Source organism: Adiantum capillus-veneris, chromosome 19 (assembly GCF_014529385.1).
Source record: "Adiantum capillus-veneris isolate H3 chromosome 19, ASM1452938v2, whole genome shotgun sequence".
Lineage (NCBI taxonomy): Eukaryota > Viridiplantae > Streptophyta > Polypodiopsida > Polypodiales > Pteridaceae > Adiantum > Adiantum capillus-veneris.
In genome coordinates, this window is record NC_140949.1 from 44,182,841 (window position 1) to 44,327,019 (window position 144,179).

The following is a 144,179-nucleotide window of genomic DNA, read 5'->3' on the forward strand; positions in this document are numbered from 1 at the left end:
ACAGTGGCTTTGAGATATAGGTCCCAAAACTTGTCTACATATTTGTGAATGGATTTTGTAGGGAGAGAGCTTCAAGCTTTGCCATTCGGTGAGTACTTTGTCTTTGGTATTGGTGGCCAAAAATTGCTTCATGATGGAAGCAATTAAAGCTTTCCATGTTCGTGGAGCTTCATCGTTGTCCTGTAGGCTAGACCACCATTGCTTGGCGGACTTTTGAAAGTGCATGGCTACATGGCGTAGCTTAGAGGACTCCATGAAGCCCTCATCTCCAAATGCCGCATCGAATTGTTGGATAAAGGCCAAGACTTTGTCTGTAGCACCAAAGGTGCCATCGTAGGTAAGAAAGAGATGCACATTGCTCTTTTGCAGATGGCCCCCCCTTTGCATCCCTATTTTCCCTCCTTTGGATCCCTACTATGGCCGATCTGCCAGCTTAACCAATATTCTAGCTTTTTCTCCCCTGGCACTGCTCCATATTAAATGATCAGTTTAACATGAGAAAATCATTTAGGAGAATTAGATATTAGTTATTATGACACAATGTGTAAACTGCTTCATATCCAGGCTTTTCATAAGAGCATAAGCTATGTTGTCATCATCAATGTGGACCTTGACAAGTTCTTATCACTTGTCCATCAATGCATCCAAAATGAGATGACATCTCACCTCAATGTGTATTGACTTGGATTGAAACACGAGATTTCTTGCCAAAGCAATAGCACTCTAACTATCATAGTATAAAACTAGAATCTATTGAATCTCTATATCTTGCACTAAATGGGCCAACCATATAGCTTTCTTGTCGGTATCTCATGTTGCAATGTACTCAGCATTTGTAGTCGAAGAAGACATACAATATTGGAGAGATGATCTCCAAGAAATGGCTCTCCTACAAATATGAAATATAGACATCTTGGATTTTCTCTTTCCACATAGAAAAAATTGTACAATCCAACCTTCTAATATTGGAAATATCCTTCTCAGAAGAGGATGCCATACCTGCAAGAGTTGAGAACTATAGCGAGAATGCCAAAAGAGTATGGTGAGATAACCTAGAAAATTTTTGATAGAACCTCCTTTGTAACAGGAGAAAAATCTCAAGCCAAAATGGTGCTCAAAGTGTGAAAAATTACTTAAGTACGTGAGAAAAATCTGGCCCCTTTGTATGGGGAGTGAAAACTCAACACAAAAGACACATAGAAAAGCATAAAATCAACTAAAGAGAGTAAATTTGGGTATAAACTATCAAATATCACTAACAAATAAATGACTACCATACGCAATGCAGTGTCAAGCAAAATATCTCATAATATGCATGACCTATAGTGAGGATACCGTATTGTGGTAAACTCTAGCAACTTATATCACCAAAGGTATCTCAACATTCAAGAACGCCGTAGCTCAAAAACACCTCATGCATAACCCTCCAAAGGATAAGCATACACAAAAGGCACTATCTATAATCTCAAAAAAAACTTTTCTAGTATGAGTCTTAGAAACAATTGAGAAACGGCCAAAAAAGTTTTAAAAAATGGCTCCACACGATAAACAGTAGGCATTGTTTGTAGGTCAACGTACATGAGTGAAAATGCACACAAACATGTGACAAAAGTAATGCAAGCAATGTGTCAAATCTCAATGGGAATATTGCTCTTAAAATAGCTCAATGGCACTCTAGGTGCTATCAATGCATAAACCTCCCATCAAGACCAAAAACTAGTGCAAAATCTATATCCAACAACCTATAATCCATGTGTATATAGAAGCTGACAAATTGTGTACAAGCGATACGCAAATAGTACCCCTACGAGTGTAAAACTCCACCTACAATGTCGATGCAAAAAACTGCACCTCAACCGGAATTACATCCTTGGTCACAACTCCAACAAACCCCACCTATGATATTGATGTCGATACTCCATCTCTGAGTAGTGTACTCAAGAAACTGTTGGGGTAAAGGCGCTACGTCTTTGCCCGGGGCCGGACATCTGGTGTCTGGATGCCCACCCACATGTGTACAAACCCGTATACATGAGAATAAGGAGTTCCTCACTATCCACTTCTAGAGGTTGCTCCACCCACACCTTCTTGTGCTCCTCCCCTTTTCTATACACATGCATGCATCTGGGAACATGTGCACTCACAAGTGGTATCAAAGCTACGGTGGCGAACAACACACGCGATGGCTTCTCAGCGAGATGGAAGTGACGGAGCTTGGCTATGGTGGCTTAAGCTCAGCGGCGGTGGATACGGCTTGATGACGTCAGATCTCAGCTTAAGCATGTATATTCAGCTTGTATAGAGCTTGTGCAACAAGCCATTGCTGAATTTTGCAGAGAAAGAGCAGGAACAACAAGTGTTGCAGCTCGTTTTTGTTGTTTTTGATTCCCAAAACAATGTTTTTTGTATATCTCCGTCACATGAAGTCGGATGGATATAATCCAAGAGTCTATGTTGGGATTTTGGCACATTTTGTGCACGATGGTGATGCCCATTTTTTGAAGTTCTGATCAGAATTACAGCAAGTGCAACAGTAGCAAGTTTATGCTACGTTTTTGGGCCGAAAACATATGTTTTTGGCATATCTCTCACACCTGAACTCAGATATATGTGATCCATGAGTCTACCCTGGGCTTTTGGCACGTTTCAGATACATTGGTTGTATCCAACTTTTGAAATTTTGAGCGTTGAATTTCCTACAGCAGCCTATCAAAAATCTCGATATATCAAACTTTCGCAGTTTGTCTCCAACATTCGAGAGAGTGATGCGGACTGCATCTTTGGCTATGTATGGCACGATGTGGTGCTATTTGAGAGAGAATTCACCTTGTTTTTGCGTATGGAAGTGATGCTTTGAGATATGAATTTCGGATCTTTACACATCCAGATGCAGTTTTATGCGCATTATACAATTGTGTGGAGCACTAGAGAGTAGTTTTTGCACGGTCTTGTGCAGTTTCATGCTATGTATACATTATGCAAATATAGTTTGAGCTAGACATAGCTCGCAGGTAGCAAATTCGCAAGTTTACAAGTGTTTTTGGAGAGGTATACGTCCATAGAGACACTCGGTCAGAAATAAGCCATTTTGCAAGGGTTTTGGTAGTTGCCATGTATGCCATTTGTGGATTTTGCTACTAAGACACTGAGTGTCTATTTTCTTGCGTACTTGGTGAGATTTTTTATTTTTTGCTTAGTTTACAAGGGAAATTCTGTCAAAATTTTCCTAGATTCTCGCCATGGTTTATGCATATTTGTAGTTTGCTCTCTGATGGTTTAGTGGTCGAGCTAGACTCTCACTTTGACAGTGATCGAGTGTTCACTCTCACTTTTGGCAGGTTTTGTCAGTTTGGGCACGGTTTTGTGTTCTTGTATCCACTCTCGCAGGAGTGAGGATTAGCGTATGCTTGTGTGGCTACTACAGACTTTGCTAGTCACAAGTTTTTGCATATTTTTGCAGGCAATTTCTCTTGTGGGATGCGTTTTGAGCTAGTTTGCTCTCTACTTGCGTATATCGTTATGTGCTTTACACTCGGTTGAGCAGTTTGTCCCAGGTTGTGTGCTTACAGAGTTTGTATATTGTGAAGTTGTTCTATGCATATGTGAGCATCAAATCTGATGTGTTTGTTCATGCTTTTGAGCATGGTGTAGTGGTCGAGTTAGCTCCCACTTTTGTTCTCATTTTGGCATTCATTTATGGCAGTAGACATGTGTGACAGTGAGGGACGACGGTCTCATTCTTGCCGATATATACGATATTGGCATTGTGATCACACAAGGTACATTAGGCGCCGTTGTTTCAGACGTATGAGACAAAATTGGAGATGTATGCGTGATGCAGAAACGACTTTGACACAGGTTACAAAGGTAGTTCTAGTGGCAGTCTATGCCAGTGACGATGATGTCATGCTTGCCTCAAGTGTACCTCTTGCAAATATGCCTATGGATAGCACACTTGCTCCACAGTGGTACTAGATAGCGATGTTGCTTTCCACATCACACCATGTCGTGAGTGGTTTAGCACTTTTTCTAGTGGGAGACTTGGTTGTGTGCGACTTCCTGCTGGTTCAACATGTGACATATAGGGTACAGGAGATGTTTGTTTGTCTTTGCCCAGTGGTGCATCTTACATGCTACGACATGTGCATTATGTTCCTCAGCTAAGGTATATTTTGATCTCAGTGAGACAATTAGCAACTTTTGCCTGTGAGATATTGCTTAGCGAGCAATCTTTCCAGATGCATTACGGTTCACTAGTGAATGCCAGAGGAGCCCGCAACGGCCTGGTATATCCTATGCATGTGTCTGAGGTTCGAGACGGCGTAGTCTCAGTTTCGTTGCTAACATGCATTCACCAAGAGGCGAGATGTGTCTCTTTTTCCCGTGATCTCCATCCTGCTCAGGAGATAGAGCATATAGCTGTGCTGGACATGCAGGTAGACTCTGTAGAGATAGAGGTAGAGCGGCAATGCTCTAGCATGACATAACATGTGTTTTCAGAGTTTATGCAGGCAGAGGTAGAGCAAGTTTGCTCCTTAGAGACACAGACAGAGATGACAGATATGGAGTTTTTTTATATGCTCATGTTAGAGGCTGATGAGTTGGTGCCAGGACGCACAATTTTGCCTATGGGTGAGAGGGATGTAGCTTCTCTAGTGTCGGTTTATACACATCCATACGTGATGGTTAGTCCTCATGCAGTAGTGATTGCAGATAGCGCAAGGGAGGCGAGTACAACTAGGTTTGCACAGATTTTGGCAGCGTTCAGGCGTCTCATGTTCGACTTGTTAGTGTTGAGGCCCGATCTAGCAGTTGCAAAGGGAGCATTTGCAGCAGGGATAGTCAATCGTATAGTGACTGACACTAGCATGACGCTTCCTGGAGCTTTTCAGACCATATAGAGTTGTCTGCAAGATTTACATGTAGCTCTACCGTGGGTACGCACGCTCGCCTACCACCAGAGCCGATACGACTGCGTGTCGATCGACAGAGTGAGCCAGTGGGCATAGGTTGAGAGAGTCTCTCACCTAGTTTCTTGTACGATACTAGTAGTTTAGCTAGTAGGTCTCACTTATCGATGCATCGTCTTTAAGTGGGAGATTGTTGGGATAAAGGCGTTACGCCTTTGCCCGGGGCCGGGCGTCCAATGTCCGACTGCCCACCCACATGTGTACAAACCCTTATTCTTTATATACATGAGAATAAGGAGGTCCTCACTATCTACTCCCAGAGGTTGCTCCACCCACACCGGCTCGTGCTCCTCCCCTTCCCCGCATACACGCATGCATCCGCACACACACGTGCATCCGCACACACGCGCACTCCTTTACCCGAGATTGGACGTCCGACGTCCGACTGCCCGCCCACATGTGTACAAACCCTTATTCTTCGGATACATGAGAATAAGGAGCTCCTCACTATCCACTTTCAGAGGTTGCTTCACCCACACCGTCTCGTGCTCCTCCCCTTCCCCGCATGCACGCACACATCTGCGTACACATGCACTCACAGGAATTGTTCTCTCGAGAGACCCCGAAGAGAGCAAAAAAGTATGATTTCGCTCCAAAACTAACTCACTATGAGTGTAAGTGATCTATAAATGTGTGTCAATGGTAAGCCAAGAAAAGTCATCGATGTAGAGGATCTCATCGAGTCAATGTGATGCCGAAGACAATGTGAGTTGATGCTGACTTCCACCACCGAATGGAAGTGTCGAGCCTCAATTCCTCCGTTTACAGGTAGAAGGGACTACAATATTGCCTTTAATAGGGTACGAGTAATTGTTAATACATTGTACTCTTTTGTTTCTCAAAGGGAAGATACAATGTTTGGAAGAGAAAAATTTCTAGAATGTACTCGGAAGCTCAACTATCAACATATTATACATGGGGTGATGATATGGCGATGATACATCAACACTTAAAGAGTCTTAGGGTAGTTCATGGTGTGGGATCATAACAACAAATAAGGATGAGAAATAAATGGGTACATTTTTTGATGTTTCACTTAGTGGAGGTGAAGAGCAGGTAGACAATCAGTGTCAACGTTCCTTGAGACGATGTCCTTATGTGTGTATTGAATTTGTGCAAAAGAAGTCTCTCTTGTCCCCAATTGGTTGTCGTGGTCATGGAGTCTCCTAATGCCAAAATGAGCTGGTGGTGTCTGTCGAACTTGGTCAAGAGAGTGAGCCCAATGGAGATTATGGCTTTTGATGTTGCCAAGATTTCCCTCTGGCCTTGTAGCAACTCACAATAGCTTAGAGATGAGTTGGTTAATATTTTTGTAGGTTCGATCTTCATAAAGAATCAAACCAACAAGCTCTTGGAACGAGAGGGTAGGAACGAGAGGCTAGCACCATTACTTGAAATTAGGTTAAGAGATGTGCAAAAATTGTGATAAGATTTAGGGATTGAAATTGAATGTTTAGGTAATCAGTTCTTTATCAATGATTTTCTCATCTATATTTTAAGCAATTATTCCCTAAAATCTTTCAGTTTAGTGACATAACCTATCATACTTTTCCCTTCATGCATTTTTTAAAAATGTTTTATGCAAAACTCACAATGGTGAGTACATTATATTGATCAACCCAAAAATTTAAAAATTCTTATCGTGCTCACATCGAGCCATGACATCACAAGGAGACCATAGATACATCGACTGACATGGGAGTCGCCCCGAAAGGACCACGTCTTAAACCTTGCTAGTCGGTTACCACGATGTTCTTCAACTTGATCCACTCGTTCGAGTTCTTCCATTTCCCTAGGGTTAGAAACATCCTCCTACTTTCTTGAATTATTTCCATAAACTTGGTTGTTTCCATGGTGTTATTGAACACGCAATAGTTCCCGATCTTCCAGGTCTGTATAAAGTAGTTGTATCTGACAATTTGCATTGCAATTAGCATCTCCTGATTCTTAAAAGTCTTTCCTCCTAGAAAGAGATCAATTCCTTTGGACCCACATGCAGATCCCTCCTGCCAGACCCGAGATCGTCGAGCATTTCTTGAAGAGATGGGAGAGGTCTTCACTGTATGTTTTGCATTGCGAGCATGTGTCTGGGCCGATCCCCTTAGCAAGAACCTTCACTGCAGTCGGTAAGGCACCCCACAGTACCTTCCTGAGGAACATCTTCATATCATGAGGCAACTGTGGGCACCATATGTTCTTGGTAATTGTCGCCCATCTTCTTTCTAGTAGTTCATTCCCCATTGTTTGTTCAGAAGAAGGAACCAATCTGTTAATGACATAAGTGTGAGGTAGATTTCTTTAGTTTGAGATTTATAGAAGTGTCTGTCCTTAGGCTAGCGCCAGGCTTTCCACTCAAACTCAGACTCGCAGCTAGGGAGGTCCCAATTCTGTAGCCTTTCAAGGACTCTACTAATTAGCAGTCTCTTGGAGAACCATTTGATCACTTTCTTTCCACTGGTTACAGCTATAATCGCAAAGGTGGCCAACACATTTAACACCTTTATTGTTGATCTTTCTGGCAACTTACCTCCAGAATGGGTTTAAGAGGATGCTTCCCGCCTTACACAACCATCGGGACCAATGAGTAATAGAGTTGTGACAGTACTTCACAATCTCTCCCCACTCCATTGTCTCTATTTCTCTGTTACATTTCCAAACCAGCTCGCCCATTGATCCCCCTAGCTTCAGGCTAGTCCACAGGGGGCAAATGGTTTGTCGTGCACTTCGAGCCCTTTCCATTGATCGCCTGTTCATTAGAGCTTCGAATTGTCCGTCAAGGCCTTGGCCATAATAGCCCAAGACTGGTTTTGCTTTGTAAGTGAAGCCATGAACTTAGCACATTGGGCCTCCGCATGTGTGCAAAAGTTCAGAATCCCAAGACCGTCTTGCTCCATGGGTCTCACAACTGTTTCCCAGCTAGCGCACTGCCATGGTGTTGAGTCTTTGGTGTTGTTCTTCCACAAGAATATTTTGACCGGTTTGAGGAAATTCATCCAATTGCATTTGACCAACTTAAGTAGAGGACCATGGAAAGCTTATATGAACGGGATTATATAAGAGTTAATTACTTTCACTCTGCTTCCAAAGGGTAGAAGCACGTAATCCCATTTGTGCAGCTTACTTCTAATTTTCTCCATGACCCAAGTGAATTTCTCCTTGTGGGTTGAGTCGACCCCTATCAGGGCTCCAAGCTCGGGGGGTTCATCGTTCGGTACACCCTTATATAACGTGTGTTCGTGGGGTATTAAAAAAACCCCTCTTTTAACATGTCTGAATGAATAAAATAACCCCTTATTTTGGGAAATTTTCCCAAAATTGAATATTAAACCCCCTTATTTTAATGTATCTCTCTTAAATTGCCTAAAAATTTTGCATTTTAAAACCCCTCCTTTCGAACTCACGTTATACATTAACATGATGACATAGTGCACCCCCCGAGGCTCCAAGGTGCCGAAATATCTTTCCTTTGGACATAATTTCCTCGGACCACAATGTGGGATCAAATGATTGCTCTCTGAGAGAGAGATCAATCTTTATTTTTTGATATTGCATTTTGAACATGAGGCAATGGAAAATATTTGCACAATTTCCAAACCTTTTCTAATGACGTGGGGACAAGCTTTAAGAAATAGCAACAAGTCATCTGCAAAAAGTTTAGCAAGTAGTTGATTGTTGTTAGATAGAGATAGCCCTTGAATCTCTCCTCTTGCAGCACTATCCTCCAACAATGTTACTAGAGGGTGAGATCCTATGGCGAACATAAGAGGGGCAAGAGAGCATCCTTGTTTGATGGATCTCCCTACGTGAAACCCTCCCACTACTCTCTCATTCAAAAGGAGGCTCCCTTCACCTAGAGTGCTCACCAGCCGCATTCAAGGCCCAAAGCCCAGTGATTTCATAACATCTTCCAAAAAGACCATGTGATCCTATCATAGGATTTATCTAAGTCTAATTGGAGCAAGATACATTACTGCTTAGTGAAGGCGGCATACTCGATGCTGACCATTGCTGCCAAGATATTATCATATATTGACCTTCCTTTGATAAATCCATGATGCTGATGGGGAGTTATCACTTTGTCCAGAAGGGGAGATAGCCTAAGGGCAACTTCTTTAGCAATAATTGTGTAGGCTACTGACGTCATGGTGGGCTACCAATTGGGAGCAGCACACTTGCTTCAAAATTGGCGTGATGAGTCCCCTTTTAATGCTAGGATCTAAGACCCCATCAACCAAGGCTTGGTTAGCCACTGTCGTAATAAGGGACTTCAGCTCGTCGTCCCAGTATTCCTTGAAGAACTCAACAATCAGTCCATCCCATCCGGGGGGTTTTTGTTTGCCTAAGGCTTGTAGCGCAAGCAAGCACTCTTCCTCAGTGATCTCCCTCCCCAAGAGGTTAGCCTCAAAAATGGATACCGTTTTTTTAATAGTTCCCAAAAGGGTAGCTCTCGCTTTGACCACTTCAGGGGACCAAATCTTTGGTTGACCAATGATTTGCCAAAGGTGATCCAACATCATATGGGCCATTTCGTATGGGTCCTTTACATATTTTCCTGCCTCATTGGTGAGCGAATGGACAATGCCATGATTTCTCTTGACTTTTAGGGCTCTGTAAAAATGGGTTTGATTAGCCTCCTCCGGTTGGAGGAACGTTTCTCTGGATATAACTTTGGCTTTTCTCACCTCCTCCATTTTGAAGCCAATCAGGTTAACCTTGGCTTCAAGCCATCTTTTATGCTCCGCTTCAGATGTAGAAACTTCTAGTTTCTTAGAGTTTAACAACTCAAACTCGTCAGTGAGTTGCTTTTGACATGCTTCCTGGTGCTTCTTCCTTCTAGGGCCTGCACTTTTAATTGCTTTCTGAATATTCTTGGTGAAGATATCCCAAGCCCTAGGGTTAGCTTCCCCCACATCTTTCCGAAGCTTGCTTGCAGCTTTCGTTGTCAGGCTTTTGAAAAGGGGGTCTTGGAGTAGATGCATCCCTGTTGTGAGCAGCTTCTTACACCCTTGTGGACAATGATCCTCTCCTTTGGTTTTTTTATATTGATATTAAAGGCAAGTGATCTGAAAAGCATTGTGAGGATATTACCTTCATCTCAAATGATGATGGTAACCAATCGGCTTGATGTGAGCAGTAGCAACGATCCAGCCGAGAAGTTGTACCGATGTACTGCAAACTGGCATACGTGAACCCTAGCATGCTATTCCAAGGCACAACCTCCCACATATCCTTGAGAGCCCACTTGTCACACATGCTTAGAGCTCTCCCAGATGGATGGTTGAGAACCACCTCTCGTTCAAGGTCTCTGTCGACAATTGACAGTACACCACTGTACCCGTCAGCCCCTTCTCTATAGAAGACAAGTTTCTTCCGCGGAGCTTGCTTTCTTTTGCTGGAAGCATCACGTTGATGCTCTTGGACATCCCAAAAATTGATATTTTTTCCTTTTCTTACTTCCTCCCAAAAGATAGGGCACTTCTTTTGAGTCTTTATCCCTTATGATTGGATGCCAAATTCTTCCATTACTGAGATAGGGGTATGAATTCCTCAACGTCCATTTTCCACTGCTCTAGGCCCAAGAGAATCCGGTGGCCCTTGAGTGTCGGGGGGCTTTTCTCCAAGCAGCACTTCAAAGGGATTGCAAAGAGGAATGTAGGGAGTCCCTCCTTTTCGTGGGGTGGAGGGAGGAAACGTGCCTTTTGAGGTACTCGGACCTTCCAGAATCATGGATTCTCTTGCTACCACCTTCACTCTTTTCACCCTCTTCAACCCTGGGACTTGCACGACTGACATAGTCGAGAAAGTTAGGGGTTTAAGTGTACATCCCGAAAAGATAAGAGTATTTTTATTTCTTGGGCGATCAAGAGATTGTAGTGTGACACTCTGCTTCTCCACCTGCATATGTACATTTACTTTGACGCACTTAATGGCCTCTTTTACCTCAACTGCTCTTGACTCTTCTTTTTTATTTACCTCACTCTCGTCCACCATTGAATCCCTATCCCGGTCTTGGTTACCATCCCTTACAATAGAATCTTGAGCTTTAGGAAAAGAATTTTCTTTAGCCTTCATGGGGCAATCCTTGGCAAAGTGACCAAATTTATTGCACTCAAAGCATGCCCCAAAATAGGTCCCAAAATTGAGCGGGATAGTTATGAGCCAAGCACCAACATTGATTACCATGCTCTTTGGTGGTGTCTTAGCCACATTCCAGCCTATACATACCCGGTTGGAATCTCTACCGAATCCCCCTTTGATAGGAATAAATAGAGGGGTTCCCAATTGGCTTCGTGCAGGCATTTTATGTTATCCCAAAGCCAGCTAGATAGGCCCACAAACTCTACCCAAACTGGATGGATCCCTTGGAGAGATTCCGCATGTTCTCTAACTCTAAATATCTCCTTAAAAATGTAATTTTTGCTTGATTTTCAACTTGGTACATAGATTTTTGAGCCACTCTAGAGTCATGGGTTCATGAGGTTAGTGGGGGAGGGTGCTAGGCTCAGTGGCAGCAGTAACAATGCTCCATAGATGTTTCATATAATAAAACATTTTTAGCACATAAAACTTGACGTGGAGTAATTTGAACCATGTAGAACCCACAATGGTCACTAGCCATGAAGATCCTTTTGTGGAAGGTATTATGGGGGGCTATGCTGACAGGATTAAAGATTCTAGCCAGAGGTATTGGCTTTGATAGATGTTCAAGATGCAAAATGGCTAGTGAGGACCTCCCTCACTTGTTCAAAGAGTGCTTGTCAATAGGTGGCCTGGCAAGGAAGGTCTACAAATGGGTTCAAAAGACCAAGAAAAAAGGGTTCCTCAAGAACGACCTGTTCTTAGGAGGCTGATGAAAAACCAAGTGTTTCTCATATGCACACAAATTGTTAGATTTTGTTAATTCAAGAAAATCTAGAAGGCCATGAATTGTCGAGTGTTTGCGAATGTGCTTGCAACAACTAGCTTCACGGAGATCTTACAAGAAAGCAGAAAATTGATTGCTTCCATTGGTAAAAGGAAAGACTCGGACGAGTGGTATAGAGCCATCAACATAATAGTGACCTAACTACCTAACTGAATCATGGGTAGATGATTACCTCTTGTTGAAGCCATGTAGCTTATCGAGGTGTTATGAGATCCCTCAACTTGCAAGGCTCTACACGAGCTTGAGGTTGGTTTGTACATTTATTTTGAAGAATTCAATACATCCACTCACTATCGTGAGTTTGGAAAAAGAATTTGAACCATCACTTTTATCTTCCTTGGTTAAACAACCTGAAAGATAAACGCAAAGTGAAAAGTAATTGCCTTTATTTTACTCATGTGAGAATAACAATCAAAATGGTATAAATGATGCCTTGAATCTCCCACCATTGAGGGTCACAAGATTGGACCAAGCTACTCCCTTTGACATGGATCCTGCAATGAAGTGATGTGAGCCCCGTAATAAAAGGGGGAGGGATCCCCCCCCATCGACATGTGGCAAAAGCACCTTTGAGCTTGTAGTGTTCCCTGCGCCTCCGAGCACACACCGAATAGAGAGAGAGAGAGAGAGAGAGAGAGAGAGAGAGAGAGAGGCGCAGACGAAGCCCGTCGGTCATACTAGTTCGTTTGACAAGGGTTCAAAAATTGAGAGGAATAACAAAAACAAAAGAGGGTCTTTGTTAATAAAATAACATGTAGCCTTATCAAGATGATGTGCATCCATTATGAGACATTAAATATGTGTGATGATCGAATGCTAGAAATCCATTGCTACCATTCAATTATTCATATGTAGAAAACATATTACAATTTACAATTACCAAAACATGCTTCTTTTAGCAAAGCAATTGCCCTCTGCTGCTATGTGTCAAGTAAATAACCTCCAACACATGATTAATTAAAAAAAATGAAAACTTCAATGTTCCTATCTTATGTCTCCAGTCACCCACTCACTATGTATCCTAGTATTCCATGTCACTAAAACTAGAATTATAGCTTATGTCATTGGTAACAAACATCATCCAATCATAAATGCACAGTAGCATATTCCAAATCCAAACATACATTGGTCAATACTTATCTCCACTATAGCTCTCTCTCTCTCTCTCTCTCTCTCTCTCTCTCTCTCTCTCTCACACAGTACAGGTCAAAGATCACTTTGTCTCTCAATAAGAGGCATGGACACACGCACGCGCGTACTCATGCACACACACAAGTAGGCTAAATCCAATCCACATTTCAAAACAGGACTTGAAGCTAAACCCATAAGTTGGAAGAAAGTTGTTATTTGTTGGGGTCTAGGATCGCAAATTGGTACACATAGCAGCAAAACAAGAAGCTTAAGAGCACACATCATAAATTGTATATTAATTAAGCATTTAAGGAGAAGCAAAAGCACACACACATGTGTGTGTGTGTGTGTGTGCACGCATGCGCACACACACACACACACAAAGAAGAAGAAGAAGAAGAGAGTTATAACGTCATAGGAAACTATCCCAAGAGATAGGAGTTGAACTCAAGACCTGTTATTCAAGAGGGAAATGGCATAACCAATCTACGAGAGAGAGAGAGAGAGAGAGAGAGAGAGAGAGAGGGAGGGAGGGAGGGAGGTAAGCAAGCTACATCATCCAAACTTCAAAGTAGAGTTTGAAGCTCAATACAAAAGAGTGACTGAGTGTGTAATACACAAAGCTAATGTAGCCCTAAAATGAAGGGTTATTAAAAAATGTACTGGGAAAAAACAAAAGTCATAAGAACAAAGTTTTCATGTGGTCCTTAGTGTGGTAACTACTGATGCCAATGCTCAAGAAGAATCATTTTCACAGTTTTCCTCAAAATCTAGGCGGGATTTTTCCTTTCCGTCTTCCTCTCGACATGCATGTTTGAATTTCAAAGCGAGAAGATTGAAAGCTGAGATGCACTTTTTTTTTGAGAAAATGTTGAGAACTTAACACTTCCATGTGTCACACATTGGCTCACTTTAAAAAATTAAAAAAGCTTTCAAAATATTTAAAATGAAAAAGTGAAGGGTAAGATTGTAAGAAATGAAACAAAAAGTCAAAAGAATTTTATTTTATTTTTTTGCCATACTCATAAGTACATACTATAGACTAACTACATTTCAATTTTATCAGCCATAATCTTTTAAGATTTCGTAGGTTTCCTTGCTCACTATCTATATGGAGCAAAAATATCATGCTAGAGAGCTCAGCATCGAGCTCACGCCCATGTCTTGCACTCCCCGAACCCCTTCATCTAGCCGTGTGCTCGATGTCGTAGTATTGACGCACTTGCTTTGCTTAGGCACAACCCCCCCCCCCCCCCCCCCCCCCCCAAAAAAAACAGTGTGCATCCTTGCGTGCTAGCTACCCCAGGTGTCGTCGATTGTCTGTCCACATGGCGCTCCACCTATATTTAGCATCCTCAAAGATTCTTTCATATTTAAGATCTACAATGATTGTAGGCACATACTCATATTTTATTTTTATTTTTTTAGCAAATTGCACTTTCTTTTGTAGAAAATTTGACCTAAACTTCATAGGGAAAATGTAGCAGTCTAAGTGCACCCAACAAAAACAAGTAATGCTGGGAGGATTTTTGCTATTCAATGCAAATCTTACTTTTGAAGATATATTTCTATTTGTTTTTTCAAGGGGCTTTTTTCAAGATCAATATTGATATTTTTTTGGAATTTTATGCAAGTTGGTATTTCCAAATTTTGAAAAGGAATCCTAAAGAGGTACTTCTATACTCTTGCCTTGAGAAATTTTGAACATCGAGCACCTCCACGCATCACATGCTCTCTCTCTCTCTCTCCACAAAGTTGTTGTCTATTGTGGTGAGAGTGTGTGTACATGCTATCACATCAAAGGGAGTGGGAACAGCTAAGGTGGATCACTAGTAAGGTGGAAAGTGCAGAAGGGGGAGATAGGCTTAAACCTCTATGGGTGAGCTCAATAGATCACCTCTTAGAGATTAACATGATTTTGTAATTGATGGCAATGTGGTAATTTGGATTGTAATGTTGTCATAACTCCACTATGAAAGCTTACTATTTGAACTCTTCAATCATCATCATAGCATGATTAAGGTTATCATGATTCAATGTCACTCAAATCATTCATCAATAAAGCATTAGAAAGGATATGGAGTTGACAAAGCATTAGAAAAGATATGGAGTTGACGATCAAAGTAAGTAGGGTATCATTTTTAAGGACAAATTTCTTTCTTGGTATGAAAATTCATGCTCCAAAGACATGGAGCTCTTACTTCATTTTAATGTGTTGGAGCGATGGGATGATGACGGGACCCTCCCAATTTCCTTCTTACGAGCACATTTAGCCTTAAATTCTGTGGAATTCGATTAGGTTTGGTCCCACCAAGTTACAACTCTATCTCCCATTCTACAAGGTCTACAAGGTTGCATTCTCTTACCTTTCTCGCTCTCCCTCGCTTTTAGTCTCATGTTTACCTAGCTATGTCAATAGACCAAGCTTCATATAATTTATTTTTCCATACTCACAATTGTGAGTGGAGATGTTATTTAACTCAACAAAAAAGGTACAATGAATCTCAAGCGCTACATGTGCCTTGAAAGGACACCTTTTCCAAAAAGGGATTGTATACATCATACATAGGAGATACTGTTTTTTCTTTATCCTCTAGAGGACACCACCCAAGCATCCAATCCAACTTAGTGCATGTTTGCATTCCTTGGCTTGTGCAGTTGACCTTGATCTTGACCCTAATGAATACATAAGGTTACTGCTTTCACGTACGATATCATCAAATTGAGCAACCACCAATTTTCCCTCAAAGACCCAACGGTTTTGGCTTTCCAAATCTACTTTAGATAGTAGAATCCGGTTATTTTTGAGCTCCATATATATCTTTTTACATGTGCTTACCCCTGTGGTCTCTTGGATCCTCAAACGTAGAATTTTGTAAGGGTGAAAATGACCTTATAATGGATCTTGAGAAGAGTAAGTGGGCTAGGGTAGCAATGGGAAGACCTGTAAGCATTATTCTATGCGATGTTGATATGAGTAGACAAAGTTTGAGTAAAGTAATGACTTGGGGTTGCATTGTTTCTAGTTCAAGCTACAATTACATTATAATTAAGAAAACAATCTCTTTTATCATTGTTAAAGTTAGGTGATTAAGAGAAAGAATGACTTTGATTTTTTTTTCCAACAAAGCAGGTAGAGAAGTAAGTCCAGAGAGCCTATCTATCGCATTACAAAGCCCCCTACAATGCAGCCACATGAAGTATAAAATATGTCCACCACTTAGCCCAACACATAGGTGAACAAAAAGCTAGATTAGCAGGCATCTTCATGGTCAACTAATTCAAAGGTTGTCAGAGAAAATTCTCAATGGCGCTTTATACAGCTACGTGTCTTGTAAGGAAATATGTAGTATATGAACATCCCCTTTTGTTGTGAGTGATGAGAGAGAGAGAGAGAGAGAAAGAGAGAGAGAGAGATGAACCCATGCATCACCCTTTTGATAATAGCAAAGGCCTTTTAATAAAAAAACAACGCTCTTAGAAATTATGAGTGAATATTATGTGGTATGCAAGTCTATAAATTCTTATAAAGTATACACCGTGTATACCATGGTTATACACCCTATTTATAGATCCTAAAAAAAGCCATGGTAGGAGCAAAAGCATATATCATCTCTAAGTTGCTTGCTAACCAAATGAACATCAAACAATAGCCAATCAATGGAACAATATAGTAGCCTAAAGCAACCAGCAATTACTTTATGTTTCAGGAAGGGTATAGAAATGAGTTAAACACATTGATGTAAATGGATCTTGATTGATTGTCTTTTGAAAGGTTTTAGATCTCATCTCCTCCATTGTTGTACAAGAGATGTCACTATTGATAATTAGCTAGAGTTGCCTTATCATAGATTTGAAGGATGAGTTTATTTAAGAATAAAGCATCCAAGAATATAATTGGAAAAACCTTATCAATGCATAGAGAATGTTTGCACATGTTGCCCCCTTGGGGGGGAGGTGAGGGAGGAGAGTCCCAGAGAGTTAGGTCTTACTTCTTTATTACCATGGCAACACACGGGTGACATACTAGTACATCTAAAATACGGTATCATCACTAGGAAAGTAAAGACACTCTTTGTTTTGCTCCACTTTAAAAAGCAGAAGATAATTTTTTTCATTTATAAATATGTGTCCATACTAATGTGTGTATTCGAGTGTGAGGAATACTATATTCCTTCTCCCCTCTTCCTTTCTAACTTAAGTTTATGTCTATCTGGGATGAAAGATGTCTCCCCCCCCTTCACTCTCTCTCTCTTTCTCTCTCTCACACACACACACACACACACACACACACACACACACACACCTTGCACACTTTTAAGTCCGTTTTAGTAGCATGGCAGGGATTGGGATAGTAAAAGTTTGTAAAAAGATCCACACAACCCTTGCTCTCTTTTATTAAATCTCTTGCAATTACTCTTGCCAAATCCATAGATCATATGCCAAAATCTTGTTTCTTGTTGGATTTATACACTAAGATTGTCCAATATTTCAACCCTTGAGGAAGACTCTTGAACAAAAAGTACGCTTGGATTCATCTCTCTCTCCCCCCCCCCCCTCCCCCCCCCCCCCCCAAAGTTGTCGTCTATTATGGTGAGAGTGTGTGTACATGCTATCACATCAAAGGGAGTGGAAACAGCTAAGGTGGATCACTACTAAGGTGGAAAGTGCAAAAGGGGGAGATAAGCTTAAGCCTCTATGGGTGAGCTCAATAGATCACTTCTTAGAGATTAACATGATTTTGTAATTGATGGCAACGTGGTAATTTGGATTGTAATGTTGTCATAACTCCACTATGAAAGGTTACTATTTGAACTTTTCAATCATCATCATAGCATGATTAAGGTTATCATGATTCAATGTCACTCTCATCATTCATCAATAAAGCATTAGAAAGGATATGGAGTTGACAAAGCATTAGAAAAGATATGGAGTTGACGATCAAAGTAAGTAGGGTATCATTTTTAAGGACAAATTTCTTTCTTGGTATGAAAATTCATGCTCCAAAGACATGGAGCTCCTACTTCATTTTAATGTGTTGGAGCGATGGGATGATGACGGGACCCTCCCAATTTCCTTCTTACGAGCACATTTAGCCTTAAATTCTGTGGAATTCGATTAGGTTTGGTCCCACCAAGTTACAACTCTATCTCCCATTCTACAAGGTCTACAAGGTTGCATTCTCTTACCTTTCTCGCTCTCCCTCACTTTTAGTCTCATGTTTACCTAGCTATGTCAATAGACCAAGCTTCATATAATTTATTTTTCCATACTGACAATTGTGAGCGGAGATGTTATTTTAACTCAAAAAAAAATGTACAATGAATCTCAAGCACTACATGTGCCTTGAAGGGACCTTTTCCAAAAAGGGACTGTATACATCATACATAGGAGATACTGTTTTTTCTTTATCCTGTATAGGACACCACCCAAGCATCCAATCCAACTTAGTGCATGTTTGCATTCTTTGGCTTGTGCAGTTGACTTTGCTCTTGACCCTAATGAATATATAAGGTTAGTGCTTTCACGTACGATATCATCAAATTGAGCAACCACCAATTTTCCCTCAAAAAGCCAACTTTTTTGGCTTTCCAAATCTACTTTAGATAGTAGAATTCGATTATTTTTAGAGCTCCATATATATCTTTTTACATGTGCTTACCCCTATGGTCTCTTGGATCCTCAAACGTAGAATTTTGTAAGGGTTAAAATGACCTTATAATGGATCTTGACAAGAGTAAGTGGGCTAGGGTAGCAAGGGAAGACCTGTGAGCATTATGCTATGCTATGTTGATATGAGTAGGCAAAGTTTGAGTGTAGTAATGACTTGGGGTTGCATTGTTTCTAGTTCACGCTACAATTACATTATAATTAAGAAAACAATCTCTTTTATCATTGTTAAAGTTAGGTGATTAAGAGAAAGAATGACTTTGAATTTTTTTTCAAACAAAGACAGGTAGAGAAGTAAGTCCAGAGAGCCTATCTATCGCATTACAAAGCCCCCTACAATGCAGCCACATGAAGTATAAAAGATGTCCACTACTTAGCCCAACACATAGGTGAACAAAAAGCTAGATTAGCAGGCATCTTCATGGTCAACTAATTCAAAGGTTGTCAGAGAAAATTCTCAATGGCACTTTATACAGCTACGTGTCTTGTAAGGAACAATGTAGCATATGAACATCCCCTTTTGCTTTGAGTCATGTGTGTGTGTGTGTGTGTGTGTGTGTGTGTGTGTGTGTGTGTGTGTGTCTGTGTGTGTGTGTGTGTGTGAGAGAGAGAGAGAGAGAGAGAGAGAGAGAGATGAACTCATGCATCACCCTTTTGATAATAGCAAAGGCCTTTTTATAAAAAAACAACTCTCTTAGAAATTATGAGTGAATATTATGTGGTAGCAAGTCTATAAATTCTTATAAAGTATAAACCGTGTATACCAAGGTTATACACCCTATTTATAGATCCTAAAACAAGCCATGGTAGGAGCAAAAGCATATATCATCTCTAAGTTGCTTACTAACCAATGAACATCAAACAATAGCCGATCAATGGAACAATATAGGAGCCTAAAGCAACCAGCAATTACTTTATGTTTCAAGAAGGTTATAGAAATGAGTTAAACACATTGATGTAAATGGATCTTGATTGATTGTCTTTTGAGAGGTTTTAGATCTCATCTCCTCCATTGTTGTACACGAGATGTCACTATTGATAATTAGCTGGAGTTGCCGTATCATAGATTTGGAGGATGAGTTTATTTAAGAATAAAGTATCCAAGAATATAATTGGAAAAACCTTATCAATGCATAGAGAATGTTTGCACATGTTGCCACCTTGGGGGGGAGGTGAGGGAGGAGAGTCCCAGAGAGTTAGGTCTTACTTCTTTGTAGCCATAGCAACACACGGGTCACATACTAGTACATCTAAAATACGGTATCATCACTAGGAAAGTAAAGACACTCTTTGTTTTGCTCCACTTTAAAAAGCAAAAGATAAATTTTTTCATTTATAAATATGTGTCCATACTAATGTGTGTATTCTAGTGCGAGGAATACTATATTCCTTCTCCCCTCTTCCTCTCTAACTTAAGTTTATGTCTATATGGGATGAAAGATGTCTCCCCCCCTTCACTCTCTCTCTCTATCTCTCTCTCTCTCTCTCACTCACACACACACACACACACACACACACACAGCTTGCACACTTTTAAGTCCGTTTAGTAGCATGGGTGGGATTGGGATAGTATACTCTTGCCAAATCCATAGATAATATGCCAAAATCTTGTTTCTTGTTGGATTTATACACTAAGATTGTCCAATATTTCAACCCTCGAGGAAGACTCTTGAACAAAAAGTACGCTTGGATTCATAGATGTTTCTCAAACCCGAAGAAATTGGTAGCCATTTGCACCCAAAGAAAGGGTCAACAGAATTGCACAATCAAGGATAAAATCCACACATATACCACAATCTCTTGTGACATACCCACACACACCCAACAACCTCATCTAGAGCACAAACTAAACATTAAAAGATTACATGTATAGAGAGCCTCCAACATGGAAGACAAAAGAAGGTTCTTTTGCACCAACAATGAAGGATGGAATGTCATGATTTGTAGTAGCGAGGCCAACCAACACACCTGGCAACCCCGGCTTAGGAGAAAAAAAAATCGACATGGAAAGAAAATGTGTAGAGAGAGCCTCTATGTTCGAATTGCATGCTTTGTAGCTAGACCAACCAACATTGCCACAAGAATAGTGATTAAATTCACACTTTCTTTTTTGTAGTTTGTTTGAACGAGAACGATTCTAGACAATGTTAGCTGTGATGATTAGAGTCAAAACACTTAAAAAAGACTTTAGTATGTGAACTATGTGGGCTATGAAAAGGTGAGAGAGACATGCTAATTTCTAAAGGAAAAGAAGAAAATGATTAGAACTTTCAAAGGAAGATTCATAGGTTCACATGTTTATCTTTTTAGAGTATTCTTTGCAAATCACTAAGCACCCAAACCGGCTTTTCACATAAAGTAAAGAATATACTCTTGCTTTCTCTACATTCTAGAACAACAGAAGATTGAAAATAGCACCATCCTCTTCAATGATGATTTTTCTAGTGCAATGCGCATGTAGTAGCTGGACTCTAGGCCTTTCTTCTCTATGTTTTATGCTCCAAGGGTTCTAAGGTACCTACCATGTAGAACCTACAAAGAAGTACCCATCCATCCAAAAGTTAGTAAATTTGCTTCTTTTGATAAAAGGTTAAGGTCCCACATACCCTATAATTAGGTTGTTCAAATGATGCATTTACCCTTCTCATAGAACATGACAAAAAGAACGTGCCTACAGGCTACACACACTTGAAAGGTCCAATTATATTCGAATTTGCAACCTTAAAAATTCGAGGGGGCGAAGCATCATTTAGGATAGAGGAGCCAGTATATTAGTATGTTGGTACAATCTTTTTTGTTGGTACGATCTTTTTTGAGTAGATATTTTACACCTAAAGAGTTTCACATAACTATCTTTTGACATAATTTCATTCAAAATCATAGAATATCATAGGAAGTTGCACCGAGGAGATTTGAATTTGACTTATTTCAAATTCTTAAGACTAGTTTTTCTTTTTTGGGTGGCAGTGCTCATAATTATATAGATTAATCATAGCAAAAAATACAAGAGTAACCATGCTTAAAACGAGCCTTGGCATCATAAGATCCAGACAACAATAACAAAGTCCGGCTTTATAGGGAGCCACACGTACAAAAGCTTGGCAAATAACCATGCAACATACCAGCCAAAACAAGGGAGGCGAACCCTAACCGCATTAAGATTGAACAAAACCATAATGCCAAAAAGAGGCGGGGCCCAATGTCCCCATTACCAACGAGATCTCCCAGGTTGCTACCATGGATGTGCCGCTGCCACTAATACACACCATGCCCTGAAAGAGCCTCCTCAAGAAACTGAAGCATGTAAAAGAGACCATCGCAGAAGCACCACCAGAAGCTTAAAGATCCAGAAGCATTCTTAAAGCTAAACCATCCAGAAGCATTCTTAAAGCTATAGTCTTATCAGAGAGTGAAGCAATCTATTAATCTTCCAACAAGGTGATCTTGAAAGATGACTTAGACATGTTAAAACATATAACCTTCCAAAAAATGTTTTTTAAACTACGTATAATTCCTTTAAATTTCAAAAACTTTAGATCCGAAAGAAAAAGTTTGAAAGCATAAAAAAGTAGAATCTTCTCTCTCTCTCTCTCTCTCTCTCTCTCTCTCTCTCTCTCTCTCTAAGTGGGTGCCAACTTGGAGAGAGAGAGAGAGAGAGAGAGAGAGAGAGAAAATGAAAAAAAAGCTCGCTTTAAAAGCTCTTGGAGTGAGCTTTTTTTGTTAATATGAAACTTAAGCAAAAAGAAGGAAAAAAGCTGGCTTCAAGAGGGAGAAAAACTCACATCAAAAGCTCGCTCTGTTCCAATCCCCTGAGCAAATAACTAACAATCTCTTTGTTGGATAAATTATTGCATCTTCGTGGGATCAAGCGTCACTAAGCCATATTTGGCACTGAAAAGTGCTTGCACATTGCATGTTTTTTGAGGGTGGGAGAGTGTCCCTCTCTATGGTGAGTTTGAAATTTGAATATTTCTTTCTAAGCCAATAGCTTTATGCCATAACTTGGTCTAAAATGGTTAGAACTCGTTAATTTGTTGAAGAGATTCAGAGATTCCATCGAGAAACTAAGCTTTCTATTAGTGAGGGCAGCACGCCATCGCATGCGGAGAGGAAAGCTGGTCGTGGCATGCACAAAGGCTCACCATGGGCAAGGATATCAACAACGAGGAGCAGTTGATGCATGCGACCACATGCACAAAGGGGAGCTGGCTATGGGAAACAATGTTTTCAACAACCAACAAGAGAAGCAGAACACATAGAGGTTCACCATGGGCACCCTTGTGGGGTGGGGGGAGAGAGAGAGAGAGAGAGAGAGAGAGAGAGATGCTACTACATCGAGAGACGAAGGAAGAGAGAGAGAGAGATTGCCCTATCGCCTACCTACCTAGCAAAAAGCAAGAGCACGATTGTTAGAGAGGGAGTGTGTGTGAAAGTGAGTTTTTTTTTTAAAATGTGAACGAAAGAGAGAAAAAAAAATATTGACATCGTACGCATGGAAGCAAAAGCAGACAGAGAGGGAGACAGAAATATATTTGCCTTTTTGCTTTGGTTTCCAAAGGGTATCTCATGAGATACCTTCTAATGCGATGAGCTTCAAAAATTTTGACACACCTATTTGGCACAACCCCACATAAGTTTATATTTTGGGTAGATTGATTGGTGCTTTAGTCGTTGTTACTATGGTCACTACAATATTAATACCACATGTATTCCATATTTAAGATTATAATAGATTTAAGTCAACCCATGCATTAGGGTAAAGGGGCCAATAACGGGACCGGGTCCAATAATGGGACACCTTCAAATTAAACATCAAATATCTTTAAGATTCTTGAGACTCATGTTGCAAATAGCATTGGGAATGAGGAGCTCTTTAAATGAGATTTCTTTTCATGCCACTTCTGATCAAAACTATTCATCATAACAAAAGATTGAATCATATCAATTAAAAATGTCATGCTATTGGATCATACTTATTACATGTCCCGTCACATTGGCCCCTTTACCCTAGATAGCAAGAGCTATGTGAAACCAATGGAAACAAAACAAAGGGGCATCTTGATAGCTTGTAGATGGAAAGATACAAACAAACTATTAAACTTTCGCATCAATTTAGCGCAAGGGAGAATTCATCCTTGTTGAATGCCTTCAATATTGTCTTCTAGGAAAGATTCCCCAGGTGGGATGGGTTGACTACTGAATTCTTCATGGAATTTTGGGATGATCGTAAGCCTCCCATCACAAGAATGGCGAATCAAGCCCTCGGGGATGGGTTAATGGACTTAAGCATTAAAAGAGGCCTCATTAAGCCTAGCCCCAAACAAGTATGTGGCTCCCAACGTAAGCACTACGCCCCATAACGATGATGTCTATATAGCCTATAAAATTATCGCCAGAACTATAGCACTCAGGCTCTCCCACCTTCTCAACAAATTTCTAACCCCCCACCACCATGGATTCATCAAGGGAAGGTCAATCTATGATAATATTTTGGCTGCAATGGTCGACATTGAATATGTCACTTTCACTAAACAGGAGTGTATCCTACTTCAACTGGATCTTGACAAAGCCTATGACATGATAACATGGTCATTCATTGAAGATGTCATGAAGTCATTAGGCTTTGGGCCACGGATGTGCCGCCTAGTCAGCACCTTTGATGCTAGTAGCCATTCGGAGCTCCTTTTCAATGAGAGAATTGTGGATGATTTTGAGGTCAAAAGATCCATAAAACAAGTATGCCCACTTGCCCCTCTAATGTTCGCCATTGGATCCCACCCTCTAGTTGCATTACTGGAAGACAGTGCTGTTAAAGGAGAGATTCAAGGATTGGTGCTGCCGAATAATGACCAACTACTGGCATAGCTTTTCGCGGATGACTCTTTTCTTTTTCTTAAAGCTTGCCCTGAGGTTATCAGAAAAGATCTTGAGATTGTGCAAACGTTCGCTTAGCCTCAGGGTCAAGCTGCAATATTGAAAAAATCGAGATTGATCTCTCTCTCCGAGAATGACTCGTTTGATATGTCTATGTGGACCGGGGAGATAGTGTAAAAAGAGAAGATTTTTCGTCATCTCGGAGCCCTCTAGGAGTGGATGTTACTCACAAGAAGAGATTCCTGTGGGTTATGGAGAAAGTTAAGATTAAGATGCGAAGATGGGAGTTTGTGCTTCTCCCCTCACTTGTTCAGCCCTAACAGCTTGACGAAATGCAGCAATATGATCATATGGATCACCTGAAGATTCTGTCATACTTTTTGACCAATTTTTGAAGACTGGAAGGCCGCACTCGACATGAGTACTCATCATCGTGTCTACAACCCCTCAATCATGGTGGTTCTTCTCTCGGATCTACAGGTCTATAAGCATCGTCAAAAGGTGTCACTCTTGTAGGACCTATATCCCCTATCTCTTCCCTAGGTCTTAACACTAGGTTGGTAATGGGACACTTTTATGTCCTGGGACACTTTTATGTCCTGTGAAGTGACCATTTTCCTTGAATTATGTCAAGAGTTTCAAAATGGATTTTGAGGTGCTATCTATCTAGAAAGTTGTCTCATGAGCTGAAAAAAACTCGACATTTTTTTGGAATATCAATTCCATCTTTAACATTGTCCTTGCACAACATTTTACAACCTAAACTGTGTGAAAAAACGGGTCCTGTTTTTGGCTTTTTTCAACTTTTTGCAACTATACCACTCTAGAATTCATGTTTGTGAGGTCTATAATGCTAGAGAACTATCTTTAGTAGTCCTCAACATGTCCTGATGCTTCTAGGGAGAAATAAATATTAAAGTTGTAAGTTATGACCAAATTACAAAAATTGTCAAATCCTGTTTTTTAGCCAATTTTAGCTCTTCTATGATTTTTTTGGTGGATTTCATGATACCCAAATTCGTTTTTGATTTTCTATGTCACATATTGTAACATAAAGCTAACATTCCTTGAGTTTTGGGGCACCTAATACCCTATTTTGCATAGTACGCAACGATGGTTGATTTTTTCAATTATGGAAGAAAACGAAACATTTTAGTATATCAAGTATAGCTTTTTCAATATTGTTAGTTTCTTGTGACAACTACATGCATTTTGTAGGTAGTAACCATATCTAGTGATAAGGATCAAATTTGGCTAGATGAATAGTTTCTATGGGATTCTACAACTCATAATGTTCAACCCAGTTTTTTCATGTTTGCTGTATTTAACACTTCATCTTTGTCCCCAAGGTTCCCCTTGGTAAGAGATGTATTATTCTTTTGATATGCTCCATGACTCCTTATGAACATAAAGGACAATAGGAAACTAAGAAAACATGCATATATTATTTGTATTGAGTGTGGCTATAGAAACTTTGATGATAGGTTTGCAGAATGGTAAAAATTCAACTCTTTTGTACATATTTATTTTGGCAAAACAAAAAATAGTGAGTGAGAAGCAATCATATGTTTTGATCACCAACCCATTGAAGTTAACTAGGGAATTTATCTCAAGTCCTACAAAAATCCCTAGTCTTATTTTTATGCAACAAAACATAAGAAATGACTGTTTTGATGAAAATTCACTGGTCCATCAACTTTGGAGGCTTGGTGTGACCAAAAGATGAGAAATTTTACAAGTTTCTTATTTTTTCCATGTTTAGTAGGCCTTGAACTATAACCTCATGAAAGGATTTTACAAAATGAGTGGATCTACTATGGTTTTGGAGGTTTTTTTCAAAACCCTGAAAGGACACTTTTATGTCCTGTTAGGTTACCAACCTAGTGTTAAGGCTTGAGTAGCTTGAGCGGAATAAGGGGTGACCTCAATGGCTTAGTAATAGCTGCATGGCTGGATATCCTCTATTCTACATAGCCAGGATATCCCGGTTGTGGGGTAATCCGTGATCTCCATGTTGTAGCTGGAGACATTCTTGGTTCTATGTTTGGGCCCCTTCCAGTGGTTCTTTCAGAGATGGTGGGTCCATCTCTAGTGATCTCCCTCTGTGGTGGAGCTATTGTTGCTCCCTAATATGCGGGTTCCATTGGCCTAGTTGTAGCCCCTAAGGACACCTTGGTTGCCCTTGCCACATGAGGTCTCTAATCTCCTTCCACTCCATGGTTCAGTACTTCCCAAGCAGAGTGAAGGCTATAAACTCTTTCATGATACCCTATATAGCCTTCAATGGTCCACTAATTAAGCTAGCTAAATGCAACTAGAAAGAGTTCTTGAAACCATTTAAGAGATTTCTATGGAAGAACAATACTAAAGACACAGTATCCTGGCAGTGGGCAAAATGGGAGACGGTTGCAAGACCTGTGGAGCAAGGTGGGCTTGGGATTCTTAACCCCAGCACTCATGCGGTGTCTCAATGTGCAAATTTTGTGATAGTCCTTGCTAAGGAACACCAATCTTGGGCCATTATGGCTAAGGGTACGATGGAAAACTCTAGAATATGCTCGTAAGGTGGGAAGTGGAAAGGGATCGAGGTGTACAACAAGTTATTGACCCCGCAATGGGCCATACTGAAACTTGGGGGTACGGCAGGTGAGCTCACTCAGAAATGCAACAGAGCAACGAGATCTTTGGAATGGGGAGAGTTGGCTAGGTACTTCCACAACTCTATATCTCATTGGTCCTCTTGGCTATCCAAGGTTGGAGGTGCCCTTCTGACCCCTTTTTGGAGGGAAGTTGCCAGAAAGGTTAATAACAAAGGTATTAGGTGTATGGGCCAATTATGGGACTACAACAAAGGCTATTATAAAGGAATTGAGCAACTGGATTTTGAGTTTAGCCTAGGTGGGATAGAAAAATTATTGGTCAGTAGAGTCCTTGACCAGTTCACTATGTGGTATATGCCGAACTATGAATCCAAGCTACAATGGAAAGCTTGGCATTGGCTTGTGAACACCTGCTGGATCACAGGACCGGTTCTTCCCGCTCAATAAACAGTGGGGAAAAAATGGTGCAAAGTAAAATGGCTTGTGAAGACCTTTCTCATCTATTCAAAGAGTGTCCGACAATCTGTGGTCTTGCAGGCAAGATTTGCAAATGGGTCCAAAAGACCTGGAAAATAGGTTTTTTCAAGAACGATCTCTTCTTGGGAGGGAAGACATTCAAGAGCCATGCACTGCTCATTGTTACACAAATCGTGAGGTATTGCTACTTTAAACACATTTGAAAGACAAGGAATGGTTGGATCTTCGAGAACTCCCTGGAGGTAGCTAAGTTCGCGGAGATAGTTCAAGAAAGCAAGGTAATGATTATCGCCATTGGAAAGCAAAGGAACTCAAAGGAGTGGAACGGGGCCCTGGGGACCGCATTAATGGACGTGCAAAGGTGAATGTATGGGCTCATCTATGGTCAAGGGGTGGCTCCCCCATCAACCAATTTATCTAAAAATGACGGCTCATCACGAGCATGGCAAGAATGTAATTGCTTTGGTTCTGCCAATATAATCACCATTGTGAGTTTTGCAAAAAAAAAAAAAAACACTTTGGCATCAATTTGTAACAAATTAAGTTTGCATGTGTAGGTAATATCTATCTTTGAGTCCAATAGAACATTGACGTCCAAAAATGCAAGAGCTAGTTCATTATCTTTGGCTCTCAACCTCTAATGATGGTGCACATGATGTAAACATTGTGGATCAAATACTAGTCATAAAGATCACATGTACCAACTCTCTTGATAGTGACCATGGCCCTTGTTTTTTTGGTTTGGACCTCACTTATAGTTGCTACATGCACAAAATCTATTCTCCTTTAAATAATGATTTTTGTATCTCGATGTATCCAATCATCTTGGAACCTCTTTGAGTGCATCACCTCAACACTAACTTCATCTAGCCTAATTATAATGAATTCCTAGTAACTTTGCAATAGTAGAGAGTTTAGAATTGAGATGGGATGAAGTCAACATATGCTTCTCTGGAGTGGCTATTGCAATTGGTCAATGTTAATATAGGATGCAAGTTACAACTTTTAACTCACATTAGGCTTCACTTATACTCTCTTAGAATGGCTATTGTAATTGGTCAATGTTAATACAGGATGCAAGTTATAGCTTTTAACTGACATTAGGCTTCACTTGTACTTCATTATAGGCACATTTTTTATGATGTGTATAAAGGGACGTCCTTTTTCTACTCTCACACACATGATAGTCATCCACAAGACAAAGAATCACTATTTATTTATAATTAACATAGTTGACGAATAGATCCTTGAAGGGTATACCTTTCCTTATGTAGGGTTACCTTTCAAACACCCTTTTGTGAGGAAGGGCTTGTTGTGCAACTTGCCCATCATTGGGAAGAGCAATAAATTTTTTTCCATGAGTGTGAAGAGTAAATCTTAAAGGAGGGGTTGCAATTTTGAGCCTTGCTCTCAATTTTCCAAACTTTGTCTCTATGAAAGTGGAAGGTAACTCCGCATATCATCATCACTATTTGGCACGGAGGATCTTGGGATCTATGGTTTTTCTAAAGGAAAGAGTAGAATAATTGAACTAAGAGGAAAAAGAAACATGCAAGGATCCCACAAGAGGGGGTGGATAGCGCCAAGCCATATACAAGACACATTATGGGGTCTCTCATCTTGAGTCTAATGGAAGTGTAGATTTTAGGAATCATGATTCTCCTTCGCTGCCATTTAATATCTTGCTGTAAATTTGTTTGGGAGGCACATGTTACAAAGGCTTCCACCATTTCCTTACATAGGTTGGTAGCTGCTTTAGTTAAATCATGTTGAAGCATTAAAATGTTGAGCTTTGAGAGCTCGGGAAAACATTATAACATTCCTATGCACCCACATAAACAATAAAATCAACCCTCTCGAGATGTTCCACAATGGGATGGACATACGCTTGCACTTGCCAAGCGGCAAATTTTGTACATCTATTTTTGGCAGCACAAGCTTTTTGTATGAGGGATATGGTCTTTGCATTATCACTGCAAGTGAAGAAAAGGTGAGGGATATCTTCCAGACATGTTTTAAATTTACGATACTTGTCAACTATAGCAATTGCAGCACCACCTCTACCATGAGCATGATCTCTTACAAGCCAATTGTATCTTGAACCAATTCTTTGGAGATTGGATAAGCATAGCCTTCAGTTCCTACATACACATAATATCAAGCTTGCTGTTAGAAACAATGAGCCAAATTTTCATGACATAGGCTCTTGAAAGATCTCTAAGCCCTTTGCAATTTAAGGTAATGCCTTCGATAAGGAGGATACTTCATTTTTTACTATTTTTAGAGAGTTTTGCCAATGATACTTACAGCCTTTTCAGATCTTTAGAGGGTTCTTTTTTCCTTTTTGAAGTCATTGCAGGGGGTAGAGGTAACCTCTCTTCTTCTGCTTGTGTCATCAAGATGTTTGTTAACTCGTATGAAGCTGAGAAAATCTTTTTTTTAAGGGATTCATCCTATTGTGCCAGTTGCAGAGCAAAAGTTTGATCTTCTCTAGCCTCTTGAGCAAGGGATTGAGAATTGAGGATGGACTTTCCTTCAGAGTCAGAGGAGGAAGTTGAGGACATTCCTTTGGTTTTATCTATGGGGGTAGCATGGGGGGAGGGTCCTCTTTTTCTAGAGGATACTTCATTTTTTACTATTTCTAGAGAGTTTGGCCATTGATATCGACAGCCTTGTGGGATCTTAGAGGGTTCTTTTTTCCTTTTTTAAGTCATTGCAGGGGATCGAGGTAACCTCTCTTCTTCTACTTGTGTCATCAAGATGCTCGCTAACTCGTCTAAAGCTAAGAAAATTCTTTTTTTTTTAGGGATTCATCCTATTCTGCCAGTTGCATAGCAAAAGTTTGATCTTCTCCAGCCTGTTGAGCAAGGGATTGAGAATTGGGGGTGGACTCTCCTTCAGAGTCAGAGGAGGAAGCTGAGGACATTCCTTTGGTTTTGTCTATGGGTCTAGCAAGGGGGTCCTCCTTTTTTTTCAATGGAGTTGGGGTCCTGTGTTGTTTGTGTAGAATCCCAATGTTAGGCTTTGGGATTGGGCGCGGATACAACTGCTCCATTGTTGGTTTCTTGATCCTTCGGAACCTCTAGATCATAGTTAATCAAAGGGATCAATAACATCTTACAAAAGGGTGTTGAGAGTGTTTTGATTTCTTGAGGTAGAGGACATAGAGCTCCTTGAATTTTGAGCAGAATAATTTTTTTGAACTGGTTGTTGAAAATCCTTTTCCTTGGCCTAAGAGACATCCTCCAAAGTATTCTGAGGTTTAAGGTTAAGACAATGTTTGATATAATACCCCTGCTTCATACAGTGGAAGCAAGCATTTGGAAGATTTTTGTAAGATACTCTTTGCATATGCAGAGATTTCCTTGTAGAATTTCTTATAAGAACATGACCTATTCGCACATAGGTCAATTTCAATCATAGTTGAGGGTCCCTATTCGCACATGTCAATTTCAATCAACAGTTGAGGGTTCCCTAAATCTTTGACCTGTACTCTTCCTACACAAGATCTTATGGATTTCAATCAAGGATAAAATTCAACAGGTAGATCAGGATAGTCCACCCAAAATGAAGTCTAAGTGGGTTTGGGACCTCTGGGTTAAACCCAATATACCAATTAAAGACAAATAGGGTAATGTTCCTAATTAGTCATTGGCCTTGACTCACTATCTGTAAAGCAGCATTAGGGTCATTACAAAAATAGTAGAAAGTGGTTATTAGGCAAATATTGGAGTATGAGACACTTTAATGTTTTTGTTCTCCCATGCATGCGACATTCAGGACTTTAAGGCTTCCACTGAGGGCCTCACACTATGACACAAACCAATCACAACCCTATCTTGGAGTTGATGATGTGATAGTTCCAATTTCTTTATAGGAATAGTAACACCTTCATCCTCCAAGATTTCTTCAAAGTCTTGTAGTATAGCATTAGGGTCATCTGCTTGAATATCTTTATCTTGATTTGCATCTAGAGGGGTTTTTGCTCATTTCCTAGAGAGGGGCTCTATCTAGCTGAAGGTCCCCATTGGGAAAGCTAGATTTGGGGCTTTTCATAATAGCTTGGAAATATTTATTATTCTTAAAATTATCATCATCATTGAATAGTTGATAATGAGATTGAAGCAGATTACCTAGGTCATTCGGATTCATCGAAGGCGCTGTACTCGGGCGTGCAATTTCTTGAGCAGTAAAGTATCCAGTTTGTAGTCTTGAGGGAGGCCATTGTTGCATATGTCATTTGTTGAGGAAGAGCCTAAAATCCTCTTGGGAAGAGATTGCCATGCGTTGCTGTTAGCGGGTCGCCGCGACGGACTTCTGCAACATAGCTTTTTGGTACTAACATAATGTCAATACTCAGGGAAGTGACTCGGATGGGGCACGGAGAATCTTTGAGATCATCAATCTCAAGAAGTGAACCTTGACAAGCAATCACACTAGCTCAACAAGCAAACCAACATTCAATGATCATGCAAATCTGCCTATGTCCTTTCTCACAGCTTTAGGTCATCACGCCATTTCGGCACTCGAACGGACTCGAAATGCAATGAAACTTTAGGAGGAGGTGTAGGACACCTAGTGGCACTATCCTACTGGTCGCAATCCGACAAGGTACCAAAATCACAATCCATCATGAAAAAGGTCCTGAAAATTGCAACAAATCAATCTAGAAAGGTCGCCCTATGGTCTAGGAACACTCTCCTATAGTCAAAACGACTAAAAAACAGTGATTTAAGCACTCATATATGAAGATTAAGCTCACTAATGCGTAGTCGCGAACCTCAACAAAACTGACAATGCTTACACTTAAATGAAAGAGCAAAGAGAGAGGAACACAATGCACATTTCGGAATTGAAAATAGATTACCTAATCATTGATTGCAATGATTACAAGTTGGAGTTGCTTCGTAGCTTGAGAGTACGTTTTCAGAGCTCTCTCCTCTCTAAAGATAAGTCCTTCCTTTCACATAAGGTTATTGACTTTTATACCTACGGCAATGTAAATAGCTAGTGGTCGACTCACATGGACCTTTACAAATATCATTACAGCATTACAACGCAGGGAATTGATCCACGAATCAGGATCACACAGAGTATTACTACACTAGCTCGAAAAACTAATTGATTACGAATGTAGTATCCGGCTACGTGTCTGGTAAAGTGGACGTCCGTTTGATCTGTCTCTTAACAATTGCAATAGATATTGACGAGGTGGGAACAAGAGCAAAGGAAGAGGGCGCAACTTGATACAGGGGTTAGGTTTAAACATGACTGAGGCAGAGAAGCTTTAAGTGGGTGACATCAAGTTAGGGTTCCTATGTGTTCCTATTCCATCTCTCATAGCTTCATGGAGCTCCATCCTCCTCTCGGGGCAAACACGAAGGAGAGAAGGGTTTGCCTAGTTGGGTGAAGCTTTCTAGGTTCGCAAGACGAGGCTAACGAGGTTTACAAGGAGTAGAGCCTTTTGTACTTGGCATTCACTCCACCTCTATCACCCTTGATCTCCCCATATTCCCTTCGTTGCTCTGCACAATGCACTTCGAGAGTTTTTTAGACCACTGCAAAAGGCCCGAGCCAGGACCTTGGCTTTGCAAAGGCCTTCGAGTTTGGGGCTAAATGGGAAAAAAAGACATATAAGAGCGCATCCACACGTCGCAATGCTACCCCAGGCAAGCTGATGTCATGAACGGTGCCCTTGCAGCTCCACTCTGGCATTTCTAGTAGAGTTGAGACTCAATCCAATCTTCGGCTCCTTTGAACGAGAAGGCGACAAAAGGGCAGCTCTTTTTCAAAAAGAAGCGTCCAAATTTGCTTAGGGGCACTTTACCCCTGCCAGGCCAGCGTGCGAAACTGCCCTAAATAGGAAGGCAAAAACAAACAATTGGCTGTTTGAATTTTTGAACGTTAATATAAAGCAGGCCAACTTCCAAGTTTAGCTAAAAGTTTGAGAAGAGAAAAAAATACATTTTGTGAGAGGGGAGAGAGACAATTTTTGCGTGCGCGCAGGCGCAGCGCGCTTCGCGCATCTGAGAATTCTGATGAATCCTGCAGCCTGCTCTTTCACTACCTAGGGAGCGCTATGGGGCCCCCGCGCAGAAAGGGGTGAACGCAGAATTGAGTGGTGATGATCAGCACTTATGAACGACAGCATGCCAAAAAGCAACCTACAAACTGCTTGGATTGTAGCATTCAATGCTACTTCCATTTTCTGTCTCACATACACATAGAGAGAGAGAGCGAGAGCTGCGAGACTCTGCGTGAGACTTGAGCTTACGAAGTTGAGAGTCTTGAGAGAGCGACAGCGAGTCAGAGAGAGAGAGAGAGAGAGAGAGAGACAGAGAGACTGTGCCGTTGTCTCTTTGTGTTTAAGCTATTGACCTTCTACACACACAACCTCAACTGCAAACTCAATGTTCCCCTCGCATGCTCCTCTCTCTCTCTCTCTCTCTCTCTCTCTAGATTCTGCAATCTTCCACTGCCATTTCACCATCCTTCGATCAATTTGAAGTAGCCTTTACCTCACCTTCAATTCTATGGTGACCTTCAAGAGTGCTTTCCATATTCCGTGTTCTCTCGTCTCCTAAAGCCAATGCAATGGTGTCGGAAAGAAGGCAGCTAGCGAAGAGACCTTCCTTCCAAAAGCAGACCTTAGCTGAGCTTGAGCTCAGCAGCTCCATTCCCTCCTTCAGAGAGAAAAAATTCAAGAAGAAAGCAGTTAGCTCGAAGCACACCCGCAGCCGCGACAATCCTGCCTTGGCCAAGAAAAAAACTGCTCCACTCAATTCAACGTCGGAGTACCGGAAGAGGGTTCCTGGCTCCAAAGAGAGCTTGTCATCCAGCTTGAAGCCTGCGCGATCTGTCGATGTGCACTCCTACTCCAATCCTGCCAACAAGCATTCATGCCATTCCAACAAGCAGCCCAATAATCCGCACTCTCCCAGAGCATTTTCTCTCTTCACATTACAGGAGTATCTGCACGAGCGCTCCCATATCGATGGCGCCACTTCGCCGACCGCACACACAGACTTGAAACACTACAAGGAATGTATGTCCATGGAGTCTTCCCATGGCTTGCATGTTTCTGCTGATAAAGAGATGGATGCAGTGCCACTTCTTCATGCGCATTTGCAACACAATTATACAAGGAAATCGAGGAAAAAGATGACATCAAGTTATTATGCAAAGAGCTTCGGCTCAATATGTGAATGTAATGGAGCTGGTTGTAAACTAGAAGGCCTCCATTGTACTGAGTATTCAACAGGGGAGGAGCATGTGGATGACATCAATGATGAGAAGAATGAGGCTCTTAGCATTAAAGGATATCATGGCTGTGTCCCTTGGCATAACTTATCATCTGTTACTCCCAATTGCAACAAGAAGAAGATGATTATGGACATTGCAGGCAAAAGCTTTGCATGTGGAGGATTTCAAGTCTCGAAAAGGCACAACAGATTGCGTATGTCGGGGCGAACTCGAGAAGCATGTATGAGACGGTCCAGGAGAAAGCCTCAATGTGACTCCCTTTCAAGTAATTTTGGGTCTGACAGTGCTCCTCTACTCTCAGATTCAGAAGCTCATGACAGTTTTTTGCGAAGTCAATGCTATCCTGGATGCACTTCACTTCCGCGCCTCATGCGGCGAAAATTGCAGCTCGCGGATCATGCCGACATGGTGGACAGCTTGCACTCTTTGAACTTTGGTGAGAACGGGCTGGCAAAGGAGCGAATGCGGCGCAGCAAGAAGCATACAAACCATAGGAAGGGCCCTAAAAGCAGGGCTGGGAAAGATGGTATTGAGTGTAGTAGTGAGTTAAGTTCTTCTCATGGTGGCAGAAAGAACTCGCATGGGCATTCTAACAGCATTGCAATAGAAAACAGAGAGCAGCATCAAAGCCTTAGTGAGAAGTACAGGCCATGCACATTTGAAGAGATGGTTGGCCAAAGTATGATTAGCCAAGCGCTTTCAAATGCAATACACAGAGGAAAGATAGCACCAGCATATCTGTTTCAAGGACCGAGAGGCACTGGCAAGACGTGCGCTGCGAAAATCTTTGCCATGTCGATAAATTGCTTGTTTAAAGATAGGAGTACCAAAACGACTATGCCATGCCGATCTTGCAGACATTGCGAGAGTATGTTTTCGGGGAAATCTTCCAATGTGAGAATAGTTGATGCTAACACTGGCATTGGTGATATAAAATCCCTGTCTAGATTTATCAGAATGGGGCCTCACACTAGCAAGTATAAAGTGCTCATTATAGATGAATGTCACATGCTCTCCAAGGAAGCTTGGAGCCTCTTCTTGAATATCATAGACCAGTCTCCCATACATGTGGTATTCATCTTAATTACAACGGACACAGAGCAATTGCCCCGGATGGTCATTTCGAAATGCCAAAAGTTTTCATTCATCAAAATTAAAGATGCTGACATTATCTCAAGGTTGTGGAGACTGTGTGAGATGGAGGGCATCAATGTCGAATCTAACGCATTGCAGCTTATCGCCTGTCGAGCGGATGGCTCTTTGTTTGAAGCAGAAACCACTCTGGATCAGCTCTCTAATCTGGGTCAAAGGATAACATCCGGACTTGTCCGGGAAATGGTAAGTGGTTTTCTGTTTATGTTGTCAAAGAAGTCATCCATTTTCTGCCAATAAGGTGGTAATTATTGTTAAGCTCAGCACATGCATTACTGATTGCTTAAAATTCTGCACAAGGCATAAAAGGCAAAAATAAATATAAGGATGCCATACATCAAGAAAAGAGTGAGCAAATGCCAAAATGAGTATTGAATGGCTTCGCAAGTATGTTTTTATTTGGGTTGCCTACCTATAGGATTCTTTTACAGCTGTGTTTCCTGTTTTTGATCATGACATGGTGGGGTGATTAGGATGTGGTCATGCCTTGGGGGGATGCACCTCAAAAAATGTTAGTGTTACCGCACGCCTTCAAAAGGGAGGGGTATTTTAACTCATAATCTTTATTTCATTTTAAATTATTTTATCTGCAGAAGGTGTTTAATGAAAGCTAGATAAAACCCATAAGTTCAACATGAGAAAGGGGTACTTTTATTTGAACACATGTGATATACATGGTTTCTTATAAGTGCACCCCCACCACCACCACCCCCCCCCCCCCCCCCCCCCCCCCCCCACCACACACACACCCCCGAGGGTCGCGCGCACACCAATTTTCTTAAGTGTAAGGATATTGTCATGTGGCTGCCATATGTCAGATAGATATATATAGCTTGTGCAACTATGTCAAAATCGGCATAGTTGCAAATGTCTTGCATAGTTATATATGACAAATAATTGGTGCACGTGTGACCATGCACAAGGTACTGTTATCCAGTAAAGTGACTGAAGTATGCTTCGTATGACCGCTGCCTAACTAATGCAACTATGCCAAAATTGGCTTGGTTGCCAAAAGACTTGAATAGTTGCATATAACAAATAATTGGTGCGCATGTGACCATGCTTGGGACATAGTTTTCCTATAAAGTAACCGATAGCTGTGACCATGCTTGAGACATAGTTTTTCTATGTCTCAAGCATGGTAAAGTAACCGATAGCTGTGACCATGCTTGAGACATGGTTTTCCTATAATGTAACCGATAGTTGTGCTTACGGTGTGACCATTGCCTCAATTGTGGTGATCTATCAATTCAAGTTAATGGGTCTTTGTTTCCCTTATGAGTTCAAAACAGCTTGTGTTAATTATTTGGGGATGGACATTTATGTGTTTACAACCTTCCAATGTGTCATTGTCGATAGGGCCCTTACTCTTCGACACTTGTAAAGTGAATTTTCCTTCGAGGCATGGGTCACTCAACATAGGAATGGACACATATGTGTTCGTGGTGAGATGGATATGCTAATTTGAGGGGAGACTATGGTTTGCAATGTTCCTCTTAAAGTTCAAGATCATACAATGAAGCTGGATTTCTAGGTTAAAGAAGATCCACCTTTTCGCATTTCTCCGTTTTTGTTTTTGTTCTTCTTTCAGTTTCCAATCCCATCCCCCTCATTTCCCTTCCGTTTCCATTCCCATGTCCCTTTTCTTCTGTTCTCGTTTCCAAGAAACCATGCTGAATATGTCCCTCACATTTGTCGTTACATTAAAATGTAAGGGATGATCACATATTGGCACCACATGGATATAGTGGCTCAATTCAAGGTTTGTTCAATATCTATGGCCAAACTGACAGTGTGTATTAACACTAGTTTGGTACCAAAAAGGATACTTTAGTGTCCTTTTTTCATGAATTTAAATAAAATGGTACATGAAATCTAGAACACATCTCAAGAAATGCTTTTGTAAACTTATAAAATGTTATTCAAAGTACTCATAGAAATTGTAATCGGCCACTTTTAATCATAACCTCAATAGTAACTACACTCGTGAAAAGAACCTACGAAAACAACATTCAATGTTTCATTAAAACTCGTACTCTAGCGTAAGAAAAAAATGAGCAGGGTGCATGCAATAATCCGTGGTAACTATTTATATATGTGTTTTGTATTTTTACAATTGTCATGTGAGAAAAAAATCTTTTGTGATGAAAATTAAATATAGAAAATCTTGTGGGTCAAATATGCAACGTTCACAAATTCAATTAACGATCACAAAAAACATTTAGTGCGTCTAGATTTACAATGTCTTATGATGCATATATATTAGATCTATGACTCCATTACATAAGGTTTTGTAAGTCACATTAGGTGATTTATTGCAAATCCAAAAAACTGTGCATGTTATAATTATGATATTTTATTTATCAAAGATAAACCTTAAAATAGAGTCCACTTTTGGATTTTTTCGTTCATCTCACTTATTTGTATACAAATAGCTCATATGGACACAATTGAGAGATTTATATAGACACTTTCATTAGTTTTTCATAGCAATGTTTTTTTTGCAAGAAATTATGCACTACAACTTTTTTAAATGAGCTTAAATTACAAGATTTCTATGAGTTTAAACCCTTGAAAAATGTTTAGTTGATGGGTATTGACCTATAGATACATTATACACCTTAGGTTTTGTCCCATAACCTTATCATGTTAATGAAAGAGGCCTTGAAACACCAAAATTTTTCTCTTTGTTAGCATTTTCAAGATTTTGGTCTTTTGATTATAACAAAAATCTAGTCCCATAACTAGGTTATGAAGCTCAATTTCTTGCTATAATAAGTTTTTTCCTATCCATACACCTTGACATCTATGCAAAATCTTATTTTGATGAGAAGTTATATTCGATTTATGAAAATTTTGTTTAAACTGCACTAAATTTCTATGGTTTTTTCATCTTAAGACTTATCATTATAATCTTAATTTGGTATTAATTTTGGCAAAAGTAGAATTTGGATATGTTCTTCATGTCATAACTGACCTAAGATATGAACGTGACCTATGCTAGATTCACCAAATAATTATGACAAGTTGCTAGAAAAACATGACACTTTAGTATCTCAGGACATTTGAGTGTCCGATTATAGAACTAGTGTTAAATTCTTAATGTGAAATGAATAGAACCAAACAATATTGAAACATATTCCCCACTTGCACACAAGCATGCAAAATTTGACCTGTGCACACTTATGATGCCATCAGAATGTAATTACATCTCTAGGTCCTTTCATATTTTGATGAGGAAACATATAACAATAGTGCTTGCAATCGAGATCATTGATTGGGCTTGTATAGCATATGACTATCAAGTGTCTTATCTAAGTACAATGCTTTCAAAGCCATTTGAATTATCATGACGGGGGTTCCAAAAGTAGAATAGAAAATCAAATCTAAACTAAGCTAGCCATAATTTGGGGTCATACCAAGGATAGCCTTTGCAATGGGAGAGTTTGACACACAAACTCTTTCCTCATTATTTTTGTTCCAAGTAATCACGCTTAGCGAGATTGAGAGATTGCAATTTCGTGTTCCCTCTAATTGGCTCCCACAATTTTAGCCCTTAAGAACTCGCTCTTCCACAATAGCCAGTTGGCTACTAATATTCTCCTGGGTCATTGCTCTAATGCTATGTGAAAGTTGTTATTATCCTATTTTTCTCCTCAAAGTCGATGATTACAAGCGGGGGATAGGAAGGGAGTAGTTTTTGGGAGGTACATCCATCCTAGTATTGTTCTTGCATTGCACATGGCACGCTCAATGGCAAGGTTTCACAAAGCGTTCTAGCCATCCAGACAACCCCAATTAAAACCTAAAGGTGTTGGAAACCTCCAATCTAGCCAATTTATGCAAGTCTTAGAGCTAAGCACCACATATAGTTAACAAGGTTGGCTTATCCCAATGTGGATAGATACTTTGCTAGCTTTTTCGATTTTCCATGGATGTCCCTAGGATAGATACAGCTATGATTCAAGTATCATTTTCTGTAAGTCAATGCGGGAGGCTCTTATACCTATATTGGAATTTGGCCCTATGTTGAACCTGAAAATCAATGAGATCAAAATTGGAATGTGCTCGACCAATTGGGATGTGGGACATGTCAAAGCGGAATGCGTATTGTGGTTTTTTTTTTTTTTTTTTAAACCAAAAGAAGGCAGTGATTATATTAGAAAAGGACACACTTTACATCAACATGTTCAAGGAAGGAGCATGAGGATTACCTAGTCAGTAATTACAAGAGGAGATTCAGTTTCTAAGAGCATCAAGCTCAGTCTAATCTTAACAAGAAGGGCTCTAGCTTCATTCCAGTTAATTGTGGTTGTTTTTTATCACTGTATGGCCACAGGGACATCAATAGCATAAATTCAGAAGTTGGGATCAACAACAGATGAGTACATGTTCAATAAAGGCAAGGGAATGCTTTTATGGGCCTATAGCAGCTAGCTTGATGTCAGCTATTGTCCGATTAGGCATCTACGGGGTGTGTGTGTGTGTGTGTGTGTGTGAGTGAGAGAGAGAGAGAGAGAGTGTGTGAGAGAGAGAGAGAGAGAGAGAAGGAAGGGGGCAAGAGCTGCTGGTCGCTTTGAAGTTAGCATGTATCGTATGTGAATTATCCGGTTCAAGCTGTGTGTCAAGACTCAAGGAGATCTACTCAGGAGCTTCAAGCACGCCCGAATTTCGAAATGCAGGTGTGGGCGCAATCCCGTAAAACTGGCTGCATCAGATTGAAAGAATTTTTTATTTATTTTTAAAATGTAGAGGAGGATACAAGTGTGTATTTTCCGGTTTAAAATTTGAATGTGTGTACGTGAATTCCTGTATTCTAGTAATGTACATTTATAGAGAAAATAGAAGTTTTGAGAGTACGTGGGCACTGGGGCACTGGGCAGGCAGCAGGCACGTGCAGGAGTAAAACGTACGATCGTACGGACAGTTACTATACGTTGCTTCCCTGCAGTTTTCTATTAGAATCTGATAGATACTGTACACAGTGTATACACACAGATTTCAGTTGAGAAAATGCACTGGCCCTTTTCACACTCTTCTGTCCGACCTTATTCATTTCAAAGCTGACAAAGCGGTTCAAAAGTCCCCCCCTTTCTCTCTCACTATATTTATATACAACACACACTCAAACTTTTTAATGATAATAATAATATAAGAGCGCTCTCCGGAGGACTCTTCAATAGAGAAAATAGTGTGGCAACTGCATGCTTTGCGTCCCCTGTTCGTTCCCGCCAGAAACAGCCACGTCCTTGGGTCCCCTGTTTCTATGCTTTAAGGGCCCTCTGAAGGTGCGTCCAGGGAGCCTATGGGGAAATTGTCTTTCCTTTTTACAGTTTTCTTACCTCTTACTTTGTATTTTGGAGGTCAATCTACACTTAATCTTAGCATTAGTGTTAGTGTAGGAACACCAATCTCTACTTGTGGTGTTTAATGGTTTTTCATATTTGATGATAAAAGAAAGCTGTGTCGCTACTGATAGTATAGAGCTCTCTTGGCACCGAACATTATCCACGTCCGCTATCAGACCTACATAAAAAGAACTCGATTTGATTAGATTTAATCCCAATTTTGGACCATGTCCTGCTAATGGCACTAACTTCTAGTCTTCAAATCACTCCTATGCACTTTTTTGTTCCGACACACCAGAAGGCCCATAGGTGGAGGTGCTTATCCCTTCTAAATATTAGCCATCTTACATGGTCGGGCAAGGACCGCGTACCATCGGGCAAGAGCCACGCGTTTGTTGACATCATCGTCGTCGACACCTTGTGGTCGACATAGACCCCATCAGTACCACCTCGTCGTCATCGTGGTCGACATAGAACTTATCAGTACCTCGGTCCTTCGTACCCACAGTATCCGTATCTCAGTAGTGCCTAGCATCAGTACCCACTAGCATCACCATCTCGGGTACTAGCATCACCATCTCAGCATTTAGACATTGTATCTGCATTGTGCAAGAATAAATAAGGTAGTTGCTCTAGCAACAAAGCAAGGGGCCCTTGGAGGGTTTGAAGCCGACATTTGGTGTCGTCTATTTTCTCTCTCTCTCTCTCTTGTGTCTCTCTCTTTCATTCAGTTCAGTTCAATACGTTCAAGTGAAGTAAAATGTCCTTTGTGTTTGTGCGAAGTACTAGATCCGAACTAAATCCATAAACACTTTCCGTTGCACTTGACTGTAGAGTAGCTCGTATAGAGACGACACACTTCCATCTTTTTCGTAAGAATACTATTCTTAACAATGGAGAATTAATTTGATTTACCTCCATTCTAACGGTATTGGTAATGATTTTTATGAAGGTTGCAAAAGAATTTATCGTGTTCAGCAAAAATAACCACAAGCCAAATGTGAGGTGTTGCAACTTGCAGCCGTGGGTACTTGAACTTGTTTCGCCATCAATAGAAACATTATATTTCGAAATCGTTAACCGTTTGGCCTTGTTGTTCTTGCTAGGGGTACATATTGAGAAAGTATCCCTATACTCAGGTTAGGACATGGTGCGACTTGGGTCGGGGCTTCTACCCTAATTGAGACAACATGCGAGTAGTTTATGGCAGGGCTTGTCAAAAACATTTTTTCTCACTAGAGAAAAAAAGGGGCGCACTTGAACTTAACTTTTTGCATTTTTAGGTTAAAATTTTGAAGCATTTGTCGATATTTAGAGCCGAGTCCCACTATGTACTAGTGGTATTAGTGGGGTTACATAAGTTCAATGAAATAATGCTCACCGGACTTTAGATGGAATTTAGTGGTTTTAAGGAGACAATCCCCTAAATCGTAGTAGAATTACAAATACAAAGTTTTTCTCGTGTATTAGATGGGTCTTTGAGGGTCTAACCAATGGAAATTCGTTCTCAAAGCAAGGTGAGCTTATCTTTTTTTTCTCTCTCTTCCAAACTCAGAATGGTGAGTGTATTTTTATACTACTAAAACAAAAATGTGACACTGGCATCCATGCTCTAACTGAGCCATGGCATCTACCACCCGCCCAATCATACAAACTAAAAGACATCCTATACATCAACTAACAAAGGGAGCCACCCTGAGACTGTAAACAACCAAATGGAGCTTGCTCTATCTTAGGGTTCCCATAGCCCTTTCACGGCTCCCCTCGACCACCAAGCCAAAGCATCGGGAACTATCCATTGTCAGAAGGAACTTGAAGAGTCATCTTTTTTTCCTCTGTTTTAGTGCTGTTCATTACCCTTCACCTTGCCAATATGATTGATTAGGTCTAATTTGTCACCCTGAGCATCGCTAGCAATCGGCTCAGGCTGGCAAAATTGGCTAGACATATGCGACACTAAGTCAGTGTTACCAATCAACTCAAGTTTATCATGCACCTCCTCAAACGGGCCCTCAGTCTCTTTGCTTTTCTCACTCGAAGGTCCAACCAACGTAGCTGCTTCCTCTTGCGTCTCCATTGCATTTCTCTCCTTCTCTTTGGCCACCACCGTGCAAGTCCCATCTGTTCAGTGGTCTTTGCTTCCATTTTAGTATCATCTATTGAACTTGAACTCTCTTGTGACTCGCCTCCAATTGTCCTGAGGGGCAGTTGCCACCTCGAGGCAATCCCTAGCATAGTGCCCAATTCTGCAACACTTATAGCAGGCATTTGGAAACGAAGCAAACGCTAATTCCTATCGGTATGCTCCAATACTCCCCATGTTCAAATCCTTATACTTGGGGATAGGCTTGCTCATATTCCACAATATGCACACCTTAATGTCCACTCTTGATCTTATCCGCGCATGCGACAGTGGTGACTAGCAACAGAAATGCGATCCGTCAATTCACGGCAATCGAAAAGGAATTCTATGTGGCAAGATGTGTTGCTAAGCAAACTGTCCATGATTTGGTCATGAGAGGAGGCATATGGGGAGGTTCTCATTTTGCTAATTCTATGCCCTGGACGCCCAAGTTGTGAACTTATATAAACAAGGCAATAAATTTTTCCAAAATCGTGCATCCACTTACATTCCAAACTTTTAGAAATTAGTGTGACTTGTGTGTAGTAACATTAACCTTTAAACATATTAATACTACAAATCTCTTGTGAGACCCGCCTCTTATACTAAAGCTTGTCAAATTTTACTTACTTTCTTCAAGCATGGAATTTACAATTTTAGCTGGTCAAAATTATACCAAACCTTAGGCTTTAATTTGTCCGATATATACATACACGAGTCCAAACACCACATTTGAGTTTGAGTGAGAGAGAGAGAGAAAGAGAGAAAGAGAATCAGGAACCCTTTCATGCCAAAAATTGAAATCTATTTTTTTACTTTTGACAAAAAATTTCTGTTTTTTGTTTGTCGAAAGGTCCCTCCGTTTCATAGCTTTACATTATGTGTTTTCTTTTGATTTTATAGGTGGGGTTGGTTGCCGACGAGAAGCTGGTGGAGCTGCTGGACGCGGCCATGAGAGGAGACAGTGTGAACACGGTCCGCTGCATCCGGCAATTGATGGAGGCGGGGATCGAACCGCTTGCGTTAATGTCCCAGCTCGCCACCCTCATCACTGACCTCCTCGCCGGCCACCCCCCTCCCCTGATCTCTTCCTCCTCGACGTCCTCTGCCTTCACTTCTCAGCCTTGTAAGTTGCACCCACATCTCTCTCCCCTCAAGGGCGCTCACGTGCACACACCGACACAGGCGCGCGCACACACATGGACACTCGATCGCAGTCGATGCGCACATTTTTCCACTAGCAGCCCAACTCTCGCTTCTGCACACTCACATTATCATCCACAGTAGGGCCGGCATTGATCGTTTTCTCTCATGCACTCATAACTCACAAAAGCACTCTCATACACTCACACTCACAGAAACACCTACATAAATTCATGCATCAGGTTAATGAATGCCCATGTTGATGGTTAGTCAGAAAACATTCATGATTTTGATTGTAATGCAATGTGTGTTTGGGCGCGTGTGTGTGTGCACACGTCATATGCTATAGCGACATGTGCTGCTGTTCTTGTTGTTTTGGCTCTGAGATTTCTGTTTTTGAGGCAGTGAGTAAAATGGAGCTGGAGAAGCTAAGGCAAGCCCTCAAGATCCTGTCGGAAGCGGAAAAGCAACTGCGCTCTTGCAACAACAAGACTACTTGGTTAACAGCGGCACTCTTGCAGTTTTGTCCACCCGACTCAGCCTTCCACCTTAATGATTCTCACAATCACGAGGCGGCACAATCTTCATCCATGGGCACCAGCCTGACGCAAAGCCCCAATGCTCTCCTCGATACAAGTGAAAAAGAGACTGCCGATAACCCATGCTATAGCATTACCAATGTCAAGCCCCCATGGGATATAAGTCACAAATGGCAGGACGAGCCTCGAGAAGACTCAGAAAGGTGTGAGGACATTGAGAAAACAGAAAACCTCGATAATGTTGATTTTACACGTATCGATCCGCATAGCAAGATAAGCGATTATACTCCACCAGTTGATGTGGCTATACCCTGCTATGGCATGTATCACCGTAGCCCATCGGTGCATAGCAATCATCATGTAAGAGTTGAATCTGAGAGCTGTTTACAGAAGAATTCAATAGCCGCAGAAATAGCATGTGTCAACTATGGATGTGGCAACAAGAACAGCACTCAAGTCACTCCGTCCTCCATGGATGGCCTATGGAAACAGATACTGGAAAGCAGCATCCTCACGGATATATTGAGCGGGCAAGGCAAGCTTGTCTCGCTCTCGGTTTCAGAAGGTATGCTATGAATTCTTAAAGCTACATCAGTGCTGTTTTTTTTTGGTGGAGTGATAGAGGACTGATTCACCTAGAGCTTCTTGTGCTTGAGGGGTGGATGGTTAATGTTTCTCTTTCTGCTTTCTCTGCTTCCAAAGTTGGCTCTCCGACGCCATTACAGGCTTGTGCAGCCGTTGAAACCAGAGTAAATTTAGCTCTTCTTAACATTTTTATGTGTTGCCTTTGAAGCTTATGCGATCGCGCATTTGGAATTCGGACTCTTGGAGGACAAGAAGAGAGCCGAAAACGCGAAAGCAAGCATTTCAGAGGCGTTTCAAATGGCTCTAGGGTGCCCTGTTGAAGTCCAACTCAGTCTCATGTCCACTCCTGGAACACCCAATGGTGACATCAACAGCTGCAACAATGGATTTTATGGTGGTACATTAGAAAATACACAACTCAACCAGCGGAAGGGCAGGCGTCGAAAGCTGAGGAAAAGGCCAAGTCGAGCTGGATGTTGCAACAAAGGGTCCATGTCAGCCAATTACTACTCGAAACATCAATCGTGGTGCAATTCATCGAATGGTCATCAGTTTTTTAAAAACTCTGCTTTTTCCAATGCTCATCACATCACCCGAGGGTCTTCATCAGATGAGAGCTTCACAAAGTGGACTCAGATGTATAATAATAAGCTGGGCCTACCGACTGCTCGAGCCCTTCAGAAAATAAGCACTAGCTCTATAAGGGACGAGTCAAAGGGTCATGTTGATCTCTATGAGAAATATACTCAGTGTGCTTTGAGTGGGTCTCAAAATGGGAAAATTTATGTCAGTGAGAATGTGGATGACACCAGCCAAGATTTGCTCTACGATGCATCGCTACGAGTGGAAAGGGACTCAACCAACTACAGTCATCAATCATTGGAGTATGATGAGTTGGAGTATGAACGGAGAAACATGTGAGTATGCATATATAATTTACTGGAAAGCAGCATCCTCACAGACATATTGACACCTTCCCACTATAAATCCTGCATTGTGGACTACCACATCATATGAGTTTTTGTGAGGGAGTGACCCTATATCCCTAGATAAGTGCAGTTTGGGCTAACCCATGTTTAGGGCCGACAATTGCGTGGCCTAAACTGCACCTAGCTAGGTATGCAGTCTCTCCCGAGCAGTACAGCTCATGAATTTGGAACTTACAAGTAGAAACAATGGGAAAAGAGGTCCTTTTTCCACATGTGAATACACCAGAAACTCCATCGGTAAGGACAACCAAGCTGTATTCAACTTCGTGTACATTTTGTTAGTAAACATCATTTCTATGCTACTATAGACATTCAAGCGATCGTCGATGCTTATAATCTGCATATGTTTCTATGATGTTGATGTGGGTGCCAGTACTAACACACGTCTTGATTGCTTTTGTCACTCGCCAGGACTCCTGCATTTAGAACCGGATTCCTATGTTGGAAAGCAACTACAAAGAAGGGCAGGCATGAATCCAAGGTTTGTATGGCATTTATGGATGAATAGATGTGTGTCTAAGCTTCTCAACATTGAATTGTTTGTTGTGGGTGCAGATATGCCTTAGAGAAGCAAGGGAAAAACAAGTGACAGGATGTTGTGCAAGCTAGTTAGAATTCACCGGTGTGCTGAGAAGCTTTCCAGTGTCCCTTCCCATCATTGCACTCCTTGGCTCAAGAGCACAATAGTGAAATTGTAGCATATCAGCTAATGTTAATATACAGCCATTATTTCTAACCTCTGAATAAATCTGTAACAATTCGTGCCTTCCTTGCATTGAAATCAATCGAGGAAAGTAGAAACAGAAAAGAAGTAAAATCTCTCTTCTAAAAAGTACAGGTCAATTTTCTGTATGCTTCGCTATAATCTGTCGTATTCATGTGCAATTCACATTGAAACTCATGATTGGCATGGCTGAAGAACACATACAGAGAATATCTAGTGTCTTATTGTTAACAATAAATTGTGCAGAAATACACCTCCAACATTCCTCTGTCAGTTCCTTTTGAAGGCATGAATTGATATGTTGAAACACATTCATTCATGATGTTTCTTTTTAAATTTTGGTTCCTTAAGCATTGTAAGACAATTCTACCATAGGCATAAGTTCTGTGTGGTACACACCATCCAGCAGTATTGAGGAAGTTTGAAGTTTGTACCAGAACATTGCCAGAATATACTCTATATTGGTGGAAAATAACTCCCTTCAAAAATTCCAAAGGTACCCCCGGCATTACCACCATTTTGCAACTTCATTGGTAAAAATTTGGTTAGAGACGTGTCTCATGTTGAAATTATACACCATGTGAAATTGAAACAAACTATCAATCACGTGTTAAAATTTCTGGACTTTTCGAGGGCGTTACACAAAATAGGTCACAACACTCAAAAGCTCTGTGTGTACAACTCTAAACACACTAGAGTGTACACTTTAGAAATTACAACTCTAATGAAGATCGTGGCCACACCCTTGGCTTTAAAAGGGGGGTTAAAAAACCTATGAGTTGATGTGTTTTTATGCAGTAGACCAAAGTTTTGCCCCTAGAAATCAATTACAGGCAAAAAACATTGGGTTGACTCATGTAGGCTTCGCAGTATACTTTCTACAGCTTGTTGCCTTGAGAAAACTTTATTTCTTTTTTTAAAAAAGTTTCAGAGTCCAACAATTATGTTCTTGCAGAGAAAATGCCAATCATTTTATATTTCTTAATGTTTTCTCTTATTTTGACTTAATCCAATTCAAAGACTTCACTACAAATTTTGAGAAACAATTTCGTTCTTCCTCTTCTCTCAACCAGTGACTTTAATTTCTTAACCAGCTCCAGCTCATGGCTAAGCTGAGACACTCTTTCCGCCACACTGCTTGGCTATACAACCACATTGTTGCCTTGTACTTATACAATGTTGACTTCTATCTTAACATTAAGCAAGGTTTATGTAGTGCAAACATGAACCAGCGTAACATACCTTTCGCGGTCTTACATTAGGCCCTCAAGAACTGAGGGGAACACATGATTACTATTCACATGAGGAAAAGCTCTAAACACCTTGATGGCCTTTCTCTTCTGTTTTCTTAGTATTACAAGCTGCAGAAGCGAACCCTGAACATGCTCCCGTTGATGTCTTCTTTACAGAAAAATTAAACAAAAGTCTAGGAAGTAAAAGCCAAGTAATAAGCATTTGTCCTGTGCACCATCTAGTAACATAGAGATCCCCTACAGCTTTTTGGTTGAGCTACAAAAGCAGGGAAAGGGGTTTTATACAAAGCCTTGAGAAAACCTTCACCCCCTAAAATCTGCTCTGTCAATTCATACACAACAGCGCTCTCTCAACCACCTTGCCTCCTCTCCTCCGTTAAACAGAGTAGGTCAAGAAACTAAAGAATAATATGTAACCATCATACATATTGACGACCAACATGTGCGTACATGAATCTGTTATCAAGAGGTTTCTGCTTCTGGAACAGTTGCTTTGACAAGAAGAGCTCCACCCAGATAAAGGCCAATCAAAGGACCAGCAAGCAATACCTGTGTCAAGGGATCAGTAGATGGTGTTAGTATAGCCGCTGCTGTTACCGCTCCCACCACCACATACCGCCACACGGACAGCATTTGATCCCCCGAAACCAGTCTAGTTTGGCCTAAAAGCAGCTGAATAACCGGCACCTGCAGCATTGCCAGCAAATAATTAGAACTCAGACTTCACTAGAATCACCGAACTTGGCATGAGATCGTACACTTTCAAAGCTTCTGTTTGAGCCAATTGTAGTAACATAGGCTGAGCTCTCAAACACTCACAAACAAACAAAGAACGCCACACCCACATACATTCATATGATAGGTCAATGCTCATGTTGATAACTCAAGATTTGACTGTAAAAACATACTCCATGAAGACAAGTGTGTGTATGTGTGTGCTTCCTTCTTGTTTTAGATGTTATTGACATTTATTTGTAAGTTATCTAGTCCTCTCGTTTTGGCTCTCTTACTTTCTGTCTCTTGTATTATACAAGGTAAGATAGGAGTAAAAAGCGGAGGAAAAGACTTGATAGAGCTCGTTGTTGCAACAAAAGGTCCATGTCAGCCAATTACTACTCGAAACATCAATCATTGTGCAATTCATCTAATGGTCAACAATTTCTTCAAAACTCTGCTCTTACCGATGCTCATCATATCACCAGAGGCTCATCACCAGATGAGAGCTTCACTCAGATGTAGCTGGGCCCACCCACTCAAGCCCTTTAAGATTGAGCACTGGGGCCAAAGCAAGCCTTCACTCCTACAATCGTTGCAGCTAGGCTTTGTTGTGTGCTCCTTATCCGCTTGTGTGGAGATAATAAGTTAATGAGGTTAGAAATAAGTGTAGTGAGGTTAGTAGTGGGTGGCCAACCATGTCCAACTGGGGTAGAGTGAGCCTTTACCCAACCACCTCCCTCTAAGGCCAATGTGCCTTTAAGCAAGCTATGGACATATATACAAGGTACGTAGCGACTTAATGCCCGAAAGCACTCGACAATGTGTAAACTTTTCGGAGGGTAGACCTTTGGTTAGTAGAGTGAGCCTTTACCCAACCACCTCCCTCTAAGGCCAATGTGCCTTTAAGCAAGCTATGGACATACATACAAGGTACATAGAGACCTAATGCCCGAAAACACTCGACAATGTGTAAACTTTTTCAAGGGTAGACCTTTGGTTAGTAGATCCACAAGGTTATCATCTGTGTGAATCTTCACAAGTTCTATTCGCTGGAGTACTAAGCGAACAGATGGATAAACGTGCTGACGTGGCAAATCAATGCCCCGCTGATGTAGCAATTTCACTGTACTGCTGACCTGGTATTATCCTGCTAATTGTGGCAGCAATTATGCTGGGGACGTCGCAATTCTGTACGGCAGATTTGGAGCAGCTTTTCAACCAAGCTTTTGAGAGCTTTTGGGCGCGCCCTGTTTTCAGGGGCCCTAGCCTTTGTACAGTACCTGTATAAGTGTGCCTTGAGGTGCTCTCTGGCAGTCTACAGATTCATGTATGGTTACACAGTTGCATAGTAGCTCCTCCGACAGTTGTACTATGTGATTATCGATACAAAAAGTGTCAGAGTGATGACATGGCATGGCCACTGAAACCGGCCCGTAGGGCGGTAGACTTTGGCTTTCACCCGAAACTTTACTTTAGATTTTAGGACATAGAGAAACTTTGCAAATAAAAACCTGTAACTGGAATTAACACTTCGAGAGCACACTACCAAGCAGACGCCGACAACCTGTTGGCCCCAAAGATTGGCGCTCCTTTCAGTATTTCTTTATTGTTATCAAAAAGGGAACAAAACCTGCAATTTCCTACAAGCTGCCCCGCATAATCCAGGCTGAAAATGACGTGTTATGGCCCAATTTCGATAGCATAACCATACTAGGAAGCTTCACAGATGAAATCCCCACGCACTGAGTGACTTTCCCGGCGCATACGACACTTAACAAACCTGGCGAGAATCTGCAGCACGCTGGATTCTCTGTTTTCTCCCCCGAAAATGCACCAGATCACCTGTTTAACGATCCCTCGCTTCCTCAGACCTCTACGGAAACGAAAGGGTAAGGAGAGGCTTTTATCAAAGCTAAATGCGATACTATGGCCCTTTCCAGATTCAAGAGAAGATCAATGATGTATCCTTCAGATTGAAGTTACCAAATACTTGAAAGATTCACAATGCATTTCATGTGAGTCTATTGAAACCTTTCAAAGGTGAGGTGCCAGTCGACAAGGAGCCTGAGGAGCAACCTGAAGTGGAAGAGACCAAGGAGATTCTTGTTCCAGAACAGATACTCGCTCACAAGGAAAGGAAAGTGAAAGGTAAAGTGATACAGGGGTGGTTCTTAGTCAAGTTTAAGAACTATCAAGGATTGGATGCGAAGTGATTGGAGCCTGGAGGAGGACCTAGCAAATACTCCTGAGATTTTGGAACTTCACCTTGAGGTTTTTGGTCTAGCTTCGACTATTCCAAGAGTTCCTAATGATCAGCGGGTTGAATCTGGTGCAGCCGGGACTGCACAAGAGGGCAATCACTTTGCTCCTTTGTCACAGATTACCCAGATAGAATAAAGTCACTGACTTCCTTCGTGATATCAACGATACTGACGGGCTGACAATATTCTGCTAAATGACTTTATGAAAGAAATACTTTGACATGGGAATTCCTAAAATGAATATGTTATATGTGCTCTCCCATGTGTGCATTGCTCGAGTACATGTTTAAAGACGAAATGACTGCAACATTTCGGTCTTGTTCACCTGAGAGGTGATGTGGATATGAAAGTAACAAGATTTAGTTAATCACGACATCCGTGGGAGATCGCTAAGATCTAGATGTGATTGCTAAATACGTTACAATAGATCATGATTCTCACCTAAGATCTCAACGGGGATAGTGATGTGAATGTGATTTGATTTGAATGTTCAGTGATTGTCGTCTTTGTGCAAGTGTTGGATATGTGTTGTCTAGTGCGTCGGTACTTAGAGTCGGTGTCTGTTGAACTAGTTTATGGTTTTGCCAGCATAATCGAGGGCGATTACAATTCTTTCAAGAGGGGGTATGTCACAACGTGATGATGTGGCATGGTCGCTTGGACGTACTCCGGACAATTCACTATTTGGGACATATTGTCTCTTATAATCAAGTACGCATGAACCCATAAAGGTTCAAGCTATTTCACATTGGCCACAACCTGCTTCAATTCATGATGTCCGAAGTTTCCTTCACCTTTGTTCCTACTATAGACACTTTATTCGCCATTTCGCTCATGTAGTTGCACTTCTCCATGATCTCACAAAGAAAAAGATATCCTTTGTATGAGGGGCTAAGCAGAAGGAAGCTTTTGAAAAGCTTGATTTCAGAAAACCATTTGAAGTACATTGTGATACTTTAGGCGATTGCATTGCTTCAGTTCTTAATCAAGAAGGCCACGCAATAGCTTATGAAAGTAGACGACTTCATGATGCAGAGCTTCATGCTTCCATCTATGAGAAGGAGCTCATGGTAGTTATTCATGCTCTCACATTTGGAAACGTTGCCTTCTGTAAGGGGAGCCGATTTTACAATCAAGACTAATCATCAAAGTCTTCAGTATCTTCTCTCTTAACATAAAAACAAATGCGGTGAGTCAATTTTCTCTCCATGTTTCACTTTCAAATACTACACATTTGAAAGCAAGAATGTGGTGGCAGATGCTCTCTCTCAACAGCCCCAAGTAAATGTTATAACGAGCATACATCATCAAGAGTTGGAATCTCTACCCATGATGTATCCTGACGACTCCGACTTCCATGAAATCCGGCAACAGTTACAAGTTGGTACAAAAATCTATTATGGATGGTTATCTTTATTTTCATAAGGCTCTTTGTGTGGCCCATCGACTTATTAGAACAAAGGCGATGGATGAAGCACATGTTTCTCACTTAAAACACAGAGCCATAATGTCCACAACACAAGCCTTGAAGATATATTTATTGGCCAACACTACGAGGTGACATAGACAAATGCATCAAGAATGTGTACCATGCCAAAAAGCTAAGTATCATCGTCATAAAACTCCTGGCTTACTTCAGCCCCATCCAGTACCTCATGTGCCCTAGGAAAGTATTGCCATGGATTTTATAATGGATTTGCCACGAACTCTAAATAGGAATGGTGCAATTTGGACTATCATAGACAGATTTAGTAAGCGAGCTCATTTCGTTCTAGTAAGAAAGACCATCAAAGCTAATCACATGGCCGATATCTTTTTGGCCTAGATTTTTAAGCATCATGGTATGCCCAAAACGATAATCAGTGATCACAACCCACGAATGACTAGTAATTTCTGACGAGCACTTTTTACGAACTTAGGAACTAAGCTGAATTTTTCTTCAACTTATCATCCTCAAACAAAGAAGTATCTCCCTCTTGCAGAATTTTCCTGTAAAAACACTGTACATTTTTCTACAGGAAAAGCTTCTTTTGAAGTTTTTTGTGGCAAACCACATCTTCCCCAAATCCTTTTCACCAAGGATAAGATATTCGCAGCTGATGAATTTGTTTGAGACCTCGATACCGCTTACACGCAAATGAAACACGCTATCTTTAGATCTCAAGGAAAACATAAGAAAGCAGTAGATAGACATCGTTGTGATCTCAAGCTAACTCAAGGACAATTTATTCTTCTCAAGTTTGATAATGCACAACTTAAGAATCAGGCCAATCGAAAAGGTAAAGTTCTTAAACTTTCCAAAAGATATTATGGCCTATTTAAGATTACAAAACAGATAAATGACGTTACATTTGGATTAGATCTTCCAGAGACTTAGAAAATCCATAATGCTTTTCACATGAGCCTTCTACGACATTTTGTTGGCAAACCTCTTGCAGAACCAGTTACAGAAGACCCCCCCTGAAGTAGATGAAACTCAAGAAATACTTCTTCCAAAACAGATGATTCACCATCCGGAGGGGAGCCAACTAAAGTCTAGAACGACTCATCGTAAGTACTTAGTCAAGATTAAGAATTACTCCCCTCCAGATGCTCAGTGGATGAAAAATCAGAATTGCAAGATTTCCCAAACATCGTACATCAGTATCATGAAGCCCTACAGTTGACGACAACTGTTTAGAGGGATGTAATATTTTTAGCTACGGCTACAGATGAATGAAAATGATTATTGTGCACACAAAATGAATTTATCAATTTATTGGTATTAATTAATAATTAAATGAACGGGTAAATTTTACGATGCAATGTGTCATATGGAAGTTTATGATGAGCGCGCGGCGGTGTGTGCAAGTGATAGAGCACGCGAGGGAGTGCAGTGTGTGTGCAGAGAGGGGTGGCGAAGGCCAGCAAGAGAGGAGGCGCTAGCAGAACGATAGGGAGAGAGAGAGAGAAAGAGGGCACGCTATGTTGCTCGGGAATGAGTGAGTGAGTTTTTTGAAACTCACTTTTCCCTTTATTATTTGTATAGGACCAATTTATAAATTAGTGGCCAAGTTCAATGTGAACTTGACCAAAGGTTAGTAACCTTTAAAATATACATGTAAGGGGGCCATTTGGGCCTTTAACCCAACAAGCTCCCACTTAATGGCATAAATGGCGCCTTTAAGCTTCATGACTCCCACCATCACTATGCATAGATGATGTTGTGCTTTGGGTAAGCACTTAGCGAGAGCATCGGCTGGATTTTGTGATGTATGGACCTTAACCAATGTAATAATGCCAGTCTCAAGCACTTCTCCTATGAAGTGATACCGCACATCAATATGCTTTGTGCGTGCATGAAACATGGCGTTCTTTGCCAGACATATGGCACTCTGGCTATCACAACCAAGTATAGGTGCCTTGGCAGGCAAACCAAACTCTCTGCATAGGCGTGCTAACCAAATAGCTTCTTTGGAAGCTTCAGTGGCTGAAATATATTCAACCTCTGTCGTAGACAATGCAACAATCTTTTGCAATCTAGAACACCATGAAACAGCACCTCCCGCAAGAGTAAATACATAGCCACTTGTGGATTTCCGTGTATCCACATCACCAACCATGTCAGAGTCACAAAATCCCTTCAACTCCATTGGTCCTTTACCATAGCAGAGGCATTTGTTTTTAGTCCCTTTCAAGTACCTCATAATGGACTTCACTGCATCCCAATGCAACCTGCCTGGACTAGCCATAAACCGGCTCACAACTCCCACTGCATGGGCTATGTCAGGCCTAGTAGCAACCATAGCATACATAAGTGAACCACAAGCTGAAGCATAAGGCACACTTTGCATGTCATTGGCTTCTTCCTTTGACTTGGGACAATCATCCTTGGAGATTTTGACATATGGATGTAATGGCACACCAAGAGACTTTGCTTCAGCAACCATGTTAAATCTGTCCAGCACCTTTTCAATGTACTTTTCTTGCGACAAATACAATAGGCGCTTGTCTCTTTGCCGTGTAACACGCACTCCAAGTATATGTTCAGCTGTCCCAAGATCTTTCATTGAAAACGCAGATTTCAGCTGCCCTCTAAGAGCATCAACAGTGCTTCTTTTCTCTGCAGCTATCAACATATCGTCTACATAGAGCACAAGGATGATAAGGCTGCCATCCTCATCACGTTTGGTATACAAACAATGGTTTGCATGGCTTCTTTTGTAACCATGTTTAAGCATGAAGCGGTCAAACTTCTTGTACCACTGTCTACACAATTGTTTCAGCCCATACAAGCTTCTATTGAGCATACATACCAAATGTTCCTTGCCAGGGATAACAAAACCCTCGGGTTGCTTCATGTAAAGCTCTTCTTCCACATCACCATGCAAGAAAGCAGTATGTACATCCATTTGGTCCATTTCCAAATCAAGAGCAGCCACAATGGCAAACAATACACGCAAAGTGGTCATCTTCACAACAGGAGAGAACACTTCCTGAAAGTCTATGCCCTTGGTTTGAACATATCCCTTTGCAACAAGCCTTGCCTTATACTTGGGTTTTGCATCAACAGTCTTGATTTTATACACCCATTTGTTAGGAATAGCCTTCCTTCCTTTGGGCAATTCAACCAAATCCCAAGTATGATTAGCATGCAAAGCTTTAATCTCTTCCTGCATAGCAAGCTCCCACTTGTCGCTGTGCTCACATGTCTTTGCCTCTTTATACGTAAGAGGCTCTCCCTCATCTGTCAACATAATGTAATGCAAAGAGGGGTCATATCGACTCACAAGCCGTCTTTGACGAGTAGACCGCCTCACCCAATGATCCACATTATCCGGCAATGGGTTTACATCAGGTGGCACTACAAAATCATCAATAGTGGGCTGCTGTACATAATTTTCAGCACCATTTTCAGCATTGTTGCTTGGCTACAAATGCCCTTCAGGAGCCTCAATTTTCTGTCCAACATCATCTGGCTCAAACACCACTGGATATCTACATTTTCAACCATTTGTGGTGCATCTTGAGGGTCAAAAATAGGCATAACAGGTGGCTGGTCATGCTGAAATTTCACCCTTTTACGGTCATGCTTTGAGGCACAATTGTTTTGAAGCAGCCTTGCCTCATTAAAAACAACATCCTGGCTACGTACAACCCTTTTGAGCTAAGGTAACAAAATCCTGTGACCCATTTCGCCTTCTTCACCATATCCCATGAAGAGGCCTTTAATGGACTTCGCATCTAGTTTACTCCTCAACTCAGGTCTAACATGCACAAAAGCTTCGCAACAAAAAATGCGTAAGTGATCATACGAAGCAGGCTTGCCAAACCAAACCTCTTCAGGGATGTCACCTTTTAAAGACGTGAGAGGGGATCGATTGCATATATGCACTACAGTTTTCAAAGCTTCTCCCCAAAATCCATGAGAGAGATTAGCTGTGGACAACATGCATCTCACCCTCTCACAAAGTGTCCTATTGAATCTTTCAGCCATAGCATTAGAAGAGGGGCTGTATGGCACAGTAAGCTCCCTCTTAATGCCCAAATTTTCACAAAACTTGTTAAATTCAGCACTTGTGTACTCCCCCCCATTGTCTGTACGCAAGCATTTTAGCTTTCTACCAGTTTGGGTGGTTACAAATGCATGAAATCTCTTAAACACAGCAAAGGCTTCATCCTTAGACTTGAGCAAATAAACCCAAATTTTCCTAGAATGATCATCAACAAAGGAGACGAAATAACATGCACCACCCATAGACTTAGTAGGCATGCTACATACATCAGAATGTACAAGATCAAGCACGCAAGATTTACGAGAGACATCAGAGTAATAAGAACGCTTTACTTGCTTGCCATATTGACATTCATTACAAAAATCAAGCTTTGTGCCTTTAGCATCAAGCTTATTCAAAGTACAAAGCTTAGAAAGGCCCTTTTGGATCATATGGTCAAGCCTCTCGTGCCACAACTCCATGTGGGAGTTAATTTCAGCCAATGCAATAAACTTGCCCAACACGGCCTTTCCATGCATGCAGTAAAGTGTCCCTTTCTTTGTGCCCTTTACAATCAGCCTTGAGGCTTTGGTCATTTTCCATGATCCTCTCTCAAACAAGATGATGTAACCATGCATATCCATCTGACCAACAGAAAGCAGACTCTTCTTGATTCCCGGCACATATCTAACATCATGCAAGACAAGCTCATTCATGCCATCTATGGAGAGATGCACAGTGCCAATACCCTCAATGGAACATGCATGATTGTTTCCAAGGTATACATGGCCACGCTTGCCTGCATCAAAAGTAGAGAAACACTCCTTGATAGGAGTCACATGAAATGAAGCACCGGAATCAACAATCCAAGTCTGGGACAATGCATCATTGACAATCAACAAAGCATCAATAAGGTCACTCTTGGTGATCTGCATGTCCTGTGAATGAACATTGAGAGAGGCATCATAGTCATCAGCATCATCATCTGACAAAGAGGCACACAAGATGTCCTCTACATCTGACAGCTCCTCAATCACGACACTAGAAGCCACATTGGCCTTCTTTTTGTCCTTTGAGCTATCCTGTGCATCTACCTTGACTTCCTTCTTCTCTTTCTTTTAGTCTCCGCCACTCTTTTTCCTTTCTAACTCAGCTTTATAGTACCTGCAATCGGGTTTCTTGTGACCTTTCCTGCCACATTGATAGCAAGTCACATCACCCTTGCCTTTGCTTGCATTTCCCCTTTCTTTACTCTTACTCTTACTCCTTTGTGCATAAGCATTCTTCTTTTCTGTCCTGCCTCTAACCATGTTGGCAGAACTGCCTCCCTCTCCACTTGCTTTCCTCCTGATTTCTTCATTCAAGATAGAACCCCTAACACCATCAAAGGTCAAATTGGGGTTATTGGACAACGAAACCACCAAAGTTTCCCATGACTCGGGTAAGGTCATAAGCAAGAAGACAGCTTTCAGCTTATCATCAAAAGGAGGCAAGCCAGAATCCTGTAACTGCGACAAAGTACCTGCAACAATGACAAGTGCTCTGCCACGCTCTTGGACTCATCTAGTTGCATGCCAACAAGTTTTCGCATCAAGTGCACCTAGTTGACAGGCGTTGTATTTTCATACATTCCCTTTAATTTCTCCCACACATCAAAAGCAGTCGTGAGACCTTTCACATCAATGACGGTCTCATCTTTCATGGCCATTTTAATGTATGTAACGGCCTTCCTGTTCATGCTAACCCATGCTTCATTTGTCATATTTTGTGGCTTCACCTGTTCAAGTGCCCCTTCGCAATCCTTAAAAAATAGGATTCCTTGAATCCTGTCTTTCCAAAGATCAAAACCTGTACCATCAAACCTCCTAATCTCGAAGAGGTTCTTCACATCCGAAGAAGATGAGGCCATAGTTGCACGAAATAAGAGGGATGATACGCTGAATTTTTGGGCAAAATGCGCAAAAATCGGAGTATAGCCTCACAGAGATGCGCACTACAGCTCCAAACGGTCACAGGAGCAATTTGGGGCAAAACAGGTTGATTTGGGCACAAAATTCAATTTCTGAAATTTATGCGCAGGAAATTTCAGCGAGCGAATTTGTGTTCGGAAACAACAAATTTAGTTGTTTTTAGCCTCAGAACACATACATAACACTAATACACAGCCTTTAGAAGCATGTAAGCGCAAAAGCCCCAATTTGTAGCATCAAAATTGCATGAAATTGAGCCACAAATAGTCATACATCGACAAAATTTATCAAATGTGCGTAGATTGCATCAATTTGTACTTTCCCGAATGTAATCGCACCATAAAAACACTTGCTAAAACCTGCGCAAATCTGAAATTTGCTTAAAACACCTGTTTAGGGCTTGTTTTTCGGCAATTTCAGTGTTTTCAAGTAGCGGAGACTTAGCTAAAGTATTCCCACACCTTAATACATCATTTGCCAAACCTGTATTTTGCTGTCATAACCTGTAATTTCCTGTTTTTGACCTAATTTCAGCCTGTTTTGAGTCAATTTGGGTTGCCGGGAGCTCTCTAGTGTCCGGGGATGAGTCCTTTGGCGACGAAATTACAAAATCTCGCATGAAAGTTGACCTTCTTGGCTGAAATTCAGCGTTTGCAGGTTTGGGGGCAAACCCTGATCGGGCTCTGATACCAGTTGATGAGCGCGCGGCGGTGTGTGCAAGTGATAGAGCACGCGAGGAAGTGCAATGTGTGTGCAGAGAGGGGTGGCGAAGGCCAGCAAGAGAGGAGGTGCTAGCAGAACGATAGGGAGAGAGAGAGGGCATGCTATGTTGCTTGGGAATAAGTGAGTGAGTTTTTTGAAACTCACTTTTCCCTTTATTATTTGTCTAGGACCAATTTATAAGTTAGTGGTCAAGTTCAATGTGAACCCAAAGGTTAGTAACCTTTAAAATATAAATTAAAGGGGGCCATTTGGGCCTTTAACCCAACAGTTTATCCGTGTCCCGACGGTATAATAACTAGAACAGTACCCAGACGCAGTGCACAATAGTTCAGAACAAGCACATGAATAAGACGGTGTCCCCAGTTCGCTCAGAAAAGCTATAATTTAATACTTTTGTGGTAGAGACATAAAATCGGCCGAGTTATTAATGCTCCACATTGGCTAGAAAACAGAGTTTTAACGCTCGTTCTCAAGTATAAAGTTTAAAACCTTTTCAACCAAGTGGCCGAGCTTATCTGAAAGGGGCCTAATTTAATAAACATTAAAAAAACTTAACTCCCAGCGTAAGAAAATTGGAACAGCCAGTGTTTTGCTATTTGCGATCTCTCTCTCTCTCTCTCTCTCTCTCTCTCTCTCTCTCTCTCTCTCTCTCTCTCTCTCTCTCTCTCTCTCGCATGCAGCGCCAGATGGCCAAAGAAATCATACACTAGGCTAATAAGGAGAAAGCGCTACTAGTTTTGGACTCTCTGCAACAGTCTACACACACACACACAAAAGAAACCTCCTCTCTTAGCTCTCTCAACTCTCAATTCAGCCCTCTTTCTCTCTCCTCTACGATTTCCTCCTCTACGGTCCGTGAAGGGCACGCAAAGGCCACGAAGCATGCAGCGAAGGTGTAGGGCAGTCCATACAACTTGTGTGCGTCCCTGTGGAGAGTAGACGCACTCAGACAAGCCTAGTATTGACTACCCACACAAATTTCAGCATTCCAACAAAGTCCAGAAGCAGTTTTCATCCAAGAAGTGCTTGTGGGTACCCCCTATACGAGCAGATAACAGTAGAAGCTTCTCCCGCACAAGAAACTTCAATACGAAGCAGACATAGCCGTTCTCGGCTACAAGTACGATGAAATTTCAGCCAATAGGCTTATGAATCCATGCCTTTTTGTGAGAGTGAGCAGCGGAGAGGGTGTGAGCCACGCGCGCCAAAAACGTTGGAGAGAGAGAGAGAGAGAGAGAGAGAGAGAGAGAGAGAGAGAGAGAGAGAGAACACAAGTGCTCTGCAGATGATGCTCTCAATACACAATCTGAATGACTACAAGACCCTAAGCATTCTATTTCTAGAATCTTAGGTTGAGGTAGGACAAAATGTGTAACTGGTGAAAAAACTGAAAAGCCCAAAAATGGCTAAAAATGTGTGCACCAAGCCAGGCTCAGAAAATGACCGGCGGGACACGTGCTAAAGTGTCCGCCCATGCAATCTACATGATGTGCGATAGGTGGCCAACCCGGGACAATCACTAGCCATACAAAATGGCGAAGCAACGATGGTGTCCCCTCTCAGCACCGGATGCTGAGACAACACAGATGAGTTGAAGGTGAGAAGCCAACGTCCGCTGAGATACAGCCTTCGTGAAGATGTCTGTTGCATTGTCCGCTGTAGGGACATACTCCAAATGAAGATCTCCAGCCAAAACCCGCTCCCAAACATAGTGGTACTGCACCTCAATGTGCTTTGTCCGAGTGTGAAAGATAGGGTTCTTGGCAATAGCAGTGCAACTCTGATTGTCGCACAAAAGAGGAGTCGTAGCAGTATGGGGAAAACATAACTCTCCCAGTAATCCCCGTAGCTAGCAAGCTGCTCTGTACTCCGCCTCTGTGGAAGATAGCGCGACGGTGGGTTGCCGCTTCTTGCTCCATGAAATGGGTCCCGAGCCGAGTGTGAAAACTAGTCCTGTAGTAGAGCGTTGGTGTCACGTGCACATCTAACCCTATGTGCATGTGGACAAGCTATCCCATTTCTAGGGTTCAGGTTAGCCTAGGAAGTGTTCTGGCACCCTTGAGCCTATGCGCAAGCCGTGCATGTCCAAGAACTTAGAATAGTTGCATACCCTCTGATTGCACACAACATGATCATTAGCACGACATTCAGTACTCATCATGAGCATTTTCTAGAAACTAGAACCCTTTTTGCCAAAGTACACATTTTTCACTTATTTATTAATAAGTGATTTTTGTTGGACAAGTAGGTAGGGCAAATTGTTTAAAGAGCTACAAAAGAAACCGTTGGGCACTCAGTAGAAGGAGAAGAGGCAGGACGCACAAGGGCAGACACGCGCAGCAGAGCAGGCAAGCACCCACAAGTCCCAGCGTTTTCTCAAAGATCAACCCAGTGTTTTCAGCCTCAAGCAATCAGCGTTTTCAGTTCTCAACCTTAGCCTCGCTAGAACCCGCATCCTCTAGTTCCAGATTCTTGCCAAATTCCCCATCTAGTACCAAATCAGCCTAGCGTTTTCATAATTCAGCCGGATCAACCAACGTTTTTGCATTTCGGCCCTAGTCCGGCGGAGCAGTTGTAGATTCAGGCCGCAGTACCGCCACAGCAGCAGATCCCCAGCAAAGCATCTAGTGTTTTCAGTTTTCAGTCTTGACGCCGCCGTCGTCGAGATCGTCATCGTCATCACAGTCCTTATCTTGACGACAACACCTTCGTCATCGTCATCGCAGATCCCTATCTTGACGATGACACCTTCATCGCCATCGTCGCAGATCCCTATCTTGACGACGACACTTTCGTCGCCATCGGCGCAGATCCCTATCTTGACAACGACACCTTCGTCGCCATCATCGCAAATCCCTCCCTATCTTGACGACGACGCCATCATCGTCATCATCATAGTCTCCATCATCGTCGTCGACATTGTCATCATCAAGTCCACAACATTTAGACCATTGTACCACATTTGTGTAATCTATAGCATAGACCTCTCTCGCCATAGAGAGGGGAGCTCTTGGAGGAGGATTTAAGAACCGTCTGGTGTCGTATTCTTCTCTCTCTCTCTCTCTCTCTCTCTGGTGTCGTATTCTTCTCTCTCTCTGTGTCACAAGACGGGCACCACGTGCCAATAGAAAAGAACAGATTGAACAGACTTTTAGCACTTAAATAAAAACAGAGTTGACAGAGAGACGACACACGACACGAAGTGGCGGAATTCCACCCCAAAGAATATTGGCCCCAAAACTTGGCGCCCCTTTCAGTATTTCTTTATATTGCATCAACACAGTACAAGCCGATACTCCAGACTCTGAACCTTCTCCAAAAAGCATGGCAGAGAATGAGCCCTAACCTCATATTTAAAGGCCCTAGGCCCCAAAAGCAGGTTACAATGAAAAGCCTTCAAACTCAAAAGCATATGGTCCAAAAGCAATGCTCAAAAGTTGCCAACATAAAATCCGGAATTCCGTGCAGCTACCACGTCAGCAATCAACGCAAAACGCGGAAATCCGTACAACATGCCACGTCATCAGCTAGCTTTGCAATTTCTTGTGAGTGTGTGTGAGTCTTGCTTTATTTTACTTCTTTATGTCACTTGGGGCCCCATCGGACGGGGCCCCCATAAGTTGATAGGACTTCTTCTTCTGCTACTTGTTCTTCTTAGGGTTTAGGCCCCTCGGCCCACATCTGCAAGTTGGCTCCCTTCCTCAGGGCTTTGACACGTAAGCAATTTGTGACATCTGCCCTTCTTGAAAGAGAGTAATCGTCCGCGATTACAGCATATCTGCAAAACAACTCAAGTTAGCTCAAAAAAAAATTCCAAGGGACAATCAGTTTGCTCTTTTTGTTAAGGAGTTAGCTTCTCCTTTCGGCTCTTTTGATCAAGGAGTTAGCTTCTCCTTCCGACCAGATTGGAACTCTTGATATTGCGGCATAGTAAAATTAACCATCACACCCAGACCGTACTGATCTTCCACGGGTGTCTTGATGCACTAAAATTACATACCCAATCAATCTCATCCAATTAGGAATATTCAGTAGTTCGCACATCACAATGCAACACAAATGCTTACATATGCATGTTACAAGACATAGAAACATAAAGTCGCCGATGAACACTCCTCCCGCATAACCTAACAAGGTCCGGGCCGGGAGATATTCAACGACCTTCCGCATAACCTAAAAAGGTCCGGGCCGGGAGACATAGAGACCTTTTACAACCAAACGCCCCCCAGACCGCAGCCTGCGTCGTTTGGAGGTGCTGAGAGTAACCACTGCTCAGACTCCTTAATACTCCTCCCGCATAACCATCCAGGTCCGGGCCGAGAGTCACAACAACGATTATTTTACAAGCATACAACCAAACGCTCCCCAGACATCGGCCTGCATCGTTCGGAGGTTTTCTAGCATACAACGGAACACTCCCCGGGCATCGGCCTACGTCGTTCCGAGGTTCAAGCAATACCAAAACGGTATTTTTCACTTCTCCACGCGAGAGTAAAATCACCAATCAATAAAACGAGTATTAAAACCAGAGTCAAATATCTCAAATCGGCACCAAAACAGGTTAAAAACAGATACCATCCATTTCAAACAAGATCACCAAACAAGTTCTCAAACAGATTTCAAACTTAAAAAGTAATCTTGACATTAGCCGAGCTCGAAAGGTCGACTGACTTGACTAACTTTCCATCTTGGAACCTGCACTAAAAATAAGGGTTAGGTTCATTCCATAAGGTCGTAGCCGAGCATCGCATGGTCCATTAGCTCTTGGACAAACAGTGTTTCTTTAGCAGCGATGGTAGTCCCAAGATAGCAATCGCACCGAACCTCCAAGGTTATCAACTCGACAAGAGACATCTACTGAGAGATGTCAAAAAATTTCAAGATATAATCTGCTAGGGTTTCCATGGCAAGCATTTCAGGATACCCCACTCTGCCAGAAGTTGCACTTCGAAGGAAGATGTCAGAAACCATATAACTTCGGGCAAAAATTTTCTTGAAAGCTTGCCAAGTACTTGGAGTACGCTGCTTGGTAGCTATCAACATCTGCATGGCACTGCCCCTGAGAAAAACAGCAGCTTGAAACAAATCTTGGATCCTTCTCTTGCAAGTGATCTTAATGGCTTATGGCCTGTAAATAACAGATGAGCGGTGAAGATGGGAGCGCACCCAATGCGCGATGAAGTAAGGGTGGGAGTGGCTAATAAGTCCGGGATCGGAGCACGAAGCTAAAATTTCCAATGAACTTTGTAAAAGTGCGATCTTGCTTTGTCTGCTCTTTGGTGAGGCCGGTATTCTTTGAAAAAAGCACACGCTTGATGCTCTGATACCACTGTCACAAGACTGGCACCACGTGCCAACAGAAAAGAACAGACTGAACAGACTTTTAGCACTTCAATGAAAACATGACTGAGAGAGAGAGACGACACGCGACACGAAGTGGCTGAATTCCACCCCAGAGAGTATTGGCCCCAAACCTTGGCGCCCCTTTCAATATTTCTTTATATTGCATCAACACAGTACAAGCCGGTACTCCAGACTCTGCACCTTCTCCAGGAAGCATGCCAAAGAATGAGCCCTAACCTCATATTTAAAGGCCCTAGGCCTAAAAAGCAGTTTACAGTGAAAAGCCTTCAAACTCAAAAGCATCTCGTCCAAAAGCAATGCTCAAAAGCTGCCAGCGTAAAATCCGGAATTCCGTAAAGTTGCCACGTCAACAGTCAACGCAAAACGCGGAAATCCATACAGCATGCCACGTCATCAACCAGCGCGATTTTTCGGAAATCTGCCACATCATCAGTCAGCTTCGCAATTTCTTTTGTGTGTGTGTGAGTCCTGCTTTATTTTAATTCTTTACGTCACTTGGGGCCCCATCGCACAAGGCCCCCATAAGTTGGTAGGACTTCTTCTTCTGCTACTTGTTCTTCTTAGGGTTTAGGCCCTTCGGCCCACATCTGCAAGTTGGCTCCCTTCTTCAGGGGTTTGACACGTCAACAGTTTGTGACTCTCTCTCTCTCTCTCTCTCTCTCTCTCTCTCTCTCTCTCTCTCTCTCTCAGCACTTTCATTCACAGTAGCAATCACTTTGATTGTGATCATTGCACTTGCATTCTCTCTAAGAACAACGGAAGGCTCTCCCTTCCGTAAGTAAAAAGGAACCCTTGAGCACAGTATTGCAGCACTCATCCTGAGCACTACCAACATTCACTTCCGCTGCATCTTACATTGGTATCAGAGCTCTTTGGCAGTGTTCTGTATCACTCGAGAAAAGAACCACAGAAAAAAATTTGCTTGTTGCGGTCGCACGTAACCCAAGTCCACTCGGGCGTGTCGATTCCTAATCGTATTTTTGAAGAGTGACAGGTAGCCCAAGAAAGAAGGGCTTGTCCAACCTCCCCTTGTTCCTCTTTTCACTCATTGAGAGCGGACCGTGCATTTAGTGGCCGGCCAATCGACGTGAGGTGGGAAAAAGCAACTTTGGTGTGAGCGCAAGGCCGTCAAAGGGTGTGCCCGCAAGAAAGAGTCGAGCTCAGGTAAAAGAAAAGCCTTCTCAAACATCGATTGCAAGCTAAGAACCCAAGAACCTCAAGAACCCAAGTTTCTTAAAAAACCAAAGTACCCAAGATCTTAGCGTATGGTCATCACCCCGAAGCGGAATGGATACTTTGCCTGAAGGTGATGAGAGTGGAGTTGGAGAAGAAAAAGTTTCTACACTAGGAGGATTGCTCCCTGAGTCTCCCCCATCCCCATCTACTCCACAGATTGCACCAAATCCTATGGAGGCTTTGGTCAAGTCGATGATGGAAATGATGCTACAACAAGAGGTGCAACATGCCGCCTTAGAAGAAAGAAGGGCAGCCATGGAGCGTGAGCAAGCGCGTTTGGCGGCCGAAGAACGAAAGGCGACTATGTAGTATGGAGCTTGAGCGCAAGCAACCATGCGAATCTCAACGCATAGCAGCCGAAGAAAGGCGAGCGGCTTTGGAATTAGGGAGTGAGGTGCAGAGAGACCAACGCATGCACGAGGTGGTTCTACAGATACTCACCTTGAAATCCGAGCCACTCAAGGACACGGGCGATTCATCAAGTAGCATAGGTAGAGATGCAGGTTCCAACAACACTTGATATACTCGTCCAACCCAAAAAGGAATGCCTTTTTGCACTCTTCATCCGATTTGCATAATTGGGTGCCGAGCTGCAAAACACGGTTAGAAAAAGACAAAACTAGCATACCATTTTGCTTGAGATTCCGTCAATTTTCTTTCAACCACGCCAAGTACTGAGGTGGCATAAACCGCGCCTTGAGCTTGTCTTGGAAGTTGGCCCAATTGAGAGAAAGGGACACGCCATCCTCTACTTCCTCTAGGTGCGCTGCCAACTATGCCTCTTGCCACACTTGATATCAATTAATGGCATCACCGGCAAGATACATGGTTGCCATCAAAACTTTGCTATTCGTTGTTTTCTTAGTTGTCGCAAAGTAAGCATTAAATTGGTGCAACCAAGAATGAATAACATTAGCATCCATCTTACCGTCATACTTACTGAATGTGCCTAAGGAGAACAAGTCTTCTCACAATACCTCTCAGAATCTGCAGAATGGTAAGAACGGTAAGAACAACGGTAATTCTCCTAATCAATCTTCCTCTATTTCTCAAGCACAAAATTCTCATAATGAATCTAAGGGAAAAGCAAAAGCTAAAAGTCAAGAAAACCCTAAGTTGATGCCTGATGAAAAATCTGCTCAAGGAATTTTAGGAGGTTGCCTAACTCTTGAAGAACGAGCTGAATATGCACGAGACAAAAGATGTTTTGAATGTCACACTTGTTAGAGTTACACCACCGTTGCTTCGCCATTTTGTACGGCTAGTGATTGTCCCGGGTTGGCCACCCAAAGCACATCATGTAGATTGCATGGGAAAACACTTTTAGCACACGTCCAACCGGTCATTTTTTGAGTCTGGCTGGGTGCACACAATTTTAGCCATTTTTGGGCTTTTATGTTTTTTGCACCAATTACACATTTTTGCCCTACCTCAACCTAAGACTCTATAAATAGAATGCTTAGGGTCTTGTAGTCATTCAGATTGAGATTGTGTATTGAGAGCATCATTTGCAGAGCACTTGTGTTCTCTCTCTCTCTCTCTCTCTCTCTCTCTCTCTCTCTCTCTCTCTCTCTCTCTCTCTCTCTCTCTCTCTCTCTCCAACGTTTTCGACACGCGCTCACATTCTTTCCGTTGCTCACTCTCACATGGTATCAGTCGCCAAACCAGAAGAATTTGCATCAATTTCTCCTCCTTTGGCTAGTGCTAGCACTTCTGCCGGTTTCCCTCGCGGCAAATCTCAAAAACGTTGATCAACATTTTTCAACCCTAGCGTTTTCTGTAAGCACAGCAGCGTTTTTGCATTTGTAGCCTTGATCTGCATCCTTCTCCCCAGCGCTTCCCTCCTACAACAGAATCGCACCAAAACCGGCACTTTTTTGCAAACCTCTACTGGCGTTTTTGCAAACCCTAGCGTTTTTGGACAAACCTGCGTTTTGCAGACCTTGCTGCGTTTTTCCGTGCTTTGCTGGTGTTTTTTGGTGATTTGCGGCGTTTTTCACAAAACGCTGATCTTGTGCACCTACGGGAGCGGCCAAGGAACACCCATGAGTCTTCTACACTGCCTGGAACTTGCAGATCTACACCTTGGACAAGTATCTACACCCAATCAGCACCATTTTCGATACTTATTACTTGCTGTTTTTTCTCTGTTTTCAGCCTCTCGACGGCCGAAAAGTGTGAGAACCCTCTCGTCAGACACTCTGCGACGCTCCCACACCGATCGGTGGCATACAGGCACGCTGAAAATCTCTATTACGGCAGCGTTTTCAGCACTCTTTGCAGCGATTTTTGGGCGGACAGCACGCCGAATTTTTACCTCTTGTGCGGTTGAACCATCCCTTGCTCGTCAGGACACCATCCGGTGGTTGTCCGTGCGGTTATCTTGGACTGCTACAGCCTTGGGAACGGTACCTTCATCGACGACTTGCAATCTTATCGATCTACCTTTGGGCCTTCTCTCTGAGCACACGACATGTCGACTCCGAAGCAGAAGGGACAACAACAACAGTCCCAAAAGGGGGCCACCACATCTTCTACGGCTACGGCCACTTCCACTTCTACGACTACGTCGGCATCTGCCAACGCTACATCCAACAATTATGCCCTCATCCAGTTTGTTGAGGAGAAGAAGTTGGATTTACACAACTATTCTGTGTGGAGGACACAAGTCCGCACAATTATTGCCTACCATCGACTCTGGGAATGGTTGAATGATTTCACCCATTTGGCTACTCTGCCTTCCCTTCCCACCGCCACTCAGGCCCAGATCGACGAGTGGGTGGATCGGGACATACGAGTCTACACCTTTCTTTGATGAACCTCTCTAACCGCATCACGAAGGAAGTTTCCAAAGAGGAGCATGCACATCCATTGTGGAGACGGATTCTTCACCAGTTTGAGGAGACCTCGTTTGCCAAACAGATCACACTTGAACGAGAGTTGTACAACCAAACCCGAAGTTCAGTTTAGTAGAGGCGCTTTACGTTCCAGACATGGCCTTCAACCTCCTCTCTGTGTCGAGTTTGGACTCTTAGGGAGCTAACATACACTTTGGGAGTGGCACAGTCACCATTTCTGATTCTACGACAGGTACTATTCTTGCACCCGGTGAGCGCGATGGTTCCCTATACCGCCTCATTGCTCTTTTGTCTAGGACCACGGAGTCTTCTTCTCTATGGCATGCACGATTTGGACATCTATGTTATCAACAGCTTCAGCAGGCTGCTAGGACCTCTATGATGGAGGGTTTACTAGCGATACGCTCCTCGTCAGGAGTATGCGAGGCTTGCCAGATGGGCAAGCAACACAGGGTTGCCTTTCCGAAGCAGGCAACCAACAGAGCTTCGACACCACTTGCACTGGTTCACATTGATCTATATGGCCTGATGAGCACTCCTTCATTTTCTGGCTCACAGTTTTTGCTTGTGCTTGTGGATGATTTCAGCAGGTACACTTGGGCTTGGTTCCTAAAGCTCAAGTCGGAGGCTTTCAATTTCGTTCGAAATTGGAAGACAATGGTTGAAAAGGAGAAAAACATGCACGTCAAATGTATTCGCTCAGACAGAAGGGGTGAGTTCACCTCAAAGGACTTTGCACAGTGGTGCAAGTCAGAGGGCATCCAGCGCCAGTTGACTACTCCTTACACTCCTTCCCAGAACAGAGTTGTTGAGCGGAAGAATCGGACTATCATGGAGATGGCTCGTGCGATGCTTGCGCATGCTTCTTTGCCCCGGGTTTACTGGGCAGAGGCGTGCAACACGACGGTTTACATCTGGAACCGTTTGCCTACCCATGCTTTGCAGGACATGACTCCTTATCAGGCTTACTACGGGCGCAAGCCCTCGGTCTCACACTTTCGAGTTTTTCGGTGTCCGGCCTTTGTCCATGTGCCAAAGGAGAAGCGACATAAGTTAAGACTTCAAGGCGAAGAAGCTCATCTTCCTAGGCTATTCACGAGAGTCTGACGGATACCGGCTTTATGATCCTGACGCCAAGACCACCACAGGTAGCCGCGATGTGACTTTCATGGAGCTCTTCAGCACACCTGCAGAGGGGGTTAGCATCCAAGCCTATCCCTTCCCTACCTCCTCCTCGTCCACCTCCCACACTTGATCCTATCCCTATTCCTGTTCTTGTTCCCTCTACACCGCAGCCTGTTACTTCACCTGATCACGCCATGTCAGATTCCGATTCTCATGTGGATGATGGTTCTCCTTCGGTGGAGGCGGTCCCACCTCGCAAGAAGAAGTTAGTTCTTGGTTGACTCTACTCTACGGTTTCTTCCTCTGGAGTCACGAAGTTACCAAACCCGCCAAACCCCGGACAGCCTCGACGTTCTGCACGCCTCAAGGACAAGCAAGTTTATGATGGCGCAGAGTTCGTGAACTTCGCACTCATATTTCACATTCACGCTTCACCAGTTTAGCCTTCCTCGGTGGAGGAAGCACTCCAACGTGATTGTTGGAAGCGTGCCATGCAGACAAAGATGGACGCTATCAAGCGGAATAAAACCTGGACTTTGGTTCCCAGGCCCAACAAGCGGAAGGTGGTTTCTACGAAATGGATTTTCAAGACAAAGTACAAGGCCAATGGTTCCCTCGACAAACACAAGGCGAGACTTGTTGCTCGGGGTTTCACACAGCGACCAGGCGTGGACTTTCATGAGACCTTTGCTCCCACCGCTCGCATGACTACCATGCGCACAGTGTTTGCTCTTGCAGCCAACTTTGGTGGGTCTATCTTCGAGATGGATGTCAAAAGTGCGTTTCTGAATGGAGGTTTGGATAAAGAAGTTTATGTGGAGCAACCTCCTTGGTTTCGTATACCAGGCAAGGACGATTGGGCCTATTGGTTGTGAAAAGCATTATATGGACTGAAGCAGGCTGGACGACAGTGGTACCTCACACTTGACCAGTTTCTCGTGAAGCTGGGGTTACGACGTACCTCATCAGATTCCAACTGTTATGTTGTCTCTGATGGCTCTTTGGTTGAGATCGTGATTGTCTATGTGGACGATCTCATTTTCACACGCTCTAGGACCAGCAGGATCAAGTTGATCATCCAAGCTATGGAGACGCGTTTCGAGATGACTGATCTTGGGCTTCTTCACTATTTTCTTGGATTCTAGATTTTTCAAACACCAGACGGCGTCTTCTTTTCGCAGCGAAAGTATGCGGATGCTATCCTGAAGAGATTCCAGATGACATGCTGCACACCGATTGGCACTCCTCTTGAGCCTGAAGAGAACGTATCGCTTCACGATCCTTCCCCACGGATTGACTTGGAGCAGTACAAGAATGTTGTTGGCTGCCTCGTATGGCCGACTTATTTCCAACCAAACATCTGTTACACAATTTTTGTCCTCAGTTCCTTCAACACCCAACCTCGTCAGCGACATTGGCAGTGTGCCCAGCGTACTTTGCGGTACATCAGCGGCACCTTGGACCATGGTGTGTTCCATGGTCGATCCAAGGGTTGCACCTTACTTGGTTGGTGCGATTCAGATTGGGCGCGAAATCCAGATACTTGGCGCTCTACTACAGGAGTAGTTATCACACTCGGCTCGGGACCCATTTCATGGAACAGTAAGCGGCAACCCACCGTCGTGCTATCTTCTACAGAGCAGCTTGCTATGCTGCTTGTGAGGCCATATGGCTACGGAGATTACTAGGAGACTTGTGATTTCCCTAGACTGCTACAACTTGTCTTTTATGCGACAATCAGAGTTGCATTGCTATTGCCAAGAACCCTATCTTTCACGCTCGGACAAAGAACATTGAGGTGCAGTACCACTATGTTCGGGAGCAGGTTTTGGCTGGAGATCTTCATTTGGAGTATGTTCCTACACCAGACCATGCAGCAGACATCTTCACGAAGGCTGTACCTTAGCGGACTTTGGCTTCTCACCTTCGACTCCTCTGTGTTGTCTTAGCATCCGGTGTTGAGAGGGGGTGTTAGAGTTACACCACCGTTGCTTCGCCATTTTGTACAGCTAATGATTGTCCCGGGTATGCCACCCATCGCACATTATGTAGATTGCATGGGCGGACATTTTTAGCACGTGTTCGACCGGTCATTTTCTGAGCCTAGCTGGGTGCACACATTTTTAGCCATTTTTGGGCTTTTATGTTTTTTGCACCAGTTACAAATTTTTGCCCTACCGCAACCTAAGATTCTATAAATAGAATGCTTAGGGTCTTGTAGTCATTCAGATTGAGATTGTGTATTGAGAGCATCATTTGCAGAGTACTTGTGTTTTCTCTCTCTCTCCCTCCAGCGTTTTCGGCCCGTGGCTCACACTCTTTCCGTTGCTCACTCTCACAACACTAAAGGTCATATGAAAAGAGATCGTCCTAAGAAAGTATCCAACGAACCTAAAGAACCCACAGAACCCACGTCCTTTGTTAATGCCACAAATGAGAACGCTAGTGTGTCCCAAGTTTCTAGTGATCATCCAGCTAATGAGTCTCTCATGAAGTGTTATGGTCATGTAAATGGTCAACGCATGATGATTTTGTTTGATTCAAGTAGTATGCATGATGTGATTGGTGACTCTCTTGTAGAAAGAGCCCGCTTGGAGGTTAGCCAGACAATTCCTCTCGAGGTGTCAGGCTTCGCTCCCCGTGTGGACTCTCTCATTACACAAGAGTGCTGTGATGTGTTATTCACTGTTCAACAAGCTTCCTTCCATAGAAGATTTGTTGTGTCTCCTCTCTCAGAATGTGATATGACTTTGGGCATTCGATGGTTTCATGAACATAACCCTCTCATTGATTGGGCAGACAATACGTTCACTCTAAATACCAAAAGTGACTCTCCCATTATCATTCGTGGTGAGGAGGGTCTTCATTCTTTATGTAACAAACTTGGACACCCCAAGTTAGGATTCTACCGCAACACGTCAGAGATTCACTTCAAAATAGTTCACAAAGACGAGCCCGACGTAGTTCCGTGCCCAGACTAGCGCCCCTTTCGATATTTCTTTTTATATTAATCTGTGTGCAAAGTACAAAGAGAGTCTCTAGGATCTCACTCTCATACTCTGCGTCCATATGCTCTGTTACAAGGGTTGCCCCAAAAGCAGAGCCCCAAAAATATAACTCAAAAGCAATTATCCCCAAAAGCTTTTCAGCGTAATTACTGAAAATCCGTACGGCTGTCAGCGCAAAAAGCAAAACGTCCGTACTGCTGTCCGTACGGCCTGTCACGTCAATATGTCATCGTGTTTTCCGACGGGATTTCTGCTGGCCTGCTGCCACGTCAGCCTGTCGGCGCATTTCATGGGAGACCGCCACGTCATCAGACTGTGAAATGCCCCCCTCTTGAAAGAATTGTAATCGCCCTCGATTACACCTGCAAAACAGACAGAAACCATAAACCGTCTTAGTAGACACTGACTGTTAGTACCAACGCACTAGACACAACACATCTAGCACTTGTACAAATCAATAGTCACATCATCGGACATCACTTGACATCACATGACAAATCACATACAAATTCATTCCAAATCTTAGACCATGATTAATCGGCATCGTCTTTAGTAATCGCATCTGGATCCAGTCGGGACCTCACAGATGCGCGATTAACTAATCCTTATTGCAATCATGTCTATAGAGATTTATGAGACCGAAATGTTGCAGTCATTTCGTTTTTCAGTTCGTGCACTCAAACAAGTCAAGTACAAATCAATCATTTTCATTTTCGAGAATTCCTGTTCATTAAGTCATACAACAAAATACTGTCAGCTCATCAGTATCCCTGAAACCCAAAGGGAGACATCAGTGACTCTATTCAAAATCGGGATAATCCGTTGACAAAGGAGCGGAGTGACTCCCCTCTTTTGCAAACCCGCTGCACTAGATTCACCCTCGCTGAAGTCGAGGTTCTATCGGAGTAGACTATGCTAAACCGAATGCTTCAAGGTAAAGTTCCAAAAGCTGAGGAGTATCTACTAGGTCCTCCTCTCCATCCACTTCGCATCCAATGTAGGATAGTTCTTGAATTTAACCAAGAACTGCCTAATATCTTTACCTTTAATCTTTTTATCCTTGTGTGCCAATCTCTATTATGGAACGAGTATCTCCTCGCTTTCCTCCACTTCCGGTTGCTCATTTGGCTCCCCATCATCGGGCACATCGCCTTTAAAAGGCTTCAATAGACTCACATAGAATGCACTGTGAATCTTCGAAGTATCGCGCAGCTTCAGTCTAAAGCAGACATCATTTATCTTTTCTTTTATCTAGAAAGGGCCATAGTATCTCATGCTAAGCTTTGGAAAAATCCGCTCATTTCTCTTTTTCTTTCTTAGGCGTGCCTTCTCAAAACGTAAGAGTACCCAATCGTCTTCCTTTAATTTCAAATTGCGACAGTGTCAATCAGTTGCCTTCTTGTGTGTTCCCTGAGATTTCGATAAAGCCTGCCAGACCTTGGCAAAAGGAGTGTCTAAGTCCCTCATGTACTGGTCCGTTGCAAAAATCTTATCATTCGTGCTAAGGGTGGAACCTTCGGAGCACCTTCAATGATCTCAAATGGCGCCTTCCTCGTCAAAGAGTGGATCGTGTTACTGTAGGCAGATTCCACCAAGGGCAAAAATATTTCCCATTGAGTCTTCTAATCAGAAATGTAAGACTTCAATAAATCAAGTACAACTGAATTTGCAATCTCAGATTGCCCATCTCTCTCGGGGTGGAAAGACGACAAGAACTGCAACCGTGTGCCAATGTTCTCCCAAATAGCCTTCCAAAATAAACTCGTGGATCAGGGATCTCCAAGCATGCCATGTAATCTGAAAATCTGAGCAATGAACAGTCTCGCTAAATGATGATGAGTGCGCAGCAGTGTGTGCAAGTGATAGAGCACGAGGAGATGTGCAAGGCTTGTGCCTTGGAGAGGTGGCGATGACCTGCAGAGAAGGGGGCGCTAGGAATCGAAGGAGGGGAGAGAGAGAGCGCTACACGATGCAGTAGGGGAATATTGAGAGTAAGTTAGTTTGGGCTCTCATTCCCTTTATTAAAAGTATAGGACCAATTTTAAGTTAGTGGCCAAGTTCACAAAGGTTAGTAACCTTTAAAAATGTAGATAAAAGGAGTCATTTGGGCCTTTAACCCAACAACCTCCCACTAAAAGGCATAAATGGCGCCTTTAAGCTACGTGACTCCCACCATTTGTATGCATAGCTGATGTTGTGCTTTGGGTAAGCACTTAGTGAGAGCATCTGCTGGATTTTGTGATGTATGGACCTTAACCAATGTAATAAGGCCATCCTCAAGCACTTCTTGAATGAAGTGATACCGCACATCAATATGCTTTGTGCATGCATGAAACATGGCATTCTTTGCCAGACATAAGTTACTCTGGCTATCACAACCAAGCATAGGTGCCTTGTCAGGCAAACCAAACTCGTTGCATAGATGTGCTAACCAAATGGCTTCGTTGGAAGCCTCAGTGGTTAAAATATATTCAGCCTCTGTAGTAGACAATGCAACGAACTTTTGTAATCTAGAACACCGTGAAACAGCACCTCCTGCAAGAGTAAACACATAGCCACTTGTGGATTTCCGTGTATCCACATCACCGGCCATGTCAGAATCACAAAACCCCTTCAACTCCAATGGTCCTTTACCATAGCAGAGGCATTTGTTTTTTGTCCCTTTCAAGTACCTCATAATGGACTTCACTGCATCCCAATGCAACCTGCCTGGATTAGCCGTAAACCGGCTCACAACTCCCACTGCATGGGCTATGTCAGGCCTAGTAGCAACCATAGCATACATAAGCGAACAACAAGTTGAAGCGTAAGGCACACTTTGCATGTCATTGGATTCCTTCTTTTCTTTCTTTTTGTCTCCGCCATTCTTTTTCCGTTCTAACTCAGCTTTGTAGTACCTACAATCGGGTTTCTTGTGACCTTTCCTGCCACACTGATAGCAAGTCACATCACCCTTGCCTTTGCTGGCATTTCCCCTTTCCTTACTCTTACTCTTACTCCTTTGTGCATAGACATTCTTCTTCTTTGTCCTGCCTCTAACCATGTTGGCAGAGCTGCCTCCCTCTCCACGTGCTTTCCTCCTGATTTCCTCATTCAAGATAGAACCCCTAACACCATCAATGGTCAAATTCGGGTTATTCGACAATGAAACCACCAATGTTTCCCATGAATCAGGTAAGGTCATAAGCAAGAAGATAGCTTTCAGCTTATCATCAAAAAGAGGCAAACCTGAATCCTGTAACTGCGACAAAGTACCTGTAAACAACGACAAGTACTCTGCAGCGCTCTTGGATTCATCTAGCTGCATGCCAACAAGTTTTCGCATCAAGTGCACTTGGTTGACAGGCGTTGTATTCTCATAAATCGCCCTTAACTTCTCCCACACATCAAAGCCATTTGTGATACCTTTCAAATCAATGACTGTCTCATCGGTCATGGCCATTTTGATATATGTAACTGCCTTCCTGTTCAGGCTAACCCATGCTTCATCCGACATATTCTGTGGCTTTACCTGTTCAAGTGCCCCTTCACAATCCTTAAGAAATCCTTCACAATCCTTAAGAAATAGGATTCCTTGGATCCTGTCTTTCCAAAGGTCGAAACTTGTTCCATCGAACCTCCTAATCTCGAAGAGATTCTTCACATCCAAAGAAGATGAGGCCATAGTTGCACGAACAAGAGGGCTTATACGCTGAATTTTTGGGCAAAATGCACCAAAACTGGAGTATAACCTCACAGAAGTGTGCACTATAGCTCCAAATGGTCACAAGAGCAATTTGGGGCAAAATTGGTCGATTTAGGCACAAAAAACAATTTCTGAAATTTATGCGCAAGAAATTTCAACGAGTGAATTTTGTGCTCAAAAACAACAATTTTAGTTGTTTTTAGCCTCACAGAACATACATAAGGCTAATGCACAGCCTTTAGGAGCATGTATGAGCAAAAGCCCCAATTTGTAGCATCAAATTGCACAAAATTGAGCCACAAATGGTCATACATGGCCAAAACTTGTCAAATGTGCGTAGATTCCATCAATTTGCACTTTCGTCAATGAAGATGCATCAAAATTACACTTGCAAAAACCTGCGTAAATCTGAAATTTGCTGAAAACACCTGTTTTAGGACCTCTTTTTCGGCAATTTCTTTGTTTTCGAGTAGCGAGGACCTAGTAAAGATGTTCCCACACCTTACTACATGATTTGCAAAACCTGTATTTTGCTGTTATAACCTGTAATTTGCTGATTTTGACCTAATTTCAGCCTGTTTTAGGTCAATTTGACTTGCCGAGCCCTCTGGTGTTCGGGGACGAGTCCTTTGGCGATAAAATTGCAAAATCTCACGTGAAAGTTGACCTCCTTGGCTGAAAATCAGTATTTGCAGGTTTGGAAGCAAATCCTAATTTAGCTATGAAACCAGTTGATGAGTGCGTAGCAATGTGTGCAAGTGATAGAGCACGAGGAGATGTGCAGGGCTTGTGCCTTGGAGAGGTGGCGATGACCTGCAGAGAAGAGGGCGCTACGAATCGAAGGAGGAGAGAGAGAGAGAGCGCTACACGATACAGTAGGGGAATATTGAGAGTAAGTTAGTTTGGGCTCTCATTCCCTTTATTAAAAGTATAGGACCAATTTTAAGTTAGTGGCCAAGTTCAATGTGAACTTGGCCAAAGGTTAATAACCTTTAAAAATGTACATAAAAGCAGTCATTTAGGCCTTTAACCCAACAAATGATCCAGCTTGACTGTTTTCTTCACTGAAATGAAGTGAGCCTGCTTGCTAAATCTGTCGATGACAGTCCAAATGCCATCATACCCACTCTGTGTCTTCGGGAGATCAAAAATGGAAATCCATTGCAATACTTTCCCGGGCGGGTGGGAATGAGTAAAGGCTGTAACAATCCCTGTGCCTTATGTCTGTCAAACTTGACCTTCTGGCATACTAAACAACTGCGTACAAAGTCGTCCACATTGACTCTCAGCCAAAAGAAGTAACGCTCCACACCTTTCAAGGTGGTGTCGATGCCGCTGTGACTCGTAAAAGATGGACAATGGCATTCAGTCAGAACCTTTTCCCTCAACGGCTGTGTAACGCACAATATCGTTTTCTTCGTCAGGTAGCCATAGCCAAGACTACCGGCTTCCGAGACAAAGCATCTGCCACCAAATCCTTATGTCCCTGAACATGGAATATTTGGAAGTGAAAAGGTGACAAGATGTTAGCCCACCGCATCTGCTCTTCCGAAAGCTGCTTCTGTGACAAAAAGTAGAGTAAACTCTGATGATCAGTGAAGACCGTAAAACCGGCTCCGAGTAAGTAATGTCACCACTAAGTAAGAGCATGGATCACCTCCAAAAGCGCTCTCTCATAGATCTATGTTGTCAATTCCGGCCTTGAAAACAATCGGCTTTCATAGGCAATCACATGGCCTTCTTGCATTAAGACCGCTCCCAGACTACGACCACAAGCATCACAATATACTTCAAATGAATTCTACAAATCCGATAAAGTCAATACTTGTCCAATAGTCAATTTCTCTTTCGGTATCTGAAAGGCAGTCACCTCTGTGGGTCCTCCCGAGAAAGGAACTCCTTTCTATGTCAGAATGTGCGAAGGGGAAGCTACCTCTGCAAACTTTCAAATGAACCGCCGATAGTAAGAACACAAGCCCAAGAAGCTTCTAACTTCATGAACATTCTTCAATTCGGGCCAATCACGTATAGTCCCAATCTTGGTCGGGTCCATCTTTACTCCTGTTGCTGAGACGATGTGTCCCAAAACGTGTATCTCCGGCAATCTTTTTCCAATTTATAAGCAACTGATGCTTCCTCAGTGTCTAGAAAACCCACAAATGAGCTTTGAAAATTCAAAAAGTAATCCTGAAAGCTATCTTGTACGTCTCCAGGAGCAATACATATCTGATGATAATCACTCTTCATATCAATTCAGCAAGTAGAATTCTGAAGTCTGTCGAGTATATCATCGATCCTCGTAATGTGGAAATTTCTTCTGGTTTGTTGTTTCTTTATCTTGGCCTCGGCTTAGTCTGTAAGGTGGCCGATTCGGTGGTGTACTACCACGAATCAATCATATGATCTTCACGGCGTAAAGGAGGTAACTCGCTTTGTACGCCTTCAAAGAAACAGTCAGCCCCTAAAGCAAAAAATCTTATCATTCTTTTTCAAGGTCAAAACATATTCGACTTCAATCATCATTCAATTCTCTCAAGAAAATCGAGTAAAGAAACTGAATTTCATCAAGTACAATCTCTTTGCCCTTCATTTGTCAAAGTCGCTTTCTCAGCCCGATAGTCAACCAAGGCGTTGTTCTTGTGGTACCAAGGGATTTCGAGGAGGACGTCACAACCTTCTTAAGGGCATTACGTAGAAGTCCTCGTGCCCTAAATACCTCTGACATTGCAAACGAAGTTTGCCAATTATCGGTGTAATGGCAACATCCCGTCCGCGTGCCGCTAGAACTGCCTCCGCCTGTGGCCTCGGCCTGTTAGGCGTAATTCCAAGTCGAACCGCCAATTCAAGTGAAAAGCAGTTGGCCTTGACTCCTCCATCAAAGAAAATGAGGGCTTCCTGATCTTCCACTTTGCCCCAAGTAAGGCAAAGTTTGGTACTTTTGTTCATTTGATTCGGTTCGGGCCCCACGCAATGTGGTACCAATTCTGCTTTCATCTTTCCTTTTCTTCCGCACTCGGCTGCTGCTCTGTAACGCTCTGCATGTCTTCAGTCTTTCCTTGTGCCTTTATTGGGCACTTTGCAGAGATGTTCAGTAGTTCCCCGCAACCAAAACACTTCCCCTCTTTGAGATAGTTAGCGCTTTCTCTAAGAGTCAGTCAGGGTCGTGTATCCTTCTTTTCTTGGAACTCTTTTTCTTTCTACTTTCATTATTGGAGGTCTGTCTGGTCCTTTGAGCCAAGATCTCATCAGTGGGGTAAGTCAAATTCCCGGAATGTATCGAGAAACCCCGTTTCGCATGCCCATCAATTCTTGAATAGAATTTGACTTTTGTTCAAGGTAGTAATCTCGGATCTCTGTAGGGAGTCTGCAGCAAAACCGCTCAATCTGTTCCTTAAAGGTGACCTTCTTTAATGAAGAGGTTGGTAGAAAAGAGTCCCAAAATCTCTCGCAATAAGCGTCCAAAGAATCTCCCTTGGTCATCCAAAGATGATTCCAAGCGGTACGTATATCTCGTTCGTACTCCCGAATCAGCCAAGAAGAAATAAAGAGCCTTCTGAATTTCAACCACTTGTTTGGAGCTTCCTTCCTCAGAAGAAGAGTGGACCACCATGTTCGAGCATTGCCTTTAAGAAAAGAAGCAGCCCTCCCAATCTTGGAGTGCTCTAAGTAAGGCCCTCCAGAGAGGGCTTTGTCAAACTGCTGGATCAAGGCCAAAGCCCTTGGAGCATTTTGGAATTCAAAAAAGGATTCAAATTTTATCGATTATTCACCTTTAAATTCTTTAGTTTTCTTGCTCTTGTCTTCGAGGAAGTTATATTGGTTGGCTCTGTAGAAGTGCTTCTTTTCAAGAGTTTTTGTCCATCTCTTTCTGCGAGTACAGGTTCCGATTTTCTGCACTCGTCTGTTCTTTCGGCTTTACTCCCTACCTGAGAGGAGAAGCAATGGCCACACGCCATCTCGAGTAAATCTTATCAATCGGGTAATTCTTCAAGTGTTCGCCAATCTCGGGTCGTCGGAGTACTTAATCAATCTGTTCACACATATGCCAATCTGCACTTGACGTTTGTACTCCGTTCTGGCAAACTTGTCCGTCGAAAAAAATTTGCCCAAATCTTCATTCTTTTATTCAATTCCCACGCCGGATTTTACACTTTTCTTTGCCTTCCCACTGAGAGGTGTCATCTCTACAGATTCTCCACGAGAACCCATGTGTAATCTGGGATTCTTTATGGCTTTATGACCTGTAAGACCAAGCGATGAAGACGGGAGCGCGCCCGATGCACCATATGTAAAGGGTGGAGTGGCTAATACGTCCGAGGTCGGGACACGAAGATTCTTTCACAAGAATCTGCGTGTGTTGCAAAAAGGATCGGATCATCCGTAGAAGAAGAATCTTTCTGTGCTCTAATACCACTGTAACAAACTTGGACACCCCCAATCAAGATTCTACCGCGACACGACAGAGATTCACTTCAAAACAGTTCACAAAGACGACACGGCCCGGCGTAGTTCCGTGCCCAGAGGTATTGGCCCCAAAGACTAGCACCCCTTTCGGTATTTCTTTTTATATTAATATGTGCGCAAAGTACAAAGAGAGTCTCTAGGATCTCATTCTCAAACTCTGCGTCCAGATGCTCTGAGTTAAGAGACCCAAGAGAGCTATTTATTGTCACAAGGGTTTCCCCAAAAGCACAGCCCCAAAAATATAACTCAAAAGCTTATCCACAAAAGGCAGGTACGGGTGGGATGTTAAACTCGTGGTGGAGAGTTGTCGTCCCTACAGAGGTCGACCTTGCTCCCTTCCCGAGTAACATTCCCATCCCGGTGGCGACGAGGCGTTGCAGAGAGTGAAGGACACGTTGATCGTGGGCCCCCATAATTTCCGCGCCATAACAAATCACTCGATACACGCACGTCTAAAAAACAGTCAGACAAGCACATTTTTTGCATGATAGAGATGTGATTGTTCGCAAGGATGATGGTTTGAATGATGATGTTTCTAGTGAAGCTAACCTCATTGCAGATACGATCAATCACGCAAGACCGATCTTGACACTTGAGTCGAAGTCCAAAGAACCCATTCAGGAAGTATTTTGTGTTCGCATGATTTAATCAACACGCATTGTTCGAGTTTCTCATTTGTGACGGTTTCTTGTATTTCATCACCGTCTTTATGTGTTCCCTTTTCACAGGCATGCCGTATTGTACGTTGCACATGATTCACTCACGGATGAGCACGGATGTATGCGAATCACTCACAAAAAGAAAAAAAGTTTGCATTCAAGGAATTCACATTGTTTCCTCATTGTTTGTTTTGTCAATCGCTTTTACATGTTTCTTCCTTGGCATGACACAATCTCAGAAAGAGCACCATCAAGATTGTTCATCAAGCATCTCCATTTCCGTTGTGATTTGCCACAGTTGATAGATTTAGGTCAAAAAGTCAAGTTTCGATCCTACTTTTTGTGTGTGTTTGGTGAACTGTTTGGCACTCCGTCACTTTGTTCATCCGCATTGCATGCACAATCATTTAGAGAGAATAGTATTTTTCCAGTTACTCTACATGGAATGGATATGTTTATGGTTTTATGTTGGAAATGGTTTTAGGAATTTTTCTCCTCGGAGATTCTTGAAGAAGGTGGACCCACGACCATAGACGAAGTTGAAGCATTGAAGCCGCAACAGATCACTTTGTGTCACTTTCGGCACGGCCCAAAGAATCAAGCATTGCAGATATTCATGAAGTTCAAGTATCGCACAACCCACGCATCATCGTGGGCCAGCGAAGAGTTCTCCGCAGGAGTCCAGGAATTGTTGGCGCACTCCCTCGAAGCCATACAGCTCGGTACCAGTACCTCACTTTAAAAAGGAGGGGATGTCACGTGCACGTCTAACCCCATGTGCATGTGGACGTGCATGTGGACAAGCTATCCCAGTTCTGGGGTTCAGGTTAGCCTAGGAAGTGTTCTGGCACCCTTGTGAGCCTGTGTGCAGGCTGTGCATATCCAAGCACTTAGAATAGTTGCATACCCTCTGATTGCACACAGCATGATCATTAGCACGACATTCAGTACCCATCATGAGCATTTTCCAGAGACTAGAACCCTTCTTGCCAAAGTACACATTTTTCACTTATTTATTAATAAGTGACTTTTGTTGGAAAAGTAGGTAGGGCAAATTGTTTAAAGAGCTACAAAAGAAACCATCGGGCACTCAGTAGAAGTAGAAGAAGCACGACACAGAAGGGCAGGCACCCGCAGCAGAGCAGGCAAGCACCCACAGGTCCCAACGTTTTCTCAAAGATCAATCCAGTGTTTTCAGCCTCAAGCAATCAGTGTTTTCAACCACCACCACCAACGTTTTCAGTTGCCTCACACGAACCCGCATCCTCTAATTGCAGATTCTTGCCAGATTACCCATCTAGTATTAGATCAGCCTAGCGTTTTCAAAATTCACTAAGATCAGCCTAGCGTTTACGTTTTCAGCAAGAGCAGCCAACCATTTTGCATTTCAGCCCTAGTCCGGCGAAGCAGTTGTAGATTCAAGCCGCAGTACCGCCACAGCAGCAGATCCCCAGCAAAGCATCTAGCGCTTTCAATTTTCAGCCTTGACGCCGTTGTCGTCCAACACGTCGTCGTCGACATCGTCATCGTCAGCGTAGTCCCTATCTTGACGACAACACCTTCGTTATCGTCATCGCATATCCCTATCTTGACGACGACACCTTCGTCGCCATCGTCGCAGATCCCTATCTTGACGATGACACCATCGTCGTCGTCGGCGACAATATCATCGCCGACATTGTCATCACCAAGTCCACAACATCTAGAACATTGTACCAGATTTGTGCAATCTATAGCATAAACCTCTCTCGCCCTAGAGAGGGGGGCCCTTGGAGGAGGGTTTAAGAACCGTCTGGTGTCGTATTCTTCTCTCTCTCTCTCTCTCTCTCTCTCTCTCTCTCTCTCTCTCTCTCTCTCTCTCTCTCTCTCTCTCTCTCTCTCTCTCTCTCTCTCAGCACTTTCATTCACACTAGCATTCAATTTGATTGTGATCATTGCACTTGCACTCTCTCTCTAAGAAGAATGCAAGGCTCTCCCTTCCATAAGTAAAAAGGAACCCTTGAGCACAATTCGAAGCACTCATCCTGAGCCCTGAGCACTACCAGCATTCACTTCCACTGCATCTAACAACCGAGTATCTGGATTTCATGCCCAATCTGAATCGCACCAACCAAGTAAGGTGCAACCCTTGGAGAGACCATAGAACACACCATGGTCCAAGGTGCCGTGACATACCACAAAGTACGTTGGGCACACTGGCAATGTCGCTGACCAAGTTGGGTGTTGAAGGAACTGAGGACAGAAACTATGTAACAAATGTCTCGTCGAGAATAAGTCAGCCATACAAGGCAACCAACAGCATTCCTATACTGCTTTAAGTCAATCCGTGGGAAAGGATCGTAAATCGATATATTCTCTCCGAGCTCAGGAGGAGTGTTAATCGGTCTGTAGCCTGTCATCTAGAATCTCTCCAAGATAGCCTTCGCATACTTCCGCTGAGAAAAGAAGATGTCGTCTAGTGTCTGAAAGATCTCGAATCCAAGAAAATAGTGAAGAAGCCCAAGATCAGTCATCTCGAAACGCATCTCCATAGCTTTCATGATCAACTTGATCCTACTGGTCCATGAGCCTGTGAAAATGAGGTCGTCCACATAGACAATCACTATTGCAACCAAAGAGCCATCAGAGACAACATAACAGTTGGAATCTGATGAGGTACGTCGTAATCCCAGCTTCACGAGAAACTCGTCAAGTGTGAGGTACCAACGTCCTCCAACCTGCTTCAGTCCATACAATGCTTTCCACAATTGATAGACTGAATCCTCCTTGCCTAGTATACGAAACCCAGGAGGTTGCTCCACATAAACTTTCTTTATCCAAATCTTCATTCAAAAACGCACTTTTGACATCCACCTGGAAGATAGGCCAACCAAAGTTGGCTGCAAGAGCAAACACTGTGCATATGGTAATCATGCGAGCGGTGGGAGCAAAGATCTCGTCAAAGTCCACGCCTGGTCGCTAAGTGGAACCTCGAGCAACAAGTCTCGCCTTGTGTTTGTCAAGGGAACCATTGGCCTTGTGGTTTGAATTGAAAATCCATTTCGTAGAAACCACCTTCAGGCTTTCGCTTGTTGGGCCTGGGAACCAAAGTCCAGGTTTTATTCCGCTCGATAGCGTCCAACTCTGTCTCCATGGCACGCTTCCAGCAATCATGTTGGAGTGCTTCCTCCATCGAGGAAGGCTCAATTGGTGAAGCGTGAATCTCGGACATAAGTGCAAAGTTCACGAACTCTGCGCCGTCATAAACTTGCCTCTGCTTGAGGCGTGCAGAATGTCGAGGTTGTCCAGGGTTTGGCGAGTCTGGTAACTTCGTGACTCCAGAGGAAGAAGCCGTAGAGTAGAGCCAACCAAGTACCACCTCCTCCTTGCGAGGTGGGACCGTCTCCACCGGAGGAGAACTATCATCCATATCACAATTGGAATCTGACATGGCATGATCGGGTGAAGCTATTGGTTGCGGTCTAAAGGGTACAGGAACAGGGATAGGGGTAGGATCAAGTGTAGGAGGTGGACGAGGAGGAGGTAGGGAAGGTATAGGCTTGGATGTTGCCCCCTCTCCAGGTGTGATGAAAAGCTCCATGAAAGTCACATCACGGCTAACTGTGGTGGTCTTCGCGTCAGAATCATAAAGCCGATATCCCTTAGACTCTTGTGAATAGCCCAGGAAGATGAGCTTCTTCGCCTTGAAGTCTAACTTATGTCGCTTCTCCTTTGGCACATGGAGAAAGGTCAGCACCCAAAAAACTCGAAAGTGTGAGACCAAGGGCTTGCGCCCGTAGTAAGCCTGATAAGGAGTCATGTCCTGCAAAGCATGGGTAGGAGAACGCTTCTGGATGTAAGTCGCCGTGTTGCACGCCTCTGCCCAGTAAACCCGAGGCAAAGAAGCATGCGCAAGCATCGCACGAGCCATCTCCATGATAGTCCAATTCTTCCGCTGTTTTGGGAAGGAGTGTAAGGAGTAGCCAACTGGCGATGGATGCCCTCTGACTTGCACAATTGTGCAAAGTCCTTCGAGGTGAACTCACCCCCTTTGTCTGAGAGAATACATTTGACATGCAAGTCCTTCTCCTTTTCAACCATCATCTTCCAATTTCGAATGAAACTAAAAACATCCGACTTGAGCTTTAAGAACAAAGCCCAAGTGTACCTGCTGAAATCATCCACAAGCACAAGCAAAACTGTGAGCCAAAAAATGAAGAAGTGCTCATCGGGCCACATAGATCAATGTGAACAAGTGCGAGTGGTGCCGAAGCTCTGCTGGATGCCTGCTTCGGAAAGGCAACCCTGTGTTGCTTGCCCATCTGGCAAGCCTTGCATATGCCTGATGAGAAGTGTATCGTTGGTAAACCCTCCACCATAGAGGTCCTAGCGGCCTGCTAAAGCTGTTGATAGCATAGATGTCCAAATCGTGCATGCCATAGAGAAGTAGACACCGTGGTCCGAGGCAGAAGAGCAGTGAGGCGGTATAGGGAACCATCGCGCTCACTGCGTGCAAGGATAGTACCTATCGTAGAATTAGAAATGGTCATTGTCCCACTTCCAAAGTGTATGTCAGCTCTTTGAGAGTCCAAACTCGACACAAAGAGGAGGTTGAAGGCCATGTGCGGAACGTAAAGCGCCTCCACTGAACTGATCCCTCCTTCTGCATCAACAGCACCCCTCGCTCGGAATGCGGAGTGCCCCTCGATCTGCCTGAGGGAAGGGAGAATCTCATCTCAGGTGGGAAAAGAGGTACGTCTAGATGTGAGCAAACTCTGAAAGTAGGGATCAAAGCGTGGGGGAAGCTTGAATAGTAAGAGGCCAGCCATGCGTGCCGAGGTGATGTCGCATCTGGCAGAGACAAGGTCGTCCCAGAGTTCCTGCATACAGCGGGTCAACCCATCGAGTGAGTTGAAAACCTTGAACTAGAGGTTGTACAACTCCTGTTCAAGTGTGATCTGTCTAGCAAACGAGGCCTCCTCAAACTAGTCAAGAATCCATCTCCACAATGGATATGGATGCTCCTCTTTGGAAACTTCCTTCGTGATCCGGTCTGAGAGGTTCATCATAAGAAAGGTGAAGACTCGTATGTCTCGATCCACCCACTCGTCGATCTGATTCTGAGTAGCGGTGGGAAGGGAAGGCTTCGTAGCCGAATGGATGAAATCATTCAACCATTCCCAGAGTCAATGGTGGGCAATGATTGTGCGGACTCGTGTCCTCCACACAAAATAGTTGTGTAAATCCAACTTCTTCTCCTCAGCAAACTGGGTGAGGGCATAATTGTTGGATGTAGCGTTGGCAGATGCCGACGCAGTCACAGAAGTGGAAGTGGCCGTAGACACAGAAGACGTAGTAGCCCCCTTCTGGGACTGTTGTTGTTGTCCCTTCTGCTTCGGAGTCGACATGTCGGGTGCTCAAAGAGTAGTCCCAGAGGTAGATCGATAAGATCGCAAGTCGCCGACGAAGGTACCGTCTCCAATGCTGTAGCAGTCCAAAATAACCACTCAAATAACAACCGGATGGTGTCCTGACGAGCAAGGGAGTGATCAACCGCACAAAAGATAAAAATTCAGCTTGCTGTCAGCCTTAAAATACGCTGCAAAGGGTGCTGAAACCGCTGCTATAATAGAGATTTCAGCGTGCCTGTACGCCACCGATCGGTACAGGAGCGTCGTAGAGTGTCAGAGGAGGGGGTTCTCGTACTTCTTAGTCGTCTAAGGGCTGAAAACAAAGAAAAAACAGCAAGTAATAAGTACCAAAATGGTGCCGATTGGGTGTAGATACCTGGCCAAGGTGTAGATCTGCAAGTTCCTAGCAGTAGAGAACTCTCCAAGCAAGTGAAAACCGCTTCCTCGTGTGCACAAGCTTTGCATATAAGGGAAAACGCAGCAAGTTGTCAAATAACACAGGACCACCAAAAACACTAGCAGCTTGCAAAAATGCAAGGCTGAGCTTTTGCGATTTGGCTGCAGAGAGGAAGCACTGGGGAAGAAGGTTGCAGATCAAGGCTTGGAATGCAAAAACGCTGGCAGTTGCTGCAAAAACGCAAGGGCTTCAGAAAACGCTAGGCTGATTTTTGCAGATAACCCGCGATGGAGGGTGGTGCCAGAGATGCAAGCGCTAGCCTCTGGAAGGGAGATCAATGCAGATTTCCAATGCTTGGCGACTGATACCATGTGAGAGTGAGCAACGGAGAGGGTGTGAGCCAGGCGCGCCGAAAACGCTGGAGAGAGAGAGAGAGAGAGAGAGAGAGAGAGAGAACACAAGTGCTCTGCAAATGATGCTCTCAATACACAATCTGAATGACTACAAGACCCTAAGCATTCTATTGATAGAATCTTAGGTTGAGGTAGGGCAAAATGTTTAACTGGTGCAAAAAACATAAAAGCCCAAAAATGGCTAAAAATGTGTGCACCCAGCCACGCTCAAAAAATGACCGGCCGTACACATGCTAAAGTGTCCGCCCATGCAATCTACATGATGTGCGATGGGTGGCCAACCCGGGACAATCACTAGCCGTACAAAATGGCGAAACAACGGTGGTGTAATTTTTATGCATCAGAAAGAGTTTGGGACATGTACAGTGAATACTATTTCAAGTTTTCGTGCTTGTAACAGTTCAAAAAATAATACAAACCTCCTTCAAGAAGGGGGGGGCGCGGGGGGGGGGGGGGGGGGGGGGGGGGACTAGCTCATCGTCAAGTCCCTAGTGTCTGTAATATTTTTGCATTGCTTTCTCATTTTATGTCGTGCAGAATCCTACGTGAAAAAGTAATTTAACTTTAAAGTACTAAGAGCACGCTTCCATTTCTGTGACAGTTTTGGACTTGATTGCATAGTCACAAGGGACGCGTCAGGGGACGGGGAACGAGGGACGAGGGATGGGGCTCAAATGGATTTTTAGTATAAAAAGAGGGCGGGATGGCAAGTGGGGACGAGAAGCCCAAAAATGGGCGTCCCTTGTGAGTATGCGTGATTGAGAGAGAAGAAGCTTGCTATTTTTCTTGGTTTTCTCCAAGTTTGGCGCAAATTTCGGTATGTGGAGGCTATGGACCCTCGTCTACGACTTCCTCGTCTTTACCGTTGTTTACCCCGACCTCTCTTCACCGAGGGGAACCTGATGGAGGTTTCACGATGTGTAGCGGTGCTGGATTGCTTTGGTTTTCCCAGATGGAGTCATGTTGATGCGCCTTCAACGGGAGCAAGCATGCAGTTGTTGGATCCAGAGGGGGAGCTATTCATTTCCAGCTTCTTCTTCCAAGAGTAGTGTTTGGACAGAAGTAGGATCTTAGCAGATTTCTATGGCTGTGTTTGCTTTGAGAGATGGATTGGCAGATTTGTTGTGGCTTTTGCAAATGCACGTCTTTCTTGGAATTGTCGACAGAGTTACCTATCCAATGGGTGGCAGGTTGATGATTCAGTTGCACTTTTGTACCAGATTGTGGATTATGGATGACAGAGGGAGATCTCTTTCCTTCTTGAATCAAAGGATGTTCTTTGATTTTCTCTTGTCCATCCGAGGATGGAAGTTCCAGTTCCGGCTTCAGTTGACTCTTGTTCATCCCGTATACAACAGTTCAAGTGCATGTTCCACTGCATGTGTTGGAGTTGGCTTTGACAGGCAAAGGAATATATTTTTATCTTCAGAACCACTTGTTTGATCATCCGACTTTCCTGGATGAGGTTTAGAGGTGAAGCATGTGGTGCCAGGCCCTTAGCCGACAATGACAACAGTTTGAGGAGGTTTTGTTGGAGTGTGGACTTCTCCTTTCTCCATGTTCTCTCCTTCCCCGATGGTAGTGTGGCCCTATAGATTTGGTCATTCCTTTGCCCTTTTGTGAGCTTGTCAGCACCAATCTTGAGACATGTTTGCAACCTTCAATGTGCGGTTTTCTTGATGATCCACAACAGATTTGTCAAGATCCTTTGGATGACAGGTTTGCACTTGATGTCGACACTTGGTGGGGACATCTGGTTCCTACTCCCGCAGTCAGCAACATTTGGAGGCTTCTTCCATACATCCCTTTGGAGAGCTCCAAGCACATCCTTCCCTTGCAGTTTTTTGCCCAGCTTTTTGGCATGTTACAGATCAGCCCCAACGCACTTCACGGGCTTCTTCACCAAGCCACTTCCTTTACTCTTCCTTAGAGTATTGCTATCATGTTGTGTATTGGGTATTGATTGCATAGTTCAGTAGTGGGTATGTTCATTTCAGCACACGTACAAAGGATAGTTTTGGTGAAGATTTTAAGGAAGCAAGTTACAACAGTGGGAGTATATGTGCTCTTCCAAGTCTATATGCAGTTTGGCATATTGTATTGGATTGTACCTACAGGTTCGATCTTGGCAGATGCAGAGGAGTGGCGGACAGTTGGTTTGATCTATCATCTCAGGGAGTTTGCTTGAGTAGCTAGGTTCTTGTTGGACCCCAACCGCTTCTTTGGCAAACATGATCCTTAGGTGACCACCTTTCAGAGTTTCCTATCCTTAGCAATCCGAGTTTACCGATGGTGTGATTCTCTTTGAGTCTCGAGTTCCATGAGATTCAAGTTTTGTTGCAGTTATAGAGAAAGCAGTTTTACTCCAGGTTGTCTCAGATTTCTTTCTGGTGGTACTCAATTCTCTTTTCCGAGGATTGAGCGGGAGGGGGGCTTCCTATCTTGGGAGGAGTTCTCAGCTTCAAACATGATCTCACAACTGTTAGAACGTTCAACTTCCACAATGACCGTTGAGAGCTCATCATTGTCCACATCACACAAGACCTCTAACGGCCAATGACTAAGATGTCTACACACACTAGATGGCTCTCAACGTAGTGTTGAATCCATTCTGAATCACCATATCCAAGCATAACATCCAGTTCTATCTTAAACTGTTATTGATGTTCTACATGCACCAAGGTATGTCTACTCATCTTACCCTGTTCTAACTTGAACTGTAACAGGTACTCATGATGCACTAGAATAGATTCCAAACATGAATATCAGTGAGTATACTGCAGATATACTATCAATCACAAACACATTCTTGCAATAGATTTCGCATATACTCACAATGACAAATGACACAAACTGGTGACATGGCAGGCTCCCACGCACACGCACACGCACACACACCCTGTTGACGTGGCAACAGCTCGGAAAACGAGTCGACACGCTGACATGGCAGTGCCGTACGAACCTCCGCAATTTTTACTGATTGCTGACGTGGAAGTCCCGCAAAACGTGCTGAGTTGCTGACGTGGCAGTATGTACAGATTTTCGAAAATTACGTTGGCTGATTTAGCAGCTTTTAGAGATTAAAGCTTTTGAGTTGAGAAGCTTTTGGAGAAGTTTGCTTTTGAGTTAATAACTTTTGGGGCTCTGCTTTTGGGCATCCCTTGTAAGAATAAATAAGTCCTTTTGGAACTTATTCCTTAGAGCATCTGAACGCAGAGTCTGAGAGTGAGTACCCGCAGACTCTCTTGTACTTTGCATAGAGATTAATATAAAAATATATACCAAAAGGGGCGCCAGTCTTTGGGGCCAATACCTCTTGGCACGGAACTATGCCAGGCAATGTCGTCTTTTGTGAACTGTTTTATAGTCAATCTCTGCTGTGTCGCAGTAGAATCTAGACTTGGGGGTGTCCAAGTTTGTTACAGTGGTATCAGAGCACCGCCGATTTCTCTTCTACCGGGAAATCCGATCCTTTTCTTGCAACACTTATGGATTCCAAAAAGAATAGGTCGACTTCTTCTGCATCTGCTGATGCGGGAGGAGATCACGAAGAAGATTCAACCGAATTACCAGAGGAAGAGTACGGGCCACCTCTGCCTACTCATTACGAACTTGAAGAGATGGAACGTCGACAACAAGACGACAAATGCACAAAGCAGGCGATTAATTTTGCGAAGGACCCTCAATTTGCAAAATTTTTGTCTCAGCAATCCATTGCTAAAGTGCACACTCAATGGCAGAAAGCCACCGAACCACCCATCAAACCGGCAATCAAGAAACCTCCTTCTCTGAGGATGTTTACAGAACAAGAACTGAAAGAGGTGGTTCAGACGTAGATCAGTCAGCTTTTGTGTCACGTGACACATCCAACCCTATGTGTCCGTGGACAAGCTACACCATAACAGGGTTTCCGTCAAGTCCAGTCAATCTAGATTAGAAGTGATCTGGCACTTTTGTGAGTCTATTCGTAGACCGTGCATGCCCAGTCACTTAGCATAGATGCATATCCTCTGGTTGCACACAGCATGATCATCAGTATTTCCATCAGAATCCATTAGAATCAGTTACGGGATTTTTCCAGTGAATTTAGCCTATTTTACCTTTTTTTGGCATTTTTCACTTATTAATTTAAGTGACTTTCCAACAAAAGTAGGTAGAGCAATTTTGCTAAGTTTGTATATAAGCAAACTAGAGCTAGCACTATTTGGCAGAAGAGGCAGCACGAGCACTTGCTCAACAGGCACCTTCTCAGCAGAACCCCCCCAAGAGACCTAGCGTTTTTGCATCTGCAGCCAACCCTAGCGTTTTGCAGATTCTCCGCGACGGAAAGTCAAGGAACATCAGCGTTTTCAGTTTTCAGCAGTCAGTGCTCGCAGATCAAGTCCCGAACCTCGCAGAACTCACCTTCTCGCAGCAGTTCCTCGCCATACGGTTAGTTTCTGCCAGGTTTACAGTTCAGCCTGGAAAACGCAGATTTCAGCATCTGCGTTTTCAGCACGTCGTCGTCACCATCGACATCGTCATCGACATAGAGTCAGAATTCAGCAGATACAAGATTTGCAGATTTCAACCCATAGCGTTTTTGGATAGCAGTAGAAAGATTGCAGATTTCAGCCCTTAGGTCTACTTCATCATCACCGTCATCATCGCCGACATAGCCTAGACTTGCATCAGTCCCATGCATACAGTTTGTACCAGATTGTGCAATCATAAGTAGACCACTCTCGCCGACGAGAGTGGGGCCTTCGCAGGAGGGTTTTACAACATCTCTAGTGTCGTATCTCTCTTCTCTCTCTATCTCTCAGTCTCATACACTTGCACGCACAGTGTCCATTCACTTTGTTTGTGATCATAGCATTCTCTCATTAAGAACGGAAGGCTCTACCTTCCATAAGAACAAAAGGAACCTCGAGCACGTTCGGAGCACTCATCTTGAGCAAAGTTCAAACATTCATTCCGCTACACCTACCATTGGTATCAGAGCTTTGGCAGTGTTCTGTATCACTCAAGGAAAGAACCACAAGAATCACAAGAATTTCTTTTGCTTGTTGAGGTCACACGAACCCAAGTTCGCTTGGGCGTGTTGATTCCTAATCGTGTTTTGAAGAGTGACAAGAATCCCAAAATAGAAGGGCTTGTCCAGCCTCCCCTTGTGTCTCTTTTCACTCATTGAGAGCGGACCGTGCACTTAACGGCCGGCCAATCGACGTGAGGTGGGAAAAAGCAACCTTGGTGTGAGCGCAAGGCCGCCAAGGGTTGCGCCCCCGGAAAGGAGAAGAACTCGGGTAAAGAGAAGATCCTTCTCAAACGCCGTTTGCAAGCGAAAGAAAACCTCAAGAACTCAAGACCCGCAAGAACCCAAGTTCCTCGTGAACTTAAGAACCCAAGACCCCCAAGAACCCAAGTTCCTCGTGAACTTAAGAACCCAAGACCCCAAGAACCCACAAGAATCCATGACTTCAGAATGGTCGTCACCCGAAGCAAAATGAATACTTCGCTTTGAGGTGATGAGCATGAGAGAGGCGAAGAAGAATTTTCCCCACCAGGAGGTTTTTCCGACCCTTCCCCTTCCCCATCTACGTCAACGATTGCACCAAATCCTATGGAAGCTTGGTGCAAGACAATGATGGACATGATGGTACGACAAGGTAGACAACGAGAAGTGTGGCACGAAGAAAGAATGGCAGCCATAGAGCATGAGTGCGAGCAAGCACGCTTGGCGGCCACCGAAAGAAACGCAGAATTGGATCGCGAGTCCACAGAAAGACTAGCCGAATTGGCTCGCGAGCGCAAAGAAAGACGGTCAGAGCGTGAAGCGCAGATAGATCAATGCATGCAAGAGTTTGTCATATTATTCTCTCATGTGCAGACGCCGATTGAAGAGATTCAGGAGACGGAGACTCTCTCAGTCTCTTCTTCTCCAAAGCAAGACACACAGGATTTGCATTATAATGATGAGCATGATGATTTGGATGACACTGACAAGCATGATGATTTGCATGGTCAAGATGTGATTTCTCACAAGCATGATGATTTGCATGATCAAGATGTGATTTCTCACAAGCATGATGAGTTGCATGAAGATGATGTGATTGTTCACAAGGATGATGTGTTAGTGGATGCTTTTTCTAGCAAAGCTAACCTCGTTGTAGATTCGATCAATCACGAAGAACCGATCTTGGCTTTCAAGTCGAGGTCCAAAGAACCCCCACACGACGATTCGATCATTCAAGAAGAAGCGATCTTGGCTCTCGAGCCTAGGTCCAAAGAACCCTCACAGAAAGTATTATGTGTTCGCATGATTGATACGCACGCATTGTTCGAGTGTTTCATTCGTGATCGTTTCCTGTATTTTAGTCAGCGTCTTTATGTGATCCCTTTTCTTAGGCATGATATATTGTACGTTGCGCACGTTTCACTCATGGATGAGCACGAATGTATGCGGATTTTTCATGAAAAGCTGAAAAGTATGCATTCAAGGAAGCCACATTCCCTATCTCTTCCTTGGCATGACACATTTGTAGAAACAACACATGAAAATATGAGCACGAAGCATGGGCATTTCCGTTGTGAATTGCCACAGTTGATTGCTTTAGATCAGAAGAGAAAGATTCGATATCATTGTTTGCGTGTGTGTGGTGAACGGTTTGGCATCCTCGCACTCCGTCTATTGGTTCATCTACATTGCATGCACAGTCTTTGAGGAAGACACGATTTTTTCCACTCACTTTACATGAAATAGATATGTTCATGGTTTTGTGTTGGAAATGGTTTCAGGAATTTTCAGCCATGGAGATTCTTGAAGAAGAAAGAAGCACGACTCTAGACGAAGTTGTAGCATCGAAGGAGTCACAGAAGACTTTGTGTCGCTTTCGGCGCAACCCAAAGAAGCAAACGTTGTAGACCTTTATGAAGTTCAAGTACCGCACGACCCACACATCAGAGTGGGCCGGCAAAGAGTCCCTTCCAAGATTCCGGATGCTATTGGCGATCTCCCTCGATGCCATACAGTTCGGTACCAGTACCTCACTTTAAAAAGGAGGGGATGTCACGTGACACATCCAACCCTATGTGTCCGTGGACAAGCTACACCATAACAGGGTTTCCGTCAAGTCCAGTCAGTCTAGATTAGAAGTGATCTGGCACTTTTGTGAGTCTATTCGTAGACCGTGCATGCCCAGTCACTTAGCATAGATGCATATCCTTTGGTTGCACACAGCATGATCATCAGTATTTCCATCAGAATCCATTAGAATCAGTTACGGGATTTTTCCAGTGAATTTAGCCTATTTTACCTTTTTTTGGCATTTTTCACTTATTAATTCAAGTGACTTTCCAACAAAAGTAGGTAGCGCAATTTTGCTAAGTTTGTATATAAGCAAACTAGAGCTAGCACTATTTGGCAGAAGAGGCAGCAAGAGCACATGCTCAACAAGCACCTTCTCAGCAGAACCCCCCCAAGAGACCTAGCGTTTTTGCTCCACAGCAACAACCTAGCATTTTTGCATCTGCAGCCAACCCTAGCATTTTGCAGATTCTCCGCGACGGAGAGTCAAGGAACATCAGCGTTCTCAGTTTTCAGAGTACTCGCAGATCAAGTCCCAAACCTCGCAGAACTCACCTTCTCGCAGCAGTTCCTCGCCGTACGGTCAGTTTCCGCCAGGTTTACAGTTTCAGCCTGGAAAACGCAGATTTCAGCATCTGCGTTTTCAGCGCGTCGTCGTCGCATCGTCACCATCGACATCGTCATCGACATACAGTCAAAATTCAGCAGATACAAGATTTGCAGATTTCAGCCCATAGCGTTTTTGGATAACAGTAGAAAGATTGCAGATTTCAGCCCTTAGGTCGACTTCGTCATCACCGTCATCATCGCCGACATAGCCTAGACTTGCATCAGTCCCATGCATACAGTTTGTACCAGATTGTGCAATCATAAGTAGACCACTCTCTCCGACGAGAGTGGGGCCTTTGGAGGAGGGTTTTACAACATCTCTGGTGTCATATCTCTCTTCTCTCTCTATCTCTCACTCTCATACACTTGCACGCACAATGTCCATTCACTTTGTTTGTGATCATAGCATTCTCTCATTAAGAACGGAAGGCTCTACCTTCCATAAGAACAAAAGGAACCTTGAGCACAGTTCGGAGCACTCATCTTGAGCAAAGTTCAAACATTCATTCCGCTGCACCTAACATTTTGGACGCGAACAATCAATTCAAAAAGCAAATGAAAAAGCGCAAGAAGAGGACTGACTACCCTGGTTATTTGGGCCGTCAATCTTCTTTTACATCTGCAAGAAAGCAGAAGAAGCGTGTACGCTTTCAAGGACTATCCAGTTCTTCTTCCTCTTCTGACACATCTTCTAGCTCTTCTGACTGGAGCGAGGAGGACAGAAAAGGCAAAAAGCGATGCAAAAGCAAAGCTTCGGAAAGGGCAAGAAAAAGGCAAGGAAACCCAGATTTCGCTCAATTTCTAACAGTTCTACAGAGGAGTCATCCTTTGGCAGTTCGGACTCCGATGACTATATGTTTTATGCAAAGAAGAAGCATTTTTACAGAGCCAACCAATATGACTTCCTCAAAGACAAGCAAGAAAGCAAAAGAATTCAAAGAAGGTGGACAGTCGATTAAATTTGGATCCTTTTCTGGGTTCCGAGATGCTCTGAGAACTTTGGCCTTAATCCAACAGTTTGACATAGCCTTCTCTGGAGGACACTACTCAGCGCACTCCAAGATTAGGAGGGCTGCATCTTTTCTAAAGGCAATGCTTGAACATCGAACATGGTGGTCCACTCTTCTTTTGAGGAAGGAAGCTCCAATCAAGTGGTTGAAATTCAAAAGGCTCTTTATATCTTCTTGGTTGACTCGGGAGTACGAACGAGATATACGAACCACTTGGAACCATCTTCGGATGACCAAGGGAGATTCTTTGGACGCTTATTGCGAGAGATTTTGGGACTCTTTTCCACCAACCTCTTCATTTAAGAAGGTCTCTTTTAAGGAACAGATTGAACGGTTCTGTTGCGGACTCCCTACAGAGATCCGAGACTACTGCCTTGAACAAAAGTCAAATTCTATTCAAGAATTAATGGGTCATGCGAAACGGGGTTTCTCGATATATTCGGGAAATTTGACTTACCCTACTGGTGAGATTTTAACTCAGAGAACTCAACAGACCTCCATCAATGAAAGTAGAAAGAAATAGAGCTCCCAAGAAAAGAAGGACATAAGAGCACCCAATCGTCTTCCTTTAATTTCAAATCGCGACGGTGTCTATCTACTGCCTTCTTATTCGTTCCTGAGATTTCACTAAAGCCTCCCGGATCTTGGCAAAAGCAATGTCCAAGTCCCTCGTGTACTGGTCGGCTTCAAAAATCTTATCTTTCGCGCTAAGGGTGGAACCTTCGGAGCACCTTCAATGATCTCAAATGGCGCCTTCCCAGTTGAAGAGTGTATCTTGTTATTGTAAGCAAATTCCACCAAGGGCAAAAAAAAATCCCATTGAGTCTTCTGATCTAAAATGTAAGACTTCCATAAATCCAGAATAACTGAATTTGCAATCTCAGATTGCCCATCTGTCTGCGGGTGAAATGATGACGAGAATTGCAACCGTGTGCCAATGTTCTCCCAAATAGCCCTCCAAACAAACTCGTGAATCAAGGATCTCTGTCGGAGACTATTGTCTCAGACATGCCATGTAGTCTGAATATCTGTGCAATGAACAGTCGTGCTAAATGATCCAGCTTGACTGTTTTCTTCACTGGAATGAAGTGAGCTTGCTTGCTAAATCTATCGATGACAGCACAAATGCCATTATGCCGACTCTGTGTCTTTGGGAGATCAAAAATGAAATCCATCGCAATACTTTTCTAGGGGAAGGTGGGAATAGATAACAATCCATGTGCCTTATGCCTGTCAAACTTCACCTTCTTGCATACTAAACACCTGCGTACAAAGTCATCCACATCTTTCTTGAGTCTCGGCCAAAAGAAGTAACGCTCCACACCTTTCAAGGTGGTGTCGATGTTGCGGTGACCCGTAAAAAATGGACAAAGGCACTCAATCAGAACCTTTTCCCTGAACGGCTGTGTAACGCACAACATCGTTTTCTTCATCAAGTAGCCATCCTGTGTGGAATATCCCGCTACTACCTCCCCATTCTGTATTCGAGTGAATACATCGGAAAAATCCGGATCTTTGACGTACTGATCAACCATGTCCTCGAAGCTTCTATGATGAATTGTGGAAATAGCCAAGACGAGGGGCTTCCGAGACAAAGCATCTGCCACCAAGTTTTTATGTCCCTGAACATGAACAATCTCGAAGTGAAACTGTCACAAGATGTTAGCCCATCGCATCTGCTTTTCCGAAAGCTGCCTCTGTGACAAGAAATAGCGTAAACTCTAATGATCAGTGAAGACCGTAAAATCGGCTCCCAGTAGGTAATGTCGCCACTAAGTAAGAGCATGGATAACCGCCAAAAGCTCTTTCTCATAAATCTGTGCTGTCAATTCCAGCCTTGAAAACAATCGGCTCTCATAGGCAATGACATGGCCCCTGTTTGTTTTGTAGGCGTAATCGAGGGCGATTACAATTCTTTCAAGAGGGGGTATGTCACAAACTAGTGACATGGCAGGCTCCCGGCTTTTGGAGATTAAAGCTTTTGAGTTGAGAAGCTTTTGGAGAATATTGCTTTTGACTTAATAATTTTTGGGGCTCTGCTCTTGGGCATCCCTTGTAAGAATAAATAAGTCCCTTTGGGACTCATTCCTCAAAGCATATGGACGCAGAGTCTGAGAGTGAGTACCCGCCGACTCTCTTGTACTTTGCACATAGATTAATATAAAAAGAAATACCGATAGGGGCGCCAGTCTTTGGGGCCAATACCTCTTGGCACGGAAGTACGCCGGGCATTGTCGTTTTTTGTTAAAGTGAATCTCTGTTGTGTCGCGGTAGAATCTAGACTTGGGATGTCCAAGTTTGTTACAACAAACACTTCACAACATAAATTTTAAACCTGCTGGCTGTTGTAACAACCATCTTTTAGATCCACATAGCAGCCTAATGTGACAAAGAGCAGTAAAACAACAATCTGCTGCAAGTTGCAACACCGTCTTTCAAATGTGTGCAGAGAGCTGATGCAATGGCCATCTTTCAAACCCGCAGAGCAACGTATGACCACCTTCTTTCAGGGTCGCACATCAATTATTCAAAACATAACTTCAAATCCTCTCTCAAAATAAAAACTGATACAACACCGTCTTTCAGGTGTGCACGTTGCAGTGCTGATGCAACAACTTTTGCAAGTCCATAGATGCTTAAAACAAAATATTTAAAGCTACATAATAGTTCAGGAATCTTCAAGTTTCTCCTTCGGTTTCACATCCAATTGAAACATCCTGCGAGTTAGTGCATCTGGGATTGAATGACCTACATGGCTAACACATTGGGAATCTTGCCTGGGCTTTGCCTTAACACCTGTGTCAAAGTGACAATCTTCTTGCCGGAAGTCCAAAATTGCCGAATTCTTGTAAAACCAAGGTATTCTCGAGAGAACATCTAAATGAGGTAGCTTCATGATGTAAATCCACTGGTCCAAAATAAACCTGTATTAATCACAAAAAAACTGCAAACACAACTGTAAGTTGAAAAGGAACTTCAATAAACCAAAGTAAAGGCAATGGAGAGACGGAATTCCCCTCCCAAGAGTAATGGCCTTCAAGACAAGCGCCCCCAAAGGGTATTTGTTCCTTTATTAATCAAAAGTTAGTGCTCCTCCTCTTAGAGCTCTACAGGCTCCAAAGGACATCTGTGTGATAACTTGCACACAGTTCAGGTTCTTATAAAGGCAGTAAACTGACAAAAATGCTACAAACACAATTGAACTTGAAAAGGAGCTGCAGGGCTGCAACAAGGCAATGGAGGGACAGAGTTTCCCTCCCAGAAGCATTGGCCCTCAAAACGAGCGTCCCCAAAGGGTATTTGTTTCTTTACTAAGGTAGGTTACAACTCCCAAGTGCTCTTCCTTTGAGAACTTCACGGGCTCCAAGGTACATCTGTGTGATAATAACTAGCACATAGAATTGGTTCTTATAAAGTCCCTTGTGCTTTAAAAGCACATCCCAAAAGCAATACAAGGTCAACTCTCATCCAAAAGCAATAGCAATGTGCGTTTTTTATGTAAAAAGCCAAAAAACAAGCTTTTTGATTGTCTTCCCTGTTTCAAAGAACTCTAAAAATCTCTTCAACCATTGAGAATTTGGCAATGCTGCAAAAATCAAAGTAGAACCTCTCGACGAGCCCTTTGCATTGACGCGAACGGAATTCAATTTCGAAAATCTTGAAAGTTTAGGGTTTGCAGCCACGCTATCAGTATTGGCTTTCCTTGCATTAACAATGGAGGTACAAGAGCTTTTCCATCCTGTATGCCATGGTACCTTCAATGGAGACCTAGCCGTCAACTCACCTAGTCCTCAGCTGAAAGGCTCATATTTAAGGGTTGAAAGGTAGAAGATGGGCGGAAATTACAATGCATCCGCACTACTGCCAAAAAGCAGGTACTTGGGGCTGATTTACAGCCGTACAAGGTAGCTCAATGCCAAAGCAGACTGCTAGCCTTGATGATGGACAGCCCCTCACCTAAAATTGGTGCTAATTAGGGGTCCCCTAAATGAGCTCTACAGGCTGCACAGGACTTGGGAGGCTGCAATTGCATTGCTACAGGTATCAACTTTCAAGAGGGTGCACATGGGCGATAGAGGGCTACTGCACTGCCAGCAACGCGCGCTTTTTTTTGGTAATCAATTTCAAATAGCTAGTGGGAAGCCTTCGGTTCAGTGTGCAATTCACAAAAATAAGCAATTTAAATGACCCCCTACGTGCTTAGAACAGGCTTTTCAAAGCATAAATTAAAAAGACCCCTTATGCACTTGGTACAAGAAATTCAGCTTTCCTGAGATGACTAGTGACCAGAAGGTGACTGGCCCAAACTGCCACATCGAAGCAGCCTATCAAAATGCCATCTGCACCAATGTAGCTTATTGTGCAAAAAGAACCTTACAGATTCTAACAGTCCAACTTGGCAGATGGATATTTCAGGAGACTTATAATGTTCTAAAATATCTATTTTCCATAACCAACCACTCACACCCCCCCCCCCCTCCCTTACTCCATCCATCACTAGACACAACTTGCAAGACCAACCAACTTCAGGGCACCTCGAAATCCATCTGCAGCAGCACAGCACTTTATACTCACGATTCCTGCGCCACTTTCACCATAATTGCCCAAACCAATTGTACTCAAATCACCAAGGAATCGTACAAAAAGACAAAGAGCTGCTACCAAAAAAAGCACAAAAATCCTAGCCATATCAGTCACTTATCCTTTTCAAGGAAAACATAGGACTGACCAGCAACTTTGTACTATGCTTGCCAATGCCACTTAATAGAAGCAGGAACACGGAAAAGGATAAAGAGACAAAATGCCAACCTAACTTGTGAGACACGCACCTGAAATGCTAAACCAGTGCTGAACAGTAGGACAAGAACAAATTCAAAATACTGATCAATAGACCACAACGACTCCACAGCTCCTTCTGCATATGATACAAAGAAATTGAGGGCCGCAGGAGCCAGTACTGCATAAGCAAACGCAAGTCCAGTATAGAACAGAAGAGATGAGCCCAATACGATGGGCCCAAGAAACTTCCTTTCACTTCGGGTAAGTCCTGGGAGAACAAAAGCAATAATTTCATAAAGGATCACAGGACTTCCAAGGAGAAGACCAGAGTAACCTGAAACCTGCAAGAAAATAAACATTCAAAAACTATCACGATTGATTATCTGACTTTCCAACCATAGCGAGCTGCCGCAAAAAGCCTTACCTTGATGGTTGTGAAAAAATATTCTCCAGGAGAAAGCTGTAGAAAGCGAACACCTTGCAAATATACAGGTGCCTCCAGAAATACAATTAGATCCTTTGCAAAAGCAAAACAACCCAAAATGGCCACACCCACAACTGCCACTGATATAAGTATGCGATCTCTAAGCTCATCCAAATGATCAAAAAGGCTCATCTCCACATCATCTGGAAGATCATCTTTTGACGGATAAAGCCAAGATGATAAGCTCCCAGGGCCCTGATTTGCTGAATCTTCTTCCTCCTCCTGCAAATCTGCTGGAAACAAAACCATGATTGTTCATACCATGGGCAAAATATAATGAAGCTCTAAAGTCAAGTACAAAGCTAATTCAAACAAGATTTTATTCATTCTGCAACAAATAAAGAATTGAGGCACAATGTGGAACTTGAACCATCAGCTGAAACTTCAGAGCCGTTTTGTGCAAGTATGATGCCCATAGAATCATCATATGTTTCTGGACAACTACAAAGGAAAGTTGGAAGGACTTAGTTCAAAGGTTCTTCTTACAGAGAGTCCACCGTCAGACTGTTTCCTTAAAGGGAGCCCTAGATTGTAACTGCGCAACACACAAAAGAACAAGAAATGGGAAGTGCCCAATAGTACTTCAACATATAAAAACGCTCCCACATAAAAAATCAATTGGAGACAGCCATAACATGAAAAGAACACGATAACAGTGGTCTTCAGTACCGCAAATCTAGAACAACTCTAATCTCATCCGATTGTTTCTAGCCCCCAAAAACTGGTGTGAGGGCATTAGTGAAGCCTCTGACTTCAAAAAATAGCATAAATGAGATAAAAGACTGCCCCATTCGATTTGCACCCTACCTCAAGGTAAAACACTAACTTTCTCCCCTCACCTTTGCCCATGTGAATGTGAACATGCAGAATACCTCGGGCATGAACAGCAGATACAAAAGGTTTCACTCAAAAATGCATGACGTTGAAAGACTACCAGTTGGTCTTTCTTCAACTGCTGATCCAACACTGGAACTTGAGCTTTCATCTTGGCTTTCAGCTCGACAAAGAGGAGCCATTCTGTGCCGCTGGAGAACGGCTTGCATTTTGTCACCTGTTCTTAGAACGGAATTCCTGGATATGGCAGGAAAAGCCCACAAACATCTTCTTGAAGAGATATGAGAATGAAAAGGGTCCTCAAAGAGCTTAGCTGCTGAAGCAATTTGTGTTTTAGGAAAGTAGCCAACTGCAGCCATTTCCTTTTCTCGCCTCCAAGCCAAGAGAACTTAATGAAGCGATACGATTGGGGTTTAAACGAGAGCGAACAGAACAATGATCAAGTAATTGACACCTTGGAGAAGAAGAGATGGCGTCTATCCTTGTAACGATTACGTGTTTCCACGGCTCAGACTTCTGAGCTCTCAACTCATTTCTTCTTAAGATTGTTGTATATACATGGTTTTCTAGCCTCCTTAGTAAAGCATGGCACTATTGGAAGCAATTGTGGACGTTAGATGAAGCTTGTCGATTAATGCCACATGGCAAGATAATGATGGGAAAAAAAATTGTATCTCTTGTAAGAAGGCATTTGAGTGGGGGCTTTTTGGGCATGCCATTGTGAAATATCAGAGCTAGTGTTGTCACAGTAGATCATCATACCATCTGGAATCTCAATACCAAAGTCTACCCGACCATGACTCTTTGCATATTGCCATAGCTGCTCCATGACGTTTAATCTTTGTACTTGATAATGCCATAGTGGGTGCTTCTTGCTATTCTAAGTAATCATACTATTTTCAAGAGAGAATGCAAAACCACTCGTAGATCTTTTATCCATAATATCTCCTACTGAATCTACATATGTGCAACCACAGAGACAAATTTGTGCATTCTTCTCATAGAACATCCCAAAATTGGTAGTAGTTATCTCTTAATCCTTCATCCTTCGTCAAGATGACTCTTATATGGCTTTCACATAAATTGATTCACAACACCCACTATGTATATCAAATCTAGTCTTGTAATTATCAAATATATGAGACTTCCAACCACCATCTTGCGATACATAGTGACATTCTCAATGTAGTGTCCATCATCCCAACAACTTCATGCTTTGATCAAGTGGTGTGTTAACTAGTTTACATGTTGACATGCCATACATTTCAAGTATATCCAAATCATATTGCCTTTGTGTCATCCAAATGCCCAATACTATATCAATGATTTCAATGCCCAAGAAATATCTCAACTCTCCCATATCCTTCATCTCAAACTCCTTCAACTTCTTTTTGAGACAACAAAAAAATCCCTATTCTGGCTTCTGATAAGAATCAAGTCATCAACATAAATGACAATAACAACAATCTCTCCGTCAATATGCTTCACAAACAATGACTGGGCCACAATAGACTACTTGAAATCAATCTTCATCGTAACAATCTCTCCGTCAATATGCTTCACAAACAATGACTCGGCCACATTAGACTACTTGAAATCAATCTTCATCATAGGACCGTGCTTATCTTCTCACACCATGCACTAGGTGCCTACTTCAAACCAAAAAGTGATTTCTTCAATCTACACAAATAACGTGAAAAATTAGGATGCTTATAACGTTTAGGTTGTGTCATGTAAACTTCTTCTTGCAAGTTAACCATTCAAAAAAGCATTCTTAACATCCATGTGCCACAACTTTTAACCATCCAAACTCGCCATGTCCATCACCATTCTCACTAATGTGAGTCTTTGCAAATGGACTAAATTTCTCATTGTAATCAAGACCTTGTGTTAGTGCTTAGCGTTTAGCAACCAATCTTGCCTTGTATCCATACTTTTGAACGTTTTTAGTCAAATGAAACACTACATAAAGCTTTTCATGACCTAGTAATCTAGTTTGCTGCATTTGGAGAAATCTTATATGGTTGCTTCTTTGCCGCCTCTTGAAGCACCTATCAAACATGTTTGTGAAGGCTGTATTTGGGGTAAGATGTAGCGTTCTAAGTTTCCAAAGGATGGTTCAGTTAGGGCCACATGCAGGTTGCAGCTTGTGCATAGTGATGTTTGTGGGCCCATGCAAACTCCATCCTTGGGAAATTACCTTTACTTTGTGACTTTTATTGATGATTACTCCAGGCATGCATGGGTGTATCCACTTAAAGCGAAGTCCGAAGTGTTTATGGCTTGCCCTTTTCCTGTGATCGACCACGAACAATGAGAGCATTCCTAGTACCACGAGAAGCATCAATTTTCTTCCTGCTAACCTCTTTAGTGAGCAAACTGTCCTCAACATCAAGCTATGTTAAACCATCAGGAGGTGATGAGTTACTTATGGCTATGTAAAAAGTATCCCAACTTTCAGGCAATGTAACTAGCAAAAACATTGCTTTGACTGAATCGTTGAAATTGACTCCGTGCGCAAAAAGCTGACTGAAAATTGTGTTGAACTTATTGAGATGGTTGCACATGGGTGTGCCCTCATCCATCTTCAAATCTACCAACTTTTTTAGCCAATAAACTGCACTTTGCTTCTCATACAAGTCACATAGCTTCTTCCACAGCTCATAGCTAGTCTTTTTCACATTGAAGTACACATTCTTAGACAAAGCCAGCATGATGGTGGACCTGGCAAGCTCATCCAACTCCTACCAATCATACTCATCCATATCCTCATGCTTTATCCCCTTCATCCTTATCGGCCAGATCTGCTTCTTTTGTACTAAGACATTGTAAATTTGTTCCTTCCAAAATGGGAAGTTAGTGCCATCTAACTTCTCAATGTTGAACAAGAATTTCTTTGACGATGAATCCATCACTTGACAAGGAACAAAAGTGGTAGATCCGCTACACTAAACAAGATGATAGAAAACCTGATTTTCTTTTTGAGAGTCTCCCTTGCAAAATTGAATGTGTACAATGACTGAAACACTGATCCAAGTGGCTAAACTAGAAAGATAGAAGCTCAAAAAAGTATTATTGTTAGTGTCTCCAACTCTAGAATGGTGTCTCTGACCAACTAAACATTGTCAAACATATACGCATAAAGATGACAGCAATGCCAACAATGGCGGGTCAGCAGATGCACACTAATGCTGCACCAACCACATAAACATACATCCTATGTCGATGCCAAAACTCTGGGGATGTTGGGGGCTCACTCCAAAATCTGTATCATCGAAAGAATCTCCACATTTCAGAATCCCTTAGGTCAATAAAACCTTACCACGACCCTCAACAATAGGCTTTGCATATTTCCATCACAGTAAATAAACCGCATAAGATCTGACATCAACCAAATAAACCCTTTTTTGTAATCATTGCGGCAGTTTGTCTAATTTAACAGACCCTCAAGATCTTACACCAAATATGCATGTGACAGAGATTGCAAAAAGAGACTACAATGAAAACCTGTACGCAGAAGAATCGACAAGAGTACACCACCATGCTATCTGAACTGTATATCTCTATAATCATGCCAAATTTTCAGAAATTTCCTTTTGTAAAGTTGTAGATCACGCAAATATGGTTAGAATTGGCGGAAATCATTCTTGAAATATTGATTCTAACCAAAAGAAGATTGATCTGCAAAATCTGCAGCCTGTCCTACATGACCTACAGGCAGTCTGACTGACGTTTCTCTAAATTGGTGAAGATTTTGAGAAAACTTTCTTCTTCAAAGATGAAGAGGAAAAAAAATCATACAAGAATTGTGGGAATCGGCGTGAACTCAAACCTTTTGGTAGGCCAAAACAGATCTGCAAAAATGTGCTGCAATTTTTTACTTCTTCATCGCCTACTTCCCTGCTGAGCTCCAATGGTGCCTTTGATCCTCTAGCTCTAATACCAGTTGAAGTGCACGAGCGAGAGTGTGCGTGTGTGTGTGTGTAGCAATGGAGATGAGAGAAGAAGATAGGGGTCACATGTTTTGGGTAGACTCAAAACACAATACTGTTTTATCGTTACGAGTCCTTATTGTTTTATGTAGAATGCATGGTCAGTGTTAGTTCCCGGTTAATGTCCGGCCGTCCAACACTTAGGCGTGGCACATTGGGCTTTACCACCCCAACATTTACTGGCATGCAAAGTATGCACCATCCATTTTGGCATGTCTCTAACCTGCTTATTCTCAGCCCTTTCCACATCTGTACATTTGCATCAGTAATAGTATGATCTGTAACGTTTTTAGAAACCCCGTAGGTTGTACATTTGCCTCATTTGAATTTACATTCAAATTTCCACCACTGAAAACTATCATAAATGTCTTGTGAGCTTACATTATTGTCTTTAGTACATGACAACAAGGTCTAAATAATTTTTTGTGCTGCATTTGTGGCAGCGAAGCATAAGTCAAACAACCAAAAACACGCATGTGATCAATAGATGGCTTTCTATCATGCCATACTTCATATGGAGTCGTAGACTGCAAAGCTTTTGTAGGACACCTGTTAAGTACATAAGTGGCACACATGATAGCCTCAAGCCAAAACGAATAAGGCAAAGTTTGACCTTTGACCATAAATTGTGCCATTTTCATAAGTGACTTGTTTTTTTCTCTCAACAACACCATTTTGCTGAGGTGTATATTGCACTGTACATTGGTGTTTTATCCCACAACTAGCCAAAAATGCAATAGTTTATAAGACATATACTCCCCCTCTTGATCAAAACGGAGGGTGCCCATAGTAGTACATTTAGAGAAATTTTCAGCCATAACCAAAATTTCTTGAAGTACATAAACACTTTGGACTTCGCTTTAAGTGGATATAGCCATGCATGCCTAGAGTAATCATCAATGAAAGTCACAAAGTAAAGGTAATTGCCCAAGGACGGAGTTTGCATGGGCCCATAAACATCACTATGCACGATTTGTAACCTGCATATAACCCTAATCGAACCATCCTTTGGAAACTTCAAATGATGTATCTTACCCAAAATACAATTGTAATGGAATTGGCCTATTAACTTGAGAGTAGAGGAAATTAGAGAGAGTACTTTTGATAAACTACTTTGTAAGCATAGCGGGTGAACATAACTGAAGATAACAACATAAACATAGCATTTAGTTAACTTGGCATGAACAATACTTTTGCAAGAGAGAGAATTTAGAGAACATGATAACAGTTGAGGACTGGATTTATGTGGAGTCCGTCCCCCCTCCAATAGGCATTTGTATTATGATTTCTCCCATCAAGAGAGACTTGTTACAATACAATCTTTGTGTTCCTTGTGACCTAGGTGATGCAATGAAGATGGAAAGCTTCAAGCATCACGAGCATAACATAAAGTTTGTGGAAAGCATTAACTATCCCAAGCATCGGTCCCAAGACCTCAAACACCTTCGAAGGTGGAGAGAGCTAGTAGGGAATGAGGGTAGGGAAGAGGAAGGAGAAACATTTCATAGGAGAAAGAACTAGTTCCTCACTTATCAATACTCTTCTTGCTAACATACATAATAGCATAGTAATGAAGATGGAGAAGATGGCAAGCTTAAGCATTGAAGCATGGCTCTTGGTTGGATTTGCATTCCATAGCCAAGAGTGTTGGTGTAGGCTCTCAACCTCTACTTGCTTGGAGAAGAAGAGGGAGCTCTTGTACTTTGTACTTCACACAATGAGAGTGTGTATGGGAGAGTATACCCCCTAAGCATGCCCCCTACTTGCTTTGGTCGACCCCCCCTTGTAGCTCATGCTTGAAGTTCATTGGACCCCTCCATGCCTAGCCAATCACAAGCAGGAGGTAAATCAAGTAACAAGGGTAGCCCTGGGACAAGTGTCCCCCTTTCCCCGTTGAGAGAGAGAACTTGATAAATGTAGAAACAATTATATTAAATCTTCTAAATTATCATTGGACCCCTTGGGTGGCCAACCAATAGGCTTTAGGTACACTATGAGTGCAACATGAGGAGGAACTTGACAAGTGTCCCTTTTGCTTTCTTTGTACCAAGCTTGCCTTGAGTGAGTGTGTGAGTGTTCTCTCTCATCCCCCCTCTAGTAGAGCTTGCCCCCTCGTTGTAGGGATTAGCGTTGACTTTTGCACACCTCAAGACACTCAACTTTCGAAGTCGGTTCCCACCACAAGCTTGGCCCTTAAGCCCCTTAAGCTTGGGCTGGGTTCCTACCTCAAGTACAACCCTAGAATCTCAAGCATGACAAGCACCTCAAGAATCTCAGTCATCAAGCACCTTAAGCACCTCATTCAAAAATCACCTCAAGCACCTTAGTCATCAAGCATGTCAAGCACCTTAAGCTTAGGTCGGGTTCCCACCTCAAGCTCAACCCTAGCTTACCTAAGGTCAAAGGGCTTTTACACTAAATATTGAAGGTCTTCAATGAAGTTAACCCTAAGGTCTTTATGCTCCATTAGTTAACCTTGCTCTTTGATAGACCATCTCTCATTTGGGCCCCATTACCATTGGCCCCGTGTTGAGATAGATTTAAAAGCACATGTCTATATCCTAACCCTTATTCCTGTTTATTCTTCCACATTAAATGATCAATTTAATATGAGAAAATCATTTGGGTTGGTTAGTTATTAGATTTTATGACATTACCTCTCTCTTGAAATCATAGTCGTCCTCGACGGATGAGGTAGAAGAGATAAAGCCTTAGTCATTAGTCAATCTTACTTAGTGGGTAGAAGATCCCTTTTTACCCTACGATATCTTTCCAAGATGGATGACTAATCCATTTGGTGCTTGGGAGACATAGCTGCTGCAAGCATGTCTGCTCTTTAGTCCATTTCATTCTCCCAAAGTAGAGTGACAAATTCTACTTGGTGTTTGAGAGACGTCGTCATCACAAACATGATTCTAAGCATGTATACTGTTGAAATTTGTGCACAATGAAAAAGAGAACTAGTCTTATAAGACAAAAACATTGGTCATTTAAAAGAAATTTGTACATGTGCTTACTCTAATGTAGCATTGTAAGGATTGACAAGGTTCATACTATCCTTAAGCTGTATTCCTTGCATCCATCTAGCATCTTCAAAAGGATAATTTTTGAACTTAATAAGATACCATCGGAGAATCTTACCATGTCGTAGTACCTTGTCTTCATGCCGAAGAATAGCTTTGGGTTGTAGCACCTCTTCTTGGTATTCAACTTTGGGAGGGTCTTCAATAATTGGTTCACTTGGTGGATCTCCTTTGTAGGGCTTTAGTAGGCTCACATGAAAAGCATTGTGTATGAGCCAATGGTTGGGCAACTTGAGTTGATAAGCCATCTCATTGATAGGCTTCAAAGAGTTGGAAAGGACCATAGTATCTTTTTGCTAGCTTATCATAATACTTTTGATGGCCCGTAGGAATTTTGCCCGTCGTTCGCCTTAATTGAGCCTTAGGAAACTTAAGTAAGACCCGATCATTTTCTTTAAATGTTAAGGCCCTTCTGTGCTTGTCAGCAGTAACCTCCTTAATCTTTTGAAAAGATTCTTGTAGGTTACAGCTATACTCATCGACAATGAAGATCTTCCCATGTACTTTAAGTAGCAAGGGACTTTTAGGTCTTCCCTCTATGATCTTAGAAGGTGCTTTTCCTGTAGAAGTATGTACAGTATTATTGTAGGCATACTCTACAAGAGGTAAGTACTTTTCCCATTGTGAGCGTTGATTTACTTCTATAACATAAGTCTTTAGTAGATCAAGTATCGTAAGATTGGCTGTCTCACTTTGGCTATTCGTTTGTGGGTGATAGGCTGAAGAGAAATTCAATCTTGTTCCCAGATTTTCAAAGAGATCTTTCTAGAAATTGTTGGTCATTCTAGGATCTCTATATGACACGATGGATGTTGGTAATCCATGGTGTTTGAAAATCTATGATATGAAGAGAGTTGCCATTTGGTGTGCCTTAATAGTCTTTTTGACAGGAATAAAGTGTGCTTGCTTGCTAAACCTGTCAACTATTGTCCATATTCTTGTATTCCATGGATAGACTTGGGTAATCCAAAGATGAAATCCATGGATATACTCTTCCATGGTGAATTTGGGATAGGCAATGGCTGGAGTAATCCAGGTTGCTTCCCTCTATCATACTTGGTCTTTTGGCATACTACACATTTTGAAACATACTCTTGTATGCCCACTTTCATGGTAGGCCAATAGAAATGTGTCTCTACTCCTCGGAGAGTAGGTTGAATGCCTCTATGCCCCGCATAGGGAGGAGCATGGGATTCATACATAACTTTCTCACGAAGGGAATGAGTAACGCATAGACTATTTCCGTGGAGAAGATAACCATCATGCAAGGTGAATGGTTCCTCTTTCTTCCCCAAAGTAAGGGCTAACATTATGTCTTTAAAGTTAGGGTCGGTAGCATACTCATCTATCATAGAAGATAGATAATTGTGAGTAGCTATAGACATCTCATTAACTTTTGGTTGTCATGAAATTGCATCAGCCACTTGATTGTGCTTACCATCAATGTGAGCAATATGGAAATTGAATTACAAAAGAATATTTGCCCACCTCATTTGTTTGTCTGAAAACTTGGTTTGTGTCAATGAAATACTTGAGACTTTGGTGGTCGGTTCGCAGAATGAATGGAGTCCCCAGTACGTAGTGCTTCCATGTGTTTAGGGCATGTAGAACAACTAAAAGCTCTTTCTCTTAAATGCCCAAGACTCGTTCATCTGTATTGAGCCTTCGGCTCTCATATTATATGGCATGCCCTTCTTGAATCAAAACTGCTCCAAGGCAATCATCACAAGCATCACATTGGACCTCAAATGGTTTTGAGCGATCCGGAAGCATGAGGACTAGTTGGCAAGTAAGTTTTTCTTTGAGTGTATCAAAAGCATTTTTCTCCTTAGCAGTCCATATATACTTAACGTTCTTCTTAGTTAAGTCATGTAGTGGTCCTACTACTTGAGAGAATTTTGCTATGAAGTGTCTATAGTATGTGCACATACCAATAAAGCTTCTTAGCTCATGTAGATTCCTTGGATTAGGCCATGCTTTTATTACCTCTAACTTCGATGGATCCATACGGATACCATCTTGAGAGATAATATTATCTAGGTATTGAATCTCTTGAAGGAAAAATTCGCTTTTCTTTTGGTTGAGAAAAAGCTTGTTCTCCCTCATTGCTTGAAAAATCACCTGGAGATGTTGCTTTTGTTCCTCCAGAGATTTGGAGTAGATGATGATATCATCAAAGAACACTCCAGTGAATTTGCGGTAGGGTCTAAATTTTTTTCCATTAGACAATTTAACGTGATCGGTGCATTAGTCAAGCCAAAAGGCATGACTGGATATTCATAAAGACCAAACGTTGTGCGAAACGCAGTCTTTATGATATCTTCATCCACTATCCGTACTTGATGATAGCCACTTTTAAAGTCAATCCTACTGAAGTAGGTAGAGCCTTGTAGCTTATGAAACAGATCTTCTACCCGAGGCACGCGAAATTTGTTTTTGATAGTGATGGTTTAGTGCTCGATAGTCCACACACATACGGTATGTTCCATCTTTCTTTTGCACTAAAATTATTGGAGAACAAAAGGGAGAGGAGCTAGGTCTCACCATCCCTTTGTCAACCAATTCTTGTACTTGCCTCATGATCTCCTCTTGTTGAGCTTGAGAAACTTGATAGGGAGGCTTGTTAGGCAGTGAGCTTCTTAGAAGGAGCTCAATGTGATGGTCATCATCCCCTCGTTTTGGAGGTAAGTCCATAGGGATATCATCGATGAACACATCTTGGAATCCTTTTAGAAAATTAGACAAGTCTAACTCTTCTTGATTCCTACCATTTACATTTGATGAAACATTAGGATCTTTTATAGACTATTTGACAAAAATCATGTACGCAGAAACTAAGCTCTTCATTGATTTATCAAAAGCAGGAGGATTTACAAGTGGTATAGTACGACCGCACTCACTAGCATCTATATACATGTTCTTTCCCCTGTAGGTGAAGTAGATTCTCCTTTCAAGGAATTTCAAGTTGGCAGCCATGCGATCAAACCATGGTGCCCCTATGATAGGGGTCTTATCGTGTGGCGAGCGAGATTTTCCGAGCGAAGAAAAATCCAAGCAAATGAATAAAGAAACCAAATGGGCTTTGTTAAGAAAGATGAATGAAGATCCTACTTAAATTCTAGTAGGATCTTGAATCCCTAAGTAATCGTAGCATTAGCATTGCTCAAAATTAGACTCTAGATTCTTTTGGACAGTTGATGCTTGATGTCGAGCAATGAGAAACCCAAGCTAGTAGCAAAGCTATTACAAACCATGCAATGATCCACAACTACATTCAACACCATAATTTTTATTTTAACTTTAAATTTTAAGGAGCAATCTAATGCAAGTCAACAATGCTCATACATCTACAAAGTTTCTAAACTATACTAAGAGAGAATTGCCATATCTTATACCAAAAAAAGAGAGATTTCTTTAGAGTTGTAAGATAGCGTGGAATATTTAGTAGAATATAGAGAATAGCATGTCGTGCCTCTGCACTCTAATAACGACAAGAAATGCTATGGTTCTATCTTGTGACTATGAAGAGTCACACTCGTCATCAATAAAGCATTGCGTCTCTGACACTTCTTGTGGGTGTCAAAATCGTATCGTATATCACTAGCCATGGTTTTTGCAATCCCCTCAGTATAAACTGGCAACACACTTCCATACAAAAAGAAAAAGATAAGTCTCACAATCCACATGTAAGCAATACAAAATCTACATCATAAAAACACAAGAAATCTCAAATTGTTGTGTGAATCATTATCCATAATTTCCAAATATTGAACAATGATACCAAAAGGTGACAAAATAGCATAAAAGTATGATGGAAACATAAAATAGGGGGGAAATGAAGTGTAAGGTGGACTCTCACCAGTCATCAAAGGGGTTGACACGCGAAGGCATGTCACCCACATCATCAACATCAAGAAAGGTGGAAGCTCCCTCTTTGCTTCACTTTTTAGGGCGAAATAATGGTTACACATAATCTGAAATCAAAGTGTCATCAATGTTGACTGCTGCACGCACCTGCCCTGTGCCTAAGCATGTTGCCAATACAGGTGTTGTACCACATCCCAACTCCAAACAAAGACCTCCATGCTTACAAAGAAGCTCCACAAAACATGCAATAGAAGAGTGAATTTGTTGCAAGCCACCACGACATGGCTCCCTTGATGATGATCTCGCTAGAGAAGATTCTGGAAGATGGTGCATCATGTAAGAATCCAAAGGTTGCATGCCAAGTCGATTGAATAGTGGGGTGCTCTCAACCACAAAGCAAGGTGGTTGCATGCCAACCCTATGCACCATAAGTAAGAGAGAACAATGACACTACACCACCACATAGACAATTAGAGGGCAATCACAATAATAATAACAGACACACCAAAATGAAAAACAACAAGTTAATATGTAGAAGAGCATTACCTCAATCCGACCACCAAAGCTATTACCATAACCATAAGCTCCATGATGGAGGATTGCAATGTGACGATGAATAGCCATCTCTGATGCACGACAAAATATCTCAACCCAGCCAATGGTATCTCCTGCAAGAGGTTTCAAAAGTCACATTAGAAAACACACAACAAAAATAGACAAGTACTATATAAAATTATGATTGAAGCAAAAACCTGCCATAGAGATCATGATCAACAACCACCCTGAGTCTGACAAAGTTGAATATGCAAGTTGCATGCCTGCAGGAACATGATCCTCGCTACAAATATCCCAAAGGGGCACAATAGGGGAGGCTAAGTGGGAACCACCAAAGGGAAGATCCAAGAAAATAAAATCAGCATCCCATGTGACTGTTCTCCCACCACGCACGCACAAGGTCCCATCGAGGCGTGCACATTCCATGTGCTCATGAACACGAATCCATGTTGGATGTCGAACACCGACCCTAAAATCATTAGCAATGGCTATGTAGTCCCCAAAAATGGCCATGCATCGTGGGTCAGACAATGAGGACAGAGAAGACAATGGAATTTCAATGATGTAGACAAAAGAAATGGTTTTCTTTGCAACAATCTCCCGAAGAGGTACTGTGATACAAGAGGCTAAACAAAGTGACTTAACTCCAATAAATGAACAAAACAAACAACTGCATCGCAAGTGAAAGCTCACCATGCTCTTGCTCCATGTTTTCATCTACCCTAGTCTCAACAATCACCTCCTTTCCCTTGTGAGAACTATTTGTAGCTTAACACAATATTACCAGTATGTAAAACAAATAATCCAAGGAAAAGGAGAGTTTAAAGCTCTTCGACAAATTATGTTTGAGACTATTTTGAGTAACCATTTACCCGATGTCACCTCATCCACTCTAAGAGGGAGAGGCAGATCGACGGATGTGCCACCAACTCTCATAGTATTGTGAGGCTCTCTCTCTCTCTCTCGACAATACATGCCCAGAAGCCATGTCTATCCACCATGGACATGTCTCCATCTCCCAAGTAGTGAGCTTATGCATGGAAGGGGAGTACATGCATCCTTCCCCAGTAGATAGTTGTGCTCACTGCTTAGCTAAGAATGGAATCCCTGGAAGAAAGCCTTTTCCAACCAAGAATATTAGAAATCTAAAACAAAATAACAAAATAACATCACTACAAACTTCGTAATTATGAAAAGCTTGAACTAAAAGTATAATGAGCTTGACCTATAGGCTAGTCGTTGAGATGCCATGCGTATTGTGTCCACTTTCTTCATAGCTTGCTTGTCAACATCTTTTGTCTTAGCTTCAAGAGAGGTCTCCAAAGGATAAAGATAGGGTCGTGCTTCAAGCTTGAGCTCCTCAAAGTGAGAGGCAAGAGAGCAATCATGAGGCAACAAAATACCACCAGCAATGTTGCTTAAGTCCTCCACAAACTTTGTGGCCCTATCATCCTTTGTAGAAGGCCCTCTCTACGAATCCAACTACATAACAAGGTAGATGAGAAAAAACTAAAATAATCACAAAAAACTAGCAGCTCTACATAGAAGATTCTTGAAATTCAAAAGAAACTTTACCTACATGCGATACACATGATCTCCTTTCTTTAAACCATAAGATGCTCTAGTAATCTTGTATGCCTCAAGCAAGGAAGCCCATAATAGTTTCCTCAAGATAGGAGCATCATGCATAGCAATCAAGTTCAATTTCTCAAGCGTAGCCCAACTATCACGACTCCATTTGAGTGCAGAACTCGAACCATCCAATCTGGTCCAAGATTCGGATCAACAATATTTAGCAATTGCAGATTTTGAGCAACAAATAGAAAACCAAGTCTGAACAGCTATTACACTATGTGTAAAACACCCAAAACAAAAATGATTCAACCATCTTCCCAATGCTCTCTCCATATTTGAGTGCTAAATCATTCAATATCTTCTCCTCCTCTTTTATAAGTTCTTCATTTGTAATTGTGTGCCTAGATTGCTCTATTCTTTGGCTCAATTCCTTGGACATTTGAACCTTCAACACATACTTAAAAATAAATAATTTGCAAGAAAACAAGCACATACTCTTTGGCTCAATTACTTGGATATTTTATCCTTCAACACACGATTCAAAATATATAATTTTCATAAAAAGCAAACATGAGATCGTTCCAAAAAAGCAAGCCAAAGACACTTACATGTATAAGAGCTTTCCCAAGTATTGACAAGTAAGTGGATACCAAGGCTCCACACCCTTCGAGTATACTGCAGCAATCAACTTTTGATCTTTGTCTGGTAGCCCCGTTACATAGGCTTCATGATCCGCTGCACAAATGTGGGAGCAGTTGACAAGCTCATCCCTAAGATGAATGACTACAAGAGCATGTTTGTTCATGCTATTCCAAGGTCATATACAATACATACAAAGTCAAAAACATAACATAGACATTTTTAGCTACAATATATAGAAAGTCATGAAACTTACAAATTCATTATTTGCAAGCTATTAAGCAGAGCTATCTCTGGCACTCGAGTAGGATCAATAACTGTACAAAGCACACTATAATGTTTCTCTCGATCAGTGGAGAGTCTCTCTTTAATAGCAACCATCCAAGCGATCGTTCTATGATTACCCTCCCAAACGTAGAACATTTTATTAGAGAGAACTTGAAGATTTGGTCTTTTAGAAATCTCAATTTTAAACTCTTTACGTATATCAACCCATATTGGGTCCCATGAAGTAAGAAGGTCCTCTGCAAAATAGATAAGCATAGATAGAAAAGCATACTCAACTACTATTTATGAGAACAAAAAAAAACACCATAGAAACAGATAGTAGGAAAGATCAAAGCAGAGAAATTAAATACCTGTCACATAAGCTTCCTCCTTCTTGCAATTCCAAATTGAAACAATAAAAGCTCCTTTTTCTTGCATGTAACCCTCCTTTGCAAAAGCAGCTTTTGATCCACTAACATCATCTTGTAAACCTCTCACCCTTGCATAAGGGATCAATCAACATAAAGGAATTGGTGGACAATCAAAACAACTAAACATGCAAGTACATTGAAGAATATCTTGTCCTCTATGCATGTAAAGTTTGTGCTCATCCCCTGTCTCAGTATCTACTGCTACTTCATCTCTTATGACATAAGGCACTATTTGTAAACATGCCTCTTGTGGGGCAAGAGATTCATCAACTTCATTTAGGACCCAAGCCCCAAGTCCTAACTTTGCATTCTCCTCCTCCTGTGTCTCCAAACCTTCTGTCATATCTGTGAGAGAGACTACACTTATTTGATCACTGCTCTCTAAGATACTGGAAGCTTGTGTTGAAGAAAGTCGTCTCCTTCTGCGACCTTGTCCATGAATTGAAGGACTTGCAAAACAAAACCAAAACTACTTTATTTACTTCATTGAAATTTCCTCTAGGTGTACATGCCGACGCGGATGCCTAGAGGCAATTCAAAAAATTAAAACTTTATCTTATTGATCTCCACCTAAGCATCCATGTCGGCGTGGATTGCTAGAGGGAGCTAACAATATTAAAAAAAGCACGACCAATTATAAAATTTTATCTTGAGAAATTCCTTGTAGACATCCATGTCAGCGTGGATGGCTTGAGGGAGCTTACTGAGTTTCATAAGCGTGACTAAATTCACTGCGAGAATGAATCACTACCAAAAAACCAATGTCGCAAGAAACTCCTTCTAGCCATCCACGCCGGCATGGATGGCTACATATAGTTTTAAGAGAAGCTATGCAGCTCTAAAAATTTCCAGAGATAGCTTATATATAGATAGATTCTCACATTCAAAATTCCTTCTAGCCATCCACGCCGGCGTGGATGGCTACAGACAGTTCTTAAAGAAGCTATGTAACTCTGCAAATCTCCACAGAGAGCTTACATATAGATAAATTCTCACATTCAAAAATTCATTCTAGCCATCCACGCCGGCATGGATGGCTACAGATAGTTCTTACACAAGCTATGAGACACCATAACTCACAAGAGCAGAAGAGTTTTCCCTATCCAAGAGTTTAGGCTTAGAATCGCAATGATAAGAAAGCCTTACATAGGTTTAGTTTATCCTACTGTTGTGGTTTAGTTTGTCCTTTTACAAATGTTAGAAAGCTTTACAGAAGGCTTCTGTATTCCTTAAAAGGGTCAATGATTTAAATTAAAACCAATAGCCTTACAAAACGTTATCTAAAACATTGAAAAAAAAGCTACCTGTAGCCATCCACGCCGGCGTGGATGGCTACATGTAGTTTACAAAAGTACCTGGAAGGAGGTTTTTGGGCTGAGGAAGACTCCCTTCTCCCCATGATGGAGGCAATTTCAAATCTCCGTGCTTGGTTTGATTTGTGCTAAATGAACGGTGAGGGCTTGAGAGAGATTAATGAAATTGACAAGGATTGATTCCTGCTGCGATCTTGAGGGAGATTACCTATTATTAACACAGAGGGCCTCATATGGCACCATGTAAGAAAGCCTCAGTGGGCGCAGGCAAGCAAGCCTCAATGGGCGCAGGCAATAGGATTGCGCAAGGAGCACAAGAGCGCAGTCAAGGAGCACTGGCATGTCAGAGTGCAGGCAAGTGGATTCCGCAAGAGAGGGATGCGCAACAGAAGGAAAACGAGCCTAAAAGAGGCGCATGAGAAACATTAAAAAATACAGTAGGGCCTCTAGAGGGCCCCTTTCACATAATGATTTAATGTTACACCCTAATACATTCTTTAAAGGTAGGTAAAGATAAAGATAAAGGCCTGGAAATGGGGGAGGTCTATGAATGATGACTTCATAATAATGCAACATGAACTAAGCAACTGGTCTATTTGAAAGCTACATTGCAAGAAAAGTTTCTTCCCAGAATTGACCACTTGCTATTGGTGTTTGGGGGAGGGAGGGGGGGTAGGGCTCACCAAAGACTTTTCTCAACCAGAGAGAAAAAGGGCATTAATAAAACTCTTTCAGCTTTCAGGCCAAAATTTTAAGGATTTGCCAGTTTTACACTAACACTTGTAAAATTTTATGAGGTTTCTTCAAAATGAACTCTTGGCTCAAACCTAGCCTAAATTTTGCAATTTTAGCCGGTAAAAAATACACTAAAGGCCTATTTTTGTTTTGGGGGGGGGGGTGTGTGTGTGTGTGTGTGTGTGGAGAATTACCACACTTCCATGCCACACAACAGAATCTGGACAAGATTTACCACACTTCCACGCCACACAAAAGTGCTAATTGAGAGTGAGTTGAGTCAAATCTAATAACATTCTTAGTCTCAGCTATATTTCACAAGGCAATGGGCATGTCGATCAAGCGTCGTAGATCTTGTTGAAAAAGTAAAGTGGGGCCTATAGAGGGCGCCTTTCACATAATGATTTTAAGGGTGTTTACACACTGGGCGCCTAGCATGTTTGCTGAGGTGGGAGACACGTAGCAAAAAGCGTGATGGTGCAATTTTTGCATGGACATCACAACGAAGCTCATTACCGAGTTAGCGTCTTAGGTGCTATATGAAAAATAGTTAAAATACATTGAGCCTCATAAGCATGGAAAAGCACAAGAACACCATCGCTATTGTCTCCTATGCAAGTTTACTCCAAAAGAGGATGGGCAAGCGCTCAGCAGTGTGTAAACACCCTTAAATTTGGCTGAGGAGGGTATTTGGGATTTGTGCATGGGATATTGAAGAGGGTAGGTGAAGTTCGATTGTCACTACTATGCTCAATCGACTGAAAATCGTAAAACTCAAAGAAGGCTCGTTTTTTTAGTGTTTTAAAAACTAGAAGCAGGCTCGTTTTTTCAGTGTTTTAAAAACTAAAAGCAAGTTCATTTTTAGTGTTTTTAAAGCTAAAAGCAGGCTCGTTTTTTAAGCACTTTATATTTCATGTTGTAAATATATTATATAGTGAATTATTATTTCTATTATATATTTTATAAAGCAATGATTGTTGTTCTTGGGAACACGAACATGCAATCCTCCTGGCGGCTTGTGGTTATGAATAGAATGTTAAGCATATTAGTCTATTCTATTTACACCCGCTGTATCAATCAAAACCATGCCACTGCTTTTTGATATTCTTACCTTCTGCTCAACACACTATTAACCCATGGGGAGATGCATTAAATTTTTTGGTCCAGGGTGTGGACAGAAGCTAGTGCTCATGTTTGATACCAGAATTTATTCTTTAACAGTTGCTTCTTTGCAATAACATTTTGAGCTTTGTGATGCTAATTTCTGTCTTCGTCCACTAACATTATCTGGACCGCAAGTCAAGGTAGAAGCTACTATATCATCAGATGATGAGCAAACTTTTATGCTTGATCATGAGCAACACATGTTCTACAAGGCGGATATGAGAAGTGAGGATCAGATTGATGGTGGCATTGGCAGAGTTTCTCAAGACATGAAGACAAGAAAGTACCTCTCTCAGAGATCAATGCGAGTGTGATTGACATGATTAAGTGCATGCCATTGCAAAGCAATTTATATATTGCACTCCATCAAGCCAAGAAAGTGGTCTGTACCGATGAGCTCCCAACTCATTATGATGGGTATATTGCTTTTGAATTATCGCCAGCTGGTAATTCTTCAGGTATGAGTGGTATGGAGCAAAGACATGATAGTCACATGTGGACAGAGTATGTCACTTGTAGCAGTGATAGTTTTAATGGCGTTGTCAGATTTAGTGGATGCTATGGGCATTTGCGATGCATCAACATTGATTGTCCATTTTATTTGCGCTCAAATATGTTCAATGAGTCTCAATGGCGAGGTCGGCTTGTTAAATCTAGTCCTAAAGGATTGATCTCTTCTCAGTATGGCACATTAATATGCACTCATTGTGGACAAATTCTTGAATGTGTCTCTATATGTCCTGCAGTTATTTACTATTGTTTGCCTAGAGATAAGCATAATTGTACTAAGTGTGCTTTGCATCTTGGAGAACATAATCATCCATGTGCAGAAGGGAGGAGTCGGATGGTTGAAAGTCACATAGATGAATTGTTGCTCGATTGTGCAAGTTGAGACCCTTTGGTGACTACAAAACAATTGGAGAGGGCCACCACTCATGATCTGATCATAGAAAAGCTTATTGGAGCAGGTTCAATTGCAAGTGCTGTGATTGAAGATTTGGGAATTTGCTAAATTCCTTGACAGTATGACTCCCCTGTCAAATAAAAGGAGAGTGGAATGAAGTTTGGAGTCTGCAAAAAGATCAAAGAATATCACTTCAAAAGGTCTTGAGGCAGTGCTTGAACTGAAAAGCAAGTGCAGATATCCTTTTATCCATAGTATCCTTTTTCCAGGCCAATTGGGTGATAAAGTACAACCTCATGTATTTAAAATGTCAATTAAGGGACCGGGCAGTGGAGTTGATTTGGTGAATCGGATGCGCCCTGGAGGTAATTTGGAGCAAATGTGGGTGCACTTTGATCATGTTCACCGTGTTCAAGGATGGCCGACTATGTTAGCGCATGTCTATGACCCTTACATCTTACATACGAGAGCTACTCACCATTGCAACTGCTGAGTTTAGTGTGGAAAATAAATATGCTCACATTGAATTTTGGAATATACTGAACAATGTGGTTAAGCAACACGGTTTTGATAAGCCAGAGTTCAGGGGATTTATGGCAGATGAAGCAAGTGCCAATTGGATTGTTGTGCGTACTGTTTATTTTGGAGGAGCAAAGAAGTCTATTCCAAACAAAGAGAGATCATGTTTGTTTCATTGGGAGCAAAGTATGGTTGACATACTATCAAGTGCATCCGTCGCGCATTTCAAGAGGAGCACAAGATTTTGTGCCGCAAGTGGAGAGCTGCACCTATAGAGAATGCTACTGAGCATTGTAAGGGAGAGCTTAGAAGATTTTGGAAAATAGGAATGTCCATTGAAGGGGAGATTGCTTCATTGGAGACATGGTTGGCTTGGTGGGACGTGCGAGTGTCTCATTTGCGAGAAAGATTTGTATCACAAGATGCTGCAGGTATCTTTGTCCCTAACACAAACTTGTCTGAGTCAAAACATGCTAGTATGCGTGACTCTGTTGGTTATAAGGATCATATAAGTTTGTATGAGGTAGCATGTGCAGATATGGATTTAGCTGTGCTTCAAAGTGTGAAATATAATGCCTATTTGAAAGGTGTTGGGAGCTCCATCGGTCCCGGCATTAAAGATTTGGAAGATCACTTCACGAACTGACCTTCATCTGCTCCGCGGCAGCAGGAAAGAAACTAGTTGACCTCATACATTCTTCAATGCATGAAATGGGTGTCAATAGTCCTGAAATGAATAGAAATATACTCCAAGAAAAGAGTATTAGAAAAAAGAGGCCAATTTTTGCTGATGCAAATATTGTCTTGGAGGAGGATAGCCACAGTCCATAGTATGTTACAATGACAACTTCAATTGGTGGGCTTCATCACACAAAAAAAAACCTTCAAGGCATGTCCCATATCCTGAAGTAAATGTAGCAAAGTCAGTTTGGGCAATAAGGAGAATAGAACTTGGGCGAAAGAAACTTGTTTTGGTGTGGTGTCAAAAGATGGAGATCAATGTGGGTGGTCATTAATGATTGTTCAATGGATGCCAAAATAGGGATGCCAACTCCTTGTTTTTGGGATTGCAGGAAATATCCTCCTTCTGGTTCACAATTGGGAGGCCTTGTGGAAGGGTTCATTTGGTTTTGTAACTCTAGTAACATGCACACCTGGAAGGTTCACAGCATAGTTGAAGGGCCGCCAGGTCCAGCTCTCGGTGTTTGGGTGGTCGCAGAGGGCACAAATTTGCCCCCCGCCCCCCCCCCCCCCCCTCCCCCCTCAAGAGGTAACGCCATTGCAAGCCAATGGTTTTGTTTTTGCAAGCAGGAGTAACATCATCAACAAGAATGCATGAAATAGTTCCATTGAACCAAAGAGTTGCTAGCAACATCCATCCCAAATGTAGAGATGGAAAGATTGTGAAATGGAGATCACGATTAACAATGGAGTTTCATGGCAAGATTGAAGTGGGTAGAACCATGGCAGCAGAGTTGGTGCGAGAATTCATTGTGGTTTGCAATGAAACACATGTTTTCTATGTTAATATTATGGGGTCAAGTGCAAAGGGAGTGACATACTCTGTGACAATGTTAGATTTTCCTAGATGTACTTGCGAGGATGATCAGAACCAAGAAAGAAAGTGCCTTGTGTATATGCCATGTAAGCACATTTACTTCATATTTCTGCAAGTACTTGGCCTTGACCCTCATGCTCATGAGTTCATGCATCAGGAGGCTTTAACAAAATTGGAGTGAGTTTAAGCACTTGGAGGTTCACGGGTGCTGATGCAGCCTTAAAGGCTTGTGGACCTTACAATGGTTTTGAGAAGTAGTTTTTTGGGTGATATATGCTTATGGCTATTAACTTTTGCCCCAAATATTCTCGTGCGGCAGTATTTTGTTTGTTGCACTCTCCATTTTGATTTGTAGATGAAATACACCTTTTTGGTTAATTTCAATGTTGTTGGAAGGTTTTTTGCATGTATTAGTGATAGAACAATTTAAAAATTATGTTTATAGGTAAAGAAACTATGTAGGGAGTATCTCTAACCAACAAAAATCCAAGATATATACAACTAATATATTGCACAAGGATATAAAAGAACATTGTAAGTTTTGCAAAGTTTATGGTTTGCTCAATTTTGTGTTAAAAAAAATTGTAAGTTTTGTTCGGTTTATGGTTTGCTCGATTTTATTGGCTCGGATTTTGGGATTCCTCCTAGGGTAGCATCCTCATGTTGGAGAGGAGAGATGAAAAAGTCTTCTTTGCCAACATAGCTTTGGACATGAAGCCTCAACTGTTAAGTATGGAGCCTGATTTACCCTTGTAATTTTCTGTGGTAAAAGCGCACATTTGTAAGGCCCCCATTACGAGGAGAAGCCATCGTGCGTGAAGGAAAATCACTCACCGGAAACCAAAATTTTCACGGACAAGAATCGGGGGCAACTTTAAAGGCCCTCCGCCCCCAAGATTTTTTCCACCGGAATATTCTTTTTCGCCGAAATATTATGGCCGGACGGCGGCCAGAAAGTGGTCGGAAAACAACCGGTCGGTTGGCCGGTGATCGGAAGTCAATGGCCGGTGGCCGGTGGCCGAATTCAAAAGCGGACTTGTCTTCTCAAGGGCGGCCACACATGGGCGGATTGGAGGGTCCGATTTGGACTTATTCGCACAAGGGCGGCTACACATGGCTGTCTCTCATAAGAGAGGGCAACCCTTTTGGCCTATAAAAGGAGGCCATTTCTACACACATTTCATAGTGTGAAGTTGATGCAACAAGGTGAGTGTGAGGTGGTGAGAGTGAAGCAAGGCGGGAGCTCCATTAAGGGTAGCTGCTTTCCCGTGGACGTAGCCCACATTGGGTGAACCACGTATATCGTGTGTACTCTCTCTCTCTCTCTATCTCTCTCTACTCTATAATCTCGTGTATATAAATCTGTCTCTCTCCATTAAGTAATCTACTCAATTATCTATTTAGCTACGTCTTATTTCCTAACAATTGGTATCAGAGCAAGGTTTGCTCGTAGCTAAATTATCTCAAGGAAAGGATTCTTTGAATTGAGTGGGAGTTATGGCGGAGGAAGGGAAGCTCAAGATTGAGAAGTTCAACGGCAAAAACTACCAACATTGGAAGATGCAGATTGAAGACTATCTCCACCAGAAGGACCTCTATTTGCCACTAGGCGGTCTTGCGAAGAAGCCCGCAACAATGGCAGATGAAGCATGGATTGTCCTTGATCGAAAGGCACTGGGAACAATCCGGTTAAGCTTGGCGTCAATGGTGGCCTTCAATGTTTCGGAGATGAAGACCACGGAGGATTTGATGAAGTCACTTGACGACTTCTACGAGAAACCATCGGCATCCAATAAGGTATTTCTTATGAAGCGCTTGTTCAATCTAAAGATGGCATAGAATGGTTCAGTTGCAGAACACCTAAATGACTTTCACACAAACAGAAGTCAACTTCAATCAGTGAAAATCAATTTCGATGACGAAGTGCGAGCTCTCCTTATACTATCATCTCTGCCGGATAGTTGGGACAGCCTTGTGATGGCTGTAAGTAATTCTATCTCTGGCACAAATACTCTTAAGTTTGATGATGTTGTGGGTGTTCTCCTAAGCGAGGAAATGCGAAGGAGAAGCACAGGAGAATTATCAAGTGCTGCACTATCAGTGGAAACAAGAGGAAGGCTTAAGGAGAGGTTCAAAAACCAAAAGGGTCGTGATCGCTCAAGGCGGAGCAAGTCACGCACAAAGTCAGTTCTTGAATGTTGGAACTGCGGCAAGAAGGGCCACGTCAAGAAGGATTGCTGGTCCAAGAAGAAGAAGGAGACAGAGTCTCAAGACAACAAGCCAACATCGGAGGCCAATGTGGCAGGTAAAGTAGAGCAAGATGCTCTAATTCTCTCATTAGACAATGTGTCTAATTCCTTGATAGTAGATTCCGGGGCTTCATTCCATGCGACACCACACAGGCAACATTTCCAAGACTACACCAAAGGTAATTTTGGGTATGTATACTTGGGAGATGATGAAGCTTGTGAGATTGTCGGCAAAGGTACAGTTTCTGTCAAAACTGCTAACGGAAATGAATGGAAGCTTAAAGATGTTAGGCATGTTCCTTCTCTTCGCAAAAATTTGATCTCTACAGGACAATTGGACGATGAAGGTCACAACATTGCATTCGGAAACAAACGGTGGAAGATCTCAAAGGGATCTTTGGTGGTTGTCAAGGGTGAAAAAGTCGGTACAGTCTACTTGTGTACTGTTAGCACGCAACCTTCAGCTTGTGCAGCAACTACAGAAGTTGACAGTGCGGTGTGGCACTACCGACTTGGGCATATGAGTGCCAAAGGAATGCAAATCCTTCAAACAAAGAAGCTTCTACCAAGTTTGAAAGAAGTGGACTTAGAGCTTTGTGAAGATTGTGTTTATGGTAAACAAAAGAGGGTAAAATTTCAAAAATCAGGAAATGAAAAAAAATTTAAAAAACTTGAGTTGGATCATTCTGATGTTTGGGGTCCTTCAAGTACACCATCACTTGGTGGCTCATTGTACTATGTAACATTCATAGACGATGCGACTAGAAAAACATGGGTTTATGTCATGAAGAATAAATCCGATGTATTTTCCATATTTCAAAGGTGGAAAGCCTTTGTGGAGAATGAAACAAGTACCAAGGTTAAATGCCTCAGATCCGACAATGGAGGCGAATATTGCAGCCAAGCTTTTGAAAGCTTTTGTGCTAGCAATGGCATTCGGAGGCAAAGGACAACCCCAAGGACACCTCAACAAAATGGGATTTCGGAAAGGATGAACAGGACAATCATGGAACGAGCACGAAGCATGCGGCTACATGCAGGCCTACCACTTGAGCTTTGGGCGAAAGCTGTAAGTACGTCTGTGTACTTAATCAATCGGTCACCCTCAACGGCATTGGATGGGGGAGTTCCAGAAGAGGCATGGATAGGTAAACCGGTGAATTATGCATTTCTCAAAGTGTTTGGGTGTGAGACTTTCATGCACATAGATAGAAGCCTAAGATCAAAGTTAGATGCAAAGTCCAAAAAGTGTTTCTTCATTGGCTATGGAGAAGGAGACTTTGGGTATCGCCTATGGAATCCTGAAGATGGTAAAATCTTAAGGAGTAGGGATGTAATTTTTAACGAACAAAATATGTACAAAGATTACTTGGAAAGAAAACAAACAAAAGAAACAGGTGATGAGTACATGGAGCTTGAGGACGGTGAAGACTCAAGGACTGCAAACGGTGACAATGTGCAACAACGTCAACCAAATGAGAAGCCTCAACCTATTCCCTGAAGATTTACAAGAGCAAGTAGACCTCCAGAAAGGTTTGTTCCTTCCTTCAACCATCTCTTGATCTCAGATTCTGGAGAGCCGGAATCATATGAAGAAGCTATGCAACATGAATCCAAAGAAGAATGGACGAAGAGCATGCAAGTGGAGATGGACTCACTACATCGCAACCAAACATGGGAGTTGGTTGAGTTGCCTAAAGGTAAGCGGGCACTTCAAAACAAATGGGTGTACAAGCTAAAGGAAGAAGAAGGTGGGAAGAAAAGGTACAAGTCTAGGTTTGTGGTAAAAGGTTTTTCTCAAAAGAAAGGTATTGACTTCAATGAAATATTTTCTCCTGTTGTAAAAATGAACTCAATTAGGCTTGTCTTAAGCCTTGTGGCTGCTCATGATCTAAATCTCGAGCAAATGGATGTAAATACGGCATTCCCTCACGGTGACTTAGAGGAGGAAATCTACATGCTTCAACCAAAGGGGTATGAAGTAAAAGGTAAGGAGAAAATGGTTTGCAGATTAAAGAAGAGCTTGTATGGTTTAAAGCAAGCATCAAGACAATGGTACTTGAAGTTTGATCGATGGATGTTGGATCATGGATTCACAAGATGCAACTCGGATCACTGCGTCTACACGGAGAATTTGGGAGATGGGAAATTCATCATCCTAATGTTGTATGTTGATGACATGTTGATTGCAAGTGCTAACATGCAGGACATCAAAGACCTAAAAGAGGAGCTATCCAAATCTTTTTCAACGAAAGATTTAGGTGCTGCAAAGAGGATACTTGGTATGAAAATATCAAGGGACAGGATGAAGAAGACAATAAAGCTATCTCGAGAAGATTACATCAAGAAGGTACTAGAAAGGTTTGCAATGCAAAATGCAAAACCAGTTTCTACTCCTTTAGCTGGTCATTTTAAACTAACGAAGGATATGTGTCCAAAGACACAAGAGGAGATAGCCTATATGTCTAAAGTTCCATATGCTGCAGCGGTAGGTTCTCTAATGTATGCTATGGTCTGGACAAGGCCAGACATGGCACATGCAGTGGGAGTTGTGAGTAGGTTCATGGACAACCCAGGTAAAGAGCATTGGCAAGCTGTGAAGTGGATACTTAGGTATCTAAAAGGGACAACAACAAATTCTTTGTATTTTGGAGGAACTGATATTTTTCTAGAAGGGTATGCTGATGCAGATATGGCAGGTGACAAAGATACTCGAAGGAGCACTACTAGCTATGTGTTCACGGTTGGAGGCACAGCAATAAGCTGGGCTTCAAAGCTGCAGAAAGTGGTTTCACTTTCTACCACAGAAGCAGAGTATGTAGCAATGATGGAGGCAAGCAAAGAAATTCTGTGGCTTCACAGATTCTTAGAAGAGCTTGGATTCAAACAAGACAATTGTGTCTTGTACAGTGATAGCCAAAGCGCTATCCATCTTGCGAAGAACTCAGCCTTTCATTCAAGGACAAAGCACATTGAGGTGAGATATCACTTCATACGCACTCTTTTGGAAGAGGGACAACTAAAGCTAGGAAAGGTGCATACAAGTGAAAATCCTGCAGACATGTTTACAAAGGTGGTCAACAAGGAGAAGTTGAGCTTTTGCTCATCTTCAATCGGCATTCAAGGATAAGAAGCCAGAATGGAAAGCAATCACAGGTTTGGTTTGGAGATCAGTCTCCAAGTGGGAGATTGTTAAGTATGGAGCCTGATTTACCCTTGTAATTTTCTGTGGTAAAAGCGCACATTTGTAAGGCCCCCATTATGAGGAGAAGCCATCGTGCGTGAAGGAAAATCACTCACCGGAAACCAAAATTTTCACGGACAAGAATCAGGGGCAACTTTAAAGGCCCTCTGCCCCCGAGATTTTTCGCCGGAATATTCTTTTTCGCCGGAATATTATGGCCGGACGGCAGCCGGAAAGTGGTCGGAAAACAACCGGTCGGTTGGCCGGTGGTCGGAAGTCAATGGCTGGTGGCCGGTGGCCGAATTCAAAAGCGGACTTGTCTTCTCAAGGGCGGCCACACATGGGCGGATTGGAGGGTCCGATTTGGACTTATTCGCACAAGGGCGGTTACACATGGCTGTCTCTCATAAGAGAGGGCAACCCTTTTGGCCTATAAAAGGAGGCCATTTCTACACACATTTCATAGTGTGAAGTTGATGCAACAAGGTGAGTGTGAGGTGGTGAGAGTGAAGCAAGGCGAGAGCTCCATTAAGGGTATAATCCCTTTGTAAACTACTTCTTGTTTTGAAGTACTAAAGCCATTGAGTGGCTGCTTTCCCGTGGACGTAGCCCACATTGGGTGAACCACGTATATCGTGTGTACTCTCTCTCTCTCTCTCTACTCTATAATCTCGTGTATATAAATCTGTCTCTCTCCATTAAGTAATCTACTCAATTATCTATTTAGCTACGTCTTATTTCCTAACATCAACTTCCCAATCAAGGGAGTAACGGAGGCTCACTGTCCCTTGAAAGCAGTGTTGGTTGTTACAACATCTCCCATCTCGAAAGCTTGAATGCCTAACTTGGTGGCCAACTCCATTGATACGAAGTTGTGAGTAGAGCCAGGGTCAAACAAAATGAAGGCATCACGCTCTCTTACCTTTCCCCCCGGGGAGGTCACCTTACATAAACAGAAGGGTATTTAAAGTTCTTGAAACTTACATAAATATATATACATAAGGGCATTATTTTTTCAAATTTAAAAAAAACTTATAGATTTTATAAGAAAAGGGTACATTATATTTTTACAAAAATTCACAGATAAGGGGTTTTACAAACATGTCTTGAATGCACGTGATATGGTAGTTTCACACATAGTGAACCCCCCGAGCCTTTCCCCAAGCATAGGAGAGAGGTGCACCTTTGCAATGAGCATCCTCTTTTGGAGCTTCGATGGTGGAAGCTCTAAGAGTCTCATTGTGAACATTCTTCTTGGGGCAAGAACGATAACCATGTCCTTGCTCCTCACACTTAAAAACACTTATGGTCCTTGCAAAAAGCTTCAAGCTCTTCAGGAGAGAGTTTGTTTTTACCTTTGTAAACTCCCTTCTCTTTGGATCGATTGTTGTTGTTGTTGTTAGAAGTGCCTTGGGAAGAATTTTGAGTATTGGTTTTCCCCTTTGCATCAGTTTTATCTTTGTTTTCCATGGGCTTGACATTCCGTCTAGCCCCTTGTTGAAAATTGATGTGTGAAGCAACCATGGTGTGATGGATTACTTCGGTGATAGAACCAGGCCATTGAGAATTGACGTATTCGGCCATCTCTTCTGGCCGAATACAAAATTGTTGCTTTTGATCAGCAAAGTCTATCTTTGAAAGACAATAGCCTTGAGATGTAAATCCCAAAACTTGTCTACGTACTTGTTTGTGGATAGACTCATGAGAGAGAAGCTTCAGCTGCGCCATTCGGTAAGCACTTTGTCCTTTGTATCGTTGGCAAGTAATTGCTTCACGATGGAAACTCGTAGAGTTTTCCATGTCTTTGGGGCTTTGCAATTGCCAAGAAGGCCAGCCCACTGACGGGCTGATTTTTGGAAGTGCATAGCTACATGGCATAGCTTGGAGGACTCCGTAAAGCCCTCGTCTCCAAAGGCCGCATCAAGTTTTTGGATGAAGGCCAACACTTTGTCAGTAGCACCAAAGGTGCCATCATAGGTGAGAAAAGAGATACTTTTTCCTCCCTCTTTGAACTTCTTTAGCTTTTGTGACCTTCACCATGCAGGGTAGGATTTGCAATGTCCTCCCCTCCTATATTCTCTAGGATAAAAGCCATAACTTTCGTCGGAAGAGGACGAGGGTGACCTCTTTCTTGCCTTTTTCTTCCTTTGTTTCCTCTTTTCCCTTTCGGGACGACGAGGAGAAGGACTGTGTGTTGAACTTTTCCTTTTGGGAGGAGTTGGTGATCGTCTAGACTGCCGTCTTCATGGAGCCACATCTTCAGAGAAACTTAAAGTTTCATTGCTTTCTTGCTCTTTGGATTCCTCCTCTCGTATGGGAGAGTCTTCTTTTGGGGGTCTCTTCAAGAGGCCTCCTAAGTTCTCTCTCCTCTTGGAGAGGAATGGAAATTCCATAAGCGCGAAGTTGTTGAGTAACTTCGGCTTGTAAAGCAGGGTTGCCCATAGCTTGCTGCAACCTGGTAACGAGATAATTAAAAAACATGGGAGCATCTTCATTAGCACCTTCATGTGCAAAATCAAAGCTATCAATGTTCATTCTACTCTCTTGGTTATTGTTCGCCATGTTAACAAAATTTGTGTACGTACTTAGTGTATGCTTTGGCAATTTAAAACCTTAGTTTTGCCACTTCTCTTAGCCTTTGAAAATCGGCTCTTAAGTATCTACACCCACAGCTCAAAGTGGTTAATTATACAGAGTAGTGGAGTAAGTCTAACATAGCAGAGTTGCCGAGGGCTAGCTCCTTTCAGACTTCTTATGGCTCAATAATGGTAAAGCCGTAGTCAAGTCTAAAAAGACTCCATTATAAGTCCAAAGCTTCTGAGGTGTGCACCATATCCCACATAGTGGACTCAACAAAATCGATGATAGATCCCAGTTCCACTTACCCAATATAATTAACAAAATCAACCATTTATAGGCTACGTAAGGACACGTCTTCTTAAGCAATAAAAGAGAAACCAAATGATCTGATATCAATGTAATGGAATTGGCCTATAACTTGAGAGTAGTGGAAATTAGAGAGAGTACTTTCGAGAAATGACTTTGTGAGCATAGCGGGTGAACATAATTGAAGATAGCAACATAAACATAGCATTTAGTTAACTTGGCATGAATAGTACTTTTGCAAGAGAGAGAATTTAGAGAACATGATAATAGTTGAGGACCGGATTTATGTGGAGCCAGTCCCCCCTCCAATAGGCATTTGTATTATGATTTCTCCTATCAAGAGAGACTTGCTACAATACAATATTTGTGTTCCTTGTGACCTAGGTAATGCAATGAAGATGGAAAGCTTCAAGCATCATGAGTATAACATAAACTTTGTGGAAAGCATTAACTATCCCAAGCCTCAGTCCCAAGACCTCAAACACCTTCGAAGGTGGAGAGAGCTAGCAGGGAATGAGGGTAGGGAAGAGGAAGAAGAAACATTTCATAGGAGAAAGAACTAGTTCCTCACTTATCATGACTCTTCTTGCTAGCATACATAATAGCATAGTAATGAAGATGGAGAAGATGGAAAGCTTAAGCATTGAAGCATGGCTCTTGGTTGGATTTGCATTCCATAGCCAAGAGTGTTGGTGTAGGCTCTCAACCTCTACTTTCTTGGAGAAGAAGAGGGAGCTCTTGCACTTTGTACTTCACACAATGAGAGTGTGTGTGGGAGAGTATACCCCCTAAGTAGGCCCCCTACTTGCTTTGGTCGACCCCCCTTGTGTTATGAGCGCGTATAGAGCTAGAAGAGAGCAAGAGGAGGCACTCACAATGTACAAGAACTTGGATTTGATGATAAGCTTAATATTGATTACAAGACTTAATACTTTATTAAGAGAGCTAGATACAAGACTTGGATTACATGACTTGAGTACAAGACAAGGCTTGGTTGTAAGGACAAGACTTGAACATAAGAACTAGAAGAGGGATTTCCTCATAGGAGCCTTACAACTGGTGTTGGCAAGACTGAGGGGCTTGTGGCCCAAGACCCCTAATATACTAGTGCTTGAGGAGGTTACTTGAGGAGGTTAGAACTTTGTAGGTTCTTCTTGAGGAGGTTAGAATCTTCTAGAACCTTCTTGATCTTTCTAGTTCTTTTAGAACCTTCTGGATCCTTCTTCAACTTTCTAGAGCTTTCCAGTAACTTCTAGATTCTTCTGGAATCTTCTCCAAGCTTCTAAAAACTTCTTGATCCTTCTTCAACTTTCTAGAGCTTTCCAGAAACTTATAGATTCTTCTGAAATCTTCTCCAAGCTTCTAGAATCTCATTGATACTTTTAGAACCTTATAGAATCTTCTAGATCCTTCTAGATTCTTCTAGAGCCTTCTAGTGATGATGTAGGCGATGACACACACGATGATGCAGGCAATGACTGATTCTCAAGCATCCATGACATTACCCCCTCCTCTACCGACGAGTTCCATGAGGAGCAGTGGTGTTCCTTGAGTTGGGCTTCCATGGATGTTGTTGATGGAACTCTTGGACTTTGAGAGATGCATGCTGTAGATTGTGTGCTGGTTCCCAAGTTTGTTCACTAACATCATAGCCTTTCCAATGCACCAAGTACTGTAACCTGCCACATGAAACTCAAGAATCTAGGACTTTCTCGACTTCATATTCGTCATGTCCTTGAATCTCAACTGGAGGAGGTGGTTGTAGGGCTCTTCCTGGTATCTTAGAGATGTGACAAGGCTCTAGGACTAAGACATGAAAGACCAGATGGATTTTCATGGATGAGGGTAATCGGTGTCGATAGGTGACTGGATTGACTTGACGAATGATTTTAAACGGGCCAACCCTTCAATAATCAAGCTTTTGAAAGGGACGAGATGAACACAGATCATGTCGGAGGAGCCACACTTTATCCCCTTCTTTGTATTTTGGATGTTGCATGCGATGGAGATCTGCACTTTCCTTATACTTGGATTGAGCTTCTTTGATATGAATTGTAAGTTCTTTGTGAATTGCAGATAATTGTTGTTTAAGACGAATAGCAGCTGGATTCTTGACTTGATGGTGTCTGTGAATATCATGTTTGGGATGTTGACCATAATTAGCAAAGAATGGAGTGTGACGAGTGGAGGCATGAAAACTGTTGTTATAGGAGAATTCTGCTAGTGGTAGGAGCTCGACCCAATTATCCTGGTGATAATTAATAGTACAGTGGAGATATTGTTCCAAAACTTGATTTACTCTCTCTGTTTGTCCATCACTTTGTGGGCGATTGGCTGAGGAGAGGTTGATTTGTACTCTGAGTAGCTTGAATAAGCTTTTCCAAAAGCTAGAGATGAATTGCGGGCCTCGATCAAAAACTATGTCATCTGGTAATCCATGATAACGATAGATATGCTGTAGAAAGAGTTTGGTCGTACCTTCGCTGGTGATGGTTTTAGTGGTTGGAATGAAGTGTGCCATTTTTGTAAACCGATCCACGACTACTAAAATGGAGTCAAATCCTTGTGACAAGGGTAGCTCTACAATGAAATCCATGGAGATGGATGACCATGGTTTGGTTGGAATGGGCAAGGGATGGAGTAGCCCATGAGGATGATGACGAGGGGCCTTTGATCTATTGCAAGTGTCACAAGTGGCTACATACTCCTTGACAAGATTCCACATTTGAGGCCACCAAAATTCACAGAAGAGAAGCTCAATTGTCTTATTAACCCCAAAATGCCCTGGTGATGGAAGATCATGCCGTTGGTGAAGTACCTCCAAGAGTGTTGGTCCAGGCAGAATATAGAGAAGACTCTTATAGTAAATGAGTCCATCAATTTCTTGAAAGTCCTCATTAACCTCTTGTCCTTGTAGTTGTTGTCTAATATTCTGAGCAAGTGAGTCTTTGGCAATTTGCGTCTTCACCTTCGAAAGAAAAGTAGAATCTTCAGGTGCTTGGCTCATGGTGGCGTTTAGCTTAAGCTGCTCAGGTTTCAAAATCACTGACTCTAGGGACACTTGTCAAGTTCCTCCTCATGTTGCCCTCATGGTGTGTCAGTGTTCTCTCTCAAATCCCCTCTTGTAGAGCTCACCCCCTCCTTGTAGAGATCAGCGTTGACTTTTGCACACCTCATGCCACTCAACTTTGGACTCGGTTCCCACCACAAGCTTGGCCCTTAAGCCCCTTAAGCTTGGGCCGGGTTCCTACCTGAAGTACGACCCTAGCATCTCAAGCATGACAAGCACCTCAAGCATCTCAATCATCAAGCACCTTAAGCACCTCAAGCATCTTAGTCTCATCAAGCACCTCAAGCACCTTAGTCATCAAAGCACGTCAAGCACCTTACGCTTGTTTCGGGTTCCCACCTCAAGCTCAACCCTAGCTTACCTAAGGTCAAAGGACTTTTACACTAACTATTGGAGGTCTTCAATGAAGTTAACCCTAAGGTCTTTATGCTCCATTGTAACCTTGCTCTTTGATAGACCATCTCTCATTTGGGCCCCATTACCATTGGCCCCGTGTTGAGATAGATCTATAAGCACATGTCTTTATCCTAACCCTTGTTCCTATTTATTCTCCCACATTAAATGATCAGTTTAATATGAGAAAATCATTTTGGTTGGTTAGCTATTAGATTTTATGACAGCAACCTTCACAAACATGCTTTACATGTGCTTCAAGAGGCGGCAAAGAAGCAACAAGAATGGATTTCTGGAAACATAGCAAATTGACAAAATTCACATGCCCAAAACGTGCATGCCAAAGTTTTGCATGTGACACAGCCTTTGAATCCACAATTGCAAGCTCCACCAAAACTCTCTCTCTCTCTCCTCTCTCAGACCCTAATCTCTCAGTCCTTGCATCCCTTCCACACTGCACACTCATCAACAACTGGTATCAGAGCGCCGAGAGAAGGCAATTGCATCATTGTGACATTGCAGTGGAGATTGCGGTGAAGCTCCAAAATTTTCAGCAATGTTTTGCAGCAAAAGTTTAACTGAGGAAAAGGTCAATTTTTAGCTTGATTTCCACTCTCCTTCCCGAAAACGTTGTGGTCTACAACTTTCCAATTGAAAGTTTTGTCGAATTCCACACCGATTTTGCTACACGTTTGGAAGACTGCCTGCAGGTCTAGGGTAGATAGCAACAGATTTTTATAGATCTATTTTAACCTATAAAAACAGCCCATTTCAGGTCCATTCTTGCGATTTTTGATTTGTAGAAGGAAGTTTTTGCAAATTTTGAACGGTTTGGGAGATATTGGCTGACGGGTTGCACGGTGTTCAAGAAGTCGCAGATGCTTTTCTTGTGAAGAGTTGTTAAAGTGGGACGCATATTGCATTCTTCGTTTGTTCGATGCGTGGCTGATTTTCTCAGGGATTTTCAACATACATAACAGAAGTTCATTGTGGCTTTTGAAGGAAACAAATGGGTTTCGATTATGCTTATTGAGCTTATCTATGGTTGATAGTGCATCTTGCGATTTTGCACATGTTTATACGCATTGTTGATTACTTTGATGCATGGTCTTATGGATACTGCCTATGTACGCATTTGTGGAGCCATCTTGGCTAATATGGAAGTCCCGACCATTTTTGAGACTTGGTTCGGAAGATAGTCATTTCTGAGACTTGACTATAGGCGTGTCATTGCTTAGCCTTTTGTGAGGGTCGTGCGTGAGGTTTTTTGGAGCCAAACATTGGGGCCGGGTTACCCAATGCAAGGTTGATTAGGTTGTTGGAGCTTCCCTTATCGTGGCCTCGCCATAGGACATGTATGATAGTGGACATAGGTGCTCGACATATGTGTTCATGATATGTATGCATTGAGAGATACGTAGATTCTTGACTCTTCTTGTTGAGATGCTAACATATATTGCTTATTCTGGTGATTTATTGACATTTGGAATTTGAAATTCTATTCCTCTTACAAGGAAAATTTTCCCAATTTTTTTTCGTGAATTTCATGGTTGTAATTTCTTGAACATCTCTTTATCTTAACATTCATTCTCTTGTGCTTCTATTGGGTTTGTTGGTTGAGATTTTACTCAATTTATAGTTGAAACTCTGCTGAATTTTTGTCAATTTTATTCTTGTCATTTAGTGGCATTATGGCTTCTTCTTCATCAGATAGCGCTTTGCTTAACATTGAAAAGTTTGATGGAAATAGTTTTCCTTATTAGAAGAAGCAAATCATGAATGTCTTGGTTCAAAAGAAGTAGGTTAAACCCATAAAGTTTCAAAGTGTCAAACCCGAGAACATGGATGGGAAAGAATGGAAAGAGCTAGATGAGTTAGCTAAGTCTACCATTCAGTTATCATTGTCTAAGGTTGTGTACTACAATGTGGAACATGTTGAAGGAGGTGCTTATGCATTATGGCAACGTTTGTGCAATCTTTATGATCAGACTAGTGCTGCATCACAAGTCTATTGGCTAAAGACACTTGTTGATTGTCGCATGAACAAGGGACTTCAATGTCAAATCACTTGAACGAGTTCAATGTGATGTTTAGTCAATTGATTGTACAAAAGGTTCATCTTAATGATAGCCTAAAAGATATGCTTTTGTTCCACTTTGCCAAAAAGTTGGGATACTTTTCATACGGCAGTTAGTAACAGTCTTACAGTGAATGAACTAACCATGGAGAAGGATGCTAGTTCTTTGTTGACTAAAGCAATGAACATGAAGAACAATGACAGTGAGAAAGTTTTTACTACTCTTAATGTTTGTGGTAGATCGCATTCAAGAAAGGAATCTGTAGATAGAGGAAAATCAAGAAGCAAATCTCGTTCTTGTCATGACATACAGTGTTATCACTGCAATAAGCCAGGTCATATACAAAAGGATTGTTTTAAATGGAAGAGAGAGCAAAGGAAAGCTAAAGATAAGCAAGTTCAAGACAAAGATGAACAGAAAGCTTCGTCTATGAAGATTGAAGAAGCAAACGCAATGGAGTCACATGGAGATGGGTTGTTCTTATCATCTCTTGACTATGATGTTTCAGTTGCAAGTTCCACTACTACCTTTCAAATCTAGATCATTGATTTTGGTGCATCATTACACGTTACTCCATGTAGAGAATGGTTTTCTACTTATGATGCTTCAAGGAAAGGTGTAGTCCGTCTTGGAAACAATTATGCATGTGACATAGTCGGCATTGGTGATGTGCAGTTGCAGTTTGCTAATGGTTGTCACTTCACTTTGAAGAATGTGATACATGTTCCAAAGTTGGCAAAAAGTTTGATTAGCACTGGGAAACTTGATGATGATTATGAGGGTTATCATACCTCTTTTGGAGATGCTTCTTGGAAGTCGTCAAATGGTTCTTTGATTGTGGCAAAGGGTTTCAAACATGGAACTCTTTACACTCTACATGTTGCTAGTGTTAAGAATATTGTTATACGTATAGCTGAGCAACCAAATACCTCTTTGTGGCATTGCCGGCTAGGTCATATGCGTGTAAAGGGAATGAGAGCATTGTCTTGTTTGGGTGCATAACCGGGTCTTGATTATTCTAATTTTAAGGTGTCTGAGCATTGTTTGTATGGTAAGCAAACACAAGGTCCTCACAAAGCAAGTGGCTATAGAAGAAATGAGCACTTAGAAGTGATACATAGTGACATTTGTGGTCCCATGCCTAGTGTCTCATTAGGGGGCACTTCTTATTTTTCCACATTCATCGATGACTATTCTTGCAAAGTTTGGGTTTATCCTCTTAAGTACAAGGATCAAGTGCTTAAGTACATTCATCGATGACTACTCTCGAGTTAATCGATGACTATTCTTGCAAAGTTTGGGTTTATCCTCTTAAGTACAAGGATCAAGTGCTTGATGCATTTAAAAATTTGTCTCATTAGTTGTGAACCAGATTGGAAAGAAGGTCAAGTGCTTATGCACTGACAATGGTGGGGAGTATGTTTCAAAGTCTTTTCAAGACTTTTGCAATTCAAAAAGAATCAAACATGAGTTGATTGCTCCTTACAATCCTTCACAAAATGGTGTTGCAGAGAGGATGAATAGATCAATACTAGAGAAAGTCAGATCTATGTTGTCTAATGCCAATCTACCCAAAGGGTTTTGGGCAAAAGCAATTGCTACTGCAGTTTATATCATCAATAGGTCACCTAATCGTGTGCTAGATGAGAAAGTTCTAGAGATGCTCTGGTCTAAGAATGATGATTCTTATGAACATCTTTGAGTTTTCGGCTGTGAAGCATTTTGCCATGTTCCTAAGCGTATGCACAGCAAGCTTGACCCTAAGTCAAGCTTCCCTAAGTCAAGGAAATGTATATTCTTAGGTTATGCTGAGTCTAGTAAGATGGGATATCATATTTGGGATCCCAAAGACAAAAAGATTGTTCAAAGTAATGATCTGTACTTCAATGAGCAGGAGATGCATATGAAACCTATACCTATTGTTGAAGTTCGATGTGTGGTGATTCGAGACGATGGGATAGTGCATAACAAAGTACGTAATGTACCTGCAGAACAACCACCACAAGTGGAAAACCCTCTTGTGTTAGAAGAAAGAGTTTTTAATGTGCTCAAGTTAAGGAGATCTACTCGGGTTTCTTGTCCTCCTGAACATTTTGTTCCATCTCTTGACTATGTGATGTTGACATATTGTGGTGAGTCTTCATGCTATGATGAAGCTATATCTGCTGATGATAAGCTTAAGTGGCAATTGGCTATGCAATTTTAGATGAATTCTTTGAAAAAGATTTACACTTGGGACTTGGTACCATTGAAAGAGGGCATGAAATGTAATGTAAATGGCCTAGGAACTTTGAGAATAGCAGAATTAAGAGAATTAGAGTGAGCATTTTTGTGAGACTACTTGAAGAACATAGAGGATGAACTTTATTAGCGGTAGCAACATAACCATAATACTTAATTAACTTGGCACGAACAATGCTTTTGCAAGAGAGAGAGAGAGAGTTTAGAGAACTTGACAGCAATTGAGGACTGGATTTACGTGGAGCCGGTCCCCCCTCCAATAGGTTGCATAACATAAACTTTGTAAAAGCATTAACCATCCCCGACCTCAGTCCCAAGGCCTCAAACACCTTCAAAGGTGGAGAGAGCTAGCGGGGAATGAGGGTAGGGAAGAGGAAGAAGAAAACATTCATATGAGAAAGAAATAGTTTATCACTTATCATCACTCTTCTTGCTTAGCATAGCATAACAACATAGAAATTCAGATGAAGAAGGTGGCAAGCTTAAGCATTGAAGCATGGCTCTTGGTTGGATTTGCATTCCATAGCCAAGAGTGTTGGTGTAGGCTCTCAACTTCTCAACAAGCTTGGAGAAGGAGATGGAGCTCTTGCACTTTGCACTTCACACAATGAGAGAGAGAGTGTGTGTGTGTGTGTGTGGGAGAGTATACCCCCATTCTCATGCTTGGTCCACCTCTCTCTCCCTCTCTCTCTCTCTCTTATTATTTAATTATATCATTTGGACAAGTGTCCTCTTTTCTCTCTTTAAGAGAAAGAGCTTAATTATTTATTTAAATGCATCTAAATTCTCATTGGACCCTTTAAAGCCTATCCAATAGGATTCAAGCACATTATGAGGGCCAAATGGGGAGGATCTTGAAATGTGTCTTTTATGCTTCTTAAGAGATCATGTTTGAATTGAACACTTCAAGCACCTTAGTCATTTAAACATGACAATCTTTTATGCCTCTTGAGAGATCATGTTTGAATTGAACACTTCAAGCACCTTAGACATTTAAGCATGACAAGCACCTCAAGCTTGGGCAAAGTTCCCACAAACACCTTAAGCACCTTAGTCAGCAAGCACGACAAGCACCTCAAGCTTGGGTTGGGTTCCCACCTCAAGGTCAACCCCAGCTTGCTTAAGGTCCTAGGTCTAAGGACTTTTTAACACTAACCTTTGGAGGTCTTTAATGAAGCTAACCCTAAAGTCTTTAAGCTCCATTAGGTAGAATTTCTCTTTGACAAACCATCTCTCATTTGGACCCTTTTACCTTGGCCCCATGTTGAGATAGATCCATAAGCACATGTCTATATCCTAACCCTTGGTCCTGTTTATTCTCCCACATTAAATGATCAATTTAATATGAGAAAATCATTTGGGTTGGTTTGATATTAGATTTTATGACATGAACGTTCTTCCTTGCACATGGGTCTACAAAATGAAGATTGCTTCCATTGATGATCAACCAAAGTACAAGGCTAGACTGGTTGCCAAGGGTTTTAAGCAACAAAAGGGTGTTGATTTTGATGAAATATTTTCACCAGTTGTGAAGATGGCTACTCTTCGGTTAGTGATTGCATTGGTAGCCATTGAGGATATGAAGCTTGGTCAAATGGATGTCAAAACGACATTCTTACATGGGGATCTTTATGAAGATCTTTATATGCAACAACCACAAGGGTTTGTTATTGAAGGCAAGAAATATGGTCTGCAAACTTAAAAAGGCTCTCTATGGGACAAAACAAGGATCTCGTCAATGGTACAATAAGTTTGTTGCTTCTATGAGGTCTCAAGGTTATCATAAGGAGTGATGAAGATCATTGCCTCTACACTAAAAAGGCTATTGATGGTAGTCTTTTGATATTGATCTTGTATGTAGACGACATGCTTATCGTCGAAAAAAGTATCAATGAGATAGATGCATTGAAATCAAAGTTGCGTAAGAACTTTGATATGAAGGATTTTAGGAGAAGCCAATCACTTTCTTGGTATGCGGATTGTCAGAGATAGGAGGAAGAAATTTCTTTACTTATCTCAGACTCAGTACATTTCGAAGGTACTTCAACGTTTTAATATGGAGAGAGGGAACGTATCCAATAGTCCATTACCTCCATATGTAAAACTTAGCCAAATTGCCTGTCCTAAATCAAAGGAAGAGAAGGCTGAAATGGCCAAACTTCCTTATGCATCTGCTATTGGTAGCTTGATGTACGCCATGATTGCTACACATCCAGACATTGCATTTGCAGTGGTAGTAGTTAGCACACACATGTCTAATCTTGGTAAGAAGCATTGGGAGGTAGTGAAAGGAGCGATGAGATATTGAGCAGTACAAAGGACAAATGCTTATGCTTTGGGAGCAAGGAGGCATGTGTAAAAGGATACATTGATGCTGATTATGCAGGGAATGTGGACAATAGAAGGTCCACGAGTGGCTATGTTTTCACATTTGCTGGGGGTGCAATATCATGGAGATCTTGTTTGCAAGATTGCATTGCTCAATCAACCACTAAGGTAGAATATGTGGCCACCTCTGAAGCTTGCAAAGAAGCTATTTGGCTTGCTAGTCTAGTGGGAGATTTGGGCGTTAATGCTGAGATTTTGATGTTGCATTGTGACAGTCAAAGTGCTATTCAACTAACACAAAATTCTGTGTTTCATGCAAAGACAAAGCATATTGAGATCAAGTATCATTTCATTCAAGAGATGCTTGAGGACAAGTGCATTGAGCTTGTCAAAGTACACACACATGAAAACCCTGCTGACTTTCCCACAAAGGGTTTACCTCCTGAGTGTTTTGCATATTGTCGTGACTTGATGGGTATTGAGTAGAGCCATCAAACTCTACTTACCCCTTTCTCCGCTTATTGGCACATGGACTTTAAGTGGGAGGTTGTTGGGGATAAAGGCCATTAGGCCAATACCATCACAGGCTAACCGCTCCACTAACCCTAAACTCTTTATTTCTTATTGATAACAATAAAGAGCTTACACATAGTGTGAGAAGAAGATCCAACAAAACTCTCTCTCTCTCTCTCTCTCTCTCTCTCTCTCTCTCTCAAACCCTAATCTCTTAGCCCCCCTTGCATCCCTTCCATGCTGCACTCTCACCAACAACACCACTGTCAAAGTAGAACACATGAGCGTCTATAGCAACTGACGTACATGTATCAAGGACAAAAGGATCATAAGTGCACTCTACACTAAAATCCCATTCTGCATCTACATCAGCATGACAATCTCCTTTTCCATACGACTCTACAATAGCTACACCTATAGTGAAACCAGCCTCTTTCTTCTTAGCCTCTTTTGCCTTCAATTTTGGACACTGCTTGATCAAGTGATCATTAGCTTTACAATAATGGCAATGCATCTTCTTTTTGCCCTTTTCACTAGAATTACCGGATGAAGTATTGCCAACCGAAGCATTAGGAACATGTGATTTTCCAATCGCAAAAGAACCATGACAAGTGGCTACATTGCTGTTACCACATTTTCTTTGGGCAGCAATAAAGTCCTGTCAATTACACATTGTTTAGTCCTATTTTTTTGGAAAGTCACTCTTGCAACAACAATGTGCATAATGCATCAAACTTGACAACTTCAGGGTTTCCTTGGGTCATAAGTCTCTAAGTACTATAAAAAGTATGGTAAGAATCTGTCAAAGCATCAAGAACAGTCTGTACAAGGGAGCTATAAAAAATGACCACCTACAGAAATACGTTGCTCATTAATATTCTTGATATCAACAAGAAAAGTTTCCATTTCATCTTCCTCATGCATAATCTTTGACTCCATCTCTTTACGTAGCAATGCAATTTTAGCCTCATTGTGACTTGCATAAAGACCAACCAAAATATCCCAATCCTATTTTGCAGATTTAGCTGAACAAATGTGAGGACTAATAGTGCACCTGTGCATATATTACATTCCAACGAGTCTGCTCAGCCTTAGGCAAAACAGCTCTAGCAGTAGCAATCATGCCACCAAAACCTGCAACATCCTCAACATCGCCTGTATCCACAAAACTAGGACATACATCAATGCCGTACAAAATATTCCAAAGAGACTTTGACACAAGAGCATGTTGCATCATGTAAGACCACATTGGGTATTTTTCCCCATCTAATCTATCCTCAGTAGCAAACATCTTGAATACATCTATATGTTGTCATCCATGGCGATTGCCTATACTTGATGTGA

The 144,179-nt window shown here is 42.2% G+C and overlaps 2 protein-coding genes across 4 annotated transcripts; one reads left to right on the forward strand and one right to left on the reverse strand.

The window, feature by feature from the left end:
* The first annotated feature begins 33,643 nt into the window (after positions 1-33,643).
* Positions 33,644-47,736, forward strand: LOC147433919 (uncharacterized). The gene is made up of 6 exons (XM_086490544.1): positions 33,644-36,248; positions 44,436-44,658; positions 45,081-45,779; positions 46,008-46,716; positions 47,200-47,269; positions 47,344-47,736. Exons 1-6 carry the CDS (start codon positions 34,242-34,244, stop codon positions 47,395-47,397), a joined length of 3,762 nt encoding a protein of 1,253 aa, XP_086346670.1. The 5' UTR covers positions 33,644-34,241; the 3' UTR covers positions 47,398-47,736.
* Positions 47,737-48,738: 1,002 nt separating this feature from the next.
* Positions 48,739-103,834, reverse strand: APG2 (Sec-independent periplasmic protein translocase). 3 transcript variants are annotated; one of them, XM_086490546.1, is made up of 5 exons: positions 103,392-103,834; positions 102,398-102,687; positions 102,024-102,314; positions 99,947-100,102; positions 48,739-49,452 (listed from the first exon to the last, which is right to left on the reverse strand). In XM_086490546.1, exons 1-5 carry the CDS (start codon positions 103,648-103,650, stop codon positions 49,228-49,230), a joined length of 1,221 nt encoding a protein of 406 aa, XP_086346672.1. In that variant the 5' UTR covers positions 103,651-103,834; the 3' UTR covers positions 48,739-49,227. The 3 variants fall into 3 exon arrangements, with proteins under 3 accessions (XP_086346672.1, XP_086346671.1, XP_086346673.1); XM_086490545.1 differs by having other exon boundaries at positions 102,398-102,690; XM_086490547.1 differs by lacking the exon at positions 99,947-100,102 and having other exon boundaries at positions 102,398-102,690; positions 103,392-103,830.
* Between the last annotated feature and the right edge of the window lie 40,345 nt (positions 103,835-144,179).

Excerpts from the sequence above, each read along its gene's own strand:
- LOC147433919 (XM_086490544.1), top strand. The coding sequence starts at position 34,242 with ATGGTGTCGGAAAGAAGGCAGCTAGCGAAGAGACCTTCCTTCCAAAAG. Across the intron at positions 36,249-44,435 it reads CCGGACTTGTCCGGGAAATG|GTGGGGTTGGTTGCCGACGA; the intron begins GTAAGTGGTTTT and ends TTGATTTTATAG. Across the intron at positions 44,659-45,080 it reads TGCCTTCACTTCTCAGCCTT|TGAGTAAAATGGAGCTGGAG; the intron begins GTAAGTTGCACC and ends TTTTTGAGGCAG.
- APG2 (XM_086490545.1), bottom strand. The coding sequence starts at position 103,650 with ATGGCTGCAGTTGGCTACTTTCCTAAAACACAAATTGCTTCAGCAGCT. Across the intron at positions 102,691-103,391 it reads AGTTGAAGAAAGACCAACTG|CAGATTTGCAGGAGGAGGAA; the intron begins GTAGTCTTTCAA and ends TTTTGTTTCCAG. Across the intron at positions 102,315-102,397 it reads ATTTTTTCACAACCATCAAG|GTTTCAGGTTACTCTGGTCT; the intron begins GTAAGGCTTTTT and ends ATTTTCTTGCAG.